The sequence below is a fragment of the Tauraco erythrolophus genome, chromosome 4, assembly GCF_009769465.1.
Source record: "Tauraco erythrolophus isolate bTauEry1 chromosome 4, bTauEry1.pri, whole genome shotgun sequence".
Taxonomy (NCBI): Eukaryota; Metazoa; Chordata; class Aves; order Musophagiformes; family Musophagidae; genus Tauraco; species Tauraco erythrolophus.
In genome coordinates, this window is record NC_141468.1 from 38592065 (window position 1) to 38713960 (window position 121896).

The 121896-nt window shown below is 38.2% G+C and overlaps 1 protein-coding gene across 3 annotated transcripts; it reads left to right on the forward strand.

Annotated features, from left to right (window-relative positions):
* Window positions 1–53189: 53189 nt before the first annotated feature.
* On the forward strand, window positions 53190–121210 carry USP15 (ubiquitin specific peptidase 15). Of its 3 annotated transcripts, XM_086610810.1 has the most exons (22): window positions 53190–53307; window positions 66486–66613; window positions 71237–71367; window positions 74017–74143; window positions 80021–80166; window positions 82680–82741; window positions 93038–93121; window positions 99721–99865; window positions 109770–109943; window positions 110284–110442; window positions 111136–111360; window positions 112993–113076; window positions 113171–113265; window positions 113430–113618; window positions 114456–114571; window positions 114701–114976; window positions 115286–115356; window positions 115725–115840; window positions 117669–117818; window positions 118247–118350; window positions 118901–118989; window positions 119310–121210. In XM_086610810.1, exons 1-22 carry the CDS (start codon window positions 53219–53221, stop codon window positions 119493–119495), a joined length of 2946 nt encoding a protein of 981 aa, XP_086466936.1. In that variant the 5' UTR covers window positions 53190–53218; the 3' UTR covers window positions 119496–121210. The 3 variants fall into 3 exon arrangements, with proteins under 3 accessions (XP_086466936.1, XP_086466939.1, XP_086466937.1); XM_086610813.1 differs by lacking the exon at window positions 113430–113618; XM_086610811.1 differs by lacking the exon at window positions 93038–93121.
* The last annotated feature ends 686 nt before the right edge of the window (window positions 121211–121896 follow it).

Consider the following 121896-nt stretch of genomic DNA (forward strand, 5'->3'; position numbering starts at 1 on the left):
CCCAAGCAACTGCATCACTACCTACAAGTATAAAAAAAGAATGACATGTGATTTTCACATATATGGAAAAAGAATACCATTATATTTGCAAAAAATAAGATATAACAGCCAGACCCCATATAATGAATCAAATACCATCCTTCAGTAGATCTGCACAAATGTTGGAGGCTACAGTAGAGATAATAAAATTAAGAGGCCAAAAAAAATTAAAAGAAAACAAAAAGTTTTCTGTTCAGCAAACAAAAAAGAACTACGAAAAAAAAATCTGTTTAAACTCATAGGTTTCATCTGACTCAAAACGAGGGTTTTTTTAGAGTTTTAGTGTCAGGTTATTCAATCATTTTAGAATTCAGGTCATTTCAAAAGAAAAATATAATTTCAAAGTAAAAATCAAAGAATTTCATTTCTACAACATAAGAACATTCTGTGTATTCCTGGAAATAAAAACATGTATGTTTGCTTTAAAAACCAAGAACATTTTTATGCTTTCAAAAATCCTATTTTATCCCCAACCAAATCTGTTTCTCAGATTGCATCCCATTTCACATTTCAGCCTCTCCTTACAAGATCACTGAACCTGTAAATCAGGTGAAAATGTATTTCAGGATATGTAAAATACAAAGGTTACACTGTGTAAATTACAATCTCCAAATGTCGCTGCTGCATTATTTTATACTGTTATTCACTGATCTTTTCTATCATTCCCTTTCTGAAGGACTGCGTGTAAAGGCTGAAGGAGAGGTGAGGCAAACATGCTCAACAGTATTTTTCTCTTCAGCAATGATTACACAGAGAGAAAGTCAAAACAAGTGTAATGACTCACAAAAGATTAGCAAAATGTCACATGTAAGTAGCACTGTTGTGATGACATCTATAGAGAAACCTTACTGGTATTCTTATGTTTGACAAACCAAAACCATGACAGAAAACAGCAAAAGACTGGAGAAAAATCGCAGCCTAACGTAGCTCTGAAGGGAACTCGCAGTCGGCAGATTGAGACGGGAAAAAGTCATTCCACTCCATTAATATTGTCATGGCGTGCATAAATAAGAAATGCACGTAGGTACACCTGCATGCTCTGGTCACTCTTGTGATATTGATTTCCAAAGTTCATGTTAAGGTTTCCATAAGACCAGCATGGTGAAATCCCAGAGACTGCAATAAAAATTTCAACATGCATTTAAAATATTTAAAGACTGCTTTCTCCTGAGTCTCATTAGATATAATGAAATCTTAGATCCGTATTTAGACAAACTATATGCAACATGTAAAAAGTAAAAGCTTCTCAAAACAAACCAAACTGAACCAAAACAAAACAAACAACCTAGGAAAACTTAATCCAAAATTTAAACCCCCCTTCACTAAAAGGAAATGTTTTGAAAAGTTTGTGCCATCCACTTCTAATTGAGCACTACAGAAACTTGTGTAAGCTCATGAGATCTTTTTTGAGACTGATGAGCTTTTATTAAGCTAAACATTCTGTTAAAAAAATTGGTTTCTGCCTTGTATTTCTCAAGCAGGACCTCTAGCAAGGGTAGGAAGATTCTTCCATCATTGTCATTGGTACTTTCTGATTTGAGTTTGTTTTGATCTCAGCTATGGAACCTTGAAAAATAAATCAATGGAAAGTCTTGAAGAAATTGTAAATAATGTGAAACACATTTACAATGAAGAAACAGTAAGGATTTGTCACTTTAAATAGGCATCTTAAATTGTGTTTAAAACCCATCATTAAAGAGAAATGTCTGGCATAATTCTTTTAAAATAATTCAAAATTGGCTTCTATGACTAGAGAAAACCAACAACTGAAACGTCAATAAAGAAATATGACACTTTTTATCCTGAATGGTGGTGAGGTCATATGCGGCCTCGGTCTCATTACTCACATTTACAGTTAATAAGAGAAACAAAAGAAATTTAAAAAAAAAAATCTCCCAAATAGTGAGCTCTCAGGTACTCCAATGAGACAGTTCCTACAGAGTCAAATCTTGGACTGAAATGTTATGGGAAGTGAATTTGGTCCAAGTGACCTGTAATTATACTAGGAGTCATCCTTACCAGACAGAAAGAGAAAGGCATTTTGCCACCCTCTGTTGTCAAGAAAATCGATCATTCACAATTCATGTCTTTTCTGAGGACTTTTACTTTGTTTCATAATTCACAGATAGCTGACACGAGAGAGTCCTTCCCCTTACCGGAGGGCAATCTACTCTTCACAGATTTCTCACTCTTGAAACCCAGTCTGCCTGCTCATGAGACCAACTCTATGGAGTCAGACTGAAAGCACATCTCCAATAAATAGTTTCTAACAAGCATCAACAGCAGGAGCCTTTTAAGAAGTTTACACAGAGCTGTTAACATGGTAAATGTGCAGTGATAATTTCCCCAGAACATGTTCCCAACCTCTAGCAATTTGTATCTCAGTTAATTCCTCAGGCGAAGAGGGCATTATTGTTTTTAACTAGAACTTGGTGGAGTTTTCTTCACAGAATTGCCCATTTTTGAAGCTATGTAAACTTTCAGAGTCCACAACATCCTGCAGCAAGGAGTTCTGCAGCTCAACCACAAACCATGCAAATCATGCCCTCCACCTACCTGCAAGACCCAGCCTGATTCTCCTCTCCTTTCTCCTCCTTCCCAGAGTTTCTTTCATTCTCTTTCAGCACTGTGTCAAACCTAGGGCACTTCAAAATCTCCGGATCACTAACTGATCAGTCCTGCATGGAAGACAGCTGATCTACTGCAAAGATTGACCCCTCCAAATATTATGAATTACATATGCCACTTGCCTGTCATATTCATCTTGAGATCAAGAACATTTGAGGGCTCTTCCTGACAGAACACTAACGCTCCCACCTTTGTAATGTTCTTGTTCTCTAGTTTTGTTATGTGAAGAAACAGGAGGTCACAGTATCACCTTATTTGGGTTAAATGTTTGCAATCTATTGCACCTGTTGTCTTGCTGGTTTCTCAGGTAGTTAAGATGTGAGCTCAGGTAAACAGAGATCAATAGCATCATGTTGAATCAAAACACCAAAGCTATTTTGACAAACACAAAGAAAAGTCTAATCAATCTTGGAAGCATGTTATAATACATTCCTACAACTCACATTGCTAAATGTAGTAGATAAATACGTAAGAGTTGTGACGTAATTTTCAATTACTGGAGTTTGCATGAGACCCAGCTAAGAGAACATGCCTAACAAACAGGGACTAACCAGGGAACGAATAAGTCCTTCCATAATGTCTTTTTGACAATTTTATGCAAATGCTCCAGAATGATCACGTAAAGTGAACCTGAACCTAAGTACCTTCCATAACCAAAAGGCCACCTTAGTCACCACACTTTTTCTCTCTAAAGGCTCATGCTAAAGTCCAAAACAGATTTCTGACTTTGGAGGAAAACTTAAAGGCAAAGTTTTCTTTCAGCTCCCTGCCAGAATAATGACAAATTCCAAAAGCATGAAAACAAAGTATAGTACAATTGATACGCTCTGATAGTAGTTAAATTTTTTTTCACTTTTAACTTTCATTGGGAATCTCAGTCAATTTATATCACAAGAGGAATCTGGCTTCTACCTAGAATGGGTAACTTTCACCCATTGTCTATCCGAAAAATATTCTCAAGAATGTGTCCCTATACAGGAGAAAAAAGACATCATAAGAAGCTCTGAATATAGATCATTCCTTCACCCAGATATCTTCTAGCAAACACTGGATAAAACGCTCAAAATGCCCACCAAAATCATATGCTCATCAAAAAAATCATAGCCACTACTATAATGTGCTGTTAAGTTTATTGTCCATTTACAAAGACTTTTTTTTCTCAGAGTGGAAACACTCAGACTGCCACATGAAGCTTTGTCAAGATTTTTGCTAACTTTAATAAATCTTGAACAAAACTTTGACTTGAAATGAAACACAAGTCTAAATATGATTAGCCCAGCTTTGTAGTTGCACAAAGATCTTAAAGCCTTGTCAATTCTGCAAGCAGAACATTTAGAAAGGTCTTGATGGAGGTTTTGAACCCTGAGGATTTGAACATAGGTCTGAGGTCTTTTACAATGGCACAAGTTGCCAAAAAGCATAGTTTTAAAATCTGAGCTGTAAAAGGCAGAAAACTTTGCTGAGACCACTGTTATCCCTATGACATTGCAAGGGAAGTTTCCCAGCCTTCGTTGGAGGCTGAACAGCCATGCGAAATTCTGATCACTCTCTGACACAGGCAAGGTGTTCTAAAAGAGGTCTCTGCACCTGGTTTAGTGCAAACTTAGCCTGCCTTTTGCTAAAGTAGCAAGAATTCTCTTGCAATAAGGAAGCATAGCAAGTACATACTGCCAAATGTTTTTACCGAAGTTGGCAGAGACAGAGACATCGTTTGTTGCACCCCCTTGACAATGCTATTATTTGACTTCTCAGCATGTCTTGCAGGTGATGCCATCTCTCAAGCCCAACTTCAGTTTCTCTTACACATTGAAAAACAGTGCCCTTCTCACAGTTATAATCTTGTTATAAACTGTGTGAAAACTTATGTGAAGTTATGCTGCTGGAAAGCAGCCTAACTTATCTGCAGAGTTTCCAGGAGAAAACCTTCTTGTATAATTGCAATATGCACCAGGACAGATCCTGGTTCAAAAATAAAAGGCTATAACATCTTACGTAAATCTGGGGGTTGAGTGAAGAAAGGGCAGTGATCTGGAGGTCAGAAGCATTCTGGCTATGCTCACTCCATATGCTCTGAAGTCCAACTATAAATAGCCTTCAAATTGCTACATATTTCAAGAAAGTTGAGTAACCCAGCTTTCACTTTGTAATGTGAGGGTAAAAGTCTAATGATGCCACAGAAGGGCAGAGGAAAAGAGCTGCTGAAGCCATGTAGACATCTGCTGAAAGGGTCCTATCTGCGAATTTCCACAGAGCGAACCAGCTGGCTTTAACACAGACAAAGAAATGAGAAAGAACAAGGGCAGCCAGAACAAGGTCAACTCTGTGTGGGGAGCGAGTAAAGAAGCTAATCACTGATGTGAGTGGTCTGTGGAAGGGAGAAGGGAACAGCCACACACACCATTGCTTCCGCAGGTTGAATTCCCAGCAAGTTCTACAGCTAGCTATAACTTTAGATTCATTTTCTTTTATATGTCAATACAAGTTCTTAAATATTTAAATGTTCATAATCAAAAGTACTGCAAACAGAAATTGGGTCATCTGCAACCCCTTTCCAACCTATTTACTAATAAATTTCCTTGACTTTGAAACACATTTCCAAGCAAAAACTACTGATGTGCTGGACCTTGTAGTCTTCTTGCTCCCTCCGTTCCCCTTCGACTCTTTTTAAGCTTTCTGTGCTCCTTCCAACTGCTGGCACTGCCTATTCAAACCATTATCCTAGTTCTGGGTGTCCCATATCCCAGGTAGCAGCTAGCTGAATTTGGACACAATCACCGGCACTTACAGTGCCAGAGCTGCTTCTGTCATACTGCCCTTGCAGTAGCTCTCAGTGAGTTCTCAATGTGACAATCAAAAGGACTCTGTTATCTCTTTGGCTTCACACACAATTGTCATCCATCACTTCAGAAATCACTTCTCCCATGCCCCAAATCACAATTTTGGATAAATGCTGGTTGTAAATAAATATCCCAAGAGCACTCAGAAGAGAAGCTGACTCTTTTTCCTTCTGTAACAATCAAAGCAGGTGGACTACAGCATTCCAAGAGGCAAGGAAAAATTCTTATCAACATTAGCTTATTATTGGCCATTCATATTAGCATGCTACTTTTCTTTTGACAGTTACATCTAAAAGTCCTCAAAATATCCAAATAAACAAAATATCTATATATTATTTCTTCTTATTCAAGGACATCACCAAAAAATATCAATTTAAATAATGTCCCTAGAATCACAGCCAATTTATTTAGAAAACAGAAAGAAAACAATTGTTTTATGAACAGTCTTCTATTCCAGGCAATCAAAGAAAACAGATCATGAAATCTAGTGTTTGATCCACTTTCACAGGTACAGTTCGAAAAAACATCTATGCTTAAGCCACAGATCTGCACATACAACTATTTCTTTGAGAAGTCTCTAGATGAACTACGCTCATTGATCTAAGATTTTGTGGATTTGAAGTTTTTGAAGGGCAGCCAAAAGTTTCACTTCGTTTTTCAGCTCCTTCCAGAACTTGAGATCTTGCTTCTTCTTCCTAAAATACTTAAACATATTTACATTGTAAACATTATGCTGAGATACACAAAGTGGGAGAGGTCAAAAAAAGAAAGGCATCCTTAATGTTTTGGTTTTCTATTTCAAGTTAACTGTTGAGGACAGATTTTATTCTAAAAACAAGTCTTGTGCTCCGAATTGAAAAATTACGTGGGTTTTGTTTGTTTATGTTTTTAAATATTGTTATGCTCCTCTATCTAGCACTCCTTTCAAGATGCACAGGTTCCATTGCTTGGCCCTTGTGTTTACTACGAAACACTTTCTGCTGATATGAGGATGACCTTTCTCCATAGAACTCCCATCTCATGATCATTGTCTCTCTATAAGCCCTTTGAAGGACACATCATAAGAGAAGTGGGTAATTTTGGCTACGTAAAGATTCTGAAAGCACGCACTCAGCTTCAGACAGAACATAAGTTGAATACTGCACTGGAGTACTCATCGGTGTTAGGTGTTTATTCAGAGCGCCAAGTCCTTTTTCCAAGAGTCTGCTACCCCCAAGCAGCTCCCAAATGGAGGACGCTGTCTCCCATGAAGTATGTTTTACTTTGACCTTAACTGGTCCCATGTCAAAGAACAAGTTTCATACCCATACCTGTACTGTTTCTGGAGAAATTTCAGTCCTTCAAAGTGAAGGGCTGAAAACTGGTACCTTCAGCCCAGACCTAAAAAAAACGAAGCCTGATTTACCAATCTTCCTACAAGATGAGGTGCTTCAGTTTAAGTCAGTAATCACTAGGGCTCAGATAATGCTCTAATGTTCTAAGAGGTACAGTATATACCTCTGACAGAAGATAGCAGATTTCTTATATACAGAAGCATCAACAATACAGCAATATCACGAAATCAAACAGAATTTGTACATGAGGTGAGATTTGTAAAAGGAGATAGTTTTTCCTTTAAAATTAAAACAGGTCGGTATGAATTGTCCCAGTCATCATAGATAACTGCATAGCTATTCAAGCTCTCATTTTCCACAGTTTTGAAAATCGCTCTCCAAACTATGATGTGGAAATACAGCATTTGCAATAATTACAGGCAAGGTCATAAAAGCATTCCTCTGTAGAATTTTAAAAAATTCAACACATATCAAGGGCCAAAATCTGTTAGTCCTGAACTACAGGAAAATATGGAAATTTGATCTGCTGAAATTTTTCTGCCTGCAGCCCAGGCTTAGGGATATTTATGGACCAATCAAAAGCACCTGCAGAAAACTCAGATTTGGTCCTCAGAATAGCATGCAGCTGTCCTGATAGTTTTGTCTAGATCAGAAAAAGGGATTCAAATTCTGTTTAGAATAGCTAATGTGATTATTGCTTCAAGGTTGTTTCACTAGGGATTGAAACAGTGAATGCCACAACTAAGAATGTATTGAATATCAGTTCTTGCACTAAAGAACCACATTGTCTTATCTTAAAGCTGTAACAGCTCTCCTAAGCATCCAAAGTCCATGGAGAATCTAACCTTGTAGCTGACACGACAGCACCTCGTGGCTGACTAAGCTTTCTGACTAAAGCACAAAGGCGAAGTTCATTCTTGTCACCTGTCCTGCATAATAGCTACAATCACCGAGCTAAGTAATCTGAACTAGAAATGCCAGCTCATCCTCTGTGCAATGAAGATGCAGTTCTTATAGCAGCTTGTTCAGTGGTTGAAACCTAAAAATGTTCTAAATCACATTTGGCTTGAAGCCAAAAATTTCAACTAAATGTTAGAGAAAGAAAGGAGAAAAAAGAAATTCAACACACAACATACTGCTTGAAATCATCAAGCTACTTTTTCTTGGGAATGTTTTGCAGAAGTCCTTGGAAATAAAACCCACTGTGAATATCATTAGAGCAAAGGTATTCAAAAACATTATTTAGGTGAAGATTGTTTGGAGATAGGGATTAGTTTCTTTGAGTAGACTACTTGAATACAAACCTTATCATGGTTCATCTCCTTTTTCCAGGACTTCCTAAATCTCTTTGGAGTAGGCTATGTTTCCAGTTAATTTTTCAAAATTTTGACCTGACAATGGCTTCTTCTTTAGTGTGCAGAAGGTTTTCATACAAATCTGAGACAGGACTCTCCAGGGCAGATTCAGAGTAACAAGTAGTTTAAATTTGATTTAATTAGGGAGTTTGATTAAAACACAGTGGTGTTTTTTCAGCGTATGGGCTGAATTGTATGCACATAATCTTTTTACATGCACAAATGACAGTAAGTTATGCAGGCTGTCTCACAATTTACACATGATCTTAATTTGTGCTTATAGGAAGTTTCCACTCAGAGCTGCAGAACTTCAAATTAGAACTGAGGTCAATGGAAGCTGTAAGAACTTCATAACCCTAACATAAAGTACCATGGACATGCATCAGCTGAAAATGCAGACCTCATGTCCAAGAGATGCTTTGACTAGAGGAGGTGGGCAGATTGGATTTATTGGCTCTGAGAAAGACATCTGAATCACCCAAGGTAAAATCTGCTGTCTCCTCACGTCAAAGTTTCATTCCCATTAGCACTAAGTAGTACTGCTGATGTAGCTCAGCAGGTCAACTGGACGCTAGAAAAAGTCGAGCTCCCCAGAAAGCAACATTCCTTGTCTACAGTGGAAGTAAGATGAAATTCAAGATCCTCGTGAGAATTTTTCTGATGCTCTCTTCTATGCTGCTATGGAAAAGAAATGAAAGTGTAACAAGAACTAAGTAAGAGTAGCAAAATTTTTTCTAGGAAATGATGCTAATATGCTCATTTGGTAAGGCTTGTGAGGAAACAAAAGGTGAAACAATTTGGAAGTACTTCCAAAGTTCTGCTCTCTCCCTCCTGTTTTACTACAAAAATGGGGGCTGATTATAAATACATCCATATAGCAATTGAAATAAAACCTGCCAAAGCTACCAAGGTAATGCTTCGAATTTAATGCAAATAGTGAACTTTAGTTAATAATGCAATCTGCTTAATATGGAGAAAGGACTTAATGACTCTTGACAGATGTTCACTATAAACACAATATATATGTATCCTGATTACTATACGTCCTACGAAAGCCATCATGTAAATAATCAAAAAGTAGATAAATCAGTTTTATTTTCTGTCCTTTTTCAAAGGCTGTGTTTGTTTACAGCAGGTACATATGCATGTGTACAGTACGTGAGCTGCTTCCTGGAGACCATGCTGTGTTACAACCTTCAAGTACTTCTATCTCATCTAAAGGATAGAGAGAGTGAAATGAAGTGGGTTCAGCAGAAATGTTCCACTTAGCACAAGTACTGCTGGGCAGCTGTTGGTACTTGTTTTTCTGAAATGCATTTGTATGAAGTCAGCAAAAAAAAAAAAAAAAGGTCCAAAGCAGATGTGTCACTGTCTTGTTGCTAACCACTAGATCTCTTGCTTTAATGATGTTATGGCACAGCTCATGGGCATATTGTAGCCATATGCGGGCACATGGCTTGGTCAAAACCCAGTCCAATATGTAACGGTTACTTTGAACCGGGACTGAACAAAGTTCATCCTTCATTCATTTTAATCTAAATAGCATTCACCATCAGTTCAGCTGTACAAATTGCTGATGCTAATTCTTTCTATTATAGACAGGCCCTAGGGTTTTAAAGTGTATCCATCAATCTAAGTGCATCTATCCACTCTAACATTTAAAGACAGGTTAGGTCATTAGTTGTGAAACCTGCGATAACAGTTATCACAAGTTATCATAAATAATGTACTAGAAATTTTTTTTCACTATATAAGCATTTCAAAAGCAAATTTTAAAACTTACTTTCTTCTTTTTGGTATAAAAGGAGGCAGCTAAGTACATAAGAAGGATAATGTTTATTCACTGAACAAAGTATAATCCTCCTGTTTCTGCAGGAGCTTACAATTTTACCTGCCAGAAAATATTTTATGTCTGTATTTTAAGTGGCATGAGAAACCTTTTTAGCAAATGTTATATCTTTGGTTATTTGCATCATTTCTTGCAATTAAAACTCTAAGAACTCTTCACAAAATGGTACTTCAGATCTTTCCAACCATAATTAACATCTTCATGTGTTTTGCAATTAATTAGAAAGTTAGAAAACTGCATTACTCAATACTTATTTGGCATTTCATCTCTAATTAGTCAGATATTGATGTTCTGCTAATACAAGTGTCCTGCAACAAGAGCTTCTCAAATACAAGTATTGGGGGAATTAGACTTCTTCATAGTCTAGAAATAGTAAGGAGCCTTGAAGACCCTCAATAAATTAAAATACATTCAAAAATTATTTTGCTGATAGTGAGGAGTGAAGAGAGGAATTCTGAGGAAGAAAAAAATAGGGGGATATGGCATGAGGAAAGAGGGCACATTGCCTCGTCATGTCAGGGTTGGAGGCCGAGCATTTTGTTTAGCCAGTGACTTCAGCTGCTGCTGCCTACACTAAGAATCACTTCACAACACAAATGATGAGCAGAACTACTTCTTGTGCTTAAGATTCTCTGTGATTCTGGGGTAAAGAGTTTAATAATCTAAGAAGTGGTAAAGAAGATTCATTTCTTGTGTTACTTACACTCATTAGACAAAGGAGAGTTGCTTTGGGGTTTTTTTTTTCTGTTGGTGGTTTTTTACTGTAGATTGATTCTATCCAGTTCCACTGAGCACAATGGGAGTTTGGGGACTGATTCCAGTAGACCTATATCTTACAAAAAGCCAAAACTAAAGAAACTTAATAAATCACATTCAAGTCACTCACGGGAAAATCAAAAATTCAAAGGAAATCTTTATAACATTCTCATTGTTTTGATAAAACATTAGTAGAATTTAGAAACTATATACTCCTCATAGGTGAGGCACATGGACCACTGCAACAGCTGGAGGACCTCCATGGAGCCTTCTCTTCTCCAGTCTGAACAACGCCAACTCTCTCAGCCTGTCTTCACATGAGAGGTCCTCCAGCCCTTGCATCATCTTCATGGCCCTTCTCTGGACTCGCTCCAACAGCTCCATGTCCTTCTTATGTTGGAGGCCTCAGAGTTGAACACAGTACTCCAGGTGGACTCGCTCCAACAGATCCATGTCCTTCTTACATTGGAGGCCTCAGAGTTGAACACAGTACTCCAGGTGGGGTCTCACGAGAGCAGAGGAGAGCGGCAGAATCATCTCCCTCGACCTGCTGGCCACACTTCTTTGGATGCAGTCCAGGATACAGTTGGCTTTCTGGGCTGCAAGTGCACATTGCCACGTCATGTTGAGCTTCTCATCAACCAACAGACCCAAGCCCTTCTCCTCAGAGCTGATCTCAATCCATTCTCTGCCCAGTCTGTACTTGTGCTTGGGATTGCCCCGACCCATGTGCAGGACCTTGCACTTGGCCTTGTTGAACTTCATGAGGTTTGCACAGGCCCACCTCTCAAGCCTGTAAAGGTCCCTCTGGATGGCATCCCTTCCCTCCAGCGGTCAACCACACCACACAGCTTGGTGTTGTCAGCAAATTTTCTGAGAGTGCAATCAATCCTGTTGACCATGTCACTGACAAAGATGTTAAACAGCACCAGCCCCAGTACCGACCCCTGAGGAACACCACTCGTCATTGGTCTCCACTTTGACATTGAGTTGTTGACTGCAACTCTTTGAGTGTGACCATCCAGGCAATTCCTTATCCACCAAGTGGTCCATCCATCAAATCCGTGTCTCTCCAATTTAGAGACAAGGATGGCGTGCGGGACAGTGTCAAATGTTTTGGACAAGTCCAGGTAGATGATGTCAGTGTTATTGTTCCTGTTATCTATCAGTAACATAGGAACAGATATATTTAAGATAAAGACACCTAAGTTTAGGCATTGAAATGTAAGTACTCAGTTCAGTTGACTAAACATGGTAGTTGACATGCCCATGAGTTTCATGTCACAGATCTGATACAGTGCTATAAATTCCATCCAAGTATCTTAGATACTTTAACACATTTAAAATGCTCACTACAGATAGTTAAAATATATGTTTAGGACAAGTTATTCAACTGAACCAACTTGCTGTGACTTGAAGTACAATTCAGCTGATCCAAAGTATGTATTTGTTTTAGGGTAAGCAGAATCACTCTATGGGTGCCTTGATAAGGAACAGGATTCAGGTGCCCAAACATAACCATCTAGAACCATCTGAGATGCCCAAGGGAAAGGACTGGCAGATATGATGCAAGGCATCTTGCATCTGCTTCAGACTGGATTCTGCACCCATCTGAAATAGCACTTGGAGGCCAGACAAGATACTCTAAAGTGCTTTAAGTTATGTTATGCATTTGAACTCTACCCTGGACCTCCCTTGACTATGAAGCTAAAGCAACTACCTCACATGTAGATAGTTACAATTTGACACCTATTTTAGGTGTCAATCTCAAGCTGAATTCTGCCTCTACTGTCCTTTTTGGTAGGCTATGACTGAGTTTCCAACACCAAAAACCAAGCTGCGCTGGACGCTTCCTTGAACTTCACAAAGCAGCAACAAGGTGACACACAAAGTGTTTTACCCTTTGCACGTCACTTAAGTCTCTGAATAAGAAGTTCCTATTATCTTTAAAATAGGACATTGCCACTTTGAATGTAGCTTTGCAAAGGTTCACTGTCTAGCAACAAAATGAGTCACAACTAAAGCTGTATTTACTTCTAATCTTGTGTAGTTTGTGTTTTGCGGTGGGTTTTAGTGTTGGGGTTTTTTTTCAGAAAGAGAGGGAGATGTCTAAAAAGGTGTTCTTTTCAGATTCTTTATGCTGGCTCAGGAATTTTATTTGATGATGAACCATTATTACTCTTCTCCAAACACCAGGGGATTTAATACATTTTTGAGCAGAGGCTTCAAAATTAAAAAGAATAACTTCAAAAAATGAAATTACTACCATACTTTTGAACAGACAAAGAAACATAATACTATGAGACCTATGAGACTACTGCTACACCTAGCTGTATCATTCCAAATCATAAATTTTAATCACTGAGAAAAAGATATTCAGGCCAATCAAGTAACACAAGATGGTGATAAAACACATTTGCAGCTGTTCTGCAGCTTCCAGACTTGCTAATATCAGTAAAAAGGTAAATTCCAACTACAAGTTTTATTAGTGTTAAAAATGCTGGAAGGTGGTTCTACCTTCACCTTTTCAATCAAAATCAGCCACCCAAAGAGCTTTTATTATATCAGATTCATACAGTGAATTTCAGAATATCTGCAATGGTTGTGTGAAAGGCTCGACTCTCTTTTCTCTGACAGATCTAGGCCATCTGAGCAGATTTTAAACTTCCTTCATCACCTCTGAGACTGAAATTAAAGAGGAGGTATGTGGTACTCAGTCTGAAAGCTCTTTAGTATTGAAGACTAGCAGAGAAACTGAACACATGGGGTTAACCATGAAGGAATATAATGCTATTTTAATAACCAACATTAATGACAGGACTGTTAGCAGTTGCAAAATTAGCTGCACCTCTGTCCTGTATGTCGTGTCTGTCACTCAAGTCCTTTAACTTTTTCACAAGAAGGTACTGTGCTACACAGATCTTTGAGCAACTGCAGAAGCCAAATCAACCTGGGCTACCAACTGGGAAAGATAAACTGAAAAGTAAGATAGAAAGGACAGCCCTTGTTTTAAAATCCACGGGGCTTTTTGCTATATTTGATTCTTAGTATTAAAAATAACTTTGTATTTAAAATTTTTCTGGCTGTTTTATTCAACTCTGGTCGTGGAAACCTGGTGTTGGAGATCAGTGTGTACTTTGGAATAGCAAAATGATGGCTATGCTCAAAGAGAGATAAAGGGATAGGGACTTGAAAACATTCAGAGATAGGAGGAAGCACCCTCAAATGGCAAAGAAAGGGAAAAAAAAGTAGATCTAGTTGAGGAATCATGACAAGCTCATTGGAAATTTAACTGGTAAATTAAAACTCTGGTAGAAAATTACTACTATAAATTATTATGCTGGTAAAAAGAAAGGCAAGGAGTTGCGCTCTTTTATTACACCAGTACTAAAGTAATTGGCATTACTATTCACTGGGGTGAGGGACATTTAACTTAGAAATCCAATTTTTGTAGAAGACTGTATTTGTAATATACAGAAGTTCTTAATTGTTAGTGTGTAGTTACTGATCAAAGACATTATTTCATTCAATCAATCACAAAAAAAAAAAGAAAAAAATGCAAAAAATCTAATGGAACAATGGATTTGGTTTCATTTTTCAAAGAAAGTGCTTCTTGGACAGAAGCCTAAGTTAAAGATTGTTTAAATTAAAAAAGGAAGGGCATGCACAATCTCTTCATCATCCTCTTCTTCCTCAATCATGGTCTTGTCTTCTTCAATGCTAGAAAGTATTTGCAATAGTTAAGAATGAAAAGGTCTTACAAATCAGGTTTCCATAGAAAGTCACAGGCAGACATGCCTTTCTCCATTGTATGGTTAGACATTTCTGGGAAACACTAATTAAACGTCTTCCACATGTGAAAAGAGCACAAAATAAAAATAGAACAGAAGACAGAGGTCAGGTACAGCTTCCTTCCTCCGAAACGGGAACGACTGCTCAATACATGCATGCATTAAAGTTATATAAGTCCTCCTGTAACAGTGTTGTGTGAAATCATGGCTACTGATAACAAACAGAAGGAATATGACAAAGCATTCATCAAGGTATGAAGCAGTGTTTTTCTCACATTCTCATTTCATTCTTTTGTTAGAGTCTAGTCCCACTTGTTCTCTGGCTGCGGCTGTTACCGAACTTCCTTAACAGAGTAACTTCTGTTCTCCTTCACAAAAGATGCTGGATAAAAACTAAATTTCTTTATCAAGACCATAGTAACTGGAGAATCTCAGCAACAGCTGATAAAACAAAACAGATACATTATTTGTCCGTTATCCTATTTCCTTTTCCAGCAGGCTCCAATTGCAGACTTCTTATTTCATGGACAATTAGTTAAGTTCAAGAATTCTCCTGACATGAGGGGGAAGGAGAGACTAAAGAGAACAAGGATTTTAAAATAATAATTTCTATTACAAACAAACACATTGTGGGAGCCAACATATCATTATATACAGAGCTCCAGCATCCCCTCTAGCTCCAAAACAATCCATAATCTAATACCTGAAAACATTATGGTAGGCCTGACTCATCCTTTGGCAAAGACTAACTGAGAAAATGATAATTAGCTGTCAAACAACAACCCTAAAAGCAGTAAAACAGAGAAAGATGTACCTTTAAATCCTACAATCTGTCATTACTATGGTCTGAACTCCATAGCCCAGTGATGAACCAAGAGACTATTGTATACACAGCAAAATTATGCACATTTATCTCACTATTTCTGTTGATAATGGAGACTGATATACACTAATTTTCTGACTGTCACATAGCTATTCATATACAATCAGTTCCTAACTTTTTTAGAATTGTTATACTTATTGGAATGTAAATGTATTTTACATGCAAGTGGAAGCACTGGCTGTAAATAAATAGAATAAATGTATATGTGCAGAGACAATATCTTAAAGTTACAATAGCTTGGCCAGTAATTGAAAATATATTCTTTCCAGGTGCTAGATAAAAGTTATACAGATCTTCTGGTCAAGACCAGAATAGATACAGAAATTAAAAGAACCAGACTGCTACAAATCATCTCTCCAGGAAGGAGGCCAGGAATTACCAACAATTGCTTGAGTTAAAGACACTGAAAGAAAGACGCAGAGAAACTGAAATATGCAACTCAGAATAGCTGTGGACATAGCATTAAATCATAGCTTCTTACTTTTTCCAATAAAATAGTAAAGTTTAGGTAGGATTGGGTATATATATATTATTTTATCTCTTTGTTTAATGGGTAGGAAGTTTGGGGGAATAAAAAAATATTTTGCTTTAAAAATCTGGCTTTGAATCACCTTAATCATTCACTAGTGAGAAATAGTTTATTTCAGCTGACAGAATTAGGCCTGTCATGTTACTACACCAAGAAACCAGAAAAGATTGCAACTGAACTGAAGCAGTGCTGAACCAAAAACTTTCAGCTTCAAGAGAAATTAAGGGACAAGTGAAGCTACCTGCTTAACTCCTTACTCATCTGTATACTTAGCTATTTATGCGAAAGCGGGTGCAAAGGTATGTAAGGCACAAGTTTTGAACTTACATCATCCAACAGAGCAGAGGATACACATCACACCCCTCAGCTACAAAGTTGATGAGGATCCTACGTAGTTCCAAAACCTCTCAGCGTATTTTTCAATCATATGTATATTGCACTCATTTTAAATCAGCATTTAAGATCTACTGATTCAGAGAAAGAAGATTTTCCCCCAGGAACATTTTCTATATTGTTCCCACAAAGTAACTGTGAGAACTAGACACAAGCTCCGATACGCAACAAATGAAGAAAGTCTATTAGAGACTTACTTTTACTACAACTTGAACATTAGGTTCAAACCCGAAAGATGAAGACTTTTTAAAATGTACGTTTCTACCTACTGCCATGGCAAGGTCATGGACAAAGTTTCCTTCTGTCAATCATTTCCATATTTTGCTAAAGTGGAACTCTAAGCAGCAGAGGAAAAATAAAAATATTAGAATTCATGGGAAGGTTACTGGGATTTACCACAAGCTCAGCTATTGGCAGAACACATATACATTTAGTTTGTATCTATTAAGTAAATATAATTAACCACAATGACAAAATCAAGATTATATAGCCTGAACTAGTAGATATTATTGGATTTCATAAATACACAGATGTAATAGAACCTGTGAGCAACAAAGGTTGAACTCATTCGTCGTTACTGAGTCATCTGCAATTTTTGCAAACTTCTAATTAGACAACTACTTAATTTGAAAAATTATTCCAGCAAATTTAATATTACCATTACCAAAAGAATACAGGAGAATAACATACCAATTTCAAAATGTCCACGTCTACGCAATACATTTGGAATATTATCTGAGTTTGTGTTTAACTAAAGTTTACTCAAAACATTTTTCTGGCGTGGAGAAAGAGCATAAACTGATTTTTTTATTATTTAGTCACAGTAAAACTGAACTATTCATTCATCCATTATCTATTTTCATTTGTGTTTTATTAAAACAGCATATGCAGTAGTCTTGTCTGTATTATTGATGACAATGTGGTGGCTATTGGACTGATATAATGGTCTCAAGGAGTTTCCAAATATAAATATATTCTAATGAGATAATCCCTAGAGCATGAATATGGAGGAATGCTATCTAAATAATGTCACTTCTGTTGCAGAATTGGTTTCAAATTAATTGTTTCTTTCTAAAGCTATAATTATCAGGAGGAATGCAGTTAGTCAGAAAAGATGAAGTTAGAAAGTGCATAATGTTTAATAGCTCATTAAATAGAAAATATATTGTAAATTTGGGAATCAGAAAGACTTGCAGCTAACTGTGAGACGATGGGTCATGGCATATGAAAAGAGACTTTTTTGGCAGGAAAGCAATTTGGTAATGCTGACTGCAGTCTGCATTTACTTGACATTCAGAAAGATCATATGACACCAATGCAGATGAGGTGAACAGTGAAGAGAAAAGGAAGGGCAAGGAGAGCTAGAGGAGAAAAAGTTAGGTCATGAGCAGCTAGGATGATGACGAGGAAGAGGACAATATGAGTGTCATTATTGGGGGTTCGATTTTTAAAGTGGGAATGGGAACAAACTGTTATACTAAAGAGAGTCAGTGTATTTGTGCAGCTATAGTGACAGCTATGTCAGCACTTTTCTCCCAGAGAGAGTTTATGTAGAATTCATATAGGTGAATAATTAGCAATTTTGTCATTTCTCTTCCTATAAGAAAACATAGTAACTGTTATGTACTCATTGCTCTGAGTAGGATTTTTCAAGCATACTTCATTTTTTAAAAGCATGAAGTGTGTATTTACCAGATGTTAAATACACAGTTATAATAATGCAACAAATCAAAGCAACTCCAAAAAAATATCTGAAACATTTAAGAATAATTATACTGTTAAAAAAAAAACCACACAAAAACAAAAAAAAAAAAAAAAAAAAAAAAACAAACCACAAACATACAACTAAAACATTACACCACAGACTCCAAGTGAAAGAAGCTTGAAAGAGCTGAGCTAAGTTTAAATTTTCTCCTAGTACATTTTCGCTTAAGCAGTGACCCCAACAATTGCATGAGAGGACACAAGCATGATCAGAATGGGAGGAGGCAGCTGTGCATTTGCATGGTCACAACTAGATGCTAGATGCATGCTGCACTAGCCTGCACAAACGTGAGACCTAAAGTCCCTTACAATCTCACAAAGTCATCTGAAAGTATGAAGTGATGTACAAAGTACTGAGGAATGCTGGCTCAGATTCCCAGATGAAGCACAAGCAGCTTAAAAGGAGAAGAAAGTTACCCAGAGTTACATTCTTGTCTTTTATTAGGCTTTGACCACAAGTTGATCTATGTGGTAAAACAAAATCTGGGGTACAATCACCAAAAATGCTTCTATCAATGTACTGGTTTTGGCTGGGATAGAGTTAACCTGAACTGGCTTTAGTGCCCAATAACTCCATGCAACACATGCAACACAACACCTCTCCTGTCCTGACTGACCACCACAACAGATTGAACCCAAGTCACGGACTAAATTAACTCAATGGACATTTTATGGACGTTATACAGGAGTGGATCATAGACTAAGGGAATGACATCTGTGTGTATATCAAAGGGACACAAGGGGAGGGGGGTGGTTAACAAGGATGTATTGGATAGTGTGAGACCTGAGTATGATGTAAATAGTCAAGAATAAGGGGTGGAGATTGTACTGGTTTTGGTCGGGATAGATTATGGTGTTATATTTTGGATTTGTGACCAAAACCGTTGATAACAGAGGGATGTTTTAGTTACTGCTGAACAGTGCTTACACAACGTCAAGGCCTTTTTTACCATTTCTCACATTGCCTCACCAGTGAGGAGACTGGAGGCTCAGGACAGCTGACCCCAACTAAACAAAGAGTCATCCCATGCAACGTTGTGCTCAGCAATAAACGTTGTAGGGAAAAGGGAGGTAAAGGGACTTTTGGAATTAAAGCATTTGTCTTTCCAGGTAGCCATTACATGTGATGGAGCCCTGCTTTCCTGGAGATGGCTGAACACCTACCTGCTGATGGGAAGTAGTGAACATATTCCTTATTTTGCTTTATTTGTGTGTGCAGCTTTTGCTTTCCCTATTAAATTGTCTTTATCTCAACCCAGGAGTTTTCTAACTTTTGCCCTTCTGATTCTGTCCTCCATCCTACTGAGGTGGAGTGAGTGAGTAGCTGGGTGGGACTTAGCTGCCTACCAGAGTTAAACCAAAACAGTCAAATTATAACGTTTATAAACAGAAAATAATAAAATTTTGTTGCCATAAAGAAAAATTCATCTGGGGTGGGGGACACAACATTTCCTAAGCCAGAAGCTTAACCAGCACTTGGATTCATGGCCACTTCTTTCTTTGAACATCCCTTGCACAAATACCAGTTCAATGTCTTGATTATGAAGGTCTGGACAGTTTGGCAGTAATGTGTTTTAAGTATTACCTTAATTCCAGTGCAAGGGATATCCCTCATGATACTAGATTGAACAGAAAAAAGCAGGATCATATAGTGATAAGTGTCAGGCAACATCAAGCATATTGGCTGATAATATCATATCTGAATGTATAGTATGTTATGTTAGCATACAAGTACAATATTTCTTCTGTCTTGATCCCGGTAAGCTTATAAACCAGAAATTATCTCACTTTATTTGCTGCTGTTACCAGACTTCAAGACAAAACTTCCCATCTTATTTAACTATAGCTTATTTGTTACAATACATAGATTAAAAAATTCAAAGTTAAATAAACACAGGTAACACAGTCCGGACAGGGTATTCTTCTCCTGAAATGGTGCTGAAATAGAACTTTTTTCTGCAATTAAGCTTAAACATGAACTCATTTCTTGCAGGAATACCATAGTCTGATACACTTTGTCAGAAAGTGATATTTTACTTTAGTGCCACACCAGTAATATCACATTTGAAGATTTACATGATTATAATTGTAGTTTCTACTACTATAATACAGAGTCGTTACTTGTAGTGTCTTTCAGAAAATTACCTGCTGCTATATAGTCTCTGTTCTGAATTTAAGGGGCTTGAATGTTCATAAAAAGTGTAGGACTGACAAGCCATCGAAACAAAGCTCAAGTCTTAAATTTATCCCCAGACTACAGACACAAACATAGCCATCTCAACAGCACCCCACCCACGTGCCTTCAACATGGATCACTCTAAGCAGTTGGCAACGTTTAGTCACGCTTGCTTCAGAAAAGTCCTCAAGCACATAATTAATTTGACTAGTCCCATTGAAGCCACACACTTTACAGCTTAAACATCTTGTGTGATCAGACCTGAGGTTTTGCCTCTCTGCGCACACTGCAGGCGCGCATCCTAACTTCTGCTAGTGGTGACTTTTGCCACTTGGACACTTCTACAGTAAGAACCAAACTAAGACTACTAACTCATTTTAGATAAACCATAAGAAAACTTCAGATGATACGGACTCTCATCCCTTACTGGAAAAGATCCAAACTTCAGTTTTCTACATACAAACAGAACAGAAAGCCATTATCTCTCCTCAGAGCCATCAAGTCATTCTGCCGTACCTTGCAGTGCCGTTAAGTGCAACGATACAACAGCTAATGACGAATTATGGTTGAGCCTGGAACTCAAAAGGCCAAACAGATACCTTACACGGGAACAAACACCTAAAAAATCTCAAATGAAGGGAATCTAGAGTACCTAGTTTTAACGCCATGCTCACAGATATCTCATTTGCACAGTCATGAGGCAGAAGAAGGCACCTAGCCTGAGACAGCACATCAGACATTTTAGGACACGTTCTCTCATATGTGTAGTTTCACATAGGGAGAGAGAAGCTACAGGGAGTTACTGTGTCCTGCATAAAGATTCACAGATGATCACGAAAAGCCATTTGGTGATCCAGGGGCTGCACAGTACCCTCTCCCACATTCCGCAACACAACGTGTCAGACAGAGATGAGCAGAGGGCCACACACCACATAGCTAACCGGTTTGTGGCAGGACGGACCAGAGACCACAGCTCTGCTTTATCAATATGTGATGCAGAAACTGCAGTGGAGGGGTGGAAAAAATCCAATACGAGAGTATCATTGCGAATGTGAGAGACTTGTCAGGTCTGCGCTCCTGTCTCTAAAAGAGCTGGTGTGAGACTGCATGTTACTAAGAGATTTATTTTAGAAATGTATTATATCCTGTCTTTGAAAGGGAAATTACAGCAAAATCGGTACACTAAACAATTGCAGTTTGGTTCTAGTAAGTCAGTTAAAATATACAATGCTGCAATACTACCACCTCCTTGCATTTCAAGAAGGAAATTGCTTTATTGGATCAAGCCAGTGGCCTATCTAGTCCAGTACCTCATCTTCAAATAGTGGATGTTAATATTGCAACAGAGGCAAAAAACATCCCACACAGAGAGGCCAGCATACAACCAAGAGTAAAAACTTGATTATCTGTTTCAAAAATGTTTCAGACTTACCAACACATTTTTTAATATTTTGCTATTTATACAACTGAATAGGTTTGCTGAACTGTGCTTGTGCGCTCGTTTGGTAGCGAAGTTTGTCAATTTAAAGCACCTTATGCAGCCTTCGCTCCAATTCGTGATTTAAGCATAGAAGATTACCAAACACCCACGCGTCCAAACAAAGCTTTGTGTGCTTTCACCTGTGTGCTACCCTGAACTATGACTCTCCCCTTGGCGTTGTTAAAGGGATGCTCGCAGTAGAGGCGGCTGTATACAATGCTGTCCTGGTGCTGAGAGACCAGTGTTCATGTTTCATATTACAAGATCAGCAAGATGTGAAGTGAGGCGACTGGAAAATGTAAGCTATTAACACAGCACAGATTATGAGGTTTGGTAAGCTTTAAACAAGGGACAAACCTCATTCCCCACTTTTTACACATGCAATTATATAAGTGATTGCTTCGCTGCTACTCCTATGAGTGCTTACTCACTCAAGGACTAAGGATTAAATCCATACAAAGCATTTTCTAGTGCTACTTCAAGCAAAAGCTACAGCTACAATGCATTCTACAAATCAGTGTCCTGATGTACCCGAACAGAAGAAAAAGCTAAGAAAGCTTTTTTTAGCAACTTTGTCCCACTTTACGTAAGTATGTAGTGTCCTGCCATAACTAGTACTGTAAAGTACGATGTCTTTATTATTTCCTCTCTTCTATCTCCAAAGTGTTTTTCAAAGCACACAGCATGAAAGAAGCTCTGTAAAAGTGCCTTGAATTGTTTATCTTTAAAATGTGACTGGTTTGCATTAGCAATATGAAGAAGTACATTAGGTGGCCATTATTATTTTGTCTTCTCTTTTGACAAATAGCTGACTATATATGATAAGCAAGAGTGGCTGGCAAGGGTATGTAAAGAATCAAAGCACAAAAATCAGTATCTTCCCAAGTTCTACCAAGAGCAAAAGGAGATAGCTCTGTAGCTGTCACCACGAAAAATGAACGAGGTTAATGTTGATGTTTGCACGTTCATTCCTGTGTCTGATGAGTTTTATAAATTTGAACTGAGTTATAAGGAGGAGTGTTTTGAAGTATATGTTAATGGCTTACAAAAACAAATCACTGGGCCAAATTTCATGTTGAAATAACTCCAAAAGTGAGTCTCTGTCTTTAAAGTATTTCAAATGTGAAGATGTGCACTTACAATGTATTCTGTGAAGCTCAGTATACTACCTAAATGTTTTCTCATCAAAAAAAAAAAAAAAACAAAAAACCAACAAACAAAAAACAAGCAAAATCCTTTTAAAGTGCACACTTAAATTCAGTGATCTAAAGATAATGGAGCGAATCTCCAGCTGGTTTAAAATGTCAGAGCTTCAACTACTTCAATGGAGCAATGAAAGTCTATATCAGTTGGGGATGCCCCTCTTAACACATAAAAATGATCATGAATGGGGACAGGTCAGTATCCAGCTCTGCTGGCATAGGACCCTTCTGTTATATTCATCCAAACACAACTTTTGCCTCAATGCCTTTAAAATTCAGTGTTTCAAAAGGTAAATGGAAAATGCATTTCCAAATGAAAAGCTATTGCTACCTGAATTATCTGGAGCTGTAGTAGAAAATCAATGAGACAAAGACAACAAACGTGTCATTTAGATGAGATGTTTAAATATAGACTGTAAATATGAGACTGAAAATTAATTAATTAGATTTGTAGGGTCTTCCTTTGCTTTAGCCTCTGTATCATCATGTAGTTTTTGTTTACTTTCATTTATTTTATTTGTTTGATGACATTTGACTAATAAATACAATGATGAATTGCATCAGTAAATGTCATCCATACATCACAAAAATAGAATGTACTGTTTCTGTCACACCGATGCTAAAGGAATTTTTTTTTTGTTTGAACTTTCAGTAGTTAACAAAGGAAGTAATACTCCTTTACTGGATAAAGTTCCTGATTTTCATTTTAATTTTCAGTGAACAAACAGCTGCAGAATAATGTGACTTAATGAAGCATTTCTAATAAAATCCTGCAGAAGTTAAAACAGGGGCATAGAACTGCTTGCTCACTGATAGTTGCATCTCAGAATAATTTTGCAAGATGGTGATCACATTTTTGTGTGGATGAGTATTAGGTAGCGTGATTTTCTGTCTTCCAAAGTCAGTGATTTCCTTTGCTGTGATAACTAGTCAGCATTGTTCTATTACTTATTTATAGTGAGTAAAGTACACAACTTAACTAATGCAACATATTTCTAATACACTGTTTAGGCTTTACACAGGTTGGTAAGTAGCAATACAGCCAGCAATAAATTTAAGTGTGAAGATGCTTACGTCTCAAAAATTCCATGGTATGTTTTGCTCACTAAAAACATATAGCCTGCACTTTTAAAGATGTCCTTTATAAAGTCTGTCATCACCTGGGATGAAATTATGAAACTTCTTGGCTGCTACATGTTTCTCTGCTGCCACATGTTTCTCTGCTGCCACAATTCAATGTAAAGTACTATTTGCTTTATGTCAATCTGGATAGGGTTCAATGAATCACCACTTTGCAACTTGCCAGTCGAGCAATCTCCAATATCCGTCTGTACACACATCTATTTACTTCCACATAAAACATGAGTTTTTCATGTATTCCCCACCAGAATTATCAAGTGCGTTACAAGCATCTACATGTAAAGCTGAGATTCCTCAGATCGTAAGAAGAAACAGGTAGAAAGGTTAGCCGGTATGTCCAGTGTGATAAAATATACTGCCAGATCAGTCGTCATTCTCTGATTAAAATAGCATGACAGGAATCAAGATTTTATCTCAAAGTCACCCACTACCAGCAGCACATCTAAAATTGATACCACATATTTGAAAGCCCCCTTATGTTCAAACAACATGTGGAACCAGTGAATAGTAATCCTGATTTGCTATCAACTAACTGAGCAAAGCTTTCCACCGAAATTATGGCACTCAGGTGGTTTTATTTATAAAAACAACAGTACTGCAGTTTTGGAAATTGGGACTTTGTGAAACAAAAAAAAACCAAACCACACAGCCTTCAATATTGCCTCAGCAGTATCAGATCTCTGAAATAAAATGTTAATAGTGAAACTTATATGAATTACCTTGCCACTGTTAATTATACAGTCACAAAACAATTTAGGCATCAGGGTGAAATGACTGTACAGTTACTGTGAAAAAGTATAATGAAAGATGTAACCTTTGCCACTCCTGATAAAAATGCCTTAGCATGCTCTTTCCCAACTTCAGCTAAGCTGTATTCCTAGTACCACTGAACGATTTTTCTAGTGTTTACCCAACACTACAGAAAAGAATCTTAATTTATCAATTTGACTTCACGTAGATCAGCCCATAAAGTAGCTTTAAAGTGTTAAACTCTAACAGGCTGAATGCTAATGTCTGAAACTAGGTGGTAAAACAGAGGAACCAGATAACAATTATCATTTAGTCAATAGTAATTTAAATGTATCCACTGCTGTGCGAAGACCCTAAGACCCTGAATGCTTTACGGGGGCTTTTAGGGATAGGGGTTGAGTATGTTTATTATTTAAATTGATAGTTCTGCAGGAGTCAAAGCACGGTGCTTTAAATACTGAGCTGGTGTCTACTGGGGGGTGGGTGGTAGAAGTGAGGCACTTGGTGCTCGGAAAAGAAAATACTGCTAATCTCCAAGCAAAAGCTGGAAAGAGACAACTGTAACTACACATATAATTTAAAATGCTTCAAGCAGTGATTTTAACTCCCGATAAGAATGAAACATACAGAAGAGCCACGCATGGCAACTCCTAACAGGGCAATGCAAGCTATTGCTCTTTATTCTTTTCATAGATAACCCGGTGTCCGATCCTACAGTTCCACAGGAACAAAGCAGGTTATTTTAAAACTTTCTCTTGCGAAGCTATAAATGGGGTGGAATAAAGGGAAAAGCCCTCTCGCTGTGGCACACAGAATCTGTAACATATTTAGTAAGTAAATGAGTTCAGTGAAATGGGAAGAAAGCAAGGTGGACGGACAAGGTATGTTTCATACTATATACACCACAACTTGGGGAGCGTTACACACAGAGAAGGAAATAAAGCCTTGAACCGTCTCTTTATAGCTCTTTTTGTAAAGGATTCATAAAGACACTCGCTCTTCCAGCCGCTCTCTGAAGGCGGCCGATAAAGAAAGCGTCCAGGCTCCAGAACAGAGTAAACCCCCGAGTGCCCGGGGGTGCTGCGAGTTAGCGGCCGCCCTTCCTCTACCAGTAGTTGGGATGAAAAACGAGTGGGTTCCCCCGGCCCCCCACGGCTCTGCTGAAACGCTGAAGTGTTCCTTTGAATAATATCAAATAAAATTAAAAAAAAAAAAAAAGGCGCTACGCGGATCCCCCGGCGCAGGGCTGGAGCAGGCTGCCCCGGGCACCCGGCCGGAGCCGCGGAAGGGCGAGGAAGGCAGCTGCCCCTCGCAGCCGGCTTTCTGCAACTTTTGGGCAGCGGGAGGGCGGCAGCCGGCAGCAGCCGCCCCGCACACCCCGCGCTTGGCCCCGCCGCTGCCGCTTTCCGCTCGCCGCCCCGCGGGGGTCTCCGCCAGCCGCGGGAGGGCATCTCCCGGCCTCCCCACCGGCGCCTAGACAGACACACAGACACACGCCTCTGGAGCGCTCCGCTCACCTACCTGCAGCCTCGCTTCCTGCTGGAAACACCTAGCGATCGGCCGCCTCCCGTCGGGGGGGAGCTCCAGCCTTACCGCCCGGGCATCGCCGGCACACGCCCCGCGCCCCGCCAGCGCCCGGGGGCATGGAGCGGCGGCGCGCTCGGCTCCCCTCGGCTCGGCTGGGCTGGGGCAGGCAGCCGTCCGCCGGGGCCCGGGTGTCCCCCTGCCTCTCTGGGAATACACCAGGAATCCGGCTAAGAGATGCTAGAGGATGGGCGAAGTGAGTAGGAAGGGAGGGAAGACTCGAAGTGTTTCTCGTGCACGATTTCAGAGTATTAATAATAATAATAAAAAAAAAAAAAAAAAGACGACGAAGTATGGATTAGCTATCGGAAAAGCGGAGGGTGAGGAAGTCCTGTAGCCCGGTGCGGCTCCGGTCCCTCCGCCAGCTGCGTGAGGTCCCGATTCAGCCCCGCCGGCGGAGGAAGAGAGGAAAAGCCGGCGCGTCCTGCAGCAATCCCTCCGTTAGAGCATCTCTGATTGGTTTGCCTTTCACACACAGCACGACTTCCCCCTCCTGCTGCCTCCTTCTCCCTCTTGGGAAAAGTAATTGGAGAGCGAGAGCTTCACCTTCAGCGGCAGCAGCCGCTCCGCGCCCAGCCTGCGCGCACCGCACCGCACCGCTCCGCGGAGGGCCGCGGGGCCGCCCAGGGCGGCGGGACGAGCAGAGGCAGCTCCAAGCGCGCCCTGCCGAGGGGGGCGGGAGGGATGCCCTTCCCCTCCCCGGTGTTTATCCGGCTCCTCACTGCGCTCCTCCCCAGCCCCTTTACGAGGCGGCAAGTCCCCGCGGCCGCCGCTCTGTCTGAGCAAAGGGGGGTGTGGGGGGTGGCTCCGCCGGCAGCGCCCGCCGCCTTCCCCCGCGCACACGAGGGCTGGGCCGCCTCCCTCCCGCCCGCCCGCCCCCGCGGCACGGCGCGGCGCGGCGCGGCTCTCCTCTCTCTCCCTCCTTCCCCTCCCCTCCGCTCCCCCCCCGAGCGGCGGGGCGGGGGGTGCGAAGTTTCCGCACAGGCGCACGTGGCCGGGGACGGGAGGAGATCCCCGCGGATCCCCGGCCGACCCGCCGCGGGGGCGGGGGACTCCGCTGCCGCTCCCCTTGGACCCCCCTTCCCCTGCGGCGGGAGGCTGGGCGCCGGGCGGGGAGGGAGCCGCCGGGCCGGGCAAGGCCGGGCAGCTTCCCCGGGGCCGCGGCGGCTGGAGCGGGGGCAGGGGCAGGAGGGACGCGGTGGCGCCGGCAGCCAAAAGCTGGACTGTGTCTCCCTCCAGAGGGAGAAGGGAGTCACGCACGGCAGCTCCGGCGGCGGGAGGGCCGCGGCCTCGGCTGAGCCCGCTTCCCCGCGTGGTGCCCGAGCGGTGGGGTTTGTCCGTGCACCTGCGCTCGGGAGGTGGGAGGGGAAGGTATTTCGGGTCAGATCCTGAAGGTCTCTTCTCCCTCTGCTGAAAGATGGGTGGTGAGTCGCAGCCGTCTGCCATGACTATTGATTAATAGAGGGAAATGTTGGTGGGTGAGGAGAAGTAAAAGCATAGCTTGCTCATTGATTTCAGTGTGTTTTGTGCAGTTCGAAAGGGGATACAGATAAGTGGAGGGGAGGAAGTCAACGGAGGTGAGAAAGGGCCCTCGTCCATTACGGTAATATCAAACAGAAGGTCAAATTCTCAATTTTCTTCAGGAATTCTTGTCCACTCCTAGCTTAAATGGGAATGAACGCACATAGCATTAAGAAGTACTGATATACTTAATTATCTGTGGCCTATTTTTCAATTTGTATCAACCAGCGTACTATTAGTTTTCTGAAAAGAAGCTTTTGTTGAGCCCTTGGCTGTTATCACATCTTATACGATGTTGATGGTCAACTCTGCGAGAAACAGAAGAGGGAAGTGAAACACTTCCCCACTTGTTACTGTTCATGTCAGTCTTTCCATGTAAGCAGAATTTTGTAGAATGTTTGAATTATTTTTTTCAGAGCAAATACAGACCCAAAGGTCCCTGCAGTCAAAAAACAAAAGGCAAAATGAAGGCTTAATGTTGACTACCCCGCACACAGTGATGCAGTCGTAGGATGAAATATGAAGAGGCTGGTATGGAAAGGGCAAGTTAAAAGCAGCCTGGTATGTGATTGTCACAACTGCTGTTGCAGCAAGCGCTGCAGTACACGTACATGCCTGGATGAGGACTGCAGCCAAATTAAAAGGCTGCTGGTTGTAAAGACAAATGTGGTCTTATCTCATTCATCGGAAGCTGATACAGTAACATCAAGATTTCTCTAGCTGGTAACTGTGTTTCTACATTTGCAAACATTTAAAAATAACGCAGAGGGAACTGAAACAACCAAGACCGTGCTGCTCTCAGCAGTGTAATTTCAGTACATTGAAGCAGATTCAAACTAATGTGGATCCACAGGCGTTGGAGGCTCTTGCCCCAGCAATGCAAAATGGCCAGGGATCCTGAATACATACCAGAATGGGCAACCTTTCCTGTTGTACGGGTCAGGACTACAAATATGATTACTGGATTAAAAGCAGTCAAAGCACACCAAAAAATACAACTACTGCAGCTAAAATGCAACTATAGCAGCTGCTGCACTTTAGATGTAGTAAACACCTTGTAATTATGGGAACACATACACCTATATTAGCTGCATGTATCATTACACTCAAGTTGACTGCATATTGTGAGACCAGAGGATACTTAGCAGTTTCATGCTGGTGTCCTGCTGTTACAGAAATCAGGCAAACGCATCTGAAGGCACAGAACTATTATCACACAGTTAAAACAATATAAACAAATCACAGGCAAACAACAGAAGAAAAAGCAGTAGACAAAGCAATAGGTAAGCTGACCTCTTTTGAAAGCCAGGAATATTGTCCATGCAAATCTTGGAAAACGTGATCATTATTTATGGTGTGATGCTGCTGCACGTGAGCAGTTGTTCTAGATCACTTTGCCTGACATCTGAGAATCTAAACAAACCCACAGTACCCACACACAGGTTTGTGTGACACCGTGCTTTCAGGAAGCTAATCTTCGTGCTTTCACGGCACGGCCAACACTCCTGGGAAGAACTGAAATGATCCATTGCACCTATACAGTGCAGCTGGTTTTACAGATGCTTGCTTAGTAAGCCTGACTTGTCGCCAAAGGTGCATTTGTACATGCACGATATGATAAATCTATCATTTTCTGGAAACACCAGTTTGGCAGTCTTTGTCCTACACAGCCTGTATTTATACCTTTCTGACTGGAAAATCACCAGTTGAATACTGTGGCCTTAGAACACAATACAGTTATGAAACACAATTATTATATGAATGTTCTTTCTTGCATTCTTCAGCTTGTTTCATTCTTGAGTTAGTGTCACTATTTCTTACTTTTCATCAATTTGTGGGGCTCTTCCACATGCTGAAAGAAACGCATAAAACATGAAAATTGACATTGGCACTCGCAACAGGTATAGTGTTTGGAACAACTTCAGCATTTCCATTTCAAGGTGAACAGCACACCATAAAAATCAGGAAAACAAAAACTTGTTTCTGAATAGTTGCATATATGTGGATCTGGTATGTATCTTTTTTAAACACTGGTTTTACACAGAGGCATGCACATTCTGAGCTGCTAAACAGAGAAAAAGAAAATTTGTATTTTGGTAGCCACATGTGGATTTTGTCTCTAAGAACTGATGAGATCACTGATGTCTACCGATAATTCTGCTCCTTTATCTTTCCCAAGATACCTCTCCCTTCCCATCACCCACCGTGCTACTAACCTAACTAACTAAAAATGTCAGTTACAGCACTCCTCTTCAGTTTAGAAGTTAGGTTCTTGGTTTCTCATTTTTATCATAAAGATAAGGTTTTTATTTGAGTTTTCCATCTCTCTTGATATTGACCTTCAGGTACTAAAACAAGCAGGGGCACAGACCGCAGTTCTCATCAGGAATACCTATATGTAAAGAGACCTATAGTGGCTTAGAGCCTTGTGTGCAGCAGCATCCTGCAATATCCCTCTATTGCCATCCTCTCAAGCTGGGGAAGAGCATGGATTCAAAAAGCCAGCTACTGTAAATTATTTGTGATTATCATCCTGACACTCTGTGACCCTGGAGCTGCGACTGTCCAATAGTGTTTAAAAGTCCCCTTTACATTGTGTGCACAGATACTCACATTTTTATTGCAACTGAGAACCTGGTACACCAAATTTAAAGTTCTGTAAAAGCTCTGATACTTTCCAAATATTCCCATACAAAAATAAAGGTAATTGACTCCTGAAAAGCTGATGGAAAATGAAAAGGCAATGGAGCAAAGTTATTCTGAGGTTCTTTAATAAGTCTCCCACAGGCATTTATTAAAATCATGCTGGTTATTGGATTCTGAAGGAAATAGGGTTTTTAACTAGCATACTGGAATCGTCACTGATCTTTCAAAGCTTCCACGTAAAATGGAAAAATTGACTGCAAAAAATAACAGAAGGAACCATTCTTTCTTTTCTACAACATATAAGTGATACAGATAAACACTATGATGATTTTTTTTTGCCATTTAAAACTATTCTCCTAAGATATGAAATGACATGGATTGCTTATGCGTGCTAACATAAATGCTGCTCACAGGATAATGCCATCTTCCAGGATGAAAAGAAGGTATGTGTACGTATTCAATGTCGGTTTGGGAGCAAGACTTTACTGCTTTCATTTAGGAGGAGAGAAAGCTGGAAATCAGAGAAAAAAATGTATTGGAAGGGATCTCTGGAGGTCTGGTTGGGCCAAGGATCCACATCCTAGTCATGGGTGGGCTGACTTCTAAGTTAGATCAAGTTGCTCAGGGCTGTGTCCAGTGGTTTCAAGTATCTCTAAGGACAACAGTTCTACCTACCAGCCTCTCCAGCCCTTTTTTAGCATTTGACCACCCTCATCAGGAAGGATTTTTCTTCCTTACATCAAAACAAATTTCTCAGAATTTCTCTTTCTGCCTCTTGTGTCCATTGCCTCTCATTCCTTCGGTGTGCACTCGCAAGAAGCACCTGGCTCCATCTTCCCTGTAACCATCCATAAGTAGTTGAGTACAGCTGTTAGATCCCTCCTTTCCCTTCTTTAAAGGATCTGAACAAACACAGCTTTCAGTTTTCTTGTATGTCATGACTTCCCTACTGCTAGGACACACTGCTGACTTGACTTCAACTTGCCCACCAGCATCTACAGGCATTTTTCTGCAGATGTTTTCCAGACAGTCAGTGCCAAACTTGTCCTGATGCATGGGATTATTTTGTGCCAGGTGCTGGACTTGAAATTGTCTTTGTTGAACTTTGTGAAATTTCTGTCAGCTCACTTCTTCGGTCTGTTTTGACCCTTCTGAGCAGCTGTCTTGCCCTCCAGTGTGTCGACTGCTCCTTGCGTTTTGGTGTCACCTGCTAGGAGTGTTTGCCGCTGTCATCCAGATCACTGGTGAAGACTACAAGCATTATGGGCTCCAGTACCGAACACTGAGGAATGCCACTAGTGACCAGCCACTGCTCTTTAAGCCTCGCAGTTTAACTGATTTGCACCCATTTTATAAACTACCCATCCAGCCCATAACTTCCCAGTTTGGCTACAAGGATGTTATGGTAGACCATGTCAAAAGCCTAACTAGAGTAAAGATAAACAACAACCACTGCTCTCCTCTTCACCACACAGCCCATCATTTCATTGTAGAAGGCAATCAGGTTCATCAGGCAGAATTTGCCTTTAGTAAATCCATATTGACTGTTCCAAATCACCCTCTTGTTCTTCATGTGTGGGGAAATTACTTCCAGGATAATTTTATCCATAATCTTCCAGCAGACTGACCTGAAGTTCCCCATATCCTGCTTCTTGTCTTCTTGAAAATGGGCATACATGTCATTTTCCAACTATTTGGGACCTTCTCTGGTCACCATGAGCATCTGCAGGTGACAGAGAGTTGTCTCACAGTGACATCAGCCCACTCCCTCAAGGGCACTTGGATGCACCTGGTCCCACAGACTACTTATGATATATCCACTTTGCTTAAGTGGTCCCTATTGATCTTCCTCTACCGAGGGTGGTACTGGGCTCAGTGCTGGGTCCAGTTCTGTTTAATATCTTTATCAATGACCTGGATGAGGGGATTGAATGTACCCTCAGTAAATTTGTGGACAACACCAAGCTGGGAGGCTGTGTCGATCTGCTTGAGGGTAGGGAGGCCCTTCAGAGGGATTTGAACAGACTGGATCGTTGGGCTGAGGCCAATGGCATGAGCTTTAATAAGGCCAAGTGCAGAGTCCTTCACTTGGGGTATAAAAACCCCAAGCATCGCTATAGGCTCGGGGAAGAGTGGCTGGAAAACTGCCTGGCGGAGAAGGACCTGGGGGTCTTGGTTGACTATCGGCTTGATATGAGCCAGCAGTGTGCCCAGGTGGCCAAAAAGGCCAATGGGATACTGGCGTGTATCAAGAATAGTGTGACCAGCAGGAACAGGGAAGTGATCCTGCCCCTGTACTCGGCACTGGTGAGGCCGCACCTGGAATATTGTGTCCAGTTTTGGGCCCCTCGCTTTAAGAGAGATATTGAGCTCCTGGAGCGGGTCCAAAGAAGGGTGACTAAACTGGTCAAGGGGCTGGAAAATAAAACTTATGAGGAGCGGCTGAGGGAGTTGGGGCTGTTTAGCCTGGAGAAGAGGAGGCTGAGGGGAGACCTGATTACGGCCTATAAATACTTGAGAAAAGATGGTGGGGAGGTAGGGGAAGGGCTCTTTACATTAGTGATGGGTGATAGAACAAGAGGAAATGGGCATAAGCTTAGTCAGGGGAGATTCAGGTTGGATGTTAGGAAGTATTTCTTCTCTGAAAGGGTTGTCAGCCACTGGAATAGGCTGCCGAGGGAGGTGGTTGAGTCCCCATCCCTGGATGTGTTTAAGAATAGGGTGGATGATCTACTTGAGAATATGGTTTAATGGGGATTAGGGATGGTTGGACTCAATGATCTCTAAGGTCTTTTCCAACCTAGAAATCTATGAATCTATGAATCTATGAATTTACTTCCCCAAACTCACCAACAAAGCAGAGTTAAAAAAAGATGAAGAAACCCTGGGATGAGTGCTGTTTGTCTGACCTACTCCATAGAATATCATATCAACAGATCTTTCATCTTACGCTATTTCATCAAAAAAAGCAAAATCCCTCAGGCTATGAGAGCTGTAGCTATTTTGAAATATAAAGATGCTTCTTTCTAATACTTCGTAAAGCACCTAAACTCCTAAAGGGAAAAGATTTAAAAACCTGCAGTCCTCATTTCTCATTTGCTGCCTCTTGGCAAGTCACTACTGAGCTTTTTAGATCTTTTATACACCATCATAAGGCACCTACCTCACTTTCTCTATGTGTTAGAGACTCTATGATGCCAGGCATCACTTCTGAGTCTTGCTCTGGGTGAAGCATGTACCAAAAATTTAGGTGTTGCAATATTTCGTGCTGTGGCTCCTAAATTTCTTTTTTGAATCTACACTGCAATCTATTTGAAAAGCAGGGAAAAAAAAAAAAAAAGAAAGAAAAAAAAAAAGCCACCAGAAGAATTCAGATCAAAAGTAGAACAATACTTGGCCTCCTCACCTTTAGGAAATGGTCTCAATTTTCTTTTTAAAAAGTAATTTGCTTGGTTATATTATATATTTAATAAGCAACAGGTCTGTGCTTTATTACATCAAAAGGAAGAGTCCATGGGCCAAACATTTTGGAGGGACTACAGGGTTCTATTGCACAACAAAGGCTTAAATTACAAGAATATTAAGTGTACTGCTGGTTTCTTATTGGAGGTACAGTAAGCATTATTCATGAGCTTGGGAAAAGCCTCAAACTATATCCAGGAAAAAATACTAGCCATTTTTCCTTTAAAAAAACCCCACAAACACAACAAAAAAAAATCCAACAAACCTATTCCACATACATCTGTGGGATTCAATGCAGGAAATAGAAACAATCACTAAATCAGGTATACAGAGAAAGAAGTCAGGAGGGGGAAAAACAAACAAACAAAAAAAAAAAACCAGGAGAAAAAGTGTTCACAGGCACCTGGCCTAAATTTGGGTTATTATATTATAGAACTTATTCGTGCATGTGTTCGTCTTAATCTGATACAATATGGTAGTTCCTGTTTTCCTGTGTATCAAACAGCATCAGCTGTTGGAGTCATGCTACCAAGAACTTCAGAATGAATAAATGTTTTATCCTCAGTTAAATGTCTGTTAATTTTGTTTCAATTTATGTTAAAGCTTACACTATAGACAAAATGGGAAAAAAAGCAGACCTCCTTACCTAATGAGATTTTAATCTAATTTCAGAATAAACATAATTACTTCCAAAATTACATCATGAATTATTTTCATGAATTATGTTTATGCAATTAAATTATATTAAAGAAAAGGAGACCTTGTGAAAACAGAAGGTTAGGCAGACCAAGAATAGTAAAGGTAAGTAAGGATCAAGCTGATTTCATAAAAAGAAACAAACTTATGTTTTTCTGAAATCTCTTTACCAAGGGCAACATGTGTTGGCAGACTTGAGAACTCATCTACAAGAAGGATTAGACTTCACTGTAGAGATTCATGGTGCCATTTATTATCTCATGATATAGTATTTTTTAATCTGTGTAGTGTCATTTTAAAAACAGGCATCACAAATTTTGGTAAAAAAGGTGTCAAAGCTTATTATCCCAGTAACTCAGGTCTCATGGTGGGAGATGAATTAGGGGGTTGTCAGATGTGTTGTTTGCTGAAAAAAAAAAAAAAAAGTCACTGTGAACTTAACCTGGCTTATTTTTTCTAGAGAAACAATACTACGCCTGTTTTATAGTTACAACACACTCTTTCAAATAATATCATCCAAAGTTCAGTAAGTAAGTTTAGTGAAAGATACAGTGCACTAAATAAGAATAAGTTGTTCTGTCCCTCAGTATTTCTTTCTGATTTTAAGTCTTTCTCCCTCTGAATTTTAAGCACCTATGTTTTAATAAAGAAAGGAAAAATAAAAGAAGATTGCACTCAAGGATGTACTAGGCTTGTGTATGTGCATTAAAAAACATTAAAAGATGCCTTAAAGGTTGTTATAGACTTTGCATTTCATGGTAATTTAATAGTAAGGCAAAGAGGTGTATTTTTACAACATCTTTCTGCATATTGAGCGCAGGCAGAAGCAGAGCTTTTCAAAACTCAAGAGCAGGAGAAGCACTGTTATTCAGAACACTATCTACTGTATTTATTCCGAAACAGCCTGAAACTGGGGGCGAGGCAGGGAGGGAAACCAAAACAAGAATAGAATATGATCATGTTTAAACGTTTTGAATTGCAGATTTCAAGATATTTTTAAAAACAAGACCAAAAGGAAACACTTTTCTGGGGGGAGGTTGGGTTGGGGTTTTGGGAGGATTTTTTTCTGAGAAAAGAGAACCAAAGAGCATTTCAGCTTGTCTGAGGATTAATTCAGCATGAAAAAAATACCTCTGAATACTGCAGAATCAAAAAGTCTACTCCATATATGTAGAGAGTTACATTTTCTATTTAGAGTAGCTATACCTTTCAATGAGATTACAAATGGGGAGCTAATGGATTACATAGTTAATAGTCTGAATACAAGTAATTTCTCTTTGTATAAATACGAAAGAAAACTATGTGTGCCTAGAGAGGATTACTGCCAGTTAGATCTTAGGATCAGCGAGGCTGGGAAGTCAGACTGAATGAACTCTGCCTTCCTTCTCAAGCTTTTCCTCCTTCATCAAATACATGGTAGGAAATGCTGAAGGATGTGTGTCTTTGAGTTGTTTCTGCTTTTGTGGCTGTCATTGTCTGACTCCTTTGAAGGCAGTAAATTTGTAGTCAGCAGTCCTTTAGATTAACCTTGCCTTATTCAGATCTTTGACTGCATGATGGCAGAGTGATGGGATGCCCTGATCTTGCTTAGAAGAGTTCTTGTGTTCCTCTCTCTGCTGTTATAACTGAGTCCACTCTCACTTGACTGAGACAAAATTAGTATCTGGTTACCCATGCTAAACAGTCATGCATGGATGGACAGAAATGTCACCATCTGACTCCCTGCACCCCACATGCCCCGCCTGGCATCCAGCATCCTGCCAAAACATTTGCCCTAAGGGACCAAGTGCCTCGACTCTGGCCAACCTGAAGAGTTTCACCACCTGCCAGATTGCCTCACATAGCAAGTCAGATGAAATTTCCATTTTTTTCTCACCCATGGGACATGGTAAATATAGAATCATAGAATGATTTGGGTTGGAAGCGACCTCAAAGATCATCTAGTTCTGACCCACCTGCCACAGGCAGGGACACCTTCCACTAGATCAGGTTGCTCAAAGCCTCATCTAATCTGGCCTTCAACACTTCCAGGGATGGGGCATCCACAACTTCTCTGGGCAACCTGTTCCAGTGCCTCACCACCTTTATTGTAAAAAATTTCTTCCTTAGATCTGATCTAAGTCTACCCTCTTTCAGTTTAAAGCCATTATCTCTTGTCCTAACACTACACGTCCTTGTAAAAAGTTCCTCTCCAGCTTTCTTGTAGGCCCCCTTTAGGTACTGGAAGACTGCTATAAGATCTCCCTGGAGCCTTCTCTTCCCCAGGCTGAACAGCCCCAACTCTCTCAGCTTTTTTTTCATAGGAGAGGTGCTCCAGCCCTCAGATCATCTTGATGGCCCTCCTCTGGACCTGCTCCAACAAGTTTCTCTCCTTCTTATGTTGGAGATGCCAGAGTTGAATGCAGTACTCCACGTGGGGTCTCATGAGAGCACAGTAAGAGGGGGAGAATTCCCTCACTTGATCTGTTGGCCATGCTTCTTTTGATGCATCCCAGGATACGTTTGGCTTAATAATACAAACATCTTGGCTTGATCTTGGATGCAGATAATGTTTGTTTCCTGAAACACAGCCCAAATATAATGTAAGAACAGTGAGCAACAACCAAGGGAGCCCTTGGTCCTTGGAGATGGATCTTGTATGGTCATGAGAATCATTTTGACATTTTCATTCTGACCAATGCTTAATCGTTTATAGTTTTCTTTTAAAAATATATTTTTAGGGCTAATCATTTCTGTATGTGCTTGTGGCCCCAAAACTCAGTATTTACAACAAGCAATATGAGCATTTTTACTTGTGGTCAGGGGGCACACATCCACAGCAGATGCAGTGTCAGCCAGTTGTGCTGGGATTTGGCAACTGGAAGCAGGCTCGGAGCTCAGAGCTTGGCATGGAAAAATTTGCTTTTCTGAGCAGTTCAGAGGTATCTCAGGTGTTTCCACTCTGCACAGAAGGCATAGCCTGGGAGGCAGAGATGCTGCTGCTACTGCTAGAGCAAAAAACATGCTACATAAATCTTCTTTGTTTTCCTCCCACTTTAAGCTTCATGACATATCTGCTGCTCCCTCCCAGATACCAGAATTACCTCCTTATCCACAAGTGGCCTGGTTTTCACTGGCATTAAGCACCCACAAACGTCAGAGAAGCCCGTAGAGTTGATGGGGGCTATTTCTGAAAAATTCAGAGCAAGAACTGTAATGGAGAGATTTTGCCACCAGATGTCAGAAGGCTGAACGCAGCCTGGGTATTACATCGCCTTACCCAATCCTGAAAAAGGACATTTCAGTTCTTTTACGCTTCCCCTTCCTTCTCCCCTCGTCCTCTTCTGTCACATACATGCATATACACACAGAAAGAAAATCACCTAGGGGACACTGGGTTGGGTGGGTTTTTTTGTTGTTTTCATTGTAGCCTTACACAGATAAAAAGCAGGAGATCTAATACCCTGTTAAGCTTCAGATGACATATCAAAGAAAAAGAGTTGTCTAAAATTTGAAGTTGCTGAACAAGCTGAATAATAACAAGTTCTGTGAGCTCTGGAACTAATAAAGTCTCATTTCCTATGGATTTTACCTCATGGTTGATTGAAGCATTTCCTATGCCAGGGAACTTCAAACTTTCTCTTTTTTGTGTAAGAGTGATCCCAAGGGACGGCTTTTCAGAGAGATGGACTTGTGGCTTTTCTCTTTTCTTCCTAGGCATCTTTTCTTCATGTAATTGAATAGCTCTAAGACTACTACCCGTCTCTCAAGTTTTGCTGAAATGAGATGAGGCTCCAAAACTCACAAGGCTTCCTTCCATAGGAAACCTAGCAAAAGAAAATGCAAGGACAGCTTAATGCAGTAGAGACTCAGATAAATGAGGCCACTTATTTTATAGTATAACTCTGCTAGAATTACTTAAACACCTGAACTTGCACTGGCAATTTAAATGCTCCATTAAATATTCTGATGATTCCTCATTTTTCTAACAGATTATGAATTTATGGAATATGCAGAAATATGCCTGATTGACCATCAATCTTTGGTAATGAAACCCTGGTTCCTATGATTGCATGTTAGTGGGTTACCTCTCCTCTCTTTTTTCTCCCTTCTTTTCAAAACAGAGTAGATGACAGCAAGAAATGCCATCCTTTACGTCAAGTTTCCACATCCCTCCAGCACAGTCAAATAGGCAGCATTGATAACAGTGAGAGAAGAGCAGCTTGGCCTTCTAACAGTGTGCTGTGACTTCAGCTGAAGTTGCTCTGAATTTCTACGATGATTTCAGTGAGAAAAAGATTCAATGCTCAGCACTTTTCTCTTATTGTAAGCTTGTGCTTATTCCAGCTCTTTTTGATTGTGTGTATTTTTACTATGCTAAATTAATGAGCTTTGCTTTATTATCCTATCATACTTTAAGCTCTGATTAGTCTGGCTCTTAAAATGTACCTAAAACGAGTTTGATTTTATTAGGTATTATTTATATGATCACCCTTAAATTAACTCCTTTGAATTGTGAAGCTGGTTTTGTTGCATTATAATGGTAACTTATCCTTCCTGACACAATTATATCACATCATAAAAATTTAGCAACAGATTTTAAAAATTAAATGGAATTTTTATGAAGCATGAATGATAGCCATGTGGACTCATCCATATCAATCTGTAATAATGATCCCTTTTGAGCTATTTTTACAGAAATGGGTCAGTTCTATGAAAACTTAGAATGTATCTAAACAGACATTGACATGACTGATGTGTTAAACAAACTTTAGCGCTTCATATTTAAAATACCATCCTCAGCAGACAGATTCAGAGCCATTTCAGTGTCTGGTAACACATCTATACAATTAGTAAATCAGTTGTGAGCGTCATACTCAGCAAAACTTCTTAATGGTATACCCAGAAATTGCATACGTGGATAAGCATGAGCCCAATTTACTCTTTATGTAAACAAGGTTGAGAAATGGTGATGACACTTGTTCAAAAACAAAGTCCATACCCCTTACTAATTTTCTGAGGTTAGATTTGTGTTTGTTTTTTTTTTTCAATAGCGAAATATCAACATAATACAGCCCAATACAAGTCTTCCCTTCACACTCTCCAGATTGACACAGCATATGCTTCCTCAGCTCGGCTCCACTCTGATATCCCTTCTCAGTGGAAGTTTGTTCTGTCATGGTAAGCTTGTTCTTCCTTTTCACTCCTCTCCTGCATTGTCAATACTGCAGGTAATTGTGGGGCAAGGACAGTTTTCGTCCTAGTGTCTAGTAATACCCACCTTTCTTCCAGGGTAACACATATTCATGTTACATGGTACATGTCTTTTGAGTCAATGGGTCCACTTATTAATGGAGACATCTGAATTCAATCATAAAAGCTACCAGAATACATGAAATTTTAATGTCATAGTTAAACATGAGACAACATTTTGAAAGTACTTACACCAGTCTCCAAATGCACATCCTGCTTATCTAAAGAAAAATCAAATCAGCTCACTCAAATTGTCTCAAAAGATTAAAAGCAGCTTCCCTGCTTGCTATTTCCATCCCTCAAACAGACGAACAAGTGGACAAGAAATGATGGAAACAGGTTTTCCAATACAAACTGAAACTAAAGACGGTCTGTCACAGATCAGGAGGGAAGAATAAATGGTGAAGCAAAATGGTTTTGCTCCTGTGGGTGTAATAAGCTACATAATCTCATCCAGTCCAAATTGATGGAAAGCACACAAGTATAGTGGTTTTCTGAAGTATGGAACCCCAGACCTTAAAATGATTTCTTGAACAAAGGTAACACTGAATTATACCAAGCAAACAACTGTAATTCAGTAGGCTGTTGGATCCTGCTAAGGATCTGAAGTTTGTGTGTTTGTCCTGGGCAGGCCATGGTGGATCATACTCCAGTGTTCCTCTTTGAAGTAATAAAAGGTGCAGGCAGCTGAGGAGACAGAAGCTCATAATCTCCTCAGAAAAAGTGATACCACACAGGATTCTATCAAAAGGGCCAGGTTGCAGAAGTATGGATGACAAAAGGTTGAACACACATTTGATTCAAAGAAACCACTGCTTCATCCTTGGTTTAGTTGCTTCTAGCTTCAAGCACCTGTTCACACTGTATATTCTCCTATATATTCACACAGATCACCCCAAATAGAAGGGTGGGAAGAGTTTCTGTGAGGCCTGCAAACTTAATACACTGCAAAGATCATCTCAAGAGGGAAAAAAACATCCAGCATAACTTTGTCCTAGTAGTCTTTTTCTCGTGTCATACCCATGGGTTCTGCACTCCGTGCACGTTCCTTTTGCATGGAGCACGCACCACCACACCCCTCAGTCAAAGTACTATTTTCTCTTGCATGGAGAACTTCCCTGGGTTGTGTCGCCGAAGTGTGGAAAACTCTATCCTTTTATATGCCAATATTACCCATAAAATTAAAAAAATTAGTATGAACACAAAAGCTGCAAGTCAATGATAATAGTGTGCTGTGCCTCTGAATTTCGTCCACTTCAGAAACCTGGTCCCACAGTCGGTGCAGAGGCCAGACCTCTCTGGCAAACGTCTTGCATTCCAGCATGAGTATTTAGAGGCAGGGAAATTGGGTGGGGTGGACGGGGAGGGGCTTCACCATCACCTCAGAAAAAGAATATAACAAGATGTTTTATGTATTTGTTTGAAGATCCTTTTAAATTCAAAAGGATAGAATTTTACAGAGTTGGCTGCCAATCAGTGATCCTTTTTATTACGTTATAGGTTGAAGGTCGTTCCAAATGTCAACAGTAAAATAATTTTGTCAGTATTTGAACAAGATGTATGAGTCTGACCTACACTGACTCACCATCTCTTGGAGTACTTCACACTTCTTTCAAGGGAAGTCTTGAATCATCTACAGTACTTACAGTAAGCTCCCAGATAAAAACCAGCATGTCTACATTTCCATTGCTAATGTGTCTCATTTTAAAACAATTTGTATTTCTTCTAGTGTCAGCTACAAAACCAAAAAAAGGGAACACAGATTTTTGCAGTGTGAAGCAGAGAGCAGCACCAAAATACACTTGGTCTCAAGCACAATGCTAAGATGTAGGCTGGGGTTAAAGCACTGAAGTTAATGAGGTATCTAAAGAGATAAAACAGGTGCTAAAACACTTCTGTTCATATATATACCAAGGGGTCTAGCTACACAGGTAAGCACATTCTCAAAGCCTGACTCTCCCATTCTCACTCCCTCTCCCCCCCCCAACAAATCCTCAATCCTGCACTTTGGACCTGCTTGCGGTCTCCATCAGTCATGTGCATTGCAGGAAATACCCGAGATTTAGTTCTTCCTAAGCATGTTGTGGCAGTTTGAGCCCAAGCCCACACTAGGCCACAACAAGCAAGTCGGGGGTTTTGCTTGGTACACGTAGGTGTGCTGCTCAGTGTAGGCATACCTGCAGAACATGAGGACTACATTGCTCATTCTCACTTTCAGCTGGATTTCCTCTTCTAAATCTCTCATTTAGGCACAGCTAACGCTGCTGGTTGTCTAAACCCCTAGACATTCATCATTCTGCCACTCAGCAACAGGGAAGTGACATGGCTAATGAGCTGTTAAGACATTTAATTTAGGGCAAAACCCAGGACAACCAAAGCTGAAAGAGCCTACCAAGTTGCCAGGGCTGAGCCTAACTCAGTGTTTTGACTTGCCCCTTAGTCTCCTTTCATGTTTTCATGTAAGCCACTTCTCCCCTCGAATTCTTTACATGCAAATCCCAAATCTGCTGGAGCCCCTGAGTGCAGGAGGTACATTCCCCAACAGTGAGCTAGTGCCCTGGGCTCTCCATTATTACTTGTCCAGGAAAACCTCTCATATAACTCAGCATGCCCTAACAGGATTCCCAGCATAGGCCTGGGTCATCACACAATGAGAGTCCTAATCCCATCATATGGCAAATATTGGGAATGCCAGGATGTCAGTAAACATCCAGGTCTATACATCTCCATAGATATCTCCTTTGTCCATAAAGCACCGAACACTCATCACCTGCAGTACCCCACGGCTGGAATTAAACCACCCGCAGACAGAGAGCACTGTGCACAGCATCAGTGCAACCCCCTGGGAACAAGGAGCTGTAAACCCAAGTCCCTGCCATATTCAGGCAGGACAAGGATTTAAAGAGAACTCTAATATTTGAGATGAGTGTCCTGGCTATTGTATAGTTTGGCTGTCCTATTCTCCCTAGGATTTTTTTGGAGAATCGAGGCGGGGGTTGTGGGGGGGGAGGGTACCAAAGAAAAATCTGACTAAGATTATGTGGTTTAAACATGTTACCTCAGGAGAATGTTTATGCTCAGAATTCTCAAGAATGGAAATTTGAAATGGTTGTGTGTCAAAGCATCTCATATTTTCCCCATTTCATTCCTACTTAGATAACTTTTCATGTTTAATTCCAGGCTATTTTGGGTCCTTCTAATGCCATAGGGTTCTGAGGCCCCTTTTCTTGAGTGCCAGTTCTTCACAGACATTCTTAAGAGGCCCAGGACCTAACCTTGATGCTAAACCCATGCAACATACCTTGGAACTCCCATACTTCGCAAAAATCTAATCTTTAATTCCTTTGCATTCTAAACCTTTCAATAACTGCATATATGTAAGTGTGTGTTATGAACAAGATCTAGGAAATTAAATGGCACCTTGAACAATTTCAATCTATAAGTTAAAATGATTAGCACCCTACATAGTTGGCAAGCTATAACCATGGGAAAAAAAAAAAAAACACTGAGAAAGGGAGTGGAATTACTTCTCAAAATACTTCACTAATTCACCATTTAACTGTTTTTTTCTGCATGGGCAGTGGACATAGGTCCTTTTCCAGACACAGACACCCTGCAGAAAAGGCAACATCCTCCCTGTTGTATCCTCTGTCTTTGAATTGCCGCTGGATGTGTTCTTGTGAACTCTCTCCAGTGCTTTTCATAATTTTGAGGGTTGAAAATGCTACATGAGAGAGAATAGAGGGAAAAAAGTTATTATTAAATAAGTTATTAGCTAATAATTCTCTTTCCTAATGGATAACTATACAAACAAAAGGTGCCTATTTCATATCTGAAGTTCAGCTGGCAGCTACTAAAAGCAACTAAATTATGCAAGTGTGCAAATTCATTTGCTTTCCAGACTGCACAAGTTACTCTCTCAAACTTAAGCTTAACTTTTCAGGTTTTCCAAATGTTTATGTGAGGTAGCTTTGACTGTTCTTCTCTATAGTTTTTATTTCTAGCCAAAGAGATACCTAATGCTTTTTTAGTTAGGAGGTTTGACCTGAATTTATTAATATTATTATTAATGCTACCATTTCTTTTATCCTTCAGAAAAAACTCATTTGCAAATTTAAATCACCTTCACCCAGAAACACCTTCTAAGCTGATATAAACAATGATCAGGTTCCAATTTCTCCAAAGTTGATTACAAATGGACATTAATATAGCTTTAATCCCTTACAAAATCAAAAGCCAGCTCCCAGAGCTGCCAAACCCCTGTAATTCTCATTGACTCAAAATCTTATTGTCAATTCTTCTAACTTCTGGGTTACGTTGTCTAATTGTAGACTGGAATAGAAGATTCAGCCACCATTTCAGAAGCCTGCAACACCTCTGTGTGGTACAGAAAATGCACTGCTTTTAACAAGTTTCTGTTCTGTGAACACAAAATAAGTTTTTTAGTTACCTGTCATACAATCACATTTTTACCTTTGAACCCATCAGTCTAACTGCAATATGAGCTGCAGTTTGTCACAAAAATACCTTCCTTCCATTCTATTTAGGTTCTGCTGAACAAATTTATTATGTTCAGTAGACACAAGATCATGTCTAAAGTAATTTGTCTGAAAAATATAATACTACATGTGTGCCAGAAGAACAATGTATAGATCAATTTATAATAAAACACAACATTACTCATTAAACAAATAATTAAGACCAACACATAGCATAGGAAACCTTCATTCACAATGTGAAGAACTGTTGCTCACCAGCCTGGGCTGCAGCTCCAAGGATGCCATTGCATCTTCCACAACCAGGAGGAAATGGCCCACCTTTTGTAGGCAGGGTCTCAACCTTAGTTAATTAGTTAATTAGTTAATTACATTCAGTTTCAATTCAAGCCAGCTGGGTAATAATAATTGGATGCCACAAAGAACAATTCAAAATTTTAACATCTGTTATTATTTATGCAAATGAAACATGTGGATAGCCCCCTGAGATTAAAGTTCAATTCTGCTCAAGACTATTCACAAACCAAAAGAGAGCCCTTGTGCCCAGTAGCTAGGTAATGTCCCAAATAACAGGTAAGACAGACAGAATTAGGGAGAAAGCCATAGAATAGATCAGTGTTCCAGCTAATAACAGAAGCAAATCTCCCGTCTCCCTTCCCAGTCCTCTATTAATCTGATCATCAAATCTGACCATAGTTCAACCACTGAACAGTTCACAAAGGTGTTTTACAACTGTTTGAAGTAAATAGCACTCTATGTACGAGAAATTCAAACAGCTATCTCTCTGTGTCTGTGTCTGTGTCTGTCTCTGTCTACATCTACATCTACATCTACACTTACCTACAGGAATTATTATATAGTTAAGTATCACATAGTTCCTGCCAAGTACTGATCATGAGAAAAACTATCCAAGCTTGTCCAAGGTCACACAGAATTGGCATCAAAATTTAAATTAAAGCTCAATGAGTGCTCCAGGAGGGCTTAAGTCACACATAAATTAGCATCAGGTATCGGTTACAAAATATGCCAGATCAAACCTCTAGCATAGACACGCTTAAATAGGTATAAACTTTGCAATTGCTAGTAATTTACACTAAAGAATTCAAGGAAATGTTAAAAATTCTGAAGCTGTTCGTAACAGTTTACATCCTTTTTGTGTCAGTCTGGTTCTTTCTTTCCTTAGCACAACATAGCTTTGGCAGTATCAGAGACAATTTTTTTTTAAAGTGTAATACAAATTCTTTTCTCTATCCAAGCTCCTATTTATTTTATTTGCAATGTAAAACATTTAATTAAAGTATACATCTTGTTCAAGAACAGACAAAAAGGAATTGACAACACTGTTTTAAAAGTCTCAAGAATATTTTGTATTTAGAATGGCTAACACTAAATACTTTCATTGTGCTTTTTGCCTCAACTCAAATACTAAAAAGATACTGTGCTTATTCCCAGGCACAAACACAAAGAGTAAGACCTGCTCCGCATACAAATGCATTTCCTTAGGTGTTATTTGTACCACTCATTGAAAATGCCTCTTGTAACTCAAGCAGTCTTCTCCAGGTGAGGTGACAGAACCATCCTTTCTCTCTTCACTGTGCAGGATGGCTCTTCTCCTTCCTCTTGGCAGAGGAAGGCCCTTGGCTGAGGATGTAAACTCGCTGGTGAGGAAACCTAGCAGGGCTGCTAGAAGGAGATTTACACCAAGGTCTAGACACAGACATCACACAAGTCATCATGAAAAGGCTTTCTTTATTCCTCATTTTCCTTCTTTTTATATATTGCCTATTAGTTAAATCTATTAAAAATGTAGGGTAATACTTACCCAGACTTAAACTATTATACACTTCCAATTTTTCAGACTTCAAAATCATGTTGAAGCATATAATATGCCCTTATGAGGGCCAGATATTATAATTTTTAAGGGAAATGCTTTTCAGATGTTGAATTACAAAGTAAAGTAACCCTATCGCCTGCAGGGGAGAATGGACTAGTAAAAAGCTGTCTTGCTCTCACAGGAAGGAGAGATGGTTTTAGACAGTTTCTAGCACTGCTGAGGCCAAGCTCTACTCACTCCTTAGCTGACCAAACCTCAGTTCACCACCATCACCGACTGTTCTATATTTCACATCTGGCTGGGAGCAGAAATCACTTTCCCCTCCTACTATTACAAGAGGTAGTTTGATCCCACTGCAGAAAGTAAAAAGACTTTTTGTGCAACAGGTTACAGGATGGCTGGATCTTCTGTTCCACAACTTGACATTAATTCTTTCTTCTCACTAACTCCTGTAAGCACCCAGCAAAGGACAACACTGACATTTGCAAAAATGACTGTACTTTTTCACTTATTCTGTTAAAAAATCTCTCTGTCTGAGACATTTCAGTCAAAATATTTATTTTTCATATAAAATATTTATTTTTCAGTCAAAATATTTTGTTTTTCCTCTTATAGATCAACTGACACTAACCTCTGAAAGTTTTTTGCTTGGTCAAGACCACATTCACATGTTCTTCAGGTTACAATAAGTTTTACTAGATTCCATAGCAAAGGTGGTTTATAATAGGAAAGCAGAAACCAGATATCTAAAACGTACAGTATTAAAATATGACTTCATGTAATTTTACACACCATGTGTAAAAAACATACCTTAAATGAGATATTTCCTTAAGGATATTTCCTTAAGGGTTGTCATCGATACACGTACGTGTTTGTGCATGTACAATCTGTTCTAATACATCCTATATGGGTGTACTGCTGCATGTTCTGTTGGATTGCAGATACTTAATTAAATGAATGCCAATTTATTCACACTTTAGATAGCCAAATGGTTAGAACATGCTGAAACGAGTGTACTTGTGCCAATAACATTGATTTCTGCAACTTGCCTGTTGCCTGTATTATTCCGCTTAAGGACCAACTACTTTCACCAAACAGCAACCCATTTTTAGCACACAAAGTGCAAACCTTACCAAACCTAACTTCTTGCACATGGATCGGGCCAATCCCAAGCACAAGTACAGGCTGGGTGGAGAATGGATTGAGAGCAGCCCTGAGGAAAATGACTTGGGAGTGCTGGTGGATGAGAAGCTCAAGATGAGCCAGCAATGTGCGCTGGCAGCCCAGAAAGCCAACTGTGTCCTGGGCTGCATCAAAAGGAGTGTAGCCAGCAGGTCGAGGGAGGTGATTCTGCCCCTCTACTCTGCTCTCATGAGACCCCACCTGGAATACTGTGTTCATCTCTGGAGTCCCCAACACAAGAAGGACACGGAGCTGCTGGAGCGGGTCCAGAGGAGGGCCACAAAGATGATCCGAGGGCTGGAAGACGTCTGCTATGAAGACAGGCTGAGAGAGTTGGGGCTGTTCAGCCTGGAGAAGAGAAGGCTCCGGGGTGATCTTATAGCAGCCTTCCAGTACTTAAAGGGGGCCTACAGGAAAGCTGGGGAGGGACTTTTTACAAGGGCATATACTGATAGGACAAGGGGAAATGGCTTTAAAGTGAAAGAGGACAGATTTCGATTAGATACAAGGAAGAAATTTTCACTCAGAGGGTGGTGAGGCAGTGGAACAGGTTGCCCAGAGAAGTTGTAGATGCCCCATCCCTGGAAGCGTTCAAGGCCAGGCTGGATGAGGCTTTGGGCAACCTGGTGTAGTGGAGGGTTTCCCTGCCCATGGCAGGGGGATTGTAACTAGATGATCTTTGAGGTCCCTTCCAACCCTAACCATTCCATGATTCTATGATTCTTCATTATGTTTAGATTTCATACATCTTCAGCAGCTAGTGCTTAATCTCTATATTACATCATCTCTTGAATTATACTATCTGACATGTTTTGTGCATAGTTAATATATTTAATTTTATCTCTTGATTTCAAGACCAAAGAGTTCATTTAACAAGCATCCAGGAGAAAATGTGGATCCATTCTGACGTGTAAATCAAGTATAGAAATAGGTAACAGTTTTGACATATCTGCCAACCATGGCCAAAACCTGTTGCCATCTTACCTTTTAAATTAGTTTCTGTGTTCAAAATTATTGAAGGAAAAACATTTTTGAAAGAGATGTACAAAAGTTAACTAATTTATAATAATTTGAAAATATACCTTTTGTGTAGATAAAAGCATTGAGTTAAGGACATGGAAAGTAATTTTATCTTGTTGAAAATGGGTAATTATTGCTTAAACTAATATCTGATTGAAGTCAGATCATAGAAAAAGCCTATTTTTCAAACAGTCTTTTTTCAAGTCCTGGGCTATTAGAATTGAAGTTTTCAGTGTATGTTAAACAAACACTTAATCAATACAAGAACAATTTATTAACTACATTTGTTAATTATTTTAATATTTCTGCATAGCATATTTAGCTTATTATTTCTCATTTGTATAGTTTATTAAAAAGTCACTCTTCAGAAATTAAAAAAAAAAAAAAGAAAGAGAAAAAGAATGCTTCCCAATATTTAAAAATTCTGAATTGGAGAAATGGGAAATGGGGAAACACTGGCTTTTCTTCAACTGTCATTAAATTAGGAAGAATTCTGGGACACCTTTCATTAATCCCACTGAACTTTTCTCTATCATCATTCTTCTATATTCAGATCTCTGAACTTTCTGACTTAACTTGTCCAAGCAACTTGTCCAACTACTAGATTTAGTACATGGAGGTAAGAAGGTAAAAGAAGACTAAGCATGTCATGTTACACGCATTTAAAAAGTAACAGTCCTTTCTCCAAGAGTCTGTACCCTTGTATTGTCCTTTTGGTAATACTAATTGATTAAAATGTAGAAAAAACATTAACAGTCTGATTAAATCAATTAAATCAAAAACTACCAAATTTTTAAATGTTGATTTTTTTCTTATCTCAACAAAAGTGTGTTACTGCAACAATATCCGGTAATTGCAATTCCATCTAGCTGAAACAAGAATTTAAAATGGTTATGTTCAGCCTACATGAATGAGGCAAACCGTGCACAGATTTGATTAGGAGGAGTAAGATTCAAAAACTCCAGTGCAGTCGTGGTTTTACGTCCAGAACAGAAATGGGTATCTTAATTATATGTTATTTCCCCACCTCTCTCTCTCTTTCAAATTTATCCTGTATTTCTTTCTCTCTTCTAAAAAACCCGGATATTCTGTCCATCATTCATCCCATGCTTCCTTGGGTTCCATTATCTTTGTTTAGTACCAAATTTTTGTTCCTGTGTCTTCCCCTCTTATGTTTACCTTACAGAAGCCCTGCTTTATCTCACCATTGTCCACTGTCATTTCTGCTTCCTTGTTTTTGTTATCTAACTGTTTCAAAGAGGCTTACAATTCTATCACTGTTTTAAAACGATTGACCCCCATACATCCAAAAAAGTAGGATATGGAACAAAATCAGCAGTGATGCCATGGGTAATTTATCTTTTGCTCCACTTCAAATTCGTAAAAATGTATTAGGCTAACAAAATCAGCTCTAAAAGGGTGTCCATCAGATTTCTCAACCAAAAGTGAAACTACTTATGTTTTCTTGACTGCGTGTGTGAATTCTACACGTAACATACATACTCAACATTTCCATTCTGATATGTCAGACTCCGTGCCTGACACAGTTCCCAATTCAAAAGGAAATTCAGGCAGCCACCAGCAGCTGTAAGCCCACCATATACGCAAGTGCTTGCCAGACCAGTGGGGAAGGGAATCTAAAGCCCTCTTTTCCCTCTCCTTAAATTCACAAATGTGGTGTAGAAGGTTTAGGAAGAAAAATAAGAAGTGGTGAATTTTTCTATAGTACCTGTGAGTGAGACTTACAGCTGTCTGTCATTTCTACAGAATTTATTGTGTATATAAGTTTCCATCACTGATAAGCAGAGCTCCTCATATCCCCAAAAATCAAGTCGTATTTTAAGTTTCTTTAGCCAAGTCGACTAATTGACTTGAAAACAAGAACCGAGAGCTTAAACTTCATGTTGTATTGGGAATCAATAGAATCATCCGTGTACACAGTTTGCTATCTGCAGTCCATTTGCTGAATGTCTGAGCTGCTGTACACTGTATTAATTGCATCCTTTTTTAGGATCAATGCTCAGAACCACAAAAAAAAAAACATGTTTATGAAAATTCATCCGATAGCAACGAAGTCAGGTAAGGATGGAGGCCCAATGACTACTGGAAATCCTGCCACCTAAGCTAGCTTTGCAATATCCTGCATTCAGTCACATCAAAAGCAGTTAAGATAGAAATCTGTATTACAAATGCTTGGCTTTCATCAGAGAGGGTAGGCCATTCATCAGTATCTCGGGTGCTGTTTCTGTTTACCAGATGGTTTAAAATCTTAAGATCCTCAAGCACTGTCTAGGATAGAGGTACCTGGAAACGATTCCTTGCTAGCCAAGAAAGCTTTTTTTTAAAACACAGACTTAACACTAACTGGCGTTTTCCAAGAATTTTGTGTAGAGGAAAGGTTTTCTCAAGCTTAGGATGCTGTTCTACTATGAAAGAAAGGCACAATCGCTTCTTGTGAAGCAATGACAGTCCCAGAAGGAGGCTTAGTTACTCTTGTCTCTCCTTTGCAATTCCTAAACAGAGCTCTGCTTCAGATGGCACATTATATGATTTTCTGTCTACTATTTGTAGCACCCAGTATCTGTTTAGTATCCATCTCTGTACAATGAATAGACTGAGTTCAGGAAAAGGAGATCTTTCACCCAGTAACTGCAGTTATGCAACCCAAAAAGTAGGGGCGTGGGTCACTCCAGGTGAACCTTCAGGCAAAGTAAACCGTTGATGGTCCTGCTACAGACTGCTGAATAATGAAGCTGTTACCACCATAGCGGATGGAAAAATATTTTCCCCAAAATTTCCATAAAATTATCATTTTTGTAAAAATTTAAGTTTGGCACACAGCTAACTTATTTATCAAGACCTGGTCTGCAGGGGGTAGGAAGGTGTCACAGTTCTTTCCGGACTCTGATACTCTAAATCCAGAAATTCATTCTTCAAATGGCTGGAAATCTTCTTGTTGTCCAGTTCAGTTTTCTCTCCTCTCATTAGATGTAGCCATTAGATCCACAGCTGTCAGTATAACTCTCCATATAACAGATTTTTAACTTGCTTGCTCCTTCTCCTGGAATTTAATTTTCCAGCTCTTAGAGAAGGCACAAATGTCACCACCAGCCCCTCTGAGCTCTCAGTTTTACTTACACGTTCAGTATGACTTTTGTATTCCCTTTCCAGCTACAAATCCTGATTTTGCCTTTATTTCAACATCATCATTGTTACTGATAATCCTGGCAAAATATTTACTTAGCTTTGGACTATCATGGCTGCATAAGAGCCTTCTTTCCATTCTCTTTTTTGCTGTGAGTGTATTTAAAGAGCAATCTTTTGTGCTACTTATAACAGCTACATGCTACTAGTCTGTAAGTGCTAACTAGCTAATAATGTCTAATAGATTATGACTGGCAGCCTATGGTATATTTCTAGTGTTAGTCATACAATTTAGCATGCTACAATGACTTGGGTGGAGGAAGGGGGCTAGATATACAATTGTATGCATTATAGATACACCGGCTACATCTACAAGAACAAACCTTGGGTTTCAGATGCATAATCAGCATTTCCCACCCTCCAGTCCAAAATTTCTACGCAGTTTTGATTCTGTGAAACCAACATACAAGTGTGAAGATGGAGAGTATCCTGATAAAGTAATGTAACACACGGACTCATTTTTTTGGTGAAATGCCAAATGACAGGTTGCACTGCTTGTACAAGTTTCAGCTAAGAATGACTGAAACAAACGCAACAAACTATCAACCGGTTTCCGCAAAGGTCTGGGAAAGTTAAGGCGTGTCCCACAGCCTATTTAAATTCCAAACAGTATTTGCACAATAACAGACTATATCATTATAAGAATTATGGGAATCCACTCCTTCGTTAGCAAGGCATACAGCATCCAATTACGCACACGCTTAAATTAAAACACTAACACTGAAGGGAACGTTGCAAAGGAGATGGTTCCTTATTCTATAAATACAATCTCCTCTTCCTGACACGTTTCAAAGCACGGTCTCACACGACGTGACCCAGGCCGGGATGGGCAGGCCGGGGATGCCGCGCTGACCCGGCTGAGGCAGGCAGCCGCCAGGCCGCAGGGCTGCCCGAGCCCGGCGCCCGCCGCCCCGGCAGGCCCGCCCAAGCGGCTTTGAGGCCGGCGCACCGTGCACCACCGGCAGCGCCGGCCCCGCAGCGCAGGCCTCGGGGCGAGCCAGTCGAGCCATCTGAGGCAACCCGGCAGCGCCGCCCGGGCAGGAGGCCGCCGCCCAGCACAGCGCGCCCGAGCAGCTGCGGGCACCCAGCCGCCCGCCAAGGCACCCTCCGAGGAGCCGCCCTCCCCAACGAGCCGTGCCGCGAGGCCACTGCCCACTGCCCGCTGCCCGGACGCGGGAGCCGCCCCGAGCGGCCGCCGCCGCGCCCTAGCCGGCGCTGCGCGCATGCGCGCCCGGCCGCGTGGTGAGACGAAAGACCTCCTGGCCGCGAGGGGGCGCCGCACGCCGCCGTCGCTCCCTGCCCTGCGGATTCTGGGAAGGGGGGGGAGGGGGGCGAGGGCGTCTCCCGGTCGGCGTCATTCCCAGCATGCAGCGCGGCCCGCTTCTGCCTCTGCTGCCGTTGCCGCCGCCGCCGCTGCTGCTGCCGGGGGGAGAAGATGGCGGAGGGAGGCGCGGCGGATCTGGAGACCCAGCGCACGGACGTCGCGACGCTGCTCAAAACCACCCTCCGCAAGGGCGACACCTGGTGAGGGAGGAGGGGTGGGGGGACCCTGGGCTGATCGACGCGGGCGGCTCCCTCCGCCCCCGGTGCCGCTTAGGCTGGCGGAGGGACCGACCTCCTTTCCCTCAGCCCTACCTCGCTCCCGAGGCCGGCCTGGCCCCTCGCGTGCGCCGGGGGCTACTGGGACATGAGAGGGGGGGGGGAAGGCGGGTGACGAAGGGAGGGGAGCAGCAGCGTTCCCCTCCCCCCGCCCCTTCCCGTCGCCCGGGTCGCTCAGCCCCTGTCAGGCGGGGACCGGGCGCCTCCGGGGCGGCGGGCCCTCGGCTCGGCCTGGGCTGCTGGCGGCCGGCAGGGCGGCGCCGCGCCGTGCCGCTGAGGCGCCTGGCGGGGGCAGGCACCGAGGTCAGCTCCCGCCGGGCGGCGAGCGGGGGGGGGGGGGGGGGGGCGGGGGGGGGGGGGGGGGGCGGGGGGAGGGGAGGGAGCGGCGGGACCGGCGGGGCGCGCTGCCGGATGGCAGCCCCGCATGGCGGCCCCGGATGACGAGGGGCCCGGAGGCCGCAGGAGGCTTGTTTGGCCTCGCGGGGAGAAGTACTGAAGCAGGGATTGAGGGCGAGGGAGAGAGCTCCGCTGCCAGGCTTTTCCTCCATTATCCAGGCTGAAAGGAGGGAACGGCCCTGGCGTCACCTTCAAGTTGTGAGAAATTGTATCTGTACCCTGGGTGGGGTGCCCTGCGGCCTGTCCGTGGCTGCGATAAGCCTTATATGTTCTTAATTTAAGCTTTAAGCTTAAATTCTGTTTTGGCTGTGAACGTGTTAACTACCTAAGAAACAGCCCCCGAAGGTGGAAACGGGCCCTTAAGATACCTGTTCCACAATAAACGTTTAAAAAGATATATTTTCCTTGTCAGCCAGAAAATATTTCTTAGTATGTCATACAGATTGTTAACAGAATACTCCATGATTGAAGAGAATTAGGTTAAATAAACACCAATTTCTAGCGCATATTTGGTAATTGAGCTTCTGTAGTTGTAATTCTCTGAGGCTAGGAAACAGGATTTTTTTTAGAAGGGGGAAAAAAAAAAAGGAACTAACACTTTTTCCATCACTCAACCTCTTCATCTCTTCCTGTGTGAAACTGTCAGCCAAAGACAAAGGCTGAAGCAATAACTTACTGAAAATTAAGTATGAATACACAAAAGTAGAACTTGCCCACCTCATTTCAGCTGTCATCACTCACTGTTCCAGTTCTATAAAAGACTATATTTAACAGTGTTGATGCTGCAGCATGTGTCAGAAGCATACATTCTGATGCATTATTCAAATACTGCTGAGTGTATGTTCAGTTTTGGCATACGAACAGACTGCTCTTAAACTCAGAAAGTGTAAGCAGCTAGAAAAAGGAAGTCAATTCACATGATAGTGTTGAAAGTGACCAGCAGTAGTAAACCAGTGCTCAGGCTTGTGATGATCCAAGAGATTTTTTTTATTTTTTTTTTTTTATGTTTCTATTGGGTACTTTTCGAGTACTAAAAGAAATGTCTCAAACAGTTAATATTATTCAAAGTGAAAGTAACTTGATGACTAAACCAATAAGTTTACTGTGCTGTATTTTTTTAATACATTAAATATTTTAACATGAAAAAAACAACTGGAACAAGCTTCTAAACATTCTCTAGATATGATTATGACATGGATATTGATCAAGTGTTTTAAGACTGAATAAGCTATGGCAAAGCCCTATTAACTTTGACTCATGAACTATTAAATCGAGCTACATAAATGTACATGCATGTGCGTTCATAGGATTAATACTTAGAGCTATGTATTTAACTTTACAAATTAAGCTTTATGTTTAGTCCAAATGCTTTTTTCAAAGGTATTTTGTCAATAGCTCTTTCATCTTTTGAGTCATCAGTAAGGAAACAACAGTTAAAGTGCTCTAAGTCATGATTCAGAATTGCAATTTTCATTCATTCAGTAGTAAATATTGCTGAAAAAACCAAGCAATGCCATGTCAGATTGTTCTGTTTGAGCTTTAAAGCACTAAAATATAGTCCTTTTAAAATCATTCACTTATACCGAAAGTCTTGTCTGTTCTCTTCAGAACTTAGAGTGTGGAGGACAGTAAGCTATATAAGGAAAGTGTAAAGCTTTGGGGTTTTCCTCTAAGAAAAAGGGAACTAAAGCACAGGGCAAAGAGAGGCAAGTCTTGTAGTATCTATAGAGGGCATTGAATGTCTTCATTAGCTCTTCATGTGTGCTGCAGACAGAAAAAATGAAATTGACTTGAAATGCAATGTTTATAGAGTTAGATATTGGAAAAGAATTGATGGAATGGAGAAACATTTGAACAGGCAGTTTAGTAAGCTGTAGAACTTGTTTTTTGTGAGTAGCGTGAGGATAGTACAGCTTTACATATGTTGCTTCAATGGACAGACAACAGTCTTTTGACTGTTCTGTCCTCAGGGACGCTATTCTGAACTAGTTTGTCCCAGTGGTCTCTTTTTGCATTCTTTTATGGGTAGTTAATAAATTAAATTATTAAACTAGAAAGGATTGAGGATTCTTCCACCTCTCCATTTATCTTATTTTTCTATACATACATTAAAAAAACATAAAATTGAAGTTTTTCCAAGCAAGAACCTCCTTCATTTATCAGTTGTTTTAAATAATGTTGACTATGTTTATTAGGGAGTTCAGCATTAAAAACTACACTGTCATTCCATTGAACTTGAATTATAGATAAGTCTTTCTTCTTGCAATATTATCCAAAGGACCTTCAGGTTCTGTGATTGAAAGACCTAGCATTTTGTTTTGGAAGAGAAGAAATGCTGTATTTCACTCTATATCTCACAGTTTTAGGTTCTGGTATGATTACTTCTCAATGTTTTGAAATTGTACTGATGCTTGACAGGTGAGGAGGCTTTTTGTTGTTTGTGGGGATTTTAACCTCTCATTAGAAAGACAAAAAATATTGGTTGTTACAGCTGCAGACAAATTTGAACTCAATCAGTGTCTTCCTGTATCTACTCTTGGAACTTGAAGAGCTGTTTGTGTTCATAATTTTTTTTGCCACTGTATAATTTACATGACCAACTGGTCTTGGTGATGTCATTTAATGCCTTTGTAGCTGCAGTGGTGGTATTGAGAACCTTGCCAAGTTTTCTGTTTTTACAGTGTCGCTGAGGTACAGTTTTCAATACTGAAAGTTACTTGTCTTGGAACAGTTTTCTTAAAAAGGTGATGAAGACTGTCAATTCTTGTGTGTGGCTACTTCCTGTGTTAATATCTCTGCACTGTCCTCCCCATATTGACATATAATTTCTTGTCTTTACCTCTAAGACCGCTTTTGGACCTGCTTTCCCAGTAATTCCTGTTCTTTTGTGGCTCTCTTAGAGATGTTGTCTCGGTTACTTAAATATGACATTACATATGCTTTCTTACTCTTTACTTTGCTACCTTTTACACACGTTGGCCCTCCATGGTTTCAAATATGAGACCATGTTTCTCACCTTTAAGTATCTGCTGTCAATAAATGGTTCACTTGTAGAGGGTAATAGTGACTAATAATGACTGACAGCACAGCCTTTGCAGTCAGTTTCACCAATTTTTCTCCCCGAATTTCCCCACTGTGCTTCTTGCATCTATTGCTTGCCGTAGCAATTTGTGAGCACATGAGAATAAGGATGTTATTTGTGTTTTTAAAAGCAGTAACTTGGAAAATAATTAGGCTGTTGCAGTGGACAAGTAACTATCACATGAAGTTTATTTGGTGGCTAAGGGAACAAATGCAATCTTTAGATGTTTGAATAGGGAATACTGAGTAGCAGTACAAAGATGTACTGTATGCAGTAATATATTAGCAAAACCACTCATACTGTCCATTTCTGGTGCACACATGGCACAGAAAGTGTTTGTTTGGAATAAGTTCAAAAATCTCAAAATTTAGTAGAGAAGGTGGAAGCCTTGCCTTTCGGAGAAGAGCTTTAAGAGCCTTTGTCTGTTTTGCTAGAATATTGAGTCCTGTGCTGAAATACTTAAATAAAAAGAGGGTGTCTTCTAGCATAAGGATTTTTAGACAAGCAGATAAAGGTTTAAGACACTATCTGTAAACTGAAGATAGTCAGGATTAGACCAGAAGGAAGATGTTGATTTCCAGCCCTGCTAGCCAATGAATTTTACTGCCAGTCATCACTTTTCAGAGTGATGACATAAAAATCAAGAACAGATTAAGAATCTGAGACTTGCAAATTATGAAAACTACAGAAGTGTAGTATTTTGTGTTCTTTCAGATGTTTTTCTGATACACATCACTTCTGAAATTCTGCTGAGTCCAGAGGGAGTACTGTTATCCATAGAGTATGTTTCTTGGAAGGTGAAGAAAATACTTTATCTTTTTTTTTTTCACCGAGAGTTTTATTGGCTGTTTAATGGTAAAACTCAGTCACTGAAGAAAATAAGGAGAATTTTAAGGGGGGTAAAAATCCTTCCCAATGAATGATCAGTAGATCTGAAAAGTTCAACCTCAAAGGATTTCTGCTTCTGAAGTGTATTTAAAGAATTTCCCCACCAAAAACATCTAAGCATTTTGATTCTGGTTACAATGAAAACTCATGAATCTTGATGAACAGGTATATACAGCCCTGCTTGAAAACCCTGCAGTGCCCATCATTGATGATAACCTTGGTGCTGAAGTGCGTAGCTTTAATACCATTTTACACTGTGGTCTTCTTAGTGCTGTACACGTTTGATCATTCATCGTTGTGCTGTACATGAACAGAATCTAGATTGAACATTAATGGAAGATTTTACTTGATTTCACTGAGAGCATGATGAGGTGTTACGGACAAGCACCTCAGTAACATTTGGAATAATATTCTAAACTGTTCTATTGGCTTCATGTAATGACAAACAAGGAACACTACATCACTGTTCCAAGGGTAGAATTGATAATTGGCTCTTTTTTCTTTCAAATGAGTTTTAAGTTGCTGTTTTTTGACTTTAAGAAGTGCAGCATTTCACTAACATCTTACGAAGATGTACAAAATGTTCTGGTTTAAATTCTTCTGGGACAATACTTGCAATGGAAATGTGTAGGTGCCATTTTTGCTGTTAATTGATTAGGCAGGGTGAGAACATGGTAAGCTCAAAATCACGTTTGTGTCAGGCTTTTGCCTGAAAATTGACATTCAAACATTGATTTATGAGTTAGATTATTTTTAAATTAAAATTATTTACTTAAATAGAAAATTTGTAAGTATATTCAAAATACTTTTACATGATTGTTTATGGTAGTGTTCACACTGAAATTTTAACATAAAAATGCAATCCGTTAATTTGGCTGAATCAGGCTTTTCGTTCAGCCTCTTGGTGTTATGTGAAGTGCTGCTTAGACTGTTGCAGGACATTGTGGGAACTGAGCATGGGGAGCTGTAGTGACAATTTAACTGATTGATTAGTTGATTTGAAATTATCTTGGTGCATTTAGTTGAACAAAGCTTTTATTTTTGAAGGGGGATGTGAAATATTTAGACTAAGATTTCTTAAAAATGGGAGCTAAGTGATATTTTTTTTTCTCTCTTTGACCCATGGATTTTTTTTCCTGCGGATTTACCTGCATTTTGAATAAAACAATGGTTTGATTTGTATGTGATAGAGTAGAATAATTTTCATCTTCTTGACCTTTCAAGAACTTGAAAATTCTGAAAGGAAATTTAATTTTGAATACATCTATTAATAACGAGTGTACTTAGTCAAGCAATTTTAGCTAGCCTAATTGGAATAGAAATACAGGTACAAACTCATTCTCACCTTTCTTATTTTTGTAGTTGCAGTTGTGCAAGAACAAAAATTGAATGCTGTGTCTTTAAGCAGGAGTCCTAATTTGCTTTCAGCAACACAGTTGTTCCACTTTGCCCTCAGTATTGCTTAATCTGTACTCATGCACAGTGAGGAAGGTAAAAAAAAATCCTCGCCTGTGTCTCCGGACAATTTGCACAGTTTTTCTTTTAAAAGTGAAAGAGCTTGCGTTCAGAAGATATGATGTCCCAGCAGTACCCAGTGATGGAATGAGTGTCGCTCTGTGAAGTGTCTTTATTGCATACTAAAGTTAACTGGTTTGATTTTGAAGTCGAACGACTGACCTGTCAGTCAATAGAAATAAATCTAGGTTACATGTTGTTTAATTCTGTCTATATATAACTGAGGAATGCATTCAGAACTCTTTTGACAGCAGTGGGAAATACCAAGATTGTAGTCATACTGTTAAAATATTTCTCTGTCACCCTGGGTGTTAAGGTAAAGAATGAATGCTGTTGGCACTTCTGTGATGTTGGGACTGTTTTAATAAAATTTATTAAATCAGAATGTGGAGTAAACCACAAGTGAAGTTAAATTACCTGAAAAAGTTACAAACCATAAGAGAATTTTAGAAATCAATTAGGAATTTTCCTGGTAGTACTATTATTTTCTTTTGTTGAATGAACAGTGTCCATACATGGTCATGCAGCTGTGAAATTTTAAAACTTGCATCAGTTTCTTATTGATTTTTATTATTTGATGAATTTTTGTTCAAGAAATGGAGGTGCATTTACAAGTGTTCTAATAACTTCATTCTTTTGGTCTTGTGTGTTAAAGTACAAAGGCTGTAAGTAATCTGTTTTAGGCTGCCCTAAGTCTGTACACTTGATCATTCATGAGGATTAAGTCTTTTGTTAGTAATTTTAATTGACTGACTCGATACAAACGTATATTTGGATATAGTGCATGACTTTCAATTGGTATTTGTGTTTTAAGATTTGAATATTTTGTATAAGAGTAAAAGGATGAAAATATTCATTGCTGGTATGCCTATATTGGTAAAGATAATAAAATAAATACTCCATAATTTGTAGATTATATTGGAAAAACTCTTAAGTCCAGTAATTGATGGGAACACTAGCAGGAACCAGACTAATGGACCTTAATCACAGAGATGAGTAGTCCTTTGTAAATAATCACTATTTCATCCCATTTCAGTGGGACCCAAAGAATAATAACACCTGCAGTGAACTGTTTTCTCAGTGTTGTTGTCTGTAGGGGCTGTATGAGGTTGGACTAACTGATCTGAACTAATCCTATAGATAGATAGAGCATAAATTGTCCCTTGTATCAGATAATCTGCTTCAGACAGGCAAGAAATATTTTAGAGATGAGAGCAGATGTATCTTATGTAGCAATGTGAAGTTCCATTCAGAAGTAAACACTGAGTACTGGAGTAGGCCAGAATTGAACTGGGAACATGTTCACGAACACGTTCTACAGTTTTTTGATCCTATTTGCTCAAAGGAAATTTAAATCTCTTTAAGGATATGCAATACAACTAAGAGAAAACACCTAAAACTAATTAAACTGTACAAATATTTCGAATATTATTAATACCTAAAATGTCATATTTGAGTGTAATTTTCAGGAAATCATATGTGCATATTTTTGCTTATTTTTAGTTAAAGATTTGGGACTATTCCAAAATTTATGTATTTCTCTTATCAACTTGTTGGCTCTAAGTGTCTCTAGTACAATCAAACTTGGTTGTACTGTTTTCATCAAGCAATTTGAGGTGACTGATTTGAAATGCTTATAAATGTCAAGCACTTGCTGATTTAATCAGTTCACCTTGTTATGAAGTTGTGTTAGTTTTTAAGGTTTGCTCCTCAAATCGGCATATCTAGAAATTTGAGACAGTTCTCTCCTTCAGTCTCTGCTATAAATCCTGCAGATGTGTTTTAGCCCTGAAGATGGGTTGGTTATCCTGCTCAGTAGCTTGACTGATGATGTCTGAGACAGCAAAGTTCTTGTTTCCTCCTTGAGTGAAATCTTGGTTCTGTCAGAGTTAAGTAGCGAACATGTCGTAATCATAGTTTTAAAAAAATGCATAGGCCATATTTTTAACTTTGCTAAGGTGTCTCGGGGTAGCTTTCTCATTCAGGTGCACAGTTGAAAAAACTGCTGTAACATTAGACTGGTTTGGAACTCTTTCCTATGTTGGGCAATAGTAACAAAAATAAAGGCAAAATGTAACCAAGTTTAATGTACAGCCATTTTATGTCTCTGTTTTACTAATGCATGATATGCTATTTCTGTATCTGGGACAATACGTGTTCAGTGAAGTGTATCTGGTCTCAAGTGCATGATACAAGTTTTTAATAATTTTCCTCTAACAAGTGATCAAATCTTATTTAAGAAATGAGGTTTTAGCAGATGTGTTTCTGTTTACTTGTTATATCTTTTCTTCTTAAATTACTGAATGCCCCTCGTAGGTAATACTTAGTTTTCAGGTGGTTGGTTCTATCATGGGTATTATAACATTGATGAATAAAGTTGCCTTCTTATGATTTGCCTTCTCTGTTTTGTGTAGATGATAGTTGTCTTGATCTTAGTGAGAATGCTATATTGAATGTGTTTGTAGGATCAAAAGCTATAGTCTATAAACTTCTGATTTTTCCCTTTTTGCCAAGAAGTCTGGATTTTAGCTATGTTCTTAAAGTGCTTTAGCAGATTGCCCCCCTAAGCTGAGCGTGGTGTAATTGCTTTATTTTTTTTTTGCAGCACAGTCTTTAACACATTCTTCATGCGTAAAGATGAGGGAAGTGTATGGTGTTTGAATGCAAATTTCCATTTTCTCTAATCTTATTAGAAAAGTAGTATTTCATATATTGATTAAGAACAAGTTCTAGTAAAGGGGGAAGATTACAGCTACTGTGACTGTATCCCATAGTAACTCAAAATAACTTTTCTCGCCTCTATCAAATTTCTATTGAAGCAAAAGTAGCAGAATGTTCATTAAAATGCCCAATATGTATACAATGTATATATACATGTGCATTTGTATGCACATAAATATACATAACCAGTAATTCACTGTAAGAGAACTCCTGACTACTGCGTTTGTTAGTGTTTTTCAAAATCTGTATCTGTAATTTTTTTTTGGGGGGGGAGCTATATAAATTCAGTAAATCCTTCTTTTGCATGTAATGCATTTTACCTCAACATTGTGGTAAACTAATAATATTTTTCTTTCAGGTTTGATTATTAGAGTATGATGTGGTCTGTAAGAAATCCTGAGAACTGGCAGTGGCCTATTTGCTCCTTATCCTAAGAAATTGATCTTCCTGGTTCACTGTACTTAACTATTTGTACACAGAGATAGATATATACTGCTTCATATTACAAGCAGTATTAACCAAAGTATTAAGCTTTGCCCTTGAGTACACACAGGTATCATGATACTGCCTTTTTGGTCTTTTCATTAATCTTCAGTAGAATGCACCTTGCAGAAAATGTATGTAGACTGTTATTTGTCTGAAAGTAATCAGGTTTAATTATGCTTTACAGATTTTTTTTTTTTTTACAGTTCCAGAATTCAATCTTATAATAGTGTTTTGCATCCATTTAACGTCTTTTTTTCAGTTGTTCCTTGCAGCTTTGTCCATATGTCCAGTCTAACAAAGCACTACTCAGTGAATTCAAGTTGGAAAACAGGAAAGATTAAGATTTAAAGACAAAGTAATTTGAATAGCTTTCAAATTTTTGATGTTTATGCCTTCTTCATTTTGCTTTTCTCCTTTGTACTACTGTACAGACTTTGCTCACAGAGTCTCAAACTTCATGTGAATTTTTTTAAGACTTGGTTGTCCTGCATTTTCTTCCCAGGGAAGGATCTTGACTGTGCCGTTTAGTTCTTATCACACTTACATACTTGCATGATTTATAGGTGGCCTCTCAACTTTTCTATGCTAGAAATGTTAATCTTTTATTTGAGTGTGTAAGTACAAGTGCCTAAATTTGAAGAGGAGTGATTTAAGTTTTTGCAGTTTGTGCTAAGCAACAGAAATATTACAACTTTTCAGTCAGGGAGAACTGTAGGGACACTGCAGAGCAAAATTTGGTTGGTGGCAAAATTAATAGAATGTGGAAGAATAAAGTTGATGAAGCATTGAATTGGTAATGGTGAACATTTAAAATCTAGAACAGTGGACCCTAAGATTTCTGGCACTGTTAAGTCAAATTATCAACATTTTCTATTAATCACTATGTTACTGGTGTATGATCAGACATTCGCATTAGAACATTTGAAAAGTAATATGATTCTGCAGGAGCAGTAATTTGTTAAGCATTAATTGAAACAATGGGCAGTTTGCCTTTAAGATTCATAGTTCCTCTGAATTTAGATCAAGAAAGTAGAGGCCATGGGATGGAATAGGGGACAAGGCTGGCAGGTTTGGTGGTAGAGAGGATGCCTGAGAGCGACTGCAGTCATCACCACGTGCAGCTGTGGCTGTTGCGGAGTAGTGCCGGGTGACCACAGCAGAAGATAAGAATGGTATTGGCCTTGAGTATGTTCATAAAACCGAAAAGTTTGAGTATAAAGCAAGGGCATGTCAGATTAATCAAATTCAATATGTTGTTTTCCATTTATTAAATAAAAATCAGTCAAATATGAAGAGGCTATTGTAAAAGAAATTGCCGTTTCTACAGACAGAGTGAAAGAACTGGATTTTTTTCAAATGTGGAAGAATTGCTGCTACTTATACTTCAAAAAGACACAAATACCAATGATTCAATTGTAGTAACATCAGGTTTGTTCTGGCAGCCTTAGGGTAAAGGAAAAATTATTTTCAATATCAGACTCTCTATTATGTATGCACTGTGTAGAATAAAGTCACTCCATTTGACATGGTCCAAATTAAAACTTCATTTTTTAATCTTTTTACCTTTTTACTGTGTTTTATCCCAAATTTCCCCATCTTTAATGCAGCTTAGCCTTGTCCTGGTTTCCTATTACTTTCTAAACATGCTCTAAGCAAAAGAAAACATGTCAAGGGAATTCTACCACAGAACAAATAGTCAGTGCTGGGCCAAACTACTTTAGAATGATTCAATACTGTATAATCATAGTGATGTTAGGTATCTCGTCTTTCTGAAATAGGATTTCAACCATGCTGTTTCATTACCAATTTGATGGGATGCATTGTGCCCAAAACAACCTGTTAAGTTACTGTCTGTTTCTGAGTTTGATACAAATGGAAAGGGCATTTTTGCAGCAAGTACTTTTCGTATACATTTTCTTAATAGCTTTTGAAACGGAACTTTTTTCTATATAGTTTTGGTTCAAAAAGCAGTCTGAGGCTGTTTTCTGACTGCTTTATTAAGTGTTTCAGAAAGAAATTGTGTGTTGCAAGTTCAAGGACAAAGTTGTGTACAGAACGATTTCAGAAGACATAGCAACTCATAGTAGTTGATGGCTCTTGAGCAGTAGTAACAGATTGTGATAGAACAGACACGAGACCAAGTGTTACACTGTGAGGTGGTCAAGGTACATGCTCCAGAGTACGGCTGGCATTGGTGCACTAAGGGAGAAATTTAATCCCTAACCAAAGTTCTGGCAGAACTGTGTCTATATAGTTGAAACACAGCTCTGCCTTTGCTATTTATGTTTGCTTAGGGTGATTACAAGCTCAGGTTAGGAGTAATTTGTTCACAGACTCATTATTACTGTTGCTGTAATCGTATTTTGAATCAAAACTGTTTACCATACGAATTAGGATGCTGTTGTCATTGATGTTGTAAAGTTGCCTTTGAGACCTTAGTCTTTGAAGGGATGTAGGGGAAGTAAGCATCCAAAAGCCTGTGGTGATCTTATGCATAGCTTTCTAATGTCTTCTTCCTCTTACTTTCCAAAGGACTTTTACCTATAGATTCACATGTTAAGAATACGTTCTGTAGAAACTGAAAAACTCAGGCTTATTGAGAAGAGAATCTGATGAGTTGACCACAAAGGATCCCACTTACCCACTACTTACTCAATAGTAATTCCTACTTTACCAGAGGTTTGCTAGCAGTACTTCTGCCCGCTGACTTCAGGCTTGATTGTGTGTGTAAGAGAGAAAAACTGGACTTGAGAAGAAGTAATTAAGACTTACATATCTTAGGTTTGCTAAATCTTATTGTAGTTACATCGTTTAGAAGCACAAATTTAAGGCCCTGCTAATGTATTTTTTTAAACCTATTCAGTAAAACGTGTACTCAAGCAATATTTTTTACTTCTTTGGTTACAAGAATTGTGGGTGTTAATGTTTTTGTTCTGTGTTTTTCCATGGTGTTCATGAGTAACTCCTGCAGAATAATTGCCTAATAAAAAGCTGTATGTAGTAGCAGACTAGTATTTGAATCACTGGGAAGTTTTGAGATGTCTTAAAAGTTCAACAGCATATTATTGGTATGCTGCAAATAAGATCAGTAGTCAAATACTGGAGAAAAGAATGAGGATTCCCTATGATCTTTTGGACCCAGTGTTTCATCCTCGTAGTGATGTTCTGACATGTACTAGGGTAGTAGCAAAAGGGTTGGTACAGACCAGACAGAAGGAGGTGGATACCTTTAGAAAAGAGAAATAATTAAGGAGGGGTCTTTAAAAAAAATAAAAATCTGAGCATCACTGAACAAATTTCTTGTCTTAATCTTAAAGAAATTCTGGACAGGAAGATACAAAATGAAGGTATCACTGGACTTGGTAAAAGCCAGACTGCCAACAGTTTGATCTGGGTAGAAATGCTGCAGAGCTGATTTAGAGACATCCCTTTATGTGAAAGTGTGAAGTTGATAATTATATGTGGGGGGAACATCTAGTACTGCCTCAAAAGCAGAACATTTACTGTATGTGTTGATGCTGACTCGAAGAAAACACTTAGACTCTGGTTCTTGACAGGACATCAGAGTTCTAAAGTTTTTGAGCTTGCTTATGAATTTTATAAATAAAACTTCAGCAGGAAAAGATATCTTACTAAAAGTTATCTCTCATTTTTTAAAGGGCTGTCTATAAAGATTTAACTTGAGTCTCCTGAATTCACAAATTGAGAACAGAAACTAAAGCTGATGATATTTCATGCTAAAAAGGGAACTGTTTTTTGAACTTGGCATTCTTCAATTTCTGATACACTGTATTGGCAGTCTTGCAAAACTGTACTTGCCCACTGTGATTAGTGGGGTCTTTAATTGCCCACAATTAAAGTCCTTGTTGGTAGGAGATGCTGATAATGGTTAGCAGACCAGACAGAAAAACATTCTCCATCTTGCAGGGCTGATGGATACTTAGTATGTATTAATTGGTACTGTAGGAAGTAGTAGCATGCTAATAACTAACTTGTATGTCTTCTTCCCTTTAAGGTATCTAGTGGATAGTCGCTGGTTCAAACAGTGGAAAAAATATGTTGGTTTTGACAGCTGGGACAAATACCAGATGGGAGATCAGAATGTGTACCCTGGTCCTATTGATAATTCTGGACTTCTCAAAGGTAACGGCTTCTGATTGTGTAATAAGGCAATACTAACATTTAGTGCAAATTTGTCACAGGTTGTTCCTCTTTTGTAGTTGGTAGTGTATATAAATCTCAGCATTTATGAAGATGAAACTTTGTGCTGTGACAAGGGAACTGGAATAGATTTCCCTAACAAATTACAATTTTACAAATAGTGTAACTTCTTAGTAATGGTTACAGAATATTTAATAATGTACAGATTGCTGGTTTAAAATGATATTTTGGGATTCCTTGGGAGTTGAACAAGCTGACAGATAGCTAGCCTGAGTTCACTAATATTTTTTTAGTTTAACTAAATTGACTGATTTAAAATAACATTTATAACTTGAACTCTAAAATGTCTTTTTGTAAATAAGCCCCAAGCCCTTACTTTGATTCTGGAACAATTGAAGAAGAGACACTGTGCAGTTCAGTGATAATATAAAGTGGTATGAAATGATGGAGGAAAATTTCCTAATTTTTTATGGTCTTCTAAGTATGGTTAAACTCTGCCACTGTTACAGTTACTCAGGTCTGACTGACTTTTGCTGAACTGTAGTCAGATTTGTGGACACAGATCTCAGAGTACTTTCCCAGATATTTTAATCTTTAGGTCAAATTGTATATTCGATGTCCAGTATTGAAATATCATTAGAACCAGTAATATTTAATCTGTAAATCTAGTTGATACAAAATCTAGCAGATTACCTGTAACTGCAAAGAAGGAAAACAATAATGTAATAGTACTGCATAATTTGTTTGCGCATGGTAATACAAATTTTTACAACTTGATGGGATTTATGATGAGCTCTGACTTTCTCCATTCAAAACTTCTCAGCTGTAATTAATATCCGATTAATTTGCAAGTTAAATGTTAAAGACGGTTGCTGTTTTCATAGGACTTGTCATACCATGTTGCACTCGTTATCAGTGTGAGTGTGCATGTCTGACAGTGTCCAGTATCAGTGCCTTTGAAGAAGGTACTGTAGTCATGTGCATCTGTATGTTCTCTTCCATCCACAATCTTAAAGGTCTTTTTGCTCCAGGTGAGTGACATGTTTTGTTCTCTGAAGTGTGAGGATCTAGATCTTTTGTACCTTCTTGTAGTAGATCTTGCCGTGAGGTGAGCAGGTTTAGGTGATACTTTTCAGTTGAAATCAGGTGTAGCAGGATCTTTTTATCCTCAGTGAGGCAGCAGCAGCTTATTCTCTCTTCTGTGTCTACCCACTTTAAAAAAAAGGTGGTTTCCAGATGTGCAAAGCACTGTATTAGTTGATCTTTATTATTTGGAACTTAATCTATATACATATTCAGATTATGTTTAAAGTTACTGTGGATATGAATCCTGTGCTAGGATTAGCTGTCCAAGTCTAAAGTCATGTTAACCATTTTGCTAAATGCTCCTGAAAACCTGTATTCTTGCTATCATCTTGACACTGTCCATACCCCTTTCGAAATAAACACAGCATCAGGGTTTATGAACTTCACTTTTTGCTCATTCATGATTCTAAAACTATGGCTCTGCATTGTCAGTGATACTGTGCATCCAATTGCTGTCTGATGTCTGCTAGTCCTATGTGAAGACAGTGTTAAAATTAAGGGCAGTAGTGCTCAGCAGATAGTACCTGTTGTCTTCACCCTCTGCAAAGCAGCAATCCTCTGTACTAGGTTTCCTACGTAGCATAAATTGAACCTGAAAATGCTTGAGTTTTAATCCTGTCTTTGGCACATGGTATGCACTAGTTGCTCTCATGCTGCTCTTAAGTGTTAAGTCTGAAAATTTGCATCTGATTTAAAGAATATAAAATAATCTAAAATGGGCATGGTTTCTCACAAATTTTGCAGTATAATGCAATGATAAAGAAAAACTATTATTGAATTCGAGAAAGTCTGGTTCCAGGAAACTGAAGCAGTATGTTGTGCTTATGTTACTTAAATGTTGCTGCCTTATTTCCAGAATATTTGGATGAAATGAAAGCAGTGAAAAGTAACAGGCAGAGATTTCAGTTAATATCAACATATGCAAAAATGTTGTTGTATGAAATGGAATGTGTGTGTGCTGTCTTCAGAAGAAAAGATATGTGGTCAACTTCAGATTAGCAAAGCAAGCACAAGGAAGTAGTCATTTAGAATAGTTGATCGTTCATCCTAGAAAACAGTGTTGCGTATGAGGGACTGAGTCGTCAGTCAGGGGACTTCTTTGATGGAATAAGATTCTGAAAAAATTACACTAGAGAATGTTGAGGATTTTAGAAAGTCAGAATGGAATCCAGATTATATCTTCTCACTATAAACTCCTGTAGCAATGTCAGGTCAGTGCAGAAATACAGTGTTCACAGTTACGAACAGTTATGTTCACTGAGATGTTCATGGGAAATTCCATTTTACTTTTTGCTTGAGAAATTTGTGTACTGTGGCTCCCAAAGTGGAGTCCAAAGTCTGAGGTTTTCTGCAGCTTTCATTTGTTACTTTTTGTGTTGCCCTTTTGTTTTTTCTTGCTAAAATTACAAAAACTATTTGGATATTTCTGAACTTGATTATCTCTTCTTCTAAAATAACTTCATAACTTACTTTGGTGGTAACAAACATTGCACACTTAAAATACAATATGCATTTCCCATGTTTTGCTCACACATCAAGGTACTTAGCTGGAGAAGGAAAGGGGGAGTCAGTACTAGTGATAGGATAATAGGAGCAGAAGCAAGCTGTGCATCCTTCCTTGCCCATATTGTCACCATTTGGGTGATTGAAGCAAAAAGCATTGTTTTTTTCCTGTATTTTCCCTTAAAAATCACAAACACTTTAAACCAACTAAGATGTAGCAAGTGCAGGTAGAGCAGGGAGATTTCTAGATCCTTGGTAAGCTGCATCTTGTTTACTCTTCCCGGCAGGAAGTGAACACATCTTTTAAATGTCCTCAGTAGTGTTACCCTCCTACAGAAAAGGTGATGTTGAAACATGTTTTATTAAATTCTTATACAAAAAAAAATCCGAATAGTTATTATCAAAGAACCTTTAATTCTTAGGTATGCCCTTTTTAATGCTCTGGATATTTTTTTTTTAAATTAAATTCACATTATGCTGTGTTTGCTAAATCTGTACAAAGGAGAAACAAGAGAAGTGCAGAAATATGATCTAATGAGAGGACCTTAGTGCTTTTCATATATACGTAGCACACACTTTTTGTCCTTGCAGAAAAATGCCGGTGACAGTATTGCTGAGATAGTTGGGGTTTTTCAGACTGGGGAAGAGAAGGCCCCAGGGAGATATTATAGCAGCCTTCCAGTACCTAAAGGGGGCCTACAAGAAAGCTGGAGAGGGGCTTTGTACAAGGGCGTGTAGTGATAGGACAAGAGGCAATGGCTTTGAACTGAAAGAGGGGAGATTTAGATTAGATGTAAGGAAGAAATTTTTTACAGTGAAGGTGGTGAGGCACTGGAACAGGTTGCCCAGAGAAGTTGTAGATGCCCCATCCCTGGAAGTGTTCAAGGCCAGACTGGATGAGGCTTTGGGCAACCTGGTGTAGTGGAAGGTGTCCCTGCCAATTGCAGGGGGTTTGGAACTAGATGATCTGTGAGATCCCCTTTCAACCCAACCCATTCTATGGTTCTGTGATTCATTTTTGCTTAGAAATATTGCTTCAAAAAAAAAAAAGAAAGTCAATACTTGAAGCAATTTGAGATTGTTTAAGGTTACTTTTATACTCAATTTTAATTGTGCAATGTGTAATTCTGCTGTTCATTCACATAGGATAATGAAAATAAATAGACTGTATATTTATTACAGTCTATTTATTCTTTATACATAGTCTGTTTATTTTCATGCTTCATTAAGTTTGTCATCGTGATTCATTCTTTGCAGCTGAATGTGTGGGTCTCCCTGTTTGATCTCCCTCTGTACAGAGGGATGTTTGCTGGCCTGTGGTTGGGTACTTCCAGATGGTAAGACAGCTGCCCTAATTGTCTGAGGCTCACAGTGGCTCAGATCTCGAGTCACCTCTTCCACATACAGCATAGCTGCTATCTTACTCCTGTAATAAGGATTGAACCAAAGCTCAAAGCATGCTACTTATGTAAAGAGGTTGCCAAGTTGTACTTCTTGCAAGTGTTGCATCTTGCTGCCCTTGTGAAGAATTTTGTAGGGACTGTGTTTCCACCGCACATAGGATTCTTTAAGTAGGAGCCTTGTACATGTTGTTTTCACATGGAGTGAATGACTTCAAACTTTGTCTGGGATCTACTGTAACTACCCATTCCTGCATTTTCACTGAAGAATGCAACTGGAGCATGAAATATGTGCGAAGTGGGCAGAGAAGTGGATTGGTTTCTCTGAAGGCTGTGATGCTGTGTGATAACAAGTTGGGTGCTTACGGTTGTATGAAGATACGCAGTTGTCACCTGGGTTTCTGAGTGTAGGAATACTACCTGTAATAAGTGTGCAATGCATGAACTGGATGGCTTGCCTAACTAGTTTCAGAAAAAATTTGATTTGAACACCATAATACTGATAACATAACCGTGACTCAGAAAATATTTTTTTGCTTTTTATATGAAAAATGTTACATTAAAAACTCAAGGAACAGAATTACAGTATTCAAGTAAAAATATCTTTCTCTTATAGATGGTGATTCTCAGTCTCTTAAGGAGCATCTCATTGATGAGCTGGACTACATCCTTTTGCCAACGGAAGGCTGGAATAGGCTAGTTAGCTGGTACACACTGATGGACGGTCAGGAGCCAATAGCACGCAAGGTACTCTTAAATTACCTACCGAGATGAATATGATTCAGGTGGAGTCCTGCAAACATGCAGGAGCTGCACAGGAATTTATCAGAAGATTGGAAGTTCTGGCCTATGATAATCGTATAGACAACTCCTGCTTTATTTGCTTATTGATATCTAATTTTTATTCAGATTTTGGGGGCTTAGGTTTTTAATATTGAGAAATGATGCAAAGAATATAATACTTTTTCTGGAAGTAAGCCCTCTACTATTTCAAGAAAACTTACTTTAGAAGCTTGTAAGCCTATTAATGCAAATGATTTTGTAATTAAGTATAAACCTCTAAAACTGTATTGACTATATTAGTGAAAAGCCTAACTCTAATAATGTTAACACTGGAGAGTAATTGCTAGTTCCTCTTCTGATAAGCACAGTTTCCTGTATTCAGCAGCTTGCTAAGGGAGTTTTTTCTTTAAGCAAAAAGCTTTCTCAACACAAGGTATGGTGGATACTGTGGCCCTCCGTCAGTATGATGTTAATTTTTGCTTGCTCCAGCACATACCATCCTTATTATTAAGGTGACAGGACATTTTAATCAGTTAATTGATCAGATAATCTTTTTAGATTGTACTATTCTTAAGGTTTTCAGGTTAGTGATTACAGTTGCATCCTCACTGGACTGAATTACAGAAGTTTTAAAATACGTTTTGGTATGTTTGCATTTCTAAATTGACCATTAGGGCATATTCTTTCAGTTACGGGGATCTTTATTTCTTAAAAACTACTGAAAGAATATTGCGATGAGAATTTAGTTTAATATTACTTCCGATGTAATATAACTTTTTTTTTTCTCCTATGGTATGAGTATGGTCTAACTACATGCATGCTGGCCACTTACTTGAATTGCATTTCTTTCAAACAAATGCCAGATTTAGCTATAGAAGTAATTTTGTGTCTTCAAGGTTCATTTGGTCAGCAATAGAAGTAGTTTGGGGTTTTTTCAACATTCTCTTTAATATAATAAAAGAGATCATTTTTTAAAGAGGCATCCCTGGAATGTCTCTTTCTTTTTCTCTAGTTCTGTAAGAGCTGAAATCCTTTAAAATGACTCCTCTTCTTTAGAGATATATCTGTTACCAACTTGTTACTATTTTTCCTGAAGATGGATTTCAGTAAACTGAATGCTCTTCCGTCATCATGGTAAAGTAAAAGTTCTGTAATTTTTTCACTTTGGAGGGGGAATGGAAGGAGAGAGAAGGGAAATGAGAGTAACTTGTCATCTACTTGGAAGGAACTAACTGGAAAAATACTTGGAGTGTAGTGAGTGTCCAGGTAAACTGGTATAGCTTCATTATTTTCTGCCAATATGAACAGTAGTTATGCTCTGAGATGCATTTTCAGGTTCAGAATTTTTCTTTCTGATCCTTTTGTTGTTTGTTAATGATTCTTTTTCCTGTCTGCCTTAATGATCTTTAACAGAGATGGGATGATACTTTTCTTTAATCCTCTTTGTTGTATCAACTTTTTTTGAAATACTGATCCAAATTTTAAATTGATACAATGTTGTACTTGATCTATATCAGATAACATTATGAATTTATGTAGTAAGATGTGGTAATACTACCACCACAGTGTCAGTTTTATTCTCAGAAATGTCTTAGCCATGCCGCACCGTTTTGTTTGCTGCAACTATTTTATTGTTACTCTAGTAGCTGAAAACCCTACTAAGCTGCTCAAATTAAGATGCGTTTTTATTTAAATGTCATGGTTGGCAGTCACTAAAGCTAAGGCAAACTACTGAACGGCAATGAAATCATTCACTAATTTTTTTTTTCCTGTGGCACATGCATACAAGTTATATTTGTACAGCAGATAGCAGATCTCTCCTAGCAATTAGCTGGTGGCTTTTTTTTTTACCATATTTGTCAGATGTATCACATATCAGGCCGATGGTTATTTTTGGAACAGTCTACATGACTAAGTACTGCAGTTACACTTTGGAAGATCAAAGGGAAAAACATTTAAGAGGTGACCCTGAATATTCTTTTCTACATTTTACTTTTATTAAAAAAAAATCCTGTATACTTAAGTATTTTGTAATAGATACAAAAATGAACATATACAGCAACTGTAATGAGTAGATGAAATTTCAAATGAATGTATTCATTATCAGAATATAAGTGGAAGATTTGTAGATCTTGTTTAAATAGAGGATTTGTTTTAAGATGTGATATCCAGATTTTAGGAGTGTGTATTCTGGTTTCAATAAGTATCCTTTAACTGTGAAAACTAGTTCTTCATGTTTTGAGGAAGTCGCATACAATGAATATGTTCTGAAATAAAAATAACTTCTGGTATTTTTTATCTTTTGGTCAAGTATCTTATCTTTTGGTTATGTATGCGTATTTGTGATTTCCACTGTACTTAATGCTTTGAGAGTCATGATGGTGATCTTGTTATACACAGGCAAGACATCATCATCATGCAAAAAAAATTAGTTTTTTTTTAGTTTACTGTATTTCTAAAAAGTTATAGGATAATTTTAGTTCTAATTTTTGGCATTTATTAAGTTTCCTACATTTCCTGAACTTCAGTTTTTTGAAGAGTTCTCAAAAATATTTTGAAATGTGTATGTGAAAACATATTTGGACTGATACCTGATCCCAATCTGTTTTTCAGGTCGTTGAACAGGGTATGTTTGTAAAGCACTGCAAAGTAGAAGTATATCTAACAGAACTAAAGCTTTGTGAAAATGGAAATATGAACAACGTTGTCACACGAAGATTTAGTAAAGCTGATACAATAGGTATGCACAACTATTTTTAAAACTACATGATTGTTACTTGTTTAAATAGTACTTGGTAGCAAGTTCTGAATAAGTAAGTTTCTAGGTAAAATGATACATGGGTATTGTAACCATTAAAAAGGACGAGACTAGTCTTGTTTGGATCAAAATTAAAAGTTAAATGATTTGAAAGATTTTGGATTTTAATACATTTTTTTTTAAAAAAAAAAGTGCATTTTATTATCTAGGCATCTGTGTTAACTCCAGAAGTTTGCGCTTTTCAGGAAGTGAACGGTGTAATATTCTTCATTATCTTTACTGGATTCCACTGTCCTTTCTCTTGGCTTTTGGTGTGTAAGGAATATATTTTTTCATGTGTTTCCGTTCATGTCTTTCATTAGCCAACGCTTTTTAGTCATATATATAAAGAGAAGGATATATTACTGTTGTAGTTTAACCTGGCTGGCAGCTAAACACCATGCAGTTGCTCTTTCACTCTCCCCCATCCCCTGGTGAATGGGAAAGAGAATTAAATGGGAAAAGGCAAGGAGACTTGTAAGTTGAGATAAGAAAAATTTAATAATAGTAAAAAAATAAAAGTATTAATGATAAAAAATTAACAAACCAATAATAATAATAATTTATGTCTCTATATAATTTTAATAATATATGCAAACAAGTGATGTATAGTGTAATTGCTCACCACCCAGTGAAAAACACCTATCCTGTCCCAAGCAAGCAATCCTGAAACTGGTAAGTCCCAAAACTGCAATCCTGGACAAGTGAGAGGCCCAAAAAGAGAGCAAGAGGTAGGTAGAACCCTGATAGTCCAAGGAAAAGACAGAGAGTCCCACAAAAGAGAGAGAACCACTCGACTTCCTGGTTAACCCCCATCTATATACTGGACATGACATTCCATGATATGGAATATTCCATTGACCAATTTGGCCCTCAATTCTAAATCTAAGTTCAAATCGTAAGGAGAGTTGTGGGCCTTCTGTCCCAGCCATGCTTCACCCCAGCCTGTTGTCCTCCTCCACACTGGCAAAACATGGGAAGCTGAAAAGGCCTTGATGTCTCAGCACCAACTGTAAACATCAGTGCGCTATCAATATTCTTCCCATAACAAATCCCATTCTAAATCCAAAACACAGCACTATTCTTGTTGCTGAAAAGACAAAACTCACTCTGTCCCATCCAAAACTAGGGCAGTTACAAAGCAAAAGAATGAATTGAATTTATAAATTAATGGGTAAAGGTGACCTACAAAGGCAATATTCTGTGAGTTGTGAAATGGCAGGCTAGGCACAATCTTTCACAGTAACTGAGTCCTGTATTAAACCTTTAACTTGTTTTTGTTTTTTTTTTGTAGTTATTTTGTCTGCATTATGTATTATGTCGTTGTTTGAAACCGTGTTTTGACATATTTGTCTCTAAAAATAAGTCAGAACATATGCAAAGATATTGCTGATCATATAAACTCAATTTTTGATGTATTTGTGCGTGTGTATCTGAGATAAGACTCTTCCAATCAGCTGGTTTTGTGCAGTTAGACTTGTACTTTATGCCCTTGCTGCTTTATGCTCAGCCATTACTCTTTGTTTACATTCTTTGACAGCAATGTAGAATTTTTCAGGTTTTGCTTCTCTTTACGTTATGGGTAGTAATTCATACTTGCTACACTGTAATTCTTTGCAGATTGCTTGCTTTAAAAACAGAATAGTTTTACTTCGTTAAAGATTAAATTTTAAAGTTAAATAAGTAATCATCTGCTTGTATTAGAATAAACAAAAAAAATTATGGAATTTGTCCTTGAAAACAAGCCTTCAGTGTTGTTTGTTAATTGGCCTTTTTGAGATCTGGTTTAACTTGAGAAGATGTACTTCATTGTTCTCTAAGCAAACCTAGAAACTTTTAACATCCTTCCCTGAAAACTAAATACAAGCTATTTTGCAGCCATACTGAATTTAATTGTATCTTCGGCATTATTGGGAATGGATGAATTTCTGACATTTTTGTTTCTCTAGTCAGAAGCAGGACATTTTGGAATGACTGTTACTTGGAGTTGTATTTATTTTTTCTTAGCAGAGAGCCAATTACAATTACAAGAAAATTGTAATGGGAAACAGTCAGGCTCACTGACAAGCCCTTTCCAGGCACTGGCCTTACTTGCTTTCCTGAGATGTGGATGACATGCTCTTGGAGGCCTTAAAAACATGCCCTTTCTGGAGCTGAATCTTCTTATGCAGAGCATCAAGCAGGGCCATCCTAGCCCAGGACATCTGAAAGAGCTTGTATCTTAGAAGAAGAACTAGAAAAATTAAAACCACTTTTAGGAGTGAAAGAATAACTAATCCCTAAGGTTATTCTCTTATCATTCATTAATAAGATGGTGATATTTTTTTTCCTATCCTTACTTTAAGTATATTTAAGATAGTTCTGGAATTCATTAAATATATAGCAGAGATGCTCATTGTATCAATAAATAGTATGCAAGAGGAATCTCACAGAATCTTGATTATTTTTCATCCTTCCTTGCATATGGATATGTAAGGGATATGTTTTCATTTTGATTGCCAAAGACTTGTCATACAAAAGAGTCAATGTCAGCCCCACTGAAGTGAGTGGACGTAAGGTACTATGGTCTTTTCAAGAAGTTTTAATTTTTCTACCCACCATCATTGATTATATTATTTACTGCCTTCAAAAGATCAAGACAAGACCTTCCTTAATTCATGTAAACAGAGAAAGTTTTGGAGCATGAGGACAATATAACGTTCACCTGCCAATCTTGAAATGTATGTTATTCCTGGAATACCTTTGCTTTTCCATTCAAATAGAAACTAAGCTAAGCTGTATGTCAATAAGTTAGTGCAAAGTAGGAAAAAATAATTATAAACGGCAGACTTAATAATGACAGTCATTTCTTGGGGTGGTACTGGAAAGGTCTAATGTATTCTTTGGACCTTCTTGGGGATCTTGTACAATTGAGGACTCTCTCCTTGAAGATAGTGCGTGTTAATTTTGTGACTGATTGATTGCTGACTCTTTGGGGGGATGGTTTTTTAATTCTAAAAAGAAAGTGAGCTGGACAATAGATGTAGTTCAGGCAGCATCTCAGTCTAGTTACTGTTGCTTATCTTGGGGAACATCAGGGCTTCTGACTGAAAATGTGTTAATGATCCATTCAGGAGTCTTAATCATATGAAAGTATGATACAACTAAGTCATCAGCTAATGTGTACATGTTTTCTACCTTTATTCAAAAGTTTTAGAAACCATGAAATGACAGAAAGACTATCTGTAGCTTCTGTTCTGGACAAGTAGGAGTCAGGTTGTGTCTGCAATGCCAGAAACAATTCCAAAACTGAGCTGATAGACTTTGTAGAAGATTATACCAGTGGCTCTTCATCTAATGGACTTTTGGACTTTTGCTAGTAAGTTATCTTGGCAGATGGCTTTGATTCATCTTTCCTTGTAATTTGCTGCAGAATACAAGAATTTAAAACTTGACAGCCTTGAGGACAATTTATTCTGGGATCTTTGACTAGCCTTTCCCCTCTTTAGGAAGCTGGGATTACTGTTTCATAGTACAGAGTATCATTTTAGTAGTTTCCTTTAGCCTGTATTTGTGATAGCACTAACCTTGAAGAGTCAGCGTCTACTTGTATTAGGACCCACTGAACTTGTCCAGCATCTCATCAAGACTTTTCCACATAGTCTTGCAAAATAAATAAAATAAATAAAATAGTCATAAAATAGTACTTAAATAATGAAGCTGCTTTTTGGAGGAGCTGTCTGATTTTTAACCACATCGGATATATCCTATATGGGATCCATAACCTTTAACTCTAGAAGTGAACTATCTCAAATTGTGGCTATGTAGCTAATGGAGTGAGAGGCATCTTTAAAGGGCAGTTCTTTCTGTCGTTTGTAGACATCATCCTAATACTAATCATCTCGTACATGGGTTGTGCATAACACTACTAGAGGAGAACACCATACCAATATGGCCTCAGATCGGATCTATGTGAATATAATGTGTTCATTTGTACTGGAATAGGCACTTTCACTTTAGATCATAAGCCAGCACTTCAGTGATACTTGCTGGGGGGCAGAGGGAAGAATTATGAAGTGTGTATTGGTTATGTTCATGGAAGTATGTGAAAGAACCTTAGTTTCACAGTCTCACAGTTAGCATAATAGTCAAGTGAAACATGCTCCTCCCAGAGTCTTGGACATAATGTGTAGTCATTTGATAGGATTGATGCTTCCTATCTTAGAACAGTTCTGTTAGTGAAGCTGAAATATGTCAAAAATTAACATAATAAATGTTAACTTCGTACTTGCAAAGAATACAAGCTGCAATGCTCAAATAATTGTCGTTATTAATAAGATAATGAAAAATTATCTTTTGTAAATTCTTTTAGTGAAAGTCATTGATAAATCTGGATTCTTATGTTTTTTGAAAATTATTGCTGACTAGATCCATTCTTCTATGCAAACATAGTTATTTGAAATCATTAGATGAGAATTGATTCAGACAGTACGTGACTTTTTTTTTTAGAAAAAAAAGTCAACAAACCAAGTAACAGCCTGTTTCCTTGTTTATAGCACCTGCCTTGCCTATATATCATCTCTATTACAGAAACAGATGATCCAATCTGACACTGGCTTTCATACTAAAATGTGTGTTAACTAGTACAGAAGGGAATTGTGGTCGGCCTACTACATCTACAAATATTATACTGGCCAGTTGTCGTTCATTTCACAAGTCAATAGCTGAGTTTTTACAAGGTACTTTTAAGCTTCAGGTCTCATTTTGACTTTTCATGTTTAACATAGTGGAAGAGAAAATTATAATCTCAAGTAAGAGAGAGCAAGAGGGATGCTAGAGGAGCTGACACACTGGTGTTTTATCCTGAGACTCCAGAAGAGGAATGTCTCTCAAAGGGCTTGCAGTGCCCATTTTTGTAATTGTGTTTTCAGTGATCATCAGGAATAAACTGTATGTTTGTTGACTCCTGTTTTGTTTTGTGTTAGCTGTTACAAGACTTGGCTGCCATAGGGCTTTATGAGTGTACTAATTAAAAAAAAATACAAGCACCTAAGTGAGGTTACTGTAGTATAGCACTGTACATATTAGTTCAAATTAAAGAACTCTTAAATAAACTCTACTTTTATGCAAGGAAAATTGAGTTAATTATGAACTTAAATTTCAGTTGTAGACAATAGTTATACTGCCTTAAAATTCTGTAACACTGATTATACTTCTGTCAGGTAGAGTAGGAGCTGGTAGACCTTTTTATGTTAAATCTTCCAGTGATATAAAATCTTTCATCATTCTTTTAAAATAAAGTTATGTGCTTCAGTTTTACAGATTAGTCTTTAATTTCCATGAGCATGTAAATTAAAGTTTATGCATACATATTCTGGTTAGTGCACTGAGATACGGGTATTAGAAGAGTGAAAACCAAAAAGAGTTTGATTTAGGGAGAAGAACAGAATGAATTACGCTCCCTGCACCTGCTTTTGCTGCCAATCTCCCTTCTAATCGTTCCCTACCCACCCACACTCCTGTGTTATCGCTCTGAGAAATTAGTAGATGGGTACCTAGGTACCCATCCTGTCATCTGTTATTTATCAACTTGTCCTTATTCGCTGATCTTTGCTAAGAGATTCAGGAGGGAATAAAATAGTCCTTTGACTGTTTGCATTTTAAAGGTAAGTGAACTGGTGACTTCCTGCTTGTCCTACAACATGATGTAGTTACATGGCTATTTCTACAGTTTCATTCATATTTTGAATATAAGAAAAGAGTAGGTGATCTGATGCTTAATTCAGCCTTACAGTTTGCGTAGTGAAATGCTAAGCTTGTGTTCTCTTCCTTTCAAAACAGATACGATTGAAAAAGAGATAAGAAAAATCTTCAATATTCCAGGTGAAAAAGAGACCAGATTGTGGAATAAATACATGAGTAATACTTTTGAACCTTTGAATAAACCAGACAGTACCATACAGGATGCTGGTTTATACCAGGGACAGGTACAGTGTAATATTATTTATTTTTTAATATGTTTATTTTTTTACTAATGAAAATATAGCTGTTCCCAATGAATTTTCCTTCTTTTTAAATGAAACTTGCTTCTTAATAGATTGTGTTAGGGATAGAGGATTTTGTAAACAAATTCGTCACAATAAAAGTAGTCTTTGAGTGTATTTTTAGGGTTAAAGATCTGTTTAACTCTCCAGGAGAAGGAAAAGTAAATGAACATAAGTAACATTGCAGACTTGAATTTGGTAAAATCTGAAATAAAAAAATATTCCTAGAATCTAGGATATGTTCCTATAATGAAACCCCAAATTTGAGGAACTTTTTAGGTACTTTAAAAGAACAATGTCTTCTAGTCAAATTCTACTGTCCAGGTTTCAGAAAGAAATTAAGAAAAAATGAAAATATTTCAGGTAAGAACTATAGAGACAAAAGAGCTTGAAAACCAGCTTTAGCGTGAGACTATATCATCACTTTAAAATCCCTTTATGGCAGGATTTCTTACAAGGTAATTTTCTTACCTTTCCAGAAAGGAAAATAAAGAATAAATATTGGGTATTAAAGCTGCACAAATATAAATGCGAATGGATTGAACAATTTCATTGTTATAATAACTTTTCAGATTATTGCATTGATTCTTTAGTCTTGAAATAGTTGAATGCTTTTTCAACAACTGTAGTTCATGCTGTCCTGCTACAAATATGAATGGATGAAATTTGATGGCAGTAATTGTAGGCAAGATTATATTCAAGTATTTGCCTTGAAATACTTGACTCTAACCTACTTACCAGCAGTATTTATGCTGTGCTTCAGTTTTCTTTTATAGCATGGAGGGTAAGTAATCAGTGCACCAAAATAACAGCTTGAGCTATTGTGCCCTTTAGCTTCATGCTGCACGCACTTAACCCTCACACAGGTAATTTTAACAACGCAGAGGTCCTGCTGGAAGAGCCCACATCTCCCTTAAGACTTGCATCAAAGATGTGACTTGCAAATTGCCTCTGTCCTAGTGAAACATTAACTATGAAGCAAGCATGGTCTAATATAGCCTTAAAAAGATCTCTTGGTGACATCTGTACTTTCAGCAAAACAAATATTGTTCAAAACCAAGTTTAACCATGGTTTGTGGAAATGCTAAATGTCATGGTAGACCACGTGTGTTTGGTCAGTTGCACTTGCTGACACACAAGGTTGTTATTTTTGTTGCTGAGCTTCCTAATCTAATAATAGTTATTTTGACTACTATAGTCCACCTAACCTAATAGTTATTTTTTACTGTGTAGTTCTAAACTCTGTATGAGATTGAGTAAATTAATGTTTTTAATTTATCAGATGGTTTCTGAAGTGAGCCTTTAGGGATTCCGTTGAACTTTTAAGTCTAAGTCTTTCTTCCTTTTATTTAGTAGTCTCTGAGAGCCAATGGAAGAAAATATGGCAGAATCTGTCTTACAGCATTCATGACCAAAGACAGCAGACTACTCTTTTCAGGATAGAAAGCAGGTCATGATATAAGGCTGGTTTTCAATGTCATGTCTTAGTGTCTTCAGGCTGAAAATGTGATTGCATCTTCAAGTGGCAGCATGACTTATGTTTAAGGTTTTGAGCATATGTGTATATATATATGAATGTATGTCACAGTATAGACACATACAGGCATAGCATGGCAGTTAACCGACATCCTGAAACATCAGTGTACAGTTATACAGAATTAGTTGCATTGGAAATTAAGAGTTAGATTCAGTTTAGATATTGGAGTCTAGTTGCTGTTTCAGATGAAACTAGAAGCTATCCCAGCTGTCAATCCAGAAAGGCATGAGCTGTTTGTAGGTCCTGTGTCGTATCTGCCAGCGTAGGGCAGATATCTCAAATACCCAAAGGCATTTCAAATGGCACTCAACGCCTGTGTTAGGGACTGAGTGTTCTGTACTCCTTTTTGTACCATAACAACTTGAATGAAATTAATTTCATTAGCCAATTGTCCCATTAATATTAGTTCAATGCTTCTGCAAAAATGCAGGAGTAACCAGACAGGTACAATTTTAAGGATATCAAGGCAGAGAAAATGGTTGGTTTGTTTGTTTGTTTTTTTCCCTACCAATTTGTGTTGGGTGACAAGCAAAATTCCTTCAAGAATATCCCATCATTAACAGGGCTGTTGTACAGACATGATTTCTATAGATTCATAGATTTTATTTAGACATTGCAGGTCGTCTTCTGACCTCTATGAGAAGTAGGGTCTTGCCATTTTATCCATGGATTGTTGAGACAGAAATATTAAGTGACTTGCCCAAAGTCACTTACCCATTAAGGTGTGGGAGAAAAAAGTGCATAGAGCAAGAGGAAGGTGCAGTGTAATTGAGTGGAATATTCTTGAACCTCAGGGAATAGTAAATTAAACATCAGTCTTTTCTTGATCAATCACATGTCAGCAAATCCATTAAAAAGACTGGAACAGAAAGCAATCTGATATTTTTATTTCATTTTCTTATTACACTTTTTGTTTTAGGTACTTGTGATAGAACAGAAGAATGAGGATGGGACATGGCCAAGAGGTCCTTCAACTCCTAAGTAAGCTGGGAATTTAAGTCACATTATTCACTACGGCTTAACTATTTTCACATGTTATTTTGCTTTAAAAAACCTCTGTTTTTAAAAGTGGCATTTTATTTTGAAAATCAGCCTTCAGATGTTTTAGCTGAAAATGTGACAAATAGTTTATTTGTTGTAAGTGGTACACATTGTAGAACAGGACGCGTATACGTTGCTTAACTTTGTTGATTTCAGCCACTGATATGCATTACCCTGCTTAAAAATAAATAAAAAAAATTTGTAGTAAAAACCTAAAACTTAGCTTATTTTACTTGGTTTTCTGTTTCAAAGCGGAGCGTATCTGTTAGGTGAACATAGATACGTGTATTTTATCAGTATTTTTCTTCTATATAAATGTTTTCATGGATAACTTGTCCTTTTGTCTCTGGAGCACAATATTTACACATAAACGTTATTTAAATTGCAGTGTACATTACCAGCGTGTTGTTTTTGTTTGTTGGGCTGTCATCAGTTAACAGAGTATGATGTTTTTTTCCTTTTCTGTTCTCCTTGCTGCTGTTGTCAACAGCACCTTGATAATGGCAAATGAGTAGGAAGACTTGAGTGTGGTTTTTCTCATTTAGACAGATAAAATCTTTTTAATATTATTTCCAGAATCTAAATCATATTCTGTTTGTTTTGAAGAACAGTTGTAACTAGTTACTAGTAAACCAACATGATCTCAACCTTACTAATAGTTAACTGTGTTTTCACCCATTATTGTCTGGTTCTTGAACATATCTTTCATAAAAAGTTATTTTCAGTTTCTTTTATTCCTTTTTATATTCTGCATTCATGTAATTGAGGTTCACTGTTGCTTTAGAACAGTTTTATAGTATCATTGCTTGTCATTTGAATGACAGAGATTCTTTCTTTGGTGTTTTCTCAAGCACTTTTATCAGAAACACTAGCTTCTATTAAGTTGCTTAGTGAAGTCTGAGTTTAATTTAAGCTTAGTATGAGCAGTGTGATCTTGCTTAGCAAGATGTTATGACACAAAGGATTGAGACTGTAGACCGGCAGAAAGAATTGGGTGCAAAATACTTGAAGTTTAATCTCTGACCTCAAAAAGCATCTAATAGAAATATAAATTCTGAGTCAAATTTTAAATATAGATTTTGAAAGTTAAAAGAATTTAGATAACTCAATGTCATGGATTCTTTTGGAAGTTTTGGTAGGAAGATATTCTTGGTGGTGATATCAGCTTTATTCTACCAGATTTCCATTCCACTTTATGGAAGACATTCAGAAGCAGTATCTCATTTAATTAATATCTCCTGGAAAATGCTTGTTCTGGGGACAAGTAAAATGATAATTGAAAATACTGGTGTCAGCAGAGGATATAAGTAAACCAGCAAATGAGGATGAATAGTTTTACTGTGAAGCTGGAGTATGTGTTTGAGGTTTGGCAGCTATCAGAAAGATTGATTGAAATTTGGTATTCAAATGCATTATATTAGTGGAAGGTTTGCAAAATTTAGTGGATTCAAATAGAAACTATCAAGAAGCTGTCATGGGGACAGGTTTTTACATCTGTTTAAAACTTCATGAAAATCTAATAAATGTATAAAGGGGTAGAAATATTAAACACTTGCTTTTGAGTCTTCTGTGTGAGATGCATTAGGAGTGTTAGTTTGTCATCACAAATTGTATACATCCAGATGCCTTCCTACAGTCCTGTCATTGGTCACACACTGGTCTTGCACCAGTTCCTGCTGAGACTACCTGTCTGTAGTTCTTGTTTCAGAAGAGTACAAATTTTAAACATAAATTCTGAGGCCAGGGAATAAAACACCATATTTAGGAAGGTCAGAATATAGAACATTGGAATGTATGAAAGGTTTATAATGCTTGAAAAGGGCAGGATCACTTCAGAACATTAGCTAAGCTTTTCACAGAATAGTTGAGGTTGAAAGGCATCTTCAGAGATTGTCTGATTCAACCCACCTGCTCAAAGAACCTACAGCAGGTTACTTGGGACTGCGACCAGTCAGGTTTTGAGCATCTCCAAGGATGGAGACTCCACAGCTTCCCTGGGAAACAGATTCCAGTGTTTGATAACCCTCGCTGTAAAAGAAAATTTCTGATATTTAAATAGAATTGCCTGTGCTTCAGTTTGTGCCCATTGCCTCTTCTCCATTTAGTGGGCACCACTGAGAAGGGTCTTGCTCCATCTTCTTCATTCCCTCCCATGGGGTGTTTGATAAGATCACTGATAAGACACACAGTGATAACACACTGATAAGATCACTCTGGGGCTTTCTCTTCTCCGGGCTGAACAGTCCCAGCTCTCTCAGCCTCTCCACATAGGTCAGATGCTGCAATCCCTTGATCACCTTTGTGGCCTCTCACGGACTGGCTCTGATATGTTCCTGTCTCTCTTGTACAGGGGAGCCCAGAAGCGAACTTGGCACTCTGGAGTGTCTCGCCAGTGCTGAGTGGAGGGAAGGGATCACCTCCCTTGACCTGTTGGCAGTGTTCTTCCCAGTGCAGCCCAGGAGGCTGTTGGCTCAAGGACACATTGCTGGCTCATGTTCAGCATTTTGTGCAGCAGGACCCCAGGTGCTTCTCTGCCAAGCTGCTTTCCATCTGGTCATCTGCCCCCTCCCCTGCCTCAGTGTGCACTGGTGCTTGGGGTTAGTTCTCCTCAGGTGCAGGCCTTGCGTTTCCTTTGATTGAACTTCATCATGTTCTTGTCTACCCATTTCTCCAGCCTGTCGAGGTCCATCTGAATGGTGGCACAACCTATGTTGTGACAGTTGAAAATGAGAGATAGTAGTAAGATGTTTTGCGCGTTTTCCCTGCCGTTGTCTTGTTAGCAGAAGCTTAACAGCAATCTTTTTATTGATTGCTTCTTTTGTCAGTTTTTTTCTTCCTACTGCAGGTGATGAATATTGGCAGTTTTTTACGAGAAATATGTTAAAGGTGTGAGCATTTTTTTCTAATGCAGGGAAAGAACATATTTACTTTGCAAGTGGCAGGATTGAGACCTCAGCTCAGTATAGGATAGAACATTTTAGAAAATGATAATTATGTTTCTCTTAAAAGTGTAATGAATTGGTACAAGTGAAAAGATCAATTATCATCATAATGGTCTCTTCTGAAGAAACTAGGAAGAAATAATTTCAAGTTTGAAATCCTTATTATATCTTGCTGTACAACTTAGAATTTCAGCTCTATATCTGAGCTTGTCAGTGTTTGGATTTCTTTTGTGTGTACTGTTTTCTAACTTCTGAATTTACTTAATTTTGAAAGTAATTGCAACAACTACTGTAAAAACCCCTCTGAAGTTTGATATCTGCTATTGTTTCATATTTTACTGCTACTTAATGTTTTTGGTGGTTTTTTTGTTGTTTTTTTGTCTGAAGGTATCTGAATGTGATTTACATTCTGAAAGTGTGCACAAGGTCAGTCAGGCTTAGGAATAGCTGCAGTTTTGGCTCTCTGAGAGGCTCCGTTTCTGTTTATATCAGCTACTGGGATGTTTGTTGCTCAAGAAGCTTGGCTTCTGTGAAACTTTTTCTAGGGAGCTCATAGTGACTTCTCCTGGAATGCCTTTACTGTCATCTGCTCCCAAAATAGTCATTGCTCAGCATTAAAGGGCAGTTCTGCAGAAAATTTTGTTTAACTAACTTTTCTGTGAATAACTGTCTCCTCAATGCCATAAACGTGACAAACTCATCCAAACATGGAGATCCTAGTTGCTTTGGTAGTTTAGTTGCTGCTGATCCCAGTCCTTGAACAAAGACTTGTGATCTGTGTGCAGATAATTTTTTTTTCATATCTGCATCTTTCTGCAGGAGATTATTCCACAGGCAGAAAAACAACCATCCAACTAACCCTACTTGAATGGTTTGTTATCGTCAAGAGGATATTTTAAACTAAGATATAAAAAAATCTAAGGTTGTAGTTTAAGTAACTTAGGCAACTTTACTACAAAATCAAGTTACTTGTGCTCAGGAAAAACTGTACAACAATTAAAACTGTTCATCCAATTTGTGATTGTAAAACTTGAGACAAGGAGAAGGAATGAGTTTAAGTTTTGAAGTTCCTCAATTCACCAAACGAATGGCTGGGACAAGGTTTCTATTCGTTTTCTGTTAAGAAGTTGTCACCTGTTTATGTGCAAACCTAAAAGCAAGTTATACATACAAAGAAGCTGTTAACTAGGAACTTACTTCCTTCTAATTTTAGAAAAGTATTGTTTACTCTTTTCTTAGAAAACAAACATTAAATCTATTATATGATATATATCAATGATCTATCATATCATATATCTATGATCTATCATATTCTTCAAAAATGCTTCTTACGTAGTAAAAAACTGAGAATTTTTAATTACTCTTATCAATATACATCTGTGTATATAATAAAAGTAACATTTAATTCTGTTCCAGTTTTTTTAGACTTCACTGTGGAATAAATCATTCTAATCAAATAGCCAACTACTTTGCATAGTTTACAGATGGTCTGCTGTTAACTTTAACAATTTTTGCATGTAAAAGGGAACACATTTTTTTATTTGTTTATTTTGACCATAGAAAAATTTGAGACTATACACATTCATATTTTTTTCTCCTTGTGATAATGAATGTTTTCTTACAGTATTTGTCACATGGTATGTTTTTTCATAATACTTTTTCTGGTTCAAATCTGTATGCCTTTTTATCTTGGAAAAACACTGAAGACTCTTACTTGATTCTTTTTTGTTTCTGAGCTGGATCCCGTAATGTTTTTAAGAGGAAAAAAAAAAAAAAAGCTTACCTATCCTTTTTGAAATGATTTAATGCTAGTGTATCCAACTTTTTTAGCAAAAAATATCCATGAGTCTTCAGAAGAAAAACTAAGTTTGTCTACTGAAATGAAAAGTATTGTCTTTAACAAAGAGATTTAAAATCTGTGGTGTTTTTTTTCCCCTGAAGTAGTTGTTGTGCAGACAGGTGTGACTTTCTACTGTAACTTTGCTGTGAGAAGGAAAATCATGAAGAATAGTGTGTTAACTGGGGACTTACTCTGTTATCTTAAATTGTAAAAGCAAGAGCTGTCAGAGCTTGTCGGCCAGTCAAGAGCTAGACTGCCTTTTGCTGATGCATAATAACTTGTTACACTGGAGTAACCATGTGTCTGAGCCCCTGTGGGTAAACATCAAACATTGGTAATGTACAACAGATGTTTTCAAGTTGGTTTAACAAACATGTTCATTAATATCAGTTAATGCAGGGTTGAGAAACTCTTAACAAATGCATGCCCTGAACATTAAATTTTTTTTGTTTGCTGAATGTTAAAATATCAACCTTTCATGCACATCCCCAAAGAAGTATGATTAACTGAATTAGTTGGGTTTTTGTAAGAAGAGAATAGTCTAAACTGAAGTAGGTTAAACATACTGAAGCTCACTTTAAAATACTAAACTATGTGCTAGCCTGATTATCACACCTTTGCAGAATCAGAGTCCTTAAGAATGAAAGGGCCTCTTGAGATCATTTCATCCAGTCCCCCTACTCAAAGCAGGGGCAGCTAGAGCAGGTTGCCCAGGACCATGTCCAGGCAACCTGCAGCCTGGACAGCCACTCTGGTCAGCCTGTTCCAGTTTTTGACCACCCTCACTGTAAAAAAGGTGACTGTTTTGTTTCTCTGTTTTGTGTTTTTTTTTTTTTTTTATGAACATCATCTAATATTCAGATGGAATTTCATGTGTTTCAGTTTACACCCATGGGCTTTTGCACTTTCGGTGGGCACCACTGAGAAGGGTCTTGCTCCATCTTCTTCACTCCCTCCCATTGTGTGTTTATACACACTGATAAGATCACTCTGGGGCTTTCTCTTCTCCGGGCTGAACAGTCCCAGCTCTCTCGGCCTCTCCGCATAGGTCAGATGCTGCAATCCCTTGATCACCTTTGTGGCCTCTCACGGACTGGCTCCAATATGTTCCTGTCTTTCTTGTACAGGGGAGCCCGGAATTGAACTCGGCACTCTGGAGTGTCTCGCCAGTGCTGAGTGGAGGGAAGGGATCACCTCCCTTGACCTGTTGGCAGTGTTCTTCCCAGTGCAGCCCAGGAGGCTGTAGGGCCAAGGACACATTGCTGGCTCATGTTCAGCATTTTGTGCAGCAGGACCCCAGGTGCTTCTCTGCCAAGCTGCTTTCCATCTGGTCATCTGCCCCCTCCCCTGCCTCAGTGTGCACTGGTGCTTGGGGTTAGTTCTCCTCAGGTGCAGACCTTTACATTTCCTTTGATTGAACTTCATCATGTTCTTGTCTACCCATTTCTCCAGCCTGTCAAGATCTGTCTGAATGGCAGCACACCTGTCTGGTATATCAGCCCCTCCTCCTGGTTTTGTGTCATGTCTAATCTTGCTGAGGGTGCGCTCTGTCCTGATGTTCTGGTCATTAATAAAGATGTTAGAGAGTATATGACCTAGTATTGACCCCTGCAGTATACCACTAGTGACTGGCCTCCAACTGGACTTCGTGCCACTGGTCAAAATCATGTGGGCCCAATGATTCAGCTGGTTTTCAGTCCATTTCACTCTTCACTTATTTAGCCCCTGCTTGTCTATGAGGATGTTACAGGGGACAGTGTCAAAATCCTTACTGAAGTTGAGATAAACAGCATCTTTTGTTCCCCCCTCATCTGCCAAGCTAGTAATCTCATCATGGAAGGCTATCAGGCTGGTAAGGAACATTTCCATTTTGTAAATCCATACTGACTAGTCCTCGTCACCTTCGTGTCCTTCATATGTCTGAAGTGGTTTCTAGGTTTAGTTGCTCCATCAGCTTCTTTGGGATTGAGATGAGCACTAGCCTGTAGTCCTCCGGATCTTCTCTCTTGTCCCCTTGAAGATATGAGTGTCGTTTGCTCTCTGCCAGTCTTCAGGAACCTCTCCCAATAGCCAGGACCTTTCAAAAATAAACGAGAGTGCCATCAAGTAACATCAGCCAGCTCCCTCAGCAGTTGGCGCATCCCATCAGGCCCTATGGTCTTATGTATCACTGCAGTAAAGTTTGGGGCTTAACCTGTATTTTGCTGGACTGTTAAAATGCTAAACTATAATAAATAATTTTGTGGGTTTTGTTTGTTAACTTTGAAAGGTAACTTTATGATCTGTTACATACTTCCCAATGTTTTTCCAGCTATGTTGAGAATTTGATTTACCACTTGCCTCTGAGAAACAAGGCCATTTAGTGATCATTGTTTTTTTTACAGCCAGAGTTGGAAATTTATTATTTTTATCAAACAAGTAACTGTATTCTTTGGACACCTTTCTCTGGTGTTTTAACACCACAGTAACATTAATACATGCTGAAGTTACTAAAAGGATACATACTTTGTCTTAGAACCTTGCATTTAAAACATAATTGAGTTTTTGTTGCACATTTAATTACTCATTTTGTCTCAGGAGATTCCTAAATCGTTGCAGTTGTTTTACAAGTAGATACTTTTGGTCATTCTTTTTGTGCAATTTTAAAGGCAGAACTGAAATATGGCGCTACATTCAGCGTTAACACATGCTGTCTTTTCAGAGTCTTTTACTATCCTTATTTTGATCTCTTTTTTTGTTTTAAGTGATAGAGGGGATTTCTGCCAATGTTATTATGAAGCTTTCCCACAAGCATTGAAATGTATTAAAACCTGTAAGAGCTGTGAATGAATTCTGTTCTCTGTACACAGGATTTAGCAGTGTAAGTAGTCGTAAGCAAACAGAAAGGCTGCACACCTCAGAAGTAGGAATCTCTTCCTGTTTTACTTGATATTATGATTTTATATTTGATAGCAAATGCTATCAAAGAGTAAAACTACTGATTGTCATCTTCCCTAAGAAACAAATGAACTTCTTTTTAGTTTTCAGTGGAAACCAGACCTTTATTTATATAGCTTATTTTGGTTTCTTTCAATTTTTTTAGACAACAATTATATGTTGAGTTTTTAAATTTAAAACTGTATTGCATTTGAATTTGGTTTACATTATATAAAAGCTTTAAATTTGTTTTGAAAAGTTAAATTTCGGTTCAAAATTACTCAGTTCAAATAGCTTCTTCTAAAATAATTACATATGAATGTGCATAGTTTAACTTTTGTCTTGAATTTAAGTAGGCTTAAACTGACTTCCATTTTATATCTTCTGGACACAGTCTGAATTTTACTACTTTGAAGATAATGTTCAAAGAAGAGGATTTAGATTGATAAAGGAAATCTACAGGAAAGCTTTCTGAGTGTTGGTCACAATGTTTTAAAAATTAAATAACATTTTCTTCAGATAGTGATGTATCTTTTCTTTTAGAAAAGGTTTATTAATAAAAAGTTGAAAATAAACATGAACACATTGGCAGCTGGTCACAAGTGTGTTCCCCAGGGCTCAGTATTGCAGCTGGTTCTGTTTAATACCTTTATAAATGATCTAGAAAAGGGAATCTGGTGCACCCTTACTATGTTTGCAGGTGACACCAAGTTGGGTGAGATGTTGGTCTGCTTGAGGGTAGGAAGGCTCTACAGAGGGATCTGGACAGGCTGGGTTGATAGGCTGAGGCCGTTGGTCTGCTTGAGGGTAGGAAGGCTCTACAGAGGGATCTGGACAGGGTTGATAGGCTGAGGCCAATTAGATGAGGTTCAACAAGGCTGAGTGCTGGATGGTCCTGCACTGGTCACACCAACCCTGTGCAATGCTGCAGGCTTGGGGAAGAGCGTCTGGAAAGCTGCCCAGCAGAAAAGGACCTGGACGTATTGATTGATAGCTGGCCATGTGCCCAGGTGGCCAGAAAGGCCAGTGGCATCCTGGTTTGTATCAGAAATAGTGTGGCCAGTAGGATTAGGGAAGCGATCATGCTCCTATAATCAGCCCTGGTGTTCAGTTTTGGGCCCTTCACTACAACAGAGACATTGAGGTGCTTGAGTGTGTCCAGAGAAGGGCAACAAAGCTGGGGAAGGATCTAGAGCCCAACTCTTATGAGGAACAGCTGAGGGAACTAGAGTTGTTTAGCCTGGATACAAGGAGGCTGAGGGGAGACCTTATTACTCTCTACAACTACCTGAAAAGAGGTTGTAGCAGGGTGGGTCTCTCTCCTCTCTCAAGTCAAGCCGTAGGACAAGAAGAAACGGCCTCAACTTCTGCCAGAGGAGATTTAGATTGGATATTAGGAAAAATCTCTTCACCGCAAGTGTTGTCAAGCGTTGGAACAGGCTGCCCTGGGAAGGGGTGGGGTCATCATGCCTGGAGGTATTTAGAAGCCATGTAGACATGCTGCTGAGGGACGTGGTTTAGTGGTGCACTTGGCAGCATTAGCGTTTGGACTTGATGATCTTAAAAGGTCTTTTCCAGCCTGAACGGTTCTATGATTCTATGAACATACTTGGGAAAATTCCCTGTATAAAAATGTTTATCTTCTTGCAAAGTTTAGTTCTTGAAAGGTGCTTAAAAAATCCTGAGCATGCAGAATTTCTTAATACTGTGTTATGTATTTCAAAGCTTTCCAAGGACAACTGGAGCTGTTTACAAACCAGTTGGAGTTGCACATGCACCTACAAAAGCATGAAGGTGCCTGAATTCAAGTCTTCAGAGCCTTTTCCATGGTTATCTGTAAGACTTGATCAGGAAAAGAAAAATACACTGCAAGATAGTTGTATATAGTATTTATTACATTCAGATGGTCCTTGCGATTAAAATGATTGATGTTCTTATATTTAAAAATAGTCTTAAACAATGGAAATGAGTGATAATGCTATTACTGTTGGCAAAAAAGGTTTTTAAAGGTTATTTAGTGTTTTATAATATCTTGGAATGTTGTTAACAGTATTAATAAGGCAATTTTAATTAAATGCTTTCATGCTGCTATTGAGCTAACCTTTGAAGTATGTATCTTAATCATTTCTGTATCTTATCTCAACATCCATTAATGTTAAATGAAAAATTCATAAAATTTCCATGTTGGAAACTTGACATTCTAGGTTTTAGAACGTCAAAATATCTGTAGTCATACTATAAACTGAAAACAATTTTTTTTTTAGCGTAATGGCCTGTGATTTTTTTTTTGTTTGCTTTTTGTTTATAATAACTCTATTTCTTCAACATGATATGAAAGTTTTAAGTACTGTGAAGTATTGCAAGTTTTAAAAGATGGATTCTGAGGCCTGCGTGTCCTGGATGTTTTTAGTGCCTTGCCCACTCTTAAAAAGATATTTCTTTTCTGTGCTTGTTTATATGCATTGTTCGTTTGTTATCTTTCATACTTTTTAATATCTCAGTATTTTTATCTAATTTATTGTTTTTATATTTTCAAAGGTCCCCAGGTGCATCCAATTTTTCAACTTTACCAAAGATCTCTCCATCTCTATCAAATAATTATAACAACATGAACAACAGAAAGTAAGCAATATACCTTAAAACATTACTTAATTTAATCACCACAGCGTGACATAAGCAAATTTCAATGTTTTATAATTCTTAGTGTAAGGATTTTGATTTGTTTTGCAATATTTGGATTGTGAGTTGTTGCTGCTCGCTATTTCATAGTGTAGGTATTGTAAAGCATGCTATTAGGAAATGAAATGCAGTTAAAAATGTTTGGTAGCTCTTAGTCCTCAGTAGAACAGATGCTAAAAAGAACATTGAGCGTTGTTAAGAAAATATATAAAGACTTCATTTAGAGTTTATCATGCTAAAAATACATTGTTGTTGTCATTACCCTGCCTGAATTTAGATGGACAACAAAAAAGTATAAACTATTTACATTTATGGTGGTCAGGTTTTCCCTGATTTATTGATAATAAGGTATTATAGCAGCATATGTGATACCACGCATTGATTTGAGACCACTACAGCTGAATTTTTAGCTGTCATAGTGATTATAGCAGTTGTTGAATTATCAGCAACTTAACTTCTGTATCTTAGTGCTGGAAGACTTGAGTGAGATCAGTCTGATAGGTGTGCTTGAATATTGCGATGAGCAGAGGCTTAGTAAAAGAGGCTTCTCACTGTTAAGGGTTTTATCCTTTGTATTTCAAATCAGAAGTTTATGAAAGAATGTGATAAAACTCTAAAAGAAGAGCTTTCATATTCCAGTGGCCAACCTGGTGTGTAATCTTTTTTTGTTGTACACAACTGTAAAAAAGTTGGTGGATATAGAAAAACATGGAATTATTTCACTTTAACAGATAATGGAGCATCTTTCGAATGCTTGAAACCAGAGAGCACTCATCTTTAATGCAAGCTGGGGGAAATTGAAGAGGCTTATTCTTACAAATCATTCAAATTTAAAATATTTTTCCAAACATGCATTTTGTGATCAAACATGAAGATGTTAAATATTAAAAAGGTGACATAAATATTAAATATCTTATACAATATCTTCCAGTTAAATACTGCATTTATCAGAAGTGATTTTTCCTAAGGGGTGAAGTGTCACTTGTGCTTCTACCAATTGTGAGTAGCCCCAACTCTCACTGTTAAACAGTTGAAATCCATGTATTTAACTGCAGTCTATTGTACTCTGTGTGTGAATGTGTAGTCAATAAAAAGTATATTGTATCTATGACTGTGTGAAAAATTACTTGGCCAGAACTGAGCCTCCAGCTGAGAACTAATCTCTCCTTCCCCCATTGCTTATGCAAAAGAGTTGTGATGCCAAAACCAGAGCGTAACAGTTACTTTTCCCCAGGTAGTCACCATTTTAAATCAAGCCAGCAAGACTTTATTATTTTTTAGGTTTTTTCCTCCTTTTTTTTTTCCTTTTTTAATTTTTTTTTTTCAAATGTTAGCTTCTCCCTAGTGATGCTGTAGTTATTTTTAGGAAGCGCTTACGAAACCTCTTGCCAGCTCTTGCAGCTTTTACAGATAGTTTCTCCACTTGCTTTAGCTGATTTTATTTTGGGGTTTTTTTTGTTTATTGTGGAGACAAAATAGCAGCTTTTAGAACTCAAGGTAAAATTCTGGGATTGTGGTTTTTTTGTTTTTTAATTTGAGGATTTTCAACAGAAATATATGTTTAAAAGGAAGTGGTATAAATTTGACATTTGGTAAGGAATTGGTCCTTTGAAGGGCCTTAATTGTAACTTAAACATCTCGAAATCAGATAGTAGGTACATGTTCTCTATAGTGTTATGAAATACCAGCCATTTTTCTCTTGTAACTCAAAACACTGTATGTCTGGATGTTATGTAAGTCAGATATACAGTGCAGAAGTATATGGTTATCCTTATAATGCAATAATCCAATTATGATGAGTTTAAAATAAATATTTGAAAAATCACAAATTTATAATTCACTATAATATATAATATAGGAGAAACTTTAGCAGCATTTCTGTCAGAATACGTGTTCAAGATGAACTTGTTCAGTAATAGAGAAGTCACATCCATTAATACACTGTGTACTTTGAAGTACATACTGTTGCATTGAGAATTTTTGGCTTCAAAAAGTAAATGGAAAGATACATCTCTGTATTTAATTGTATTATATGATTCTGGGTTAAGATCTGTTTCTTCCTATGTTCTAGTCTTCTCACAAATATTTCCTTGTCTAAGAAAACACTTCTTTTCCATTAATTAATGCCATCTTCTTTTCATTACTTAATTAGGTATTTATGTCAGCTTTACCTCGAATTTATTTTCATATTTCTGCCTTATTGTCTCTTACATTGCACATTAGCTTCAGTACAATAGCAAAATTACACATTTGTGGCTTTCCAGGATCTATTGGCTCTTCCATATGGACATGAGATGCTGTGACTCTAAAAGAAATACCAATGTTTATTTTGAAGATAATTTTAGCTGGCAAAGCTGATTTGTAAGGCAGAAAAAGCAAACAGGTTGTGTGTCGTTATAAACGCTAGTCATTGCAAGCCTGGTTTTGCAATTATTACAGCTCGACTACAGAGTACAAATTATGTTAAAACTCTGGAAATTATCATGTTTGTATGGTATGCATTTCTGTAATACTTGTCTAATCTAGAAAGTGCTCTAAGTAATAGGAAGCCTCCAGCTGGTAAATAGTTAATTGTGTGTTGAGCTAGTCGTATGTTAGATAAGAGAAATAGCTTGTGCAAATTTTATCAGGTCCAAAGCCTTCATTTCTGTAAATGTGAGTTTTTGCATTTGATGGAATGGAGGATTCCAAATAATTGATCATTGATGTTCTTTTGCCTTTACAGGTGATCTTGTTGAAAGAATAACATAGGAGGATTAGCATAATATGTGTTAGTGGATTCAGAAGAGCAGGGAGACACACGCATCATTTAGGTCTTACTGGAATTTCTGTTTATTGCTGTTATAAAGCAATACATTTCATGTTGCATATGGTATTTTTAAAATTATATGGGGAGGGGACTAAAAACAGTTGAACAGGGATTTTGCTTGGAGAATTAAGTGAAAAGTTGTTTTGTTTTCTTCATTTGTAACCATTGTTTCAGGCTCCTAAAATGACTTGCTTCATCATTCAGTAGTGTCAGCTTGTCAGAAGACAGACAAAGCTGCCAGCTTTGTTCTCGTTCTTGATATATTTCAATATGTTTATTTCAAGAAGTGTGAATGTTAATTCCATCACCTGTAGAAACAGTTTCTTCATGTTGCATCTGACAGATAGGCAGATACTATGAGGAAGGTGATTTTTTTTTAACTTTATTTAAATTGATTGTAATGTTATCTTTTGCTCTTTAGACGATGATCATGAACAATAACAAAGACAGTAATCTTTGTGTAGTGACATGGGCCTCTCCTGCTGCTTCAGGCATCAATTGATGGAACCCGATTATGGGTTTATTAAAGTGGCTGGTCACAAAAACACATTGGCAGTGCATTAAAGTGGTTGAAATATTACGGAGCTCAGTAAGTGTTCCAAACTTTTGCAGCACCTGTCGTTGGTATGTAGTACTCTACTGTCAAATTGTGTCCTTTCTAAAGCTAGTGATGCTTTTCCAAACTTCTCTGTTCCAAATCTATGCTTCCCAGAACTCTAACTATGCAATGAGTGCTCTGGGTTCATCATCATCTGAAAGCTGCTTTGAGGTTTAAAGGCAGGATACAGACAGTACAAATAAGTCATTTCAAATGTGGCACATGCAACTCAAAATTTATAGATTTACAGATAATAAAAATCTCATTCAGAAACCTCCCTTTACCATTTTCACTGCTTCAGAACTCTGTCTAGCTGTTCAAGGGTCTGAAGATGGTTTCATTTTTTCAAGTCTTATTTTTTGAGCAGCAGTTTCTTCTAAGAGCTATTGGTGTTTTTTTTCTGTTATTGCCCTTACTCAACTGCCCCATTCTAATACTACCTCTCTACTTTTCCATGCATTGTTCCTTTGTTAAAGACAACTTTCTGAAGGCTTTGCAGGAAAAGCAGATGGAGGTGGGGGATGCACTATCACAAGTTACTTTTTCTAGGGCATTTCTGTTTGAATGAAGTTTATGTAGACTTACCTTACATCTTTACTTGCTTTCCATTGTTAAACATTTACTACTGACTGTTAATAATACCTTATTTTTTGTCCAGTCTCAAAAGTGTGAAAAGCAGAGGGACAATGTAATTTAAATAAAAATAATTATTCCAGAAAAAATAAAGTTTGCAGACTAATAAAGCTGTAACGAGACATCTCCTAGTCTCCTGCACATAGTAGGCATTGTATTTGGCTTGATAGATTTTGATAAAATATCATAGAAACCTGGAAGAAAAATATATTAATAGACCTGACTCAGGGAGTGAGTGTGATAACTATATTCTCTAAAACCCTCAAAAATGTATTTTCGTGGGCCAGTACAGAAGATGAAAGAGCTCAGAAATTACTTTCCCTTTTAAGAAGTAAACTCTGACAGCCTGTCCCTTAGATCAAACCAACACTGGAGATCTGTCTGCATTACAGTTATCTTGAATTAAATTATCATGATGTTTCTCAGCTCATTTGAGGAAATCTTTCACATGAGTGCACTATCGCCAGAAGACACCAATTGCATTTCCTAGCTTTCTAGTGTCCCTCATAAGGTGGCAGTTCATGAAGTAGGGAAAGTAGAGAAGGAAAAAGAAGGGGAGTAAAAATACCGAGGAAAATTACATTCAATCTGTTTAGTACCTCTATGTCCCCTAAATTTCCAGAAGAATTTTTTTTCCATTAACCATGTGAAAAGCATAATCTTTGAGTCCGATGAGGAAAGCAGTAGGAAGCAAGCAGGGCTGAAAGTAGAAGTTTATTGCATGCCCTGTACGTGTACATTGCTCTTCTTGTTGTGCACTGTTGAGCTGGGTCAGGGGGTTGGTTATGTTGTGGAGATTGCATTAATACCAGTGGCAAGCTTGTGCTTTTTCTTCCTGGGGGAACTAAAGCTTGCCAACTTAAGGGAATTGGTGTTGATGGCAGTAGCTGGACTGCAGCTGCAGAGGGAGATGGAAGGTAATTTTCCCTAGGGGTATCTCATGCATGGATCAGCCAAGGACTAATGATAGGGAAAGGTTGACTGCAGAAGCGAGATAGAAATAGGATATGTGAACCCTGGAGTTCAAGCAGTATCTTGTGTAAACTAGAGTGAAGCATTTAAGTAGCTGAATGGGCAAAACTAACTTTACAGGGATTTTTCATGAAGAATGACCAGTAAACACGATACCACTTAGCTAGTTTGGGGGCAAGCCAGAGAGCACAGAAAATGCATATGTATGGAAAAGGGAAGGACTGATAGAAAAGTCAACTATTAACAAGGAATTATCAAATGTAAAAGCTTGAAAGCAGCTTTATGGACAGTGGAGCTATGAACTACACAGATTTGTGAGGCTGTCAAAAGAGGGAGAAACTTTATTCCCCTTCTGCTTGAAATTTTCAATAAATCTTATGATTAAAACAAAACAACTGTTATTCATGAAAAGTGAGTAATTGTGCACTGAGGGAACAGTTGGAATTCAGTTGGATGTAAAGACTGTGATGCTGTTCAGGAATAATGGCTGGAGCATACCATTGGGCACTTGCATCCTCAGACTTTTACAATTACAAATCTCAATTGTCAGTGTTGATTCTTTGCACTGCATATTTTTTCTTGTCATTCTTGGCAATTCACTTTCAAATTTTTGTTCAAGTTGCTTCTAATGTGAATAACGCTTAGTGACTGCAGAAATAATCCTGAACTTTAGCCAAAGCTACTGTCACACAGATTTCATTATAATCAGTACCTGAAAGAGTTTAAGAAAGAGTTTAACCTTTCTGATTGCTCGGTTTTTCTAACATCTGTAATATTACAGAGCATTCTCTTAAAAGATTCTTTTGTCTTTCTAGTGTTCTCAGATATGCTCATTTTACTGTTTTGAGGGTTATTCTGCATTTAGTATTTGCATGATTTCATCTGGAAACAAATTGCTTTAAGTCTTACAATTTTACCTATTTCAGTCTTCTCCAGTTTCTCCAAACAGATGCATCATAGAGATTTATAGTGAAGTGTTACAAGACATTTTGCGCATTCTTTTCCCTCTCGAGGCTTTCCTGCATTTGCATGCTGGATTGTGCTGTCCTAGCAGGGAGGCTATAAATAGACTCTCTGATGCAGTGAGGCAGCTATGCCACAGTGGCCTTGGAAATCTCAGCTTTCACCTGTAACTCCGCATTCCCATTCTCACCGACCTCACTCTTGCAGTAGCAGGATGCAAAAGGGACGTAAATGATTGATTGCTGCTGGTGGTGTCTAAAGTCTGAGTGTATTAAATTTGATGGAGCAATGAAGAATAGAGTAAGCTGTGAAGCTGCTCCTATCAAAAAGGGGTAGGGATATCATAATTACAGTTATTGCAGTGCATTAGATTTTGGTTGTTTGCACAGGTGACTTTTGAATCGAAATTAATGTTATTATCTAGGTTAAATATGTCTTTAAAATATTTTCTTACTCACAGAAGTTACTTTAAAATTATTAATCATTTAAGTTTGTAAAGTACTTGTATGTATTAAAGTACTGTAGCATACATGTTTACATTGTGAAAGATGTTTTGTTTTTTTACAGTGTGAAAAATTCAAACTATTGTCTCCCATCATATACTGCTTATAAGAATTATGATTATTCAGAGCCAGGAAGACACAATGAGCAGCCAGGCCTATGTGGCCTGAGTAACTTGGGGAATACATGTTTCATGAATTCAGCAATTCAGGTATGTACTTTAGAATAAAATGAGCTTGTCTTACTATTTGGAAACTAATATTTCGTTATATTTTGTCGTGTTTGAAAACTAACATTGAGAGACTCCATTAAATAGCAGGATAGGATTAAAAGTGAGGAAATAACATGTCTCTGTTGGTATACTAGAAGAGTTGATTTACATAGCTGCATTCGTTGTTTCTCCTGGTTTTTACGGTGTTCAGTGTCAGAAAGAGATTTGATGAGCCTTCTCCATGAGTGAGCCCTTAAGTGGGGTTCTTTGCTTTTTGTAGCGATTGCCGTACATGCATGCCATGAAGAATACTTTTTCATTTTGAGTTATGCTTGAATATAGATTGTAGTGCTGAAGTGTCAAAAAGTAGATGACCGGTGGATTACTGGGCCTTTATTTCTAACTAATTATCATGTAGTTTTAGTTTGCAGGTTAACATGCAGGGAACCTTTGAACATATTTCCCTTTGACTTTTCCCCTTTGAATAGCTGCTATTTCATGGATGAGATACTTTACAGGAATGTAATAGCTTGGTTTTTGCTGTGATTGCAAGAGAAATACTAGTACTCTTAGCAAAACAAAAAAAAACTTTTACTTTTAAGTGGAAGCTGCAGTGGTAGATTAATTAATGAACAGAAAGAAGTAATAGTTTAATTTGTTTTTGTTTAGTTCTGGAACTCCTGTAACTGTAAAGTGTATTTAAGTGTATTTAAGTTCTTGTTCACATTTTTTTCCTGCTGAGCGTAAAGACACTAGATCTCAACCAAGCATACTTCAGAGTTAGTCTCCTCTTTCTCGTCACAAAGGTTCCTAACTTAAGTTAGTATCTTTTTGTGTCTGGTATGTGAACCAGAATTGTCTTTTAAGAGTTGAATTAAATGAATATTGTTAGTCCATAGTGAAATGATTTTTTTTTTATCATGTTGCACTATTTGTCAGGCTAGACTGATTAAAAACAAGGATAATTTTGATTTCTTATTCAAACCTTTGTTAAAGTGGTATACATGAATTTACATACATATAGATTTAAAAGTAACCTTTTATGTGAGAAATATAAGCATGGGATATTGCCATTAGGAATCCTACTGTGTTCACTGGATTTAGTTCTGAGGTTTGCATTCTAAATTATGTCAGCTTTGACTTCATTGCTTTTCAGTTATATCTAGGGAATCAAGTGTTCAAATAAGTTCTCAGAAACTGTAGTGTAGATTAATAAACACAGTTTTGCTAATTCACAAGACAATGCTCTGGGTAAGAAAATTAGATTTTTATTAAGCAGTGCAGGTTTTAGTTTGGTGTGCTACCTTGATGGTGTGCTTTTTTCAGATGTATTATTTGGCAGCTTTCTTAGCAAGGAAGTGTAGAGTATCTTTCAGTTCCACCTACTATGTATCTCAAGTAAAGTATTGTCACTCACCTCTGTGCCTGGCAAGATCATGGAGCAGATCCTCCTGGCGACTATGCTAAGGCACATGAAAAATAAGGAGGTGATTGGTGACAGCCAACATGGCTTCACTAAGGGCAAATCCTGCCTGACTAATTTGGCAGCCATCTATGATGAGGTTACAGCTTTGATGGACAGGGGAAGAGCAACTGACATCGTCTACCTGGACTTATCCAAAGCATTTGATACTGTCTCACACAACATCCTTGTCTCTAATCTGGAAAGACATGGTTTTGATGGATGGACCACTCGGTGGATAAGGAATTGACTGGATGGTCACACTAAAAGAGTTGTGAACGGTTCACTGTCCAAGTGGAGACCAGTGACGTGTGGTGTTCCTCAGGGGTCAGTACTGGGGCTGGTGCTATTTAACATCTTTGTTGGTGAAATGGAGAGAGGGATCGAGTGCACTCTCAGCAAGTTTGCAGATGACACCAAGTTGTGTGGTGTTGTGGACACGCTGAACGGAAGGGTTGCCATCTAGAGGGACCTTGACAGGCTGGAGAGGTGGGCCTGTGAGAACCTCATGAAGTTCAACAAGGCCAAGTGCAAGGTCCTGCACATGGGTCGGGGCAATCCCAAGCACAAGTACAAGCTGGGCAGAGAATGGATTGAGAGCAGCTCTGAGGAAAATGACTTGGGAGTGCTGGTGGATGAGAAGCTCAACATGCGCCGGCAATGTGCGCTGGCAGCCCAGAAAGCCAACTGTATCCTGGGCTGCATGAAAAGAAGTGTGGCCAGCAGGTCGAGGGAAGTGATTCTGCCCCTCTACTCTGCCCTTGTGAGACCCCACCTGGAATACTGTGTTCAGCTCTGGAGTCCCCAACACAAGAAGGACATGTAGTGGCTGGAGTGGGTCCAGAGGAGGGCCACGAAGATGATGCGAGGGCTGGAAGACCTCTGCTATGAAGACAGGATGAGAGAGTTGGGGCTGTTCAGCCTGGAGAAGAGAAGGCTCCAGGGTGATCTTATAGCAGCCTTCCAGTACCTAAAGGTGGCCTACAGGAAAGCTGGAGAGGGACTTTTTACAAGGGCATGTAGTGATAGGACAAGGGGCAATGGCTTTAAACTGAAAGAGGGCAGATTTCGATTAGATATAAGGAAGAAATTTTTCACTCAGAGGGTGGTGAGGCAGTGGAACAGGTTGCCCGGAGAAGTTGTGGATGCCCCATCCCTGGAAGTGTTGAAGGCCAGGTTGGATGAGGCTTTGGGCAACCTGGTGTAGTGGAGGGTGTCCCTGCCCATGGCAGGGGGTTTGTAACTAGATGATCTTTGAGGTCCCTTCCAACCCTAACCATTCTATGATTAATTATGTTATTTCTATGTTATTTCTTATCGCAGAAATCCATGAAAATGCTTTTTAGTGAAAGCATGGTGTGTTCTTAACACACTAACGTCTCACAGACTGCAAGTTCTACTGTCTCCTTCCTCTTGCCACCACTTAACTTTTACCTTTTGTACAATTAGACTGAAAGAGTATATTTCACTGAGCTAATTTGCCATTAATTTCACCTCCTACTATTACCAGAGTAACATTTGATTTTTCTGGGTAGCAGTGTAATGCCTATGGCCGATGCACTCTGAACACATTTGATCTTGTCTAATCTTGGGAGGAATTAAAGGATGGGGTTGGATAGCATGCGGAGGTCAGACTAGGGAATTCTGCTTGGGAATATTGGGTGCTCTGCTTTGACTTAGATCATGAAGCAGAGTTCACCCTCAGCAAGATTAGACATGACACAAAACCAGGAGGAGGGGCTGATATACCAGACAGGTGTGCTGCCATTCAGACAGATCTCGACAGGCTGGAGAAATGGGTAGACAAGAACCTGATGAAGTACAGTCAAAGGAAACGCAAGGCCTACACCTGAGGAGAACTAACCCCAAGCACCAGTGCACACTGGGGCAGGGGAGGGGGCAGATGACCAGATGGAAAGCAGCTTGGCAGAGAAGCACCTGGAGTCCTGCTGCACAAAATGCTGAACATGAGCCAGCAATGTGTCCTTGGCCCTACAGCCTCCTGGGCTGCACTGGGAGGAACACTGCCAACAGTTCAGGGAGGTGATCCCTTCCCTCCACTCAGCACTGGCGAGACACTCCAGAGTGCCGAGTTCGCTTCTGGGCTCCCCTGTACAAGAGAGACAGGAACATATCAGAGCCAGTCCGTGAGAGGCCACAAAGGTGATCAAGGGATTGCAGCATCTGACCTATGTGGAGAGGCTGAGAGAGCTGGGACTGTTCAGCCCGGAGAAGAGAAAGCCCCAGAGTGATCTTATCAGTGTGTTATCACTGTGTGTCTTATCAGTGATCTTATCAAACACCCCATGGGAGGGAATGAAGAAGATGGAGCAAGACCCTTCTCAGTGGTGCCCACTGAATGGAGAAGAGGCAATGGGCACAAACTGAAGCACAGGCAATTCCATTTAAATATCAGAAATTTTCTTTTACAGCGAGGGTTATCAAACACTGGAATAGGTTTCCCAGGGAAGCTGTGGAGTCTCCGTCCTTGGAGATGCTCAAAACCTGACTGGTCGCAGTTCCAAGTAATCTGCTGTAGGTGACCCTTCTTTGAGCAGAAGATTGGACTAGATGACCTCCAGAGGTACCTTCCACCCTCAGTTATTCTGTGATTCTCTGATCTGCTTTGGTTACCCAGTCGTTTATTTACCTTCTTAAGATGTCTTCTTTCACACTTATCTACACAGGATTGTTTAGATAGGAACAGGATAAGTCTTTTTTCTTTAAACAAAATAATTTAGTGTAGAATTTTAGGCTCTGAAAATAGTTTCCAATTCCATTCATGTTCTATTCCAAGAGCTCTACTTTCATCCCTTCCATTCAGTCAGTGCTGAGTCTGATCAATGCAGCTTCCTTCAACAGAAGCTAAGTTTAGTTTATCCACTCTCCTGCTGATTACCACTTTTCTCAGTGGTCTTCAACCTTCACAGGCAGCATTGAGGCCTCCTTTAGTATTCACATAAGAGCTATTTCTGCTTCAGAAACCCCTTCATTTCTCAGACAGCTTTTCGTTGCTCCTGTCTCATGTACAGTGAAGATGGTTTGCATCAGAGCTGTTACTAGCATTCCTCAAAGAAGAGGGCCAGTTCCTTGCACATCTTGCTCTCCAGAGTCCAACAAACTTGCCTGAAGGTTTTTGCCCTGTAACCATACTAGATAGAAATGCAATAATCTTGGCAGTTCTTCAATCTATAGTAAGGTTAGGCTTGCCTCTTCATCCTTCTAAGTAATTGTGGTAAAGAGACCTTTGCTTTTCCAAGTAGAGCCTTTCAGTGTTACAAAGCTCAAGACAGCTAGAGGAGAGATGATGAATAGATGGATAAGATCCTCGGTGGTAACACAAACAGTCGCAAGCTGAGTTAGGAGTAAGGACAAGAAGGTTGAGATACCATTATATTTCTCATAAGTTGTCTTCTCACCATTTCTTATTTAGAAAGGCAATAATTCAGTATTATTTCATATTTTGATTGTGTTGAACTTTTGTATAGATTTTTCAGATTTTTCTGAAGGGATATTCCACGTATCTAATTTTAATTTACTTCAGTGCTAACACCTAAGGCTTTATTTATTGTTATTGAGGCCTCAATGTCTGCTTTTGCAGATCTGAGCATTAAATAAAACAGGAAAGACAACAGGGAGCTTGTGAACTCAATGAAAATGTACTATTATGAATGTTTGAACCCATATCAAGCCAAGAAAAAAAATAGTATTTGACAAGTAGATATTTTATTCACATTCACTTATGTACATGGCTATGTTTTAAGCTGAAAAAATTAGAAAAATATTAGCCTTCTGAAGCATTGCTGTGCTGCCACCTGTGGATGTTTCCTAAGTATTGCTTTGCCCTTTTGGTGGCATAGTAGTGATTAGAGCTCTGTGGGAAATTTTTTTTTTTTTTTCTTTTGCAATGAAAACCTGCGAGTTCACAAAGTTTTTATTTTGTGATTCAAAAATAGGAGAATAAAATGTTTCAATTAAAAATACTTCTTTTTTTCTCCTCATATTTTCATTTTTATGTTTCTTCCATCAGTGTGATTTTTGAAGTTTTTTGGTTTTGTCTTTTGAACAACAGCTGTTGAGAGCTTTGCAATGGAGTGTTTCAGCAATTTTCTTTCTTCAGAAAGCTGATTTACATTCCCTCTGTGGTTATTTATGACTGTGAGTTTTTCCAAACAAAGCATAACATCTTTCACCAAAACCTGAAATTATTAGGTTTTTAGTGTTTGGTTTCCGTTGCCATAGGCACAGGGATTTTGGGTTAAGGGGTATATGAGCTGAACACATTTCACAATGTCTGACACTAAGTGCTTCAGACAAAAGTAGAATAGACAGGTGTAAAGTAGTTCACTTCTCCTGTTACTTGGATCTTTCTTTCAGTCAGTCAACTCTTGGTCTTTTATTAGAAGGCTGAAATATGAAATTTCAATTTCCGTTGCATAAAATTCTTACTAAGTAGGACAGCCGAAGAACCATGATACTTGTAGGAACACTCAATTTTTAGCTGACTTTCATGATCTCCTTGTCTGCCTCTCGTCTCCACAGTTTACTGGCATTGAAATTTTATCATTTTTTTCTGTGTAATATCTCTTATGGGATATGAATGAATGTTTCCTTGTTACCTTAGGATCATAAAATAATTGAGATTAAAAGGAACTTCAGGAAGTTCCTAGTGCAACCTCCTGGTCAAAGGAAGGTCAACTCTGAGGTCAGACCAGGTTACCAAGGACTTTATCCTGTTGGGTCTTGAAAACCTCCAAGAAGGCTGCAAGCCTCTTAGCTCCACTGCTTGACTGTGCTTACAGTGAAAACTTTTTTCCTCTCGTTTCAACTTATGCCCAGTGTTTCTTGTCCTCCCACTATGCACCACTGTGAAGAGCCTGGTTCCATCTTCGCTTTAACTTTTCTCTTGGTACTGAAGGCTGCTGTTGGGTCTCCTTGAAAGAGTCTCTTCTGCAGGCGGAACAAGCCTCCATGCTTCAGCCTTTTCTCACAGGGCAAGTGCTCCAGCACACTGACTGTCTTGGTGGCCCTCTTTCTTGATTAATTTTGTTTTATTTTATCAATTAAACAATCAGATTCCTTGCAAACTCTTTTGTGAGATTTTCCCATACTTAAATTATGTGGATTTGGAGAAGTATAACATGACTATTTTTGTTATTATTTTTCCACCTATATGAAAGTTTCGTAGGACAGGTGTGTGAGGCTACAGCATTGAAGTACATTATATACAGAGACATATCAATATATATGGCACTAAAAATAAAGATTATTTATTGTTCATTTTCCTGTGCATCTTAATGCCTCCCACACTCTACTAATTACAGCTGTGCTCTCTAAACAGTAGACTGCATGTGTCTTAACAGGTGATTAGGTCTCCTTTTTGACTCAGCAGTTCAGAATTTTTCTGGGGTGTTTGTGTGCCTGTGTATGTACGTCAACAATGCATACAGTGTTGCATAGTACAGTTGGTGCACAAAGTGTGTGAAGCTTGTTTCATCCAGTTGCACTGTTTGTTGAATTTTCTGGAAAGTTGATTATGATCCCTTGATACTGATTACATAAATAGTTGTTATCCACAGATTGCCCTGCTACAGAAAAATATTTTTTTCCCCACATAATTATTAACATGAAACTGTAATTTCAGTGTTAACCTTTGTCATGCTGAAGACTTCTCTTCTGTGGTTTGTCTCATAGTTGATCTTAAGAGTTTCTACATTCTGTTCCATCTTTTCCCATGATTATTTAGCTAAATGACCAGTTTGGGTTCAGGGAGTGAGCACTTGTTGGTTAAACAAAACTTGTGGAGACTGTGGTACCAGAAATTAAGTGCCATTCTGTTACCTCTTTAGTTCATAAATGGTTTTCTGTAGTTCTACTGTACTTGTTTACCTTTTTCGGTTTCTGTTATTCTTCATCTGTTGGTATATTTGTTAGTTTACCTGTCTGTGTTGCTAGTAGATTGTCTTGGTTCTAATAGTCTGTTTTGGTTTTTTATTGATGCTTTTCATAAGGCTTCCTTGATAACCTGCAATATATCACATCATGAGAAAATAAGAATATAGGCATCCTTTCATATTGGCTTCTGCATGCTTTTTTCTCTGTGAAAAAAGAGTTCTTTTTTTAGTTCTCCATTGTCAGCCTTTTCAAGAAGTAAACACGTTTGTAACTTTGTCAGTCATGTTGAAAAGATCAGTGGGTTTATGGCCAACTGTATTAGTTCCTTTAGCAGCTACTCTTTTAAAAGTTGTAGCATCTGATATTGTAAAAAAGATGTCAGCTCTATATCTCAGAAATTGCTGTGTTCAGATAGATACTTGTGTGTTCCAGTACTACCATCAGTGTCGTCTTATGTTGAAATGTGGGAATTGTTATAAGGAAATAGGGAAATTGTCTGTAGTAATTTTCCTGACTTATACATGCATATATAAATAAATATTATGAGAAAGTGACAAAACTAATTTGTCAGGTGAAAACTAGGAAAAGATAAATTAGGTTTTTGGTGAAACAACACACTGTCAGCGCATTGTAGAGTGCTTTGCTAAGAACCTATAGAAAAATTTACTATTTTTGCATTATTTAGTTCCTTGTTCTGGATATTCCTCACACTAAGCTGATCAGCTGAACTGATTTGATCTCCTAAACTAGCCCAAAAATAATACAGAACAAAAGTGAGGAGGAATAATAGTGTTTTGACAGGTTAGTGAGGTAAATATATTTATTGTGCTATCAAGTGAGGATCAACAGAGCAGGGGCAGGACACTTTTGGGCAGTAGGATTTCTCACATCGCTCTGAACATGCAATTTTACTTAAAGTGTAGTTTTATTTATTGTGAGTTTAGCATGGTTTGCACTGTATTCTTTCTGGATATCTGGTGGAAGTTGGTAGTCCATCCATACCTTTAGGTTGATGCTAAAAATAATCTTTTGAAAACTCTCATTGACCACTCTGTGGATTTGAAAGACCAAGTGTTTCTCCTCTTAGCTACATGGATTGGTTCAGAACTGACAACACAGATCTGGAGAAGGGGCGAGGGGGAGCGAAGGAGAGCTTTGGATCACCACTAGTGGGAATAAAAGCTCTTAACCATGTAGCAAGAGAAAAATGAGCTTTCTTCAACCCTCAGTGTCCAAAAGGGCCTGTAATATCAGGATTTTTTTTCAATGTTGACAGGTCATGAAAGCTTTAGGTGAGGAGGGAGAGAAAGGAAGGAGTGCGATGGGAAACTCAGCTCGCTACAGCACATGACTGTTTTTGCTTTGTAATATTACACAGGTATGATAGGCAGAAACAGGATTATTTTTTTTGCGCTGCTCAATAAAGTTGTAATTCTTCCAGTCTCAATTGTTGCATCTTATGCAGTAGCATATGTGAAGCTAAAATTTTTGTTCCTCCCTTTGTTTGCAGAGGCAAATGAGACTGTTGAAATATTTGACCTTTCTTGGAATCTTTAATAGAGGAAAGCAGAAAAGTTTCTAATATTTAATGAAGAAACTTTGCTAAATCCATATGCTATGGCATGGCATGGGCATCATTTCTGAGTGATGGAAGAAGAATTTTTGTTTAATGGAGTGTGAGGAGTAGCACACACAAATTCAAAGTGGTTTCCTAAAATGGTTAATCATACTTCAGTGATTACATGCTGCTGTCTCTAAGTGCTGACAGAAGAAACAAACTGGTACAGAGGATGAGTCATTATCTCAGTCTGAACCAAGGCCTTTACTTTCCTTGAACTAATTTCAGCTCTAAACAGCCACACAAAATTTAAAAGCACATAGGAAGGGCTGCATCAATTCTGATTCAAGGTCTAGTTGATCTAACATAGTTTGCCGTCTTCAACAGCATCCATAAGCAGATGCCTAGGAGAAGGAACAGGACAAGCATCCTCACCTTCCCTTCCCTCCCATCCCTGCCAAAAAAAAAAAAAAAAAAAAAAATCTCTGTTTTCAGCTCGCATATAATTCTGACTGTGGTGTAATTTGATTTTATAAGCCCTGTTGTCTCTCTCTTCCGAGTACCTATGCAGTCTCTCCTTGAGGCCCTGTAAACTTTGTGTATCTTTAACAACTTTGAGCAAGAAGTTTCATAAAGCTACTGTTCATGTGTCACGAACCACCTTTTCTTGTTTGTTTTGAACCTCTATACGAATTGTGTTGTTGCACTGTGGTTGTCTGGACTACTATGTCTAATAAATTCTGACATAAAGCTTTTCAAAAATGTTACCTGTGCATAACCTGTAACGATAGCTGCAGACAGTCATGGTTTAAAAACGTTATTTGTTTCTGGAAAAGACCTCTTTTTTTTTTTTTTTTTTTTTCTTCCTTCTAGGCATTAGGCATTACAGTTTAAAGTATTCTTCATGACTGCTTTAACAAAGTTCAAACATTATTTATTTAGAAATAACTCAAATCACTATTCTAAAAATTCTGTGTTTCTGTTTACAGTGTCTGAGCAACACACCTCCTCTTACAGAATACTTCCTCAATGATAAGTATCAAGAAGAGCTGAATTTTGACAATCCTTTAGGAATGCGAGGTGAAATAGCAAAATCTTATGCAGAGCTTATCAAGCAAATGTGGTCAGGAAAATACGGCTATGTTACCCCGAGAGCATTTAAGGTCAGTAGGGAATTTTACCTGAACGTATGTTATCAGTTTTGGGTTTGCAGTTTAAGTATGCAAAACTTAGGGAAATATGCAAGAATCAGAATTTGAAGTACTATTCATCAGCATGCAGTCCCTTCATTTGACTGTTAAAACACTTGGGGGTATGTTTAAATAAATGTCAACTGTCCTGGTCTTTGAGAATTAGTTTTGTCTTCCTGTCGCCATTGAAAAGCTCATCTTCTATAACTTTATATGTTTTACTTTTTGAACTTCCTGCTTGTAGCATCACAGAAGTATCTATTCTTTATAACAATTAAGGTACCAGAAGTATTTGTTTTGGGGTTTTTTTTAGACACAAGTGGGACGATTTGCACCACAGTTTTCTGGTTATCAGCAACAAGATTGTCAAGAGCTTCTGGCTTTTCTCTTGGATGGATTACATGAGGATTTGAATCGAATTAGGAAAAAGCCTTACATTCAGTTAAAGGATGCAGACGGGAGACCAGACAAGGTAGTGGTTTTGGTGTTGATTTTCCCTATTTTAGTCAAGGCTATACGTTGCAAGGTACTTCTGCATGATCGTGCACTGAAGGGTTAGGACACTGATCACATGTTGCGTTTTCTGGAAGAGATTTCAGAAGATAAGCCAAGACCTTAAAATAGAGATCTTAGTTAAGTACCTGTGTAAATTTCTGTTTATTGGGAAGATAATTAGGGGAGTGAGAGGGTGTTAAGGCTTTGTGAAGACCTTTTTGTTCAATTCAGTGCTGACTTCAGTTGGAAAAACAATTTCCATTCTGCTGTTCTTTTATTCTTATATCTACAGTATGCAGCGTTCTGTCTCTCTCCACTACTCTTACTTCAGGGAAACTCTTCTAGCATTGAGCTACAAGCATATAGATAATTTCTTTTGTTATGAGTTTGAGTTACTTCAGATGGAATTTTTAGTTATTTGCTTTTGTCTTGCCCCAAGCCACTTAAAGTCTCTCTCAGACTATGTAATGCAACTGGCAGAATCTGTCCTAGGGAAAACATACATCTTCTAACCTGTGATCCTGATAGCAGTAACATATCTTGCAGGTCCTTTGGAGTGAGATTTTTATGTTTAAGTGGTAAATGAGAATGTTCTATCAAGCACTCAATAAAATTCTCTCTGTTCATTTCCTACTACTTTGTCGTAACCCAGGTCATGATTTAATTACAGGTGGTCGCTGAAGAAGCCTGGGAAAACCATTTAAAAAGAAATGATTCCATCATTGTAGACATATTTCATGGCCTTTTTAAATCCACCCTAGTTTGTCCTGAATGTGCTAAGATATCTGTAACCTTTGATCCCTTTTGTTACTTGACACTTCCATTACCTATGAAAAAGGAACGCACTTTGGAAGTTTATTTAGTCAGAATGGATCCACTTGCAAAGCCTATGCAGGTAAGCCTCTTAGTTTATGTACAAAACTCCTGATTCATGTGGCATGAGTTCCTTTCCATTTTTTAAATTTCTAAGTACAATAAGCAACTCCCATCAAGCTTTAGTTTTCTGGTGTATGTTCCAAAGTTCCGCTTAGAATGCCTGAGGAAGACTATGCATACCTTCTTGGAAGACTATACATACCTTCTTATATTTCTATCAGATTCAAAGAAGATACTGGTAATTTCTGTATGGTTGTGTTGGTAAGGCTTCTTAATCTTTAAGATTTATGCTGTCCTCATTTTTTATTTCAGTGTTGCTATAATGAATTTGTATGGTTAAAAAATATTTATGCATTTAATCCAGTCTTAATTCCTCAGTTTATTAGCCTGAAAAGGCAAATATTGGTAATAAGTGATGGAAAAAAAACATGACTAAATACATTAGGTAGTCCTGAATTCTTCTATGCTGTCACTGAATACTCAAAAGAAAAAATCTCAGATGAGATTTCGTTGTAAAGACTCTCTCTTTTGCCTTTTTTAGGAAAGATGGTATAACACACCTTAGAATGGCATGAAACAATGCACATACATTATGGTAACAAAATGATGATGAAATGATTCTAGCTGTACCTTACGGGGTAGGTGAGGACAGGTGAAACAGAAGACACAGGCAGTTAGGCAGACTCACAGAAAGACTTTAGCACCTGAAATCAGAGCACTATAAGAAGGAAAGTGGGAAAAGGAGTGTTCTCAAAGGCAGTATGAGTTAGAGAGGTCAAAGATAAAGGGAGATGTATTAACTAGTAGGAGATGAGCCTGCTAGAAATATAATTGTTTGGGAGAACAGGTTTGCACAGGGGACACACAGTAATTGAAGATGACCCTGTATGATCTGTAAGATGGTTATGCAAGAATGAGTAGAGGTAGGTAAGACTACCAAGTTTCATAGAGCTTTTGTGAGTCTAAATAACTATAAAACTTAAGGAGATACCAAACACATGCTGTATTTGGCAATTAATTATGAAGTTATCGTACCTTGTTTGTAATTAATCCTGTTTTTATTTATTATGCAAATAACAGATAAGAGTTCTGTGTGAAGTTTCATTACAAACTACAGGTGTACTGCACTAAGGGAAACCACAGAGAGGGTTTTTTTTTGACTGTTAAATCACCAGGTTCTCTTTCTGCATTTGAAATTAGAATTCAGCCTTTATCCATTGCCCACCTTTGCTTTTTTTCCCAGTAATACTTTGTAAACAACTTGTGTTGTATTCCAGATGTAAGAATCTAGTGAATAACATGCATGCTATTTAAAAGCTGAAATAAGTAGGTGCTGTTGAAATATAAATCTAAGTAATTGATGCTGTTAGTCATCTTACGGAGCAAGTAAAATCACATCCAAAAAAAAAGTGTTGTAAGAACTAATAACTGTAGTTAAAAGTGTGCGTGTTTGTATGAGTAAAGTTGTGAAGGTAACTACTACGTTTTTAGCAACTTTTAGAATTTGTGTTGATTTACATACTTTACATTTCAAGTAGAAGAATCTGAAAAAATTGCGTTAAGTATGCTGAAGATCTGATAGATGTTTGGGGTTTTTTTCTCATGCATATTTGTTCTCTTAAGAAATTAAAGTGACATTTTCTTTTTTTAGTACAAAGTAGTTGTTCCGAAAATTGGAAATATATTGGATCTTTGCACAGCATTGTCAGCCTTGTCTGGTGTTGCTGCAGATAAGGTAAGAGTGATTTCTTGTATGAAGCACAACAATGAACATTTTAACACATATTAACCTGATTTAATGATGTGTACTCCATGTTTTTTTTTTTTAGATGATTGTTACTGATATATACAATCACAGGTTCCACAGAATATTTGGCATGGATGAAAATCTAAGTAGTATTATGGAACGTGATGACATTTATGTGTAAGTACAGATATCATGCTTCATGTCTCTTTGCAGTTGCTTTAGTTATTTGCAAAAGATTAAAACTGCGACATAAGATAAAGACAAATCTTGCTTTTTTTTTTTCCCTTTATAGCCTTTTAAATGACAGTTGTCCTTTGCGTTTCTGATTGTTTTTCTTTCAGATTTGAAATTGCTATCAATAGAACAGAAGATACAGAACAAGTTATAATTCCTGTTTGTTTAAGGGAAAAGTGCAGGCACACTAGCTACAGCCATAGTGGTTCTTCACTGTTTGGTCAACCTTTTCTCATAGCAGTGCCTAGAAACAATACTGAAGATAAACTGTATAACCTGCTGTTGCTAAGAATGTGGTAAGGTTATTGTTTAAAGAAAAACGTGTTTGTTATGAATAATGCTAATAGCTGGAATCAGTAGGCACTTATTTTTACATGCATTGCTAACAAACAGAGTACTTAGTCTTTTATTTGCTTTCTATTAAATATATATAAATATTTTAGCCACCTGAGATGTGAATTAGTGTGGATTTTAATTTGATTTTTTGTTAGCATGACCTCATCCAAAAATTATTGGAGAAGACAGTAGGGAGACAATCTCTATTGTCAGATTAGGGAAATTAATTCTGCTGTATACATAGCATTTGTTAGGGCTTAGTAAAATGGAAATGTTTTGCCAATTACTCTGCTGCGATTGTACCTCCTGTATCTACTATACAAGTTTATTTAATAATTTATATTGTAAAACTGTGGTAGACGCTTCCTGAAACTAGACTGAAATAAGTGTCATTATGTGGAAGAAATTAGAATCTTATTTAATAAATCTCTAATTTAAATTCATGCTTCCTTTTCTGTTGATGTAACTTTTGCTAAGTGAATCTGTATATTTTTTTGTGTAAAATATATGGTTAATGAACAGGTAAAGAAGCAATTTCTAGACAAACAAAGGCTAATACTAAGAATCAAGTTGATTAAATCAAGTAACTGCCAAAAACATAATACAGATGAGCAGAATTTCAGATGTGCGTGTAACAGTATTAGGCAATAAAACTATTAATTCTGAATAAATCAGGAGTGCAGGAATACAGTACACTAGAAATGATTTACTGTAACCATTTAATTATCTGGCTTGAACAATGTAAATATTTAAAAATCCATTTATTCTAACTGTTGCTTTCATTTTTTTATATTTAGCCGATATGTAAAGACATGTACTGAAAGCGAAGACACTGAAGGATCCCTACATTGCTGTAAGGACCATGGTATCAATGGTAATGGCCCGAATGGAATACATGAAGAAGGATCTCCAAGTAAGACTGGAATATCTAAACTTGTTTAGTATTTTGTGTTCAACTTGAAACTGAAGTTAATTCTGTAGTGTCTTTCAATTATTGTTACTGTACCTCGTATCTTCCTCCTTATTCTTCCAATTGCTTCAGGTGAAATGGAAACAGATGAACAAGATGATGAATCCAGCCAGGATCAGGAGCTTCCTTCAGAGAATGAAAACAGCCAGTCAGAAGACTCAGTTGGAGGTGACAATGACTCTGAAAATGGATTATGTACTGAAGATACTTGCAAAGGTCAACCACTCACGGGACACAAAAAGCGATTGTTTACATTCCAATTCAATAATTTAGGCAATACTGACATAAACTACATCAAAGATGATACCAGGCATATTAGATTTGATGATCGGCAACCTAGGCTTGACGGTAAGTCCTGGGGAACAGGTTGGGCAGCATTTGATTCCGATACTTTTTTTTCTGACTCTACTTCCATAGAATAATGTTTCATTCTCTCTGTGTGCTATTTGATATATCTTTTTTCCCAACAGTAAATTCTGTATAAATAATTAATTTATGTAATTAACTCGAGAAATGCAGAAATTGTGTGCTTCAAATTTTCATCTTAAACTCATACTAGCGTTGCTTAATTCATTTTGAAGAATGTTTGCCCAAAGTTTATAAAATTTCATGTAAAGCAAGAAATAATATTAAAAGAAAACATATTTTTAATCTTAGAAAGATCTTTCCTTGCTTTGGATTGGGATCCTGAATTGAAGAAGAGATATTTTGATGATAGTGCAGCAGAGGTAAGCTGTTTATGTTGCTCCTCTTTCCAGCACTAATAAAACTTAAGTGTGAAAAATACAACTTACTTAATGTGACGTAAGGGACTGTAAGTCTTCAAAAGAAGCAGCTAGGATAGCTTTTTTTCCACATTGTTCACAGTAAATACGTTGTCATAAATAAACTTCATTTACACATCTAAGTAATTAGCAAATCTGAGGCTTACTAATTTGGGATTAAATCTGAGGCTGTGAAAACTTTTTGCTTGAATGGTTTCTGATCAGTTTTTCCATATATAGGAGCTTTGTAGTTACTTTTTATAGTAAGACGACATCACTAAAATGAGTTTTGTTTCATTTGTTCTCTTAACTCAAGAAATACTTCTCTTTAGGATTTTGAAAAACATGAAAGTGTGGAATATAAGCCTCCCAAAAAGCCTTTTGTGAAATTAAAAGATTGCATTGAGCTGTTCACAACAAAGGAAAAACTAGGTGCTGAAGACCCATGGTAAGGACAAACAATTAAAATTGTTATGTTCTATGGTGTATTTCTTAAAAATGTAATCAAAAACACACTTGAACATTAACAGAGGCACCTAATTGACTTCTTAATGGTATTTTGAATCTTGTCATTTCGTGTAGAAATTCTCAATGTTTTCTATTTTGATCCATTGCTTAACTAAAACCGTTCGTACGGGAGACGATTAATGCATTCAGAATTAGGAGAAAGGGTAGATCCATAAGATATTCTATTCTGTGAACCGTGATCCACAGTGAATTAATAATATTGTGCCAAATCCAACACAGTGGTTTAAACAAATATTCCTATCTGAGATGAGGAGGATTGCTGCATATTGAAGTTTTTTTATACAAATACATAACTTGCCTTGCATTGCCATATGAAGTAAGGATGTGCTTAAACAACAGATTTTTGGGATGGGGGATGTCCGTAGTCAGTAGAACCTCTCAAATTCATATTCCAACCACTAAGTTTTTGGCAGAGACTTTTCTTGTGATTCATGGTTCTTCCAAATTGTGATTTGGAATCATATCTGAATATTCACAATTATGGGATGTTCCTGTAAGATCCTCCTCCAGGACTTTTCTAGCAGATGAGAATCGTTTATGAACACCTGAAGCTCACCATTAAGTTTGAAAAGAGTCTGTCACTTTTGTGGATACTTAAACGTTTCAGAGACTTCCAAACTTTCCAGAGATCCTCCTTTATTTGGGTGGGGGAGGGGGCTGACTTACGCATTCTCTTTTTTTTTTCCTGCGTTGGCTAGATTATACAACACTGGATAGACTATTTGAGATACTGTATAACTCAAGTACAGTGAAGTGCTTCCATTTTTGCAGCACATTTTAGGCAGAGTATTTAAACTACAAAATACAACTACTGGTGAAGCCAAGCAGTTGCTACTAGATACATCTCAGAAGAGATCATTAATCACATTCTTTCTTCATTTGTCAGGTCTTCACAGGTCTAATCTACAAGAGCTCCTAATCCCTAGTCCAGTGCTATTTGTATTCCAGATATTCTTAGTCAACTGGGAAAACAGTTCTTCTCACAGACTGCCCTTGCAGTTCTCCTAACTTCTTGTCTTTATCTGACGTTGCTATGTAAAGACACTTGTGTAGTCTTTTTTAATTAGGACTCATACCTTTTTTCCTAGATCTTTACTTGTAGAATATGCGTAGACTACTTCACAGCAGAGTTGCTTTCATGCATTGTTCTTACTTACCTTCCTTCCTGAGCCTTAGTTCTTGGAAGATTCAAGTATGCACTGCAGAGAACAGGAATTTGTAAGTCACAGCCTGTTTAGTACTTGCCTAGTAAGGGGGCAGGTTTTTTTAGTAAGGAGGTTTTTGAGGTTCAAGTAGTCACTGTTATCTGGTTTTAGTGGTAGATGGGATGGGAAATGGACAAATTTGGAAATTGGAACTTGGAAGAACCACCGTTGTCTGCTATTTATGGCTTTTCATGTAGTCAGTTTTCCTGAAGTATTTTCATAACCCTTTTTACCCTTTTTCTTACAAAATATGAGAAAGCTGTGTTTTAACTAAAGATGCAGTGACTACTGTAGAAGATGAGAATTCTATATTGCAGGGTGCTACTTTTGTGTTTAAAATGCTGTTGAGCTTCACTGTGAGCACGGTTGAGCACAAGCACCTCATGCTTTAAACTGGAAGGGATATCAATGCAATAGTAACAGAAGATGGAACGTATGTGTGTTTCAGCTTTTGCTCATTCAGTTCCTTCCATGTTACTGGCTTTCTCTGTGGTAATGTACTTTAGCACACATATGGACTGCAGTTACTTTTTTTTCTTTTAGGTATTGTCCAAACTGTAAAGAACATCAGCAAGCTACCAAGAAGTTAGATTTGTGGTCACTGCCCCCCGTACTGGTAGTTCATCTAAAGCGCTTTTCCTACAGCAGATATATGAGGGACAAGTTGGATACATTGGTTGACTTTCCAATAAAGTAAGAAACTTAAATATTTCGGTGCTAGAAGTGTAAAAGTTAGCATGACTAGGACATGTGTTTAATCCAGCAGTTATGTAAAATGGTTTTGTTCTCAGCTTCCATGCGTGGATCCAGTAAACACTGATGACAAAATGCTTTTAGGTGAAAAGTAAGAACGTAGATAAGTATGAAAGAACTGTATCAATATTTTTGGCTAAGGTTACTGCTTCCTTTTCCAGTCCTCACAGAGTGAAAGAGATACACTATCAGTGTAGTCTGGTGTAGTGTTTTTTGTGGGAAATGTAAACTAAAGGTTTCAAAGACAACCAAAATGTGAAATGCTTAAAACTGTTATTAACATGATCTTCTTTTGGTTGTTTTTCTTTTGTGTGTGTGTTTTGTTTTTTTTTCTGTGGTTTTTGTTTGTGTTTTTTTTTTTTAAACAGTGATTTGGACATGTCAGAGTTCCTTATTAATCCCAATGCAGGGCCTTGCCGCTACAACTTGATTGCTGTCTCCAACCACTATGGAGGAATGGGAGGAGGGCATTGTAAGTTGACTTCAAATATCATCATTCTACATGTCGACTTGTTTTAAGTACTGATCACAGAATCAATAGCATTTTTTAATGGTTGAAGGACAATTTTTCTTCATTACCTTGAAATGCTTTTGCAAGTATTCTAACACAAAAATCTATATGAAATGACATTTCAAGGATAATTGTAGGTTCTTTTATACTTCTAGGTGTGCATATTGTGAAAAGAAAGAACGTAAGAGCTCCATAAGAGCTACTGATTTTGTCTTACTCGTCTGTATTTTTGTACATTGCTCATCGCGTAGACAGAAGAGAGAAGAATGAAAAAGTGACTGAGGGATTTTATTTTGACTGTCCTTTCTCATGGTTCAGTCTCTTTCGCAGGGGAATGTTATTGGTTAAGCTTTCTTTGCTGAAAAAAAAAAGTATGGAAGCATGTGTCTAATATGGATAATAGGTTTTAGTAGTTAGGTGTCAAGTGTTTGACAGTAACAGACTCTAGCAACTGATTGTATTACATCTATAAAGATGCAAAGTCCTTAGACATTGTGCTTTTTTGCCCTAGATACTGCTTTTGCAAAAAATAAGGATGATGGAAAATGGTATTACTTTGATGACAGTAGCGTGTCCACTGCATGCGAGGACCAAATAGTGGCAAGTATCTTTTGTGTTTCTAAGTTGAGACTGTTAATGATGTTTTCTTCTTGAGAGAAGAAAAATTAAGAGTAAATCATGAATCTGGCAGTAAAATTATAGGTAGTAGTTTGTGTTCTTTCAAAGGACAGTACAAAACAAAAATGGTTTGCTCCAACATGCAAAAACAACTTAAATGAAAGCTTTGGATTTCTTTGCAGTTTTACCTTATAGACTTAGAAGTGCAGGGGGAAAAAAAAAAAAAGATAACTTGGATTGTGTTGGATTGTAAATGTTTTGTCTGGAGCCTCATGAGCACGTTACACTTCTGTCTTTTACAGTCCAAAGCAGCATATGTGCTCTTCTACCAGAGACAGGATACGATCAGAGGAACTGGCTTTTTCCCTCTTGACCGGGAAACTAAACAAGGTGCTTCAGCTGCCACAGGCATCCCACTAGAAAGTGATGAAGACAGCAATGAAAATGATAATGATATAGAAAATGAGAATTGTATGCACACTAACTAATGGAAGAACTAGAAGCCATAAAAGAGACTTTCCTTCTGGGGATACCTATTGGAAGAGTGAGATTGCCCACCAAATTAAGAATAAAAATCTGAGATGGGGAATTTCAGATAACAGAATGTAAATCTTTATTACATTTTAACATGTGCAGTACTTGAAGTGAAACAATAAAAACTTTAACAGAATTTGTCTCTAATGCATTTACAGTCTTGTATTCACAAGCTATATATAGGAAATCACAAATAAACCCCTTTTAAGTTTTCTGCTACTGTTCTGATGGATTATGTTTTCTTTTGTTTTGGATGTGAGTTAATAACTAAAATGTTAAATCTGTGGACTTCTGACATTTATTTTCTTAGTACTGCAAGAATACTACTGCCAAGTCTAGTTTCTTGATCAATATATACATGTTCCTTAGGCTGTCACACAGACTACAAGTAAAAATGTCATAAATATATAAGCAGTAGTTTCTTGAAACAGCAAATTTTTGTTTCTCCCTAAAATTTTTTGTTTGTTTTTTTAATTCAGTCACAATAGAAGAAATAGCTTGAAAAGGTGTTTTAACCTTTTGTGATATAGTTGAGCATCCAGAATATTATGTTCATCTTAACTGCTGCTGTGGAACAGGTTCTGGATTTCATGCTGCATTAACAGAAAGTTTTTCAATTAAATGTAAGTATTCTTTGTTGCTTGTTGGAATCTACTCTGCAGACATAACTCCTGTTATCTTGCTTATAAGACATGCATAATTTTAATCTGGTGTCAGTCCAAAATTTAAAATTGTGCTCTAAGTTCTCTTTCCCCAGTTTTTGTAGTTTGACAGCTTGCAAACTACTCTGTAATAGGGTCAGAGTTAATAGTATTCTGTATCCATAGTAATGACTCTGTATTGGGCTTAGATGAGAATTTTTTCAGTATAACCTGCCTTTAAATTGTTAATGAACAAAATGGCTTTAAAGGTAGGCCTGTTAATTTTCTTCGTGTGTCCCTGATGGAATTCACCCTAGCCTTACAGCATATCTGAAAAAGTAACTCATTATAGGAGAATTGGCATTTGCATGTTCAAGTCAGAACCTGTACAGTGTATAAGGCATACAAACTTTGAATTGGATTTTAGTTAACTGTGTTCAGGGGTCCAGGATGCCAAAATAAGTGTGACAGTTTGAAACATTTTTTAATTTGCTGCTTTCCCTTTGATCTAGTTGGAAGAATGTATTGTTGATTTGTATACAATACTGCCTTTGAGAGGGCCTCTTAAGTGCAGGGACACACTTCACATATCTACTACCTGGAGAATTGCTTTGTGTCCCACTGTTTAAACAAATAATTTAAAAAAAGAAAGAAGCAAAAAGTATGATGTTCTTCACTTGAACTAATCAAATACAATAGGTTATAAATTGTGTATTGTAAATAAAAGTTCACTCTGTGAGTGCACATTTTGGTAAATTATTTATTTATGTTAGCATTGAAAAGTTTAAAAAATTGCATTTGACCAGGATATAAATGAGGTATGTTGGACATGGCTTTGCTTTATACCTTGATATTAAAACTGGTGTTTCATCCTGGTATTTTAAAGCTGCTTTGAGGTTTTTTTTTTAAATGTAAACTAACCTCCTGCATGACAGAGGTTAAAATTTTGTCTGCACTTGAGTTCACCTGGGTTTACATTTGAAATGCGCATGTTTATTTATACAGATTTCAATAAAGCTATTCAAGGCCTTATTTAGTCTTTCATTTTCTTACAAATTATTTTCTCACAGTCTTTGTGCAATGGGTAGTCTTTGTCTAAGACTTACCTTATTGGTTTCAAAATGGCTATTTAATGACCAACATGGAATAAGTTGAGGAGTATTTCCAGAAAATAGTATATATAAAAGGGATTTTATCCTATCATTGGCTGTAAAAACTTGTATAAAGCTGCAAAAAAATTGTTTGTTGTTATAAAACCCTATTACTTGTTTTTTTAAAAGTAATACCGTAACAATAATTAGTCAAATGGAAACATACTCTGAGATAGTTGGTGAAATGAGGCAATATATTTAAGATTAGACAAACCGATATGGTGTGGGGAAAACGACACAAGCTTTTGGCTTAAAAACCTTGTGTTTTGGTGTGGAATAACCAGTACAAAGCTATGTGCTGAAGAGCTTGTGAGTTTAACCTGCTTCTTTTAATCAGAGCACTTGAGGTGGGATTTATCTGTGGAGCAGGAGAATTAATTCTAGAGAAGTGATCATGGCTTTGAACAACACACACGAAAAGCCTCCCATTGGTTTTTCCATATCATGTGAGCCTACAGGTTGCTTGGAAAAATCACTAAGGAGCAAAGGATCTGGTTTGACTTACCAAGGTCTCGCTTTGGAGTTTTTAGATCAGAGCTTTAATGCCTGATAACTCTGTTTCC

Bases quoted from the DNA above. Each gene is read 5' to 3' on its own strand.
- USP15 (XM_086610810.1), top strand. From the start codon at position 53,219: ATGGCGGAGGGAGGCGCGGCGGATCTGGAGACCCAGCGCACGGACGTC. The intron at 110,443-111,135 runs GTAGTGGTTTTG...ATTTAATTACAG, and splicing joins CAGACGGGAGACCAGACAAG to GTGGTCGCTGAAGAAGCCTG. The intron at 113,619-114,455 runs GTAAGGTTATTG...TTTTATATTTAG, and splicing joins CTGCTGTTGCTAAGAATGTG to CCGATATGTAAAGACATGTA.